The sequence below is a fragment of the Urocitellus parryii genome, chromosome 5, assembly GCF_045843805.1.
Source record: "Urocitellus parryii isolate mUroPar1 chromosome 5, mUroPar1.hap1, whole genome shotgun sequence".
In the NCBI taxonomy this organism is placed as follows: Eukaryota; Metazoa; Chordata; class Mammalia; order Rodentia; family Sciuridae; genus Urocitellus; species Urocitellus parryii.
The window spans coordinates 62492727-62629651 of record NC_135535.1 but is presented as its reverse complement, the minus strand read 5'-3'; the positions used below and the strand labels follow the sequence as shown (position 1 = coordinate 62629651).

At 49.7% G+C, this 136925-nt stretch overlaps 9 protein-coding genes and 5 long non-coding RNA genes across 20 annotated transcripts; 9 read left to right on the top strand and 5 right to left on the bottom strand.

Annotated features, from left to right (window-relative positions):
• Positions 1-13453: 13453 nt before the first annotated feature.
• Positions 13454-19696, top strand: Hoxc13 (homeobox C13). The gene is made up of 2 exons (XM_026398834.1): positions 13454-14186; positions 19440-19696. Exons 1-2 carry the CDS (start codon positions 13454-13456, stop codon positions 19694-19696), a joined length of 990 nt encoding a protein of 329 aa, XP_026254619.1.
• An 8008-nt stretch (positions 19697-27704) lies between these two features.
• On the bottom strand, positions 27705-36253 carry LOC113189720 (uncharacterized). Its single transcript, XR_013343653.1, has 2 exons — positions 35729-36253; positions 27705-28250 (listed from the first exon to the last, which is right to left on the bottom strand). It is a non-coding gene; the product is annotated as an uncharacterized LOC113189720 (long non-coding RNA).
• Hoxc12 (homeobox C12) lies at positions 29855-31455 on the top strand. Its single transcript, XM_026398809.2, has 2 exons — positions 29855-30458; positions 31217-31455. Exons 1-2 carry the CDS (start codon positions 29855-29857, stop codon positions 31453-31455), a joined length of 843 nt encoding a protein of 280 aa, XP_026254594.1.
• Positions 36254-37077: 824 nt separating the features above from the next.
• LOC113189820 (uncharacterized) lies at positions 37078-41559 on the bottom strand. The gene is made up of 3 exons (XR_003301696.2): positions 41233-41559; positions 40720-40808; positions 37078-38814 (listed from the first exon to the last, which is right to left on the bottom strand). It is a non-coding gene; the product is annotated as an uncharacterized LOC113189820 (long non-coding RNA).
• A 6273-nt stretch (positions 41560-47832) lies between these two features.
• Positions 47833-50182, top strand: Hoxc11 (homeobox C11). The gene is made up of 2 exons (XM_026398817.2): positions 47833-48670; positions 49942-50182. The coding sequence occupies exons 1-2, from the start codon at positions 47989-47991 to the stop codon at positions 50172-50174; spliced, it is 915 nt and encodes a 304-aa protein (XP_026254602.1). The 5' UTR covers positions 47833-47988; the 3' UTR covers positions 50175-50182.
• Positions 50183-52917: 2735 nt separating this feature from the next.
• Positions 52918-54791, bottom strand: LOC113189831 (uncharacterized). The gene is made up of 3 exons (XR_003301699.1): positions 54754-54791; positions 53136-53222; positions 52918-53030 (listed from the first exon to the last, which is right to left on the bottom strand). It is a non-coding gene; the product is annotated as an uncharacterized LOC113189831 (long non-coding RNA).
• A 3524-nt stretch (positions 54792-58315) lies between these two features.
• Positions 58316-60579, bottom strand: LOC113189734 (uncharacterized). Its single transcript, XR_003301686.2, has 3 exons — positions 60493-60579; positions 59981-60100; positions 58316-59180 (listed from the first exon to the last, which is right to left on the bottom strand). It is a non-coding gene; the product is annotated as an uncharacterized LOC113189734 (long non-coding RNA).
• On the top strand, positions 60178-65358 carry Hoxc10 (homeobox C10). The gene is made up of 2 exons (XM_026398628.2): positions 60178-61027; positions 64244-65358. Exons 1-2 carry the CDS (start codon positions 60277-60279, stop codon positions 64519-64521), a joined length of 1029 nt encoding a protein of 342 aa, XP_026254413.1. The 5' UTR covers positions 60178-60276; the 3' UTR covers positions 64522-65358.
• An 8676-nt stretch (positions 65359-74034) lies between these two features.
• Positions 74035-74975, bottom strand: LOC113189762 (uncharacterized). Its single transcript, XR_003301689.2, has 2 exons — positions 74706-74975; positions 74035-74272 (listed from the first exon to the last, which is right to left on the bottom strand). It is a non-coding gene; the product is annotated as an uncharacterized LOC113189762 (long non-coding RNA).
• Positions 74976-75104: 129 nt separating this feature from the next.
• Hoxc9 (homeobox C9) lies at positions 75105-78377 on the top strand. The gene is made up of 2 exons (XM_026398707.2): positions 75105-75722; positions 77476-78377. The coding sequence occupies exons 1-2, from the start codon at positions 75185-75187 to the stop codon at positions 77718-77720; spliced, it is 783 nt and encodes a 260-aa protein (XP_026254492.1). The 5' UTR covers positions 75105-75184; the 3' UTR covers positions 77721-78377.
• A 5953-nt stretch (positions 78378-84330) lies between these two features.
• On the top strand, positions 84331-87737 carry Hoxc8 (homeobox C8). Its single transcript, XM_026398708.2, has 2 exons — positions 84331-84766; positions 86106-87737. The coding sequence occupies exons 1-2, from the start codon at positions 84331-84333 to the stop codon at positions 86396-86398; spliced, it is 729 nt and encodes a 242-aa protein (XP_026254493.1). The 3' UTR covers positions 86399-87737.
• A 4118-nt stretch (positions 87738-91855) lies between these two features.
• On the top strand, positions 91856-105625 carry Hoxc6 (homeobox C6). 5 transcript variants are annotated; one of them, XM_026398713.2, is made up of 3 exons: positions 91856-92387; positions 103579-103741; positions 104464-105625. In XM_026398713.2, the coding sequence occupies exons 2-3, from the start codon at positions 103588-103590 to the stop codon at positions 104769-104771; spliced, it is 462 nt and encodes a 153-aa protein (XP_026254498.1). In that variant the 5' UTR covers positions 91856-92387; positions 103579-103587; the 3' UTR covers positions 104772-105625. The 5 variants fall into 5 exon arrangements, with proteins under 5 accessions (XP_026254498.1, XP_026254499.1, XP_026254496.1 ...); XM_026398714.2 differs by lacking the exon at positions 91856-92387 and adding an exon at positions 94246-94461 and having other exon boundaries at positions 103396-103741; XM_026398711.2 differs by lacking the exon at positions 91856-92387 and adding an exon at positions 94378-94461 and having other exon boundaries at positions 103516-103741.
• A 2298-nt stretch (positions 105626-107923) lies between these two features.
• Positions 107924-110230, top strand: Hoxc5 (homeobox C5). The gene is made up of 2 exons (XM_026398715.2): positions 107924-108377; positions 109081-110230. The coding sequence occupies exons 1-2, from the start codon at positions 107924-107926 to the stop codon at positions 109293-109295; spliced, it is 669 nt and encodes a 222-aa protein (XP_026254500.1). The 3' UTR covers positions 109296-110230.
• Positions 110231-127562: 17332 nt separating this feature from the next.
• On the top strand, positions 127563-129616 carry Hoxc4 (homeobox C4). 3 transcript variants are annotated; one of them, XM_026398705.2, is made up of 3 exons: positions 127563-127649; positions 127796-128727; positions 129223-129616. In XM_026398705.2, the coding sequence occupies exons 2-3, from the start codon at positions 128289-128291 to the stop codon at positions 129576-129578; spliced, it is 795 nt and encodes a 264-aa protein (XP_026254490.1). In that variant the 5' UTR covers positions 127563-127649; positions 127796-128288; the 3' UTR covers positions 129579-129616. The 3 variants fall into 3 exon arrangements, with proteins under 3 accessions (XP_026254490.1, XP_026254491.1, XP_026254489.1); XM_026398706.2 differs by having other exon boundaries at positions 127573-127649; positions 128283-128727; XM_026398704.2 differs by having other exon boundaries at positions 127593-127649; positions 127766-128727.
• The last annotated feature ends 7309 nt before the right edge of the window (positions 129617-136925 follow it).

Below are 136925 nucleotides of genomic sequence, written 5' to 3'. Positions count from 1 at the left end.
GTCAGTCTGGCAAGCAGCCTGACTACAAGACAGCTGCTGTGATTTCCATAAGAGAATAAGAATAATGCAAAATAAAACTGCAGGAAAGAGGCCTCCCCATTCTTGGTGCTGGCAGAGGCTAAAAAAGAGGAACTCATTTGCAGGGAATAGAAGAAATTTGAGTGAACCAATTCAATATATTCTTGTCACATTGGAGAAGACGCTTTCATATCAGCCACCACTGCAAAGGAGCTTTCACATATAAGCTAGTGGAAAGAATGGTGGTTCTTTACTTAGATATGGAAATATATCAAATTGAGTAATCTGTACAATCTACTTAAAATTTTAAATTGTCCAGATCTGTATTCCTGTCTATAATTCAAATTAAGCAATGAATTCTCAAACTCTGTTTCACTTAGTGCCACAGTTGCCACTACACGTAGCTCTGATTTAGCTGGTTTATCTCAACTGAAAGCCACTAGAAAATTGTTTGAGCCAGTTCTCCAATCTTTTTATCCCTTGAATCCTAGTAGGTCTGAAACAGCAACTCAGAATGGGGGAAAAAGAGTAATACAAGCTGAAGATATAGATAAGCCTGAAGCAATCCTGTGTTAGAAGGGAAGAAAATTTCACATTAAACCAAGCTCAGAGTCTTGAAGATATATTGGACTGGAATTCTAACTACACATTTGACATTGTATATTGACATTTGTTATAAGACTATCTTTTACCTAAGGGTGGGTAGAAGAGTCTTGGGACCTCCTTGGGTATTAATCCAAGAGCCAAAAAGGGCTATTTAACATCTATTAACATTTATAAGTGGTGATAGAAGACAAATAAATATTAAGCTCAATTTTGCCTTCTAAAGAAGGTATGTTAGTTAAGGATGAACTGGAATGTCATAATTAATTAACTTCAAAATGTTCAGTGGCTCAAACATAACATAAGGTTATTCCTCCTTCAGGGCAAAGTCCTAAGTAGATGATTCTTTCAGTGGGCAGCTCTCCTCCACATGTGATTCAGGGATTCAGGCTCTTCCCATCTTGTATCCACACTCTCCTGTAGGGCCTCACATCCTGACAGAGAAAAAGACATGGGAGAGGGAGATGGCGACACATCTATTTGTTAAAAACTTTGGACAGGAAATGGCACATACATTCCATTGACTATAACTCAGTCACATTGCTACAACTAACTTCAATGAAAGCTGGGAAATGAAGTCCAAGTGTGAGCTCAGGAAAAGGCTACCAGACTTGGGGAAAGGGCTGCTATAGAGACCAACCTGGGAAGTCCAGTAGAGTACCAGTGGTGAATCACTAGACAGCATAGGATTTTTTTTTTCAAAGGAGGGTCATTACTCCCCACAGGGACTTTTCTGTAGACAATGTATATTGGTGGATGGTGAGGAATAAAATGTGAGGTAGAAAGGAGAAAACTCTGAAAAGACCAGTGGCCATAATCATCTGTCCTACAAAGAAGGTAATGGTTCCTAGAACCTGACTCCTGAAAGAAACCTACCACTTAGAGAAGACTGTCCTTCCTAGTGGAACTTCTGGGTTTTTGTGTAATGAAGATGCACTTGAAAATTTGAGGTCTCAGGGAGTCTGGAAATGGACACAACCCTAAAAATTCCTTTTTGGCTACTGAAAAAAATTCAGTAAGATTTGCCACCAGACACAGAAGTCAATGAAGGCAGAAGAATTGTCTCGCATTGCTACTCTGAATAAGATAAGCATATTTTACATAGGATTTACCCCCAAACTGGATTAATGTTTTTTAAGTGCCTCATTCTGGTAGGATTAGAAGACACATCTGGCAGGGATGAGGTCATCCCAAAGAGAGTTTGACTATTTACAGTAAAAAAAAACACCCACCTCCCTTGATTCTCTTGTGGTGGAGAGCAAACAGCTTCGCAAGACTAGTCACGGAAGGTAAAGCTTCCCGCCACTCTATTCCCCCTGCTACCTATATTCCGGGCCTCTGTTTCGCTATTAAAAATAAAAGGGCGCCTCTATTCTCCCCCAGATGTCCCATTCTGCAGCGACATTCACTACTTTATTCCTGTCTGTGTGCAATGAACATTTTCCTGTTCTTCCAGCTTCACTGGAGTTTTATTTTAAGCACCCTCCCCTGCCCCATTTCTTGAGACCAGCTGGAATGCATGTTGGAAAAACTAAACCGGGAGATGGGGGAAGGTCCATCAAATTCCAAAATAAAGTCCAGCCAAGGCTTTCCTAAGTCAATGAAAAGGATTTGGCCAAGGAATAATCCGTTAACGCAGACACTTCAGGGTTGAAGTTGCTCCTCTCTTCAGCACTGCCATAGCGGAGAAAGACAGCCCTCCTCCTCGGTAAATGCCTTTTGGTTTGTGCAGCTCCGAGGGTTACACGCTGCAAAGTGTGGTCTTTTGCGGCTGGAGGGAGTCGGTGATCCCTTAGTTCACTCCGGGGTTCCTTCTCGCTGCCTACGCGAAGCAGGGTGCCCAGACGTCCGCGCCCAGGCGACAAGCTTGATTTGCCGGGCCGCGGGGGTTCCCTGCCGCCGGCCCACATCGCGGCCTAAGCTCCCACGCCGGCTGGAGAGGGGGCCGCGCCTCTTGAAAATCAGCCGTGGGGGGCGGTGGGTGTCCCAAGCGCGGCTGCGGGAAAGCGCCTCCCCGCCGCCTCGAATGCCTCCACTTGCAGGACTCCTGGGCAGGACCGGGAGGAGAGGCTGAGCGAATGCCCAGTCCTAGCGAGGCGCCAACACACACAAGTTTCTCTAGGAATGTTCGAAAACACAAGTTTTTTCCCCGATTGAGTTTTCTTTTCTTTTCTTTTTTTCCTTTTAAAGTATTCCCTTCAAAAAAACAAAGACGTGGGCAGGCAGGCGTCACCGGGTCTAGGACCTGAGGTTCACCACTGATGTAGATTTCGTTTGATTCAAGTTGAGCAAACAAGGGGCTCCCGGTCCTAGGCTAGGAGCGTGGGCACTGTGGTCTCTGGACTGTGCCAACCTTCTGGGGCGCGCTCCGACACAGACACACTCTCCGTGCTGCCCGAAGCTCGAGGAAGGTTCCCAGGAGGCACTGGACGCGGGATCCCTGAGGGCCCGGACAGAAAAAAAGCCCTCCGCACCGCCTCCCGCATCCCTCCAAGTCGCCGGCCACCAAGCGCCGGCCCTACGCGTGCGGCTGCGACTGGGGCAGTGGGCAGGGAAGGAAAGGGGCAAGCCTTGGCGCGCAGTTCCTGGGGTTCCCGCCACCTGATTTTGGCTGTCAGCTTTGGGGGGCAGAATACAAACCCGCTCAGGAATTAGCAAAGCAATGTCCCTGAGATCTTTAGAGAGCCCTGGGAGAGAGAAAAATTAAAGGACGTGACTAATCTCTACAGTAAGAGGTGGAGCGAGATTATGACCCCCCCTGGCTTTTCCGCTGAGGCGCTCTCAGAACGTTCCAGCTCGGTCCAGGAGGGCATGAAAAAGCACCTTTTCAGTTTTAAGCAGGAGAGAATTCTCCCCGCAGCTTTTGATGCCTGAAGCTGAAGTGGCAAATAAAATGCTGAAGAAATGGTGTTAGAGATGCCGAGAGGGGTTTCCTCACGGTCCTAGGTGTTTATAATGAAGGTAGATGTTGAAGTTATTGCAGATGAGTTCCCTGTAGGAACAGCGTGGACCTCATTCTCCAGGCTCCACTGTGTGGGGGCGAATCACAGCCTCAGGGCTCTCCCTGAGGGTGGGAGTAAGGGGACAATATTCCAGTGCTCTTTAAAACATACAACATAATCTTTAAAGAATTCAGACTCTTCTCATCTTTTGATTATTTGAATAATTTAGGACAAGGCAAATTCTAATTTTTGTAGAGACTCATCATTGCTGGAAAGGAAAAAGAAAAGGGAAAATCTAATACTAAAGCAATATATTCAGAGGGGAATGGATCTTCTGTGAATTTTTTTTTTCCAGATGTAAAAGAACAAAATCTGAGGCATCAGTTTCTGGAAGGATATTGTTTTGTTGTAATAAAAGGTGTAGAGTTATTAAAATGCATACATGTATATATATTCATATATATGCATATATGAGTGTATATGGATATATATATATATATATATATATATATATATATCCAGAACAAGAATCAGAACAAGGATATTCTACTCCTGTTGATCAAAAACACACTTCTTGGCCGGAAATAATACAGTATTGGGGCTCCAATTTTTCTTCCAGTATGAGGAAAGCTGGGTAGAACTGAATATGCACTTGCAGAGTAGTTGGGCTTTACCCTACACAGTCTTCAGGTGAAAATTCCACTTGATAAGGCAGATTCAGCTCTGTATTCCAAGCACACTAGGCAGAACCTAAGAAGGGAGCCCTGAGAAACCAGCATGGGGACTAAAGGGGTATTTCTAGACCTGGCACAGAGCCCAGTTCTCTAAAGGCTGTATCCAGAGGGCCACTCCCCATCACCCCATGGAGGGAACAGACATCTTTGGTAGAGAGAGTGTTAGTTAAGTTTTCTTTTTCCCAAGATGAATCGCATTTTAGGAAACTTTTTTCAAAGGTAGGATTGAGCTTTGAAAAATAGTGAGTCTGATTCTCTTAACTGGCAATGTTCAGGAGAAATCCACTATTTATGATCCTGTTTAGAACACAAAATATTCTGAAGATAAAACTTAATGTAGGACACTTGCAGACCTGCAGTGCACCAAGTTTAGAAGTAGATTTGAAACATGTCCAAGCATATGCGGATATTGTCTTAGTGGGCTTCCATGTAAGACATGGCCATGTTATTTTTATGTGCATTATATGCAGCAAATAGCAATGAACACACAGCTGCACAGAAATTAATACTAAGATTAATTTTCTTTCCTCCTTTACCATTATGCCAGCTTTATATGTCTTTTTGCAGGGTTTCTCTCCCTTTTAGCCCCTAGTACTTTCCACCCACCTATCATCCTCCTCCACTCCCATTTTTTTTGAGTCAGGAATTCACTCAATTTTCAAAGAAATCTTTGTAGATATATGCTTATTTTTATACCACTTCTCTATTTGAAGACTGGGCATAAAGAAAAGAAAATAGGAGTTTATTTATTTCCCCATTTGAAAGTTGCTTTTCCCATAGGGACCAGAGAACCATGAGGGAGAAGAGAGGGAAACCTGGGGTTTTGGTCCTGGCAGTTGATGCTACCAACAGAAATTGACGGTCTGTAGATAAGCTTAGGTACAGGGACCTAGCTACCAACCCTTCCATTCTGTTTACACATAGAACCCATGAATGCCCAGGCAGTTCGGTAAGACAGAGAAGCCACCCACACAATAGAGCTAGCTCCCAGGGATCCCACTGGATTCTGATCTACCCCACAAATAAATATACCCACCTGTGTACTCAGCTATAGGTGCCCATAGAGTGCACACAAGTGCGTCAATCAGGATATCGGGTGTGAGTGTGCCTGCCTCTCTTGATTTGCTCTGCTGCAGAGAGAGGAGCTGGCTCTTCCCAATGCGGGCACTCATCCTGCTGTCTTCCCGGGTCGGCCATTTATTGTCCTGTGTGAAAGCGACTTTCGCCAAGCTTAAGCTTGGTGGGCATTAGTGAAATAAAATAGTAAATAATTGCCACATGTTTAAAAGAATCAGTATATTAAAATAAACTACAGAACTCTCCGAGTCTTGGGAACAACCCAGAGAGAAAGAAAAAGGAGTTAGATGTTGGAGTTCCCGGCGGAGCCAGGCTGCGGGGTTGGTGGATGACTCCTCCGGCTGAGCAGAATCCCTAAATGGGTTCTGGGAATGACCCACATCACCAAATCCGTGGAAGAAAATTATTCTGAAAGAATAGTATCAACGCTAATGTTCTGCCAGGCTTGGCGATATGGTAAGTAGTTTGCAGATGCAAAATTCCACTAGTTGATGCTTGAGAAAAAAAAAATAGATCTGAGAACTGTATGCTGCGAAGTTGCTCCTGGATAACTTCAGACCTGTTGTCTTCGTTACCCCTTAAAAATAAAAAGAAAGAAAGAAAAACTCTGCAGTTGCACATGCCTAAATACCTTTTCTGCTTAATAAGTAACTGCATCAGAAAAAGCACCAGTGAAGTTGGATTAATAAAGACGTCTGGGCCAAACACATATCTTTACCCTCGAACTATAGGTTCACCAAACCCCACCACCATCTCAGCATGGGTGTAAAAACAATTTAAGGCTTTGAATTTTTAAAATTAAACATGGCTATGTTTTCACAAAGGAAACTTTCAAAAAGAAAAAAAATAAGTTTTAATTATCCAATTATATGGTTATAGGTATCTGAGGGTGCCTATATTATGTTAATATTTATCTGATGTTAAACCTTAATGCTTAACAAAGCATATATTACATATACTTGTGTAGAAATTATGGATCTATGATAGATGAAAAAGAAATAAATTTGCATTACTTCTTTGTAGGGAAATTCATTTATAAGCCTCTTATAAGAGGGTTATAAGTGCTTTAAATCACAAGTACAGATTATAGCAGAAAAGGATTTTCCTAAGGCTTTGGAGTAGGAGAGGATTTACACAAGGTTCTCTCCCTCTATGTCATGAGAACTGCATGTAAGTGAAATTTTTTTGCTTACAGTGGCTCAGCCTAGGGAAAGAAGATTGTATCTGGAGAAAGCAAGCAGGAGTTGGTGGATCCACAGGGTCTTTTCCAAGCTTACATCTTAACTGTTTCCTTTCCTTTCAAGCTCACTCATCGGCCTGTGCCAACCAGCACCTCTGATTTGATGATCCACACAGTACACACCCATTACAAAACATGTTTCCCAGCACACACACTGTCCCAAAACCAGAACTCAACAATCATGATCCTCAAAAGTGCTAAAGATAACCAAGCACAAGGAGCCTGGGATATCCTGTATGATTTGGAAGATACTTCCTTTTATCTGAGTTAAATTTTCTCTGATTGTGTCAGTGAGTGTAGGAGTCTTTGGGAAAAGGGGGAAATGGATGACTCATTCTCCTTTCTAGTTCTTTGGATTCTGTTAGCTTTGCTTCAAGTACAAGGAAACATCACAGCAAGGAGGGTGGGAGGGAGGGAAGTGCCTCTAAATTTCCTAAAAGAGAGACCTCTGGATGGAAGGGAAGAGGCAGTGAAAGAGGCCCCCACATCAAGAATATCAGAATGATAGTTTCCCTCCTTTCACTAAAACTACACTAAATTATATATGTTTTAGGAAGATTTAATTAATCACCCTCAGCAGGAATCTTGTCCCAGTCACCAGACATACAAGGTTTATTCTACCTTTTTGCTACACGAATCCAACAAAGGTTGGCCATTTTAGCAGAAAGGGGGTACCTTCCCCCTCTAGTTGAACCCTGAGTCTCTTCTCCCCTCTTTCAGAGAGGGGAGAATTAAGTTATCTTTCTTTTCATGAGGCATCTTTTGAAGGCCCTTAATTTACTGTGTTATGTTCAATGATTTTCAGATTAAAATGTGGTTTTGCTGCCATTGTTTAAGGTGTCTTGTCATAGGGACAGTTAGGCTGTGATCCATTTAGAGAATAATTTTCCCTTTTCCTCACAATGACATGCACCTCTACCATCTGCCTCTTAAGGTCCCACCAATCTCCATTTTCCACATCATGGTAGCATTTAGAGGATCCTTTGTCTCATTATAGGCAAAATGCCCAAATCTTCAACTATATCTTTTGTATTTATTCATTCTTTGGGACAGATTAAACAGTTCACCTTCATCCAGAAGAATGTAGTATTGGGGTCCACAACTCCTCTCTGCTCTAAGAAAAATGTTATTTTTCATATCTTATTTTAAAGTAATTGCAAATCTTTTATTTTCCTTTAAAGTGTCTAGTCTGCCTCCCTTCCAGAAGCCCCAAACCTAAACTTTTAAAAATGGAGGAAATGATTGAAAGTGATAAATACCTTTTCCAGGCATTCAGTTTGTTGGTTTTCTGACCAAAAGGGGCCTTTGTTAGGTCTCTGCAAGGACGCCAAATCCAGCCCCCAGCAAACACTCCTCCACCTCTTCTCCAACCCCCCTTAGCTCCCTTGTCTAACTTGAAAATGAACTTGGACTTCCCTCTCAGACAGGCCCTAAAACCAGGAGAGATTTTATTTGTCTGTTTCTGAAGGGCTTCCTAAAAGGGGGAGGTTTTTGTGGGGAGGGGTTGGGGGAGAAGAGCCCTTTCCTGTAGCAGAGGACTGAGTAGGAGGCTCCTGGGAGGCCAGAAGGGGGAGGAGATACTTTGTTAATTTCTTAACTCTGCTGTTTATTCCCTAAATTTCTTTTGTTAAAGTGGAGGGACAAGTGACAGACTGAGATGCTGCCTGCCCCAAAAGAAAAGGGAGTGGGAGGAGCAAGGATTAGAAAAGGGCCAGGGAAAGAGTCTAGTGGATGAGGAGGGCTGGGGAGGGGGCTTTGTAGTGAGCTTGGTGGGACTAGGAGGACAGAAATTGGAAGAAAGAGGTCTGGGGTTGAGAATTCTAGAGACCAGTGGAGGCGGCTTCTTGACAGTTCCCCATTGAAAGGGCCACCTGACATCCCCTGACCAAACCCAGTACACCACCAGGCAGAATCTACAATTCAGGACAGGCTGGAGGAGAATCCAGGAAAAAGACTGTTGATTTCCTAAAGCTGGATCTTTGCATGGATCCCTGCAGAACCTCAGAGGAAAAGATTGGGATCCCCCCCACCCCAAACCCAGGCCACCTAGGCAGCAGAAAGGAGTGGATTTCCCTAATGTCCAAAAGAAGGAAGTGAGTAGGGCTGGAGGAGGGCATGTTTGGCTTTGGGAAATGGAAAACTCTTAAACAAAATGATGCTTCAGTCACCTTGGATCCTATCTCCCCTCAAGCTGGGGGCCTATCGAAGGAGATGCCAGGATGGCAGTGCTGTCCAGAAGGTGAGTTCCCAGGTCGGAAGAGAGGCCTAATGACCCTTCTCTGAGTCCAGGCTGTGAGGACTGAGAGATCAAAGACTGAGCAGGTTCTAGAGGGATCCAGGAACCTGCACTTGGCTCAACATTCTGGAAAGAGGAGGGGAAGGGGATAGACATGGCCCAAGAACACCAAATCACTTTTCCTTCCATCCTCACCAACATCCCTTTTTGCATCCCAACAAGAATTTTCTCAGACTGTGTGGGAGGGTTCCCCACTCAGACACACTCATGGATGCTCCCTCATAGGCCTTTTAGGAACCCCTAAGACCCTTCCTGTAATTTCAAAACCCCTTTCTTGCCTGGACAGCTATGTCCTCTCCCCTCTACTAATCTCTTCCATCCTGCAGCCAGGACTCTGGACAGGAAAGGGCCCCCCAAACTCTGTCAGTCCTACAAGGCCCCAACTCTAGGCCTAAATCCAGACCCCATGGTGGTGAAGCTCTTTGTTCTCCTACAGCCTCAACCCACCCCCCTCCTTTTTTTTTAAACTGGAATTTCTCCCATAAAAGTGGGGGCAGGAGCTTCAGAACTTCAAGTGTTCCCCGCACCTTGGGAAATATGGTAGAAACAGAAAAGGAAGGCAGGGAGGGAAATCAATTGATGCCGAATTTCCAGAGGAGGAAGTTTGGGCATCAAATAAGACACACACACCAATCTCATTTCTTTCATCCTTCTCCCTAGCCTAGAATTCAAGCTACACCCAGCCCTCAAGTGTGTGCATCAGTCTTGACCTTTCCTGCTGAAATTGCTGCCAAGTTTCATCTCTGACTTTGCATTTGTCGCAGTGGGCCAGGAATTCAATCGTCCAACTTCATAAAGACACAGATAGCTGCCTCTTCATTTTTCTAGTATTTTTCTGAGACATGTCTTCATAAGTAAAGGGTAGGATCAGCATGTAAATCAAGTATGCATACAGACAGATAAGCAGGCAAGCAGAAATCTTTATTTATAAAGATTTATAAAGAGAATTTAGGTAGAGAGCTGGGTATCTCCATGAGCACATGTGAACTGTGTCCATAAGGGCATGTGCTGAAATAGCTCCTGTATATATCCCCAAATTCACAGACACTGAGTGCCTGTGTACATGAGCAAAGAGCAAGCCCTGGAGCCTGAGTATGAGGAGTGTGTGTCACATGCACGCGCATGCACACACACACACACACACACACACAAAATCAGTGAAAAGGCACATTGAACTTATCCATTATATAGTGGGTCGGTTGTACCTAGCTGAGAACTTGTTCACCAGAGAAAGCTGAGGGCTGAGTGGCTACTGCTGATATCCCTTTGAAAAGGCAGCCTAAAGCAGAGCCAGGACTTCCTGATGAGACTGAGGGGCCATTTTCCATTTTCCTTTAATATATTTAACGGCTCGATCTTTCTCCCAATACCAGTGGCTCAGCTAGAGACCAGGAAGCCACATTCCTTCTCATTTCTCTTGGTTTTTCTCTAAACCTCATCCATAGTCAAGCCCTACCTCCCCATCCACGAAGCCGGCAGACGGCGGGTCTAGGTGAGGGGTGAGCATTGTAGCGGAAGGTTTCAGCGCCCGCCTTTGTAGGGCGGCATAGCTTCGGAGATGTAATTACTACGTTTCCAGTGGTGCATATTCTCCTGGAGTGTTTAATTTGATTTTATTTGTGTCTCAGCGAGATCCACATTTGGCGGGGAGGGGAAAGAAGCGACCCCAGGCTTAAAGTTAATTAACCAGCAACGTTTTACTTTACACCGCCCGCCGTCAGGCTCTCCATCCGACTCTCCCTCCCGGGTCTGGCGCGTCCTAGTCGTGGTGCCTGCGTCGGCAGGCGCGGAAAGTCTTGGGGAACCAAATGAAAGGGGTTGGGGTGTCGGTCAGAGCATGCCTGATAGACGTCCCCAGCCGCTTTTGGTGCCCTTAGCCGCGAACTTTCCACTCCAGCCCTCTCCCGCGCCCGCCCCCATGTTGAAGGGTGGGGGTGGGAGTACATATGCATCTGGTCTTCTTGAGAAAGGCGTCTTGGGTTTCCTTGCTTTCTTCTTGCCGCTAAATTTTGGCCGCACAATGCCCCTAATAAATGAAACTGTAAAATTCCCGGGTTAATTAAACCTATATCTCATTGCAATAGGAATAGTTAATGCCCTTATATAAACCTGGAAAAGAACATACTATTAATTTTATTTATTGCTGGGCCGCCCTGTACTCAGACCTTTCCCGCCGTTCTGGCCCTTACTCCTTTGGGTCCTTCTGGCATCACACTGGACCAGAGAGAGTCCAAGGAAAGGGGCCGAAGCTCCAAGTCCTTTGTTTCTCCTGGCGGCCCTACAGAACCAGTCCACTCCTCCTGGATTCTCCAAGTGGATAACTTCACACTGTAGCTAGTGCCTCTGCACCTCCGCTACCACCCACAGGCTGAAAAACAGCATATCTCACTATTCTCCCACCTCCCACTAACCAGGTCTTAGGCTAGGGGCCCAAAGTCTCAGGACTCAGTCTAGTCTTGGCCAACCTGAGTTTGCTTTCCTTGTTTTTACCTTGACCTTGGACTCCAGCGGGAGAGTAGCTAGTTTCTCAGCTAAACACCTTTCCGGCAAGATCCCATCTTCCCCTGGCTTATTTTCCTCCCACCATCATTGCCCTCAACACATACCCAACCAGGCCTACTTGTGTTTCCAACCTCTTTCTATTGTACTTTTCCACCTACTGCCCTAATCCAGCCTGCTTTCTGAATTCTCAATGACCCTTCTGGATGAAGACTATGGTGATAAGAATTAACTCACCAATGCATGGGCAGCTCTCAACCATCAAATACCACCTTCCCCTCAAGGGAAGAGGGAGGCGGCTGTGGGGGTCGCAGCTTAAATCTGCAGACCTGGCTATTTACTGTCTAACTTGAGGGTTTGAGGGGTCCAGTAGGTTCGGTTTGGCAGGGATCTGATGCTTGGCGACTGCTTATACAAACAAGAGCACCCAGCATTTAAAGTCTGTGGCAGAGGCAAGAAAGAGGGAGACACGGAGACATTTCAGCCCCTCTCCCCCATTCCCTCCCCCCTCTGTTTATTACCTCTTCTCCTCAGGGAGGCCCTGTGCTGAAAAAGAACTTGGCTCAATTCCGCGCAGAGATGCCCCCCGCAAAGGGGTGACTCTATTGAGGCTCCAGACAAGTCAGAGGGCTATGAAGAAAGAAGGGGGGCTTTTGAGAAATCAGTAAGTTGATGTTAGTTTTTCTTTGAAATAGGAGACAGTTTAGGACATAAAAATACTTCACACTATAGGAGTGACCCCGAGAAAACTGTGGGAGCTACAGCGAGGTGTTCAACTGGGGACTGCGTGGAACTGGGCTCTGTCTGGCCTTCACCTTCCAGGATCAGCCAGGCAGCTAAGGATGCCTGGGTACTGTAGGACTGAGGTCGGACCTCCAGTGTCCCCCAGAGTTGTACCTGGGAGTGGTCTCTTCAAGGGGCAGCGCCAATTTTTCCCCATTTTGCACACGTTCTTTAGTACATTTACACAGGCAGGAGCGCTCTCATAGCATCCAATACTTTTTGCCTTCATAGACCGAATTCTGCCTCCCTAATTCTTTAAAAAAAAAAAAAAATCTCATTCAGAGGCTTTTATTTCTATTGCATGTTGAAGTATCAGTCTATTCTCTGCCCCATTTCCCTCCTTTTATTCTTTATCTATTTCTCGCTGAGAGTATTCCATCTCTGCACGCTCGTCCAACCCCTATGATGAAGTCTGTGTTTGGGGGCTACCACATTTCCCCAACCCTCTCCACTACCAGCAAAGAGAAAAAAGGGTCCTTCCCTGACTGGCGCTTTGGAGTAAGTGACTGAAGGTCCAAAATAGAAACACAATCATCATCAAAGGCTTGCTGCCCGGCGTCTTCGGTTCTTTCCAGCCGCGAGCTGGAGCGAAGCCTGCCACAGCCGAGCACTCCATCCTGTTTTCTAGTTTCTTCATTTATTACTATTTTTAAAAATCCATTTTCGCCCCACTCTTAGCTCCAAGCCTTAATATAAGGACTTGGCAGTCAAAGCGACTGGCTTGGAGGTAGGGGTCTGTCTAGCTGCTGCACATCCAGAGCCTCGGGGGAGGTGCCCAGAGACAGCGCTTTCCTCCCCTGGCCCCTTTGCGTCGGCCAAATTCAGCGGCCCCCTCCTCCCTCTCCCGTTCAGGGCCTGCCAGGGGGGCGTCACCCTGTCCCTTTAAATCTCTCAACTCCCTCCTCCTTTTCCCCTCCTGAGAACCAATCAGCAAAAACCTCGTTTCTTCTCGCCCCGCCCCACCTCGAGGGGAGGGAACCCCTGGAGACTCAGCCAGAGCGTCACGTGCGCCGACCGCCGTCACGTGGGAGCGGGAGGAGTGCTGAGGGGAGGTGGGAGGGAAGCCGGTGGATTTCTTAATGAAGTGTTTCCCGCATGCGTAGAGGGATTGTGTGGAGGGAGGTGGAAGCACCAGGAGGAGGAGGGGTGGGGTGGAGAGGGGAGGGAGGAGGGATGGGGGAGGGAAATAGGGAGCGAGGTGTCTCCCTAGCTCGCTGCCTCTGGCAAGTGGAGTTTTTAAAAAGCTCGAGCAGATCATGTCATGACGACTTCGCTGCTCCTGCATCCACGCTGGCCGGAGAGCCTTATGTACGTCTATGAGGACAGCGCGGCGGAGAGCGGCAGCGGCGGCGGCGGCGGGGGAGGTGGTGGTGCGGGAGGAACGGGGGGCGGCTGCAGCGGAGCCAGCCCCGGCAAAGCCCCAAGCATGGACGGTCTGGGCAGCAGCTGCCCGGCCAGCCACTGCCGCGACCTGCTTCCGCACCCGGTGTTGGGCCGCCCGCCTGCTCCTCTGGGAGCCCCTCAGGGCGCCGTCTACACGGACATCCCGGCCCCGGAGGCGGCGCGCCAGTGCGCCCCGCCGCCGGCGCCCCCCACTTCGTCCAGCGCCACCTTGGGCTACGGTTACCCATTCGGGGGCAGCTATTACGGTTGCCGCCTGTCGCACAACGTGAACCTGCAGCAGAAGCCTTGCGCCTACCACCCGGGCGATAAGTATCCAGAGCCGTCGGGCTCCCTGCCCGGAGACGACCTGTCCTCCAGGGCCAAGGAGTTCGCCTTCTACCCCAGTTTCGCCAGCTCCTACCAGGCGATGCCCGGCTACCTGGACGTGTCGGTGGTGCCTGGGATCAGCGGGCACCCGGAGCCGCGTCACGACGCGCTCATCCCGGTCGAAGGCTACCAGCACTGGGCTCTCTCCAATGGCTGGGACAGTCAGGTGTACTGCTCCAAGGAGCAGTCGCAGTCCGCCCACCTCTGGAAGTCTCCCTTCCCAGGTAAGGAAGGGGCCCGAGAGCCGCCGCCGCCGCCGCCGCCGGGGACCCCTCCCGCCCTGCCTGCCCCGGGGCTCCGCGCCCCAGCCACCCCCGCCGTCTGGCCCCGGCGCGCCGGCTCGGCTGGGCTGTCGATGGAGCCGGCCGGGCGAGCTGAGCTGAGGAATGCGCTGGGGAGAAATCTGCTCCGACACGTTCCCCGGAGCTGCCGGGTCGAGAGTGAAGCAATCACAGGCGCCGAGCGCCCGGCCACGGGCTCCGGCTCGGGTCAGGAGCTCACCTCCTCCTCCCCCTTCCCGCTCCAGCCTCACGCAAAGCTACTGTACCTTAAACCCGCTGGCTGGTCAGAATGGGGGTGGAATGGGCCTCCATTGCCTTGAAATCTAGGACAAAACTCTCAACCCACTGAATAATTGCAGGAGGGGATAAGAGCCCTCTCTTTGCCTGGATTTTCAGAATCATTCAGGCAGTAGTGCTTTTTAAAAAATAGCAATCTAATTTGCCAGATGCTGTAGAACTGTAATTTTTTTCTTGATTTATTTAAAAAATTCATCCACAGATACTCAGATTGTTAAGGGTCTCGAAGAGCTAAAATTCGAGAGGAACAAGAGAGAAGAGGGATGCAAGCCCTATTAAATTTTCTTTGGCACTCTGGTATGCTGAGCTCAAACCCCATGAAACCGCTTCCACATCTCCCAAATGTGGTCAAAAAAGAGTTAGGTGTTGGTGCCCCAGACAGAGAAAGAGGGGCTGTGGATGCAGGGTGGAGTAAGAAGACCTGTGAGGATCTGGGGTCCAGGCCATTGCCTGGGGACCCCTGAATCTTGCATAGCTGTGTATGTGAGAGGACAATTTACTAATGACCTATTCTTTTTCCAACGGATACTATCTCTGAATAGGAAAGGTTTCTATAACTCCCACCCTTCCCCAGAGGAGAAAGACCAATCCCAGATTTCCCAAAACCATATCAGTAGTTTTGGATTCCATTTCCTTGAGAAATAAGGATTCTCTGGGGTCTAGAGAAGCCAGCATTTGAGTCTGCTGTCCCTGTAAGCAGAGCTCAGTGAAAGAAGGTCCTTCCTTCTGATGTGATGCATTCAAAGGTCTTTGGGGGACCAGAGCAGCCCCAGATCTCTCCCTATAATGCCTAAAAGGCCCCCTTAGCTACACGTGCTGGGGCTAGGGATATTTTCATTGGAAAGCATAGACCTGAAGACCTCCTAAGGGTGGGCCTAAAATTCCTCTGTATCCGGGTTGGGATTGGGAAGAGAGGTAGATGGTGAAGAATCACTGAATGATGTTAGAGAGTAGCAGACAATGTTCTGTAACCATTATGAAATTTACTAACACTCCTTATACCAGGGTGGGACCAACACAAGTCACCCCATTTCTGACTATCAGAATTAAGTATGATATAATTTTAGTACATGGTATCATGCATCACCTACTCTTTATTGGTTGTAAGAACTAAATGTTACATGATTTTTTATTAACTGCCTAATGTGGAATATTTCTAGAAGATAGGCAGTTTACATGTAGGTATACTATAATGTATTATAGAGAGGTTGCCCTTTAATTCTCTATTTGACCAAAACAGAAAGTTCCTTAGAAAATGAGGGTCCAGTGTGAATTTCTGGAGCAGTGGACCCCATGGACCATGCAACGGGACCAGTAGGCAAGAGAGCAGGTGCCCAGCAGGCCCACTGTGGGTGGGAGCACCCAGGCCTACAGCAGTGGACAATGTGTTTAGAGTCATGAGGTAGAAGAGAAAGAGCTACTCTAATATCCATGATTTGCATGTGAATCCTGGTGGAGGTAAAGGATTGGAGTGAAGCTCAGGAATATCTTTGATCAAAATAAACATCTCAAAGGCTCTGGGGGGGGAAATCTGCTAAAAATAAACACTTTTCTATCACAGCCTCCTAGAGAAAAATATCTTTGAAATAAAAAAAAATACAGCCCAATTGAGGTTTAATACATTCGCAAATTATAGCATGGAAATGGATATAAAACCCAGTGTGCCTCTGAAATAGGATTGGGATGGTGTACCTCAGTGAATGCAGAGGTCTGGGCGAGAGTCAGATGAAAAAGAAATTATCTTCAGACACTCTCCATCTTTCTACCCACACAGATCTTTTAGAAGTAGTGAGATTTCCAGATAACTCTGTCTATGCAATTGTGGTTTGTTCGGCAACATCTAGGCATAAACACCACTGTCTCTCTTCAGTGCCTCTGGCTCTGAGAAACCTCATCTATGGCAGTCTGGGCTGGTGTGGGAGATGGAGGCAATTGTTCAGAAAGATCCAGATAATTAGGGAGATGTGTTGTGGCTTCTTCCTTCTTCCAATTATACAGACCCTAGCTTCATTGCTCTTTTTTTTTTTTTTTTTTTTTTGGTCTTATGATGAGTGTAGACACCGTTTCCTTTTTCTTTTTCTTTTTTTTTTTTTTTGTGGGTTTTTTTTTTTTTAACTGAGAGAGACAAAATCCAGGATAGAATTCAAGAGGGAGGGAGAGAGAAAAAGAAAGAGAGATGGGGTTAAGGGGGAGAGAAAGAAACATTGATGACTTGGACCATATTAGAAATCCCTGCTGACAAGCCTTTGGATTTGGGTTGAGAAGAGCAGCTAGCTGGATTTCTAGTTGGACAACATAGTCTTCAGAGCCCAGAGCCTGCTTTTGGGAATGAGTAATAAAGGGTGGGTTGGCTGTGAGAACCTGTACATGGAAGCCCCTTGGGCTCCAAGAAAAAGCTAAGGCTAAGCAATGATCTAATTTTCATTCACTCCTCAAAGGTGTTGACTAGGTTGAGAGGTATGAAGTGATTGGTGTATGAGATCCGGAGGGAGTCTAGGGAGGGAGTAGTTGTGAAATTAATAGCCAAGTCCCCACTTACTTTAGCCAGTGTAGACACAGCTCAAGGTCTCATCTACCAGATGTTTCCACATCTGTAGATCCTACTTCCTTTCCAAAAGGCCACAGACAATGAAAGGGGGGGGGGCTTCTTTGAAAAGTCAAGACTGGAGCGATTTCCTAAAGAAGCCAGACAGCCTGCACTCTGGCTGAAATTGAAAAATGAAAATCTTGGTCAAATCAATTAGTGTCATCCTATGGAGAAAATAACCAGTTTAGACTAGTTGTTTGCTTTTTAAACTGATTTTTTTTTTAGGGTTTTGTAGATTAAACCTCACTAGAAATTTAGAGTTGGACTTTAGATAGTCAAAATTAGGTAAGTAATTGTAAGAGTTCACAGAAAGTGAAGCAAAAAAAAAAAAAAAAAAAAACAGGGACAATTATTTGGTTAATTCAGAAAGTAAAATCTATCTTTGCTCTCCAGGAAAAATTTTTAAAAAGGGGTGTTTTAAAGCTGAGTTATACTACATGGCCTATTTTCATTTTAAAACATATGATGTTATTATATTAAGAGTCCAAAGAATCTGAATTTAAAAATTTGATTCTGACGTTTAAATTATTTTATCCTCTCTGAGTCTCAGGTTCCTGATCTGGTTAAATGTATTTAACAAAATAAACCTGAGGAAATGTTCTGAGGATTTAAAAACAAAAGCAAAAACAGAAAACTCATTGTATCACTACTTACCCTGTTCATTTTTTTTCTTGTCCCTGAATCATCAATTTCTCAACTCATGGTCATATCTAAAAACAAACTGAGAACTAAGAATTTTTTAAAAATTATCTTGTACCTAAAAACCATTTTTTAACTTAAAGGATCTTATCTGTTAAAATGAAGTTATTTTGTTTTTCAGATTTAAAAAATGGCTTTATTTGTACAGAGACAGAGAAAAATGAAAAGCTGCACAGTTTTCCTGAGAAATTGTCACCATGAAGACAGCCAATGCAGGCTATTGGAACTCCCTCACCCCTGTTTTCTTACTGGGCATTTTATTTTCCCCTACATTTGATTGTGAACTCTTCTTTCCCCAGCATGTATAGATAAGCATCCCTGGGAGAGTGCAGACCCAATGGGAGTAAGTGCAGGGAAGGTGTTTTGTGTGGGTGGGGTATGAAGAATCATTTCAGGAGGAATTTTGTATCTTCACTCTGAACTCCAAAGGATAGTGTGAATGAAGAGGAAACTTCAAATATTTCAGTCTCCCTCATTGGCTTCTACCTGATGAAGTATAATACTTATGAGGAAAAAATTGAGAGTTGAGTTATTCAGTTAATCTTCCTCATTCCCCACTTCCCTGTGAAAGTGTTTCTGTGACCTTTACTGCCAGGGGTGAGGGTAGAGTGGAAGACAGGGATATAAGTCACATATTGTTTTCAGTTCCTGTGAAATTCTCAGAGCCCAAAGAAACTGAAGTGGTTTTGATTGGAATGACAAGGTTAGGATTAGGATTAGGACTCTCATGGAATGTAGTTAGTTTGTTTCAGCCTTAAAAGAATGGAACAATGAAGAGGTTGGGACCAAATTTGCTCTGTTTGGGTGGGACCTGAGTGTGGACCCCCACTAACTGATTCCCAATGCCTTGAGACAGGACTTCTCACCTTGGTTGCTGTTAGGTGGCTTACAACATTGAGCCCCAGTTTTAGAGTAATTGGTCCCCAAACAGGCTGGCTTCCCCTGGACATCCTTCCTCTCCTGACATTTTATGTTAGTACCTCAGATTTCTATTGTAAGGCCAGTGCCCAAACCCATTTGGTTGTCTGTGCTCACTGAAGCCGAGAACACACATACAACAGAACTCCTTCCTCTGATGATGGGGCAGAGTATAGACTGATAGGCACCCAATGAGCCAACTGTAGGAAAGTATTTTTTTTAAATACCCGGGATCCAAAAGGCATGGCAGCTCCTTAGAGGTTCCCCTCTAAAGGCTCAAGGTTCCTAATAAGGAGAGCTATGCAGAGCCATTTTGGAGCCTGAGGCAAAATGAAAAATCAGTAATACTGATCCTGTATTTATTTTTTAAATTGATATTTCTGGTTATCGTGCTTTTTTGCATTCATTTTGATTATTTTAAACATTGCATTAAAATATTATCTTAATCACTGACTTTTTGGCGCCTCTTCCCCTGAAATTTGTACCAGAGGCCAGAACCCCAGTGGTTTCACTCTATTCCTGTCTTTGTTAATAGCAAAGGTGCAAAGGATTACTTAGGCAGAGCAATCCTCGGGCCCTCTTTGAGTCCCTGCCCAAACCCCATGCTTCAGCAGTGTCACAGCCTTGCTTGCGGCCTCTAGCCAGATCCAGCCGCTTGCCTCACTTCCTCCCGCCCGCCTTCTCTTTCCCCTCAGATGTGGTTCCCCTACAGCCCGAAGTGAGCAGCTACCGGCGCGGGCGCAAGAAACGTGTGCCCTATACTAAGGTGCAGCTAAAGGAGCTAGAGAAGGAGTATGCGGCTAGCAAGTTCATCACCAAAGAGAAGCGCCGGCGCATCTCTGCTACCACGAACCTCTCCGAGCGCCAGGTCACCATCTGGTTCCAGAACCGCCGGGTGAAAGAGAAGAAGGTGGTCAGCAAATCGAAAGCGCCTCATCTCCACTCCACCTGACCGCCCACCCCGCAGCCCGCCCCGTCTATTTATGTCTCCGCTTTGTACCATAACCGAACCCACGAAGGACGCTGCGCCCGTGCAGACGAGTATTTAATGTTAACAAGAAAGAGGACCCCGAGCCAGGAGGCCCAGAGTCTCCCAGGCTGCGCTCTGCCTTGCCCTAAATCCCCATTCCATCCCCGCCCCCTCTCCCTTCCAGAGGGTACTCACCGAGCTTCAGCTGTTTTGGAGCTGTCGAGTTGTGGGAGGAAGGCCGTGGGCCTCTACTTCTCTGGCTGTCTCCCTTCGCCTCACCAGAAATAGAGGAAGGCAGCGGAGAGCCCAATCTTTCCAACCAAAGTAGGGTTGGTGGGGGGATGTCCCAAATGACCCTATCCTTGCCTCATCCTATGCCCAAGATGGTAGAAGACCCTTCTTAGGGGTGTGGCTTGGGCACAGGATCTGGTGAGTTTGTACTTTCCTTCCAGTTTCTCCTTTTCCCTCTCCCTCTTGCATTCCATAGGCAAGATTTTCCAGTTACGATGATTTTTGTGCATATTTTTAAAGTCGTGTTAATAATATTGATGATAATTATTGGGGACCTGGCAGCTTGATTGGAGTACAGATCTTGCTTAGAACTTTTAGGTTTTCTTTCCTATTTCAACAAAACCTGGAGTTGGTGCAACCCTTAACCCATCCCAACCTGAAAACAATTTCTCTCTGGAGCTGCCTTTGCCCCCACCACCTCCCTTCTATGCTCTCTCTCTCTCTCTCTCTCACTCATGTGGAAATTCAAGGAGGACAAAACTCCAACCCCAGTGCTAAATGTGGCTCATCTTTCCTCTTTCTCTCTCCTGGTGAGGTTGGGGATTAGGCCAGGCTTAGAAACAGAACATTTTTTTTTTTTAAGAATAAACTTCTCTTTGAAGGGGATGGAGAGTGGGTGCCTCAGTAGAATCTTTCTCTGGTCAGTTCTCCATCAAAACAATAGCTGAAGAGAGAGGATTTACACTTTCATTTTTACTGAGTTTCCTAGGAAAGCTAGAGGAGCTACTCTAGGAGCCTAAAATAACTGGTCCTCAATTATCCAGCTAAATGTAGATGCTGCCTAATATTTCCCCTCTCAAAGGCCAACTTGGTGCTGTGGGGGCCCCTCACCTCCTTCCTTCTTCGCACTGGCGCATTACAAAACAGTGTTCTTTTGAAATGTCCATCAGAAATAGGCTCTTTTTTAAATGTTGTGTATCTGTATATAGTATTGTGATGTCTGAATGACAATGTACTGAATGCAAACAGAAAAATCCCACAAACCTGTTTTTAAAATAAAATATCTTTTTTTTTTTGGCTTGATTTCATTGCTCAGATTTCCTTCTGACGTCCCTTCTGTCCACTGGCTTCTCAGAGCCATCTAATGATGTCTAATGACTGAGCCAGAATGGGCAGGGGAAAGAGTATAGATTCACCCCATCTGGGTAGATCTCCAAGCTGTATTTTGCTTTACTTAGGATTTGAACTATTTGTACTATTCAAGCAAGAGAAAACTTCCCATGCTGACACCAAACTTAGGGGAGGAAAAAACATGTTTGGTAACTTAAAAGGCATGGAAGTAGTTGGATGAGAAAAGTACATCACTGGCCACTTCCACTAATAGTTGGGGCTTAGGGCTGGGGGTATAGCTCAGAGGTAGAGTGCTTGAGTAGTATGCATGAGGCTCTGGGTTTGATCCTTACCATCACAAAATATATAAAAAATAATAACTGAAATTCAGATCCATTCTGGGTGCTGAGTAGGCAGCATCCCAATGGGAGCTGAGTGGGCTTATGGTAGCAGCTGCAGGGATGGAAAGCTAAACTTTGGCTCCGTCCGGGGGTCCTACTGCCATCAGAGGGTCCCAAATTCCTCCAGCCAGCTTGGGGCTGGAGTTGAGGCTGGAATAAGATGGGCACAGTCTGCCAAGGAAGCTTAGGATCCAGCTGCCCTGAGTGCAGTATTTTCTTCTGTCAACCTATGAGGAGAGGTCAGAACACTAAGATCCCTTGGGCCCCCAGTTACCCAAGCCAGCACTGCTTTTACTCTCTAGCATTTCTGGGAACCCCAGTCTTCCAGGCAATCAGGAGCCTGTGTAGATGCTGCCACTAATTTGTTTTCCTTGTCGCGTCTGTGCCTATCTCCCTATCTGGCAGAGTTAATGAGATCGTTAAGTTGTCAGGTTAAGAGACTTTTAAAAAGCAATATAGCCTAAAACAATGTTATCTCAGATTAAATCTTTACTGCAGCAATTTTTATTTATATATAATATTTTTCCTCTCCTGAGACATAGAAAGACTGGAGGCATCAGGTTGGAAATCAGAGTTCTCCATTTTCCTTTTGCCTGATGGGGCTGTAGCTTTTAAATTTTCATTTAAATAGTTTTTCTGGGAGTGAAGCACAAGTTCACACATGCTCATGTGTGCACCTGCGCGTGCACGCACACACACATACACATACACATACACAGCCTGAGACAAAGAGCCTGAAGAGTTTATTCTTTGCAGAGGCTCTACAAGAGATGTGGCTGCCACTTCTGTTCCACTGGTCTCAACACAGGGTTGACTACCAGAGAACCACATACTAGGTAGTAGAGAGGTAATAGATGAATCTCCTAAGAATAAAATTCTTTTTTTGCTGGGTGCAATGCCTTACACTTGTAATCCCAGCAGCTCAGGAGGCTGTGGTAGGAGGATCACAGGTTCGAAGCCAGCCTCAGCAACTTCGAAGGACTGTAAGCGAGACCCTGTCTCAAAATTTTAAAAATAAATGAATAAAAAGGGCTGGGGATGTGGCTCCATGGTTAAGCACCCATGAGTTCAATCCTCAGTACCAAAAAAAAAAATTAATTTTAAATTCCATCTCTCCTTATTCTCCACATCTAGTATACCAACTCTTCTCCAAAAACCTCTGAATGTCTTCTGAGATAGAGAGTTGAAGTTTGAATATGTGTGAGTTTGATTAGAGAAAGGAACAAAGTGGAGAGAATCCTGGGACTATTGAAGCCCAGTCCTCTTGACTGTTAGGGGTAGTCCTGTGACATTGTAATAGATGCAAGTGAAGTTGGGGACTCAGGGAGTAAAGAGAAGTCTAGAGTTCTCTGAGGACTGAGGGATCCTTCTATTTCTGCACACAAACCCATACTTAACCAAATGATCAAGTTTTAGGCATAGTAGTGCGCCTGAAGTCCCAACTATTTGGAGACTGAGGCCAGAGGATTGCTTGAGTCCAGAAGTTCTGGCCAGCCTGGCCAACACAGCAAAGCCCTTCTTAAAAAAAAGAAAGAAAGAAAGAAAGAAAGAAAGAAAGAAAGAAAGAAAGAAAGAAAGACAGACAAGACAGACAAACAGGGACTGGGGATATAGCTCAGTTGGTAGAGTGCTTGCCTTACATGTACAAGGCACTGGGTTCAATCCCCAGCACTGACAAAAAAAAAAAAAAAAGAAAAGAAAAGAAAAAAAGAAAGAAAGAAAAGAAAGAAGTAAACAAAGAAAGAAAAGAAAAGGGTGGGGTGGGGAGTAGGGAGAAAAAAAGAAAGAAATCGAGTCTTCCATGCTGAGAGATGCTTTCAAAGACCCCAGAAGTGGGTGATTGAAGGTGCACTAGGACATTGGCAAGGGAAGCAAGGACTGTGTTTTCTCTGAAAGCTTGTGAGCCCCAGCATGTTTAGAATCCTCCCAAATACTTGATGAAATATATCTACACTGATTTTGGAGGCTTATCATGCCCAAATTAATTCTGGATGTATATCTCACATAACAGTAAGTAAATATTGTGTGTGTGTGTGGGGGGGGGGTTCTGGGGAAGCAAAGTTGGGAAATGGATATTCTTTCCCAATTATATTGGTCCCTTTTCTTCATCCAAGAGTTGTCACTGGTGACTGTGTGAGATATTCCTTGAAGGGATGTGTATGTGTGTGTGTGTGTGTGTGTGTGTGTGTGTGTGTAGAGCCTTTGAGCAGTTGAGAATGTCCTGGCTGCTTGTATGGAAGTGTAGAAATGAAAGTGTTGTCAGTTGGCACACTTACCCCAAGGTGTAGAGTGCATTTTCTCCTTTTTATTTATACCTACAATAAAAATCTTTTGGCTAGGCATGATGGCACAAACCTGTAATCCCAGTGACTTTGGAGGCTGGGGCAGGAAGATCACAAGTTTGTGCTCAGCTTCAGCAATGGAAAAAGGCCTTAAGAAACTTAATGAGACCCTATCTCAAAAAGTTAAAAAGAGCTGGGACATAGCTCAATAGTAAAGCACCCTGGGGTTCAATCCTCAGTACCTTCCCCACCAAAAGTCTTTCTTTCCAAGGCCAGTCTCCTACTGTTGGTGTTAGAATTAGGCTGGCTGCAAGTGAAGGCAAATAGGAGGGTACAAGAGGTTAGTCTGAAGGGCTGTATCCTTCTGATAGCCTGATGCCACTCCCCACTTGCCCTAGGCCAAGAAGTGTGCCTAGTGAGCTGGGGCTTCACAGGACTCACCCTATGGAGGTCATTCTCCTAAGCTGCCAAGGATGGTTCAGCTAGATCCTTTTTTGATTGGAGAAAAAACCCTTCCTCACTCAGCTTTTCAAGATAGGCCTTTCTTCGGTCAGTAGTCCCAGAGTCAGGAACCCACCTGAGGAAGCAAGGCCAGCAATTCTCTCAGCAGATCCCTTCATGGCTGTCTGCTCTTGAGACCATCTTCTCTTGAGATTGATTCACAGGCGGCTGGGTCAGCAGTGGGGAGAGAGGTGAGCACTCATTGTGGGTGCAAAGCCGACATCTCTCTAAAAAGTCCCTCCTGTTCCAGCTGGGGTCCCTGCAATTGACCTCTTTGTAGCTCCATCCTGTTTCAAAGAGAATTTCCCACCAGGATCCTCCTGAGTCAGTCTTAGGTGGTATTGGAGCCCACCCTTAACAAAACTTCTAAGTGCCGGTTCTCGCAGATGTGTATCTAGACATTCGTTGGTTGGTGCAGGATTGAGGGGCCCTGAGGAGCGAGGGGCTTCTGGGAGAAGGAGGAGGGGGCTAGACTCTTTTAGCAACCAACCAGGCTCTTCCTCTTTTAGCCTTGACCATGACTAGGTCTTTCTGACCTTGACATCACAGGGAGCACAGGGGAAGGGGGGGAGGATGGAAAAGGCCTTGATCTTCCGGTGGCCAAAGAAGGGGAGGGATGCTTCACCATCCCCCTTCGCGCCGGAGCCCGCCGCCTCTGTTTACACACAGAGGAGGTGTCGTCTCCAGTCTAGACAGGGGCGCTAATAACGCCCATAAAAGGCGGCTTCTCCAGAGATGCTCTGGCAACTCAGCTCCCGCGCGCCTGCCGCTGGCCGCTCCCTTCGCCTCTCCCGCCCCGCCCCTTGGATACCTCGGCTGGGCCTGCGGGCGGCCTTGGGGAGGGGGGATGCGGAAGGTTTCTAGAGGCTGAGAACTCCTGTCCCTCACCCTTCTAAGCCTCTTCAGTCTCCAAAGGTAAGTGAACCCCTGTTCTCCAAGCTCAGCCAGCTTTGAGGTTGTCAGCTTGTTGTCCCACCCCCATCAGCTTCCTGGGTTGGTTGCTCCAACCTCAATCCTTGGCCCCCCTTCGCCCAGGACTGGGGTCCTGGGTTTGGGAAGCAGCTGGGTAGCTGTGTTGAGCAGACCCCAAGCAGATCTCAAGCCTTCTTCAGAGCTGGACCAAGCCAGTGGATGTGGTCAGAGTCAGCCTGCAGGGCTGAAGGTCCAGGGCACTTGGGGTAGTCATCACCATCCCCCCTACCCAGCTTGGAGGTGGATGCAGACCTGGACTGGGCTGCATTACTGGCGGCTGTGGGTGTGGCATTTGATGATTTTTTTTTTTTTTCAACTTGGTCCCTACTCCTTCTCTGACATTCAGTAATTCTAGGCGGAGGAGATCCTCTGCTGGCGGAGGCGGAAAATGTCAGAGCTACGGTTCTATTTAACTGTTAGCGCGCCACCGAAAGGACAGAAAAATGAGGGAAGATGGCTCATTTGGAAATGCTCAGGTTGAGGTGTGTGTGAAGAAATGGTCTCCCAGATGTCTCTCTCCCCTTACCCCTTTCCCATTTTCTGAGTGGCAATTCGACTGGGGTCTTTTGGCAGGAGGGAGCCCAGAGGAGCCAGGATTGGAGGAGTCTGAACCTGAATGCCTGTCTGGGCTCCTTCACCCAAGGTTCATCCAAGCCCCTCTCCTCCAGGCTGCAGATCCCTAGAAAGCAGCACTGAAGAAAGGATCTTCCGATTTGATCTAGGTCCTGGACACTCACAGGGAGGGCTAGGAGCCAGGTGGGCTCCAATACTAGAGAAGCCAGTGAAATGAGGAAAGAGGAGAACAAATCTACTACTCCTACCCCCACCCCTGTCTGAACTTGACAAAGTTCCAGTCCCAAACCCCAGCCATACCAAAATGGAGAGATGTAGAGAACCACCGAAAAGGAGTTGGGCGGGGTTCAGGCCCTCCCCAACCACCTCTCTTCTTCTCCCCTCCCCTATCCTTCAAATCTCTTGCTTGCATCCCTACAGGGGTCCAGGCCCTGACTCATTTGCATACATGGCAGAACCGCTTTCTGCAAACTAGACAGTGACCTTGAACTGGGCCTCTCCGGCCTCTCACCCACCAGGGAGAAGGCAGCACTGTGCTGAATATTTCCCGACCTCGTTGGCAGGAGGGCCTGAGCGCAGCTGCCTCTTAAACTGATTCCGGAGGCATAAGCTTCCTACAGCCGCTTTGCCCAAGTCACCAAAGACGGTTTAAATTTTATCATTAACTCCTGTCCCCGATCTTAGTCACAGTAGAGACCATGAGGATGCGGGAGGGATAGGAAAAAAGACAAAGTGTGGAAGAGATGGAGGGGCATCCAGCTGGTGGATGCGCTGAAAGACGCCGGCTGCCTAGGGTCTTCAAGGAAAGCCTTGGACTGTATCCTTGCCTTCAGCTTTAATTAACCCCCTTAATGAGCGGGGCATGGTTGAGCCTGGCCAGCTGCAGCGACAGCCAGTGGCCTAGGGACCAGCAGGCAAGCCACCCCTTCTAGCACCGTGATTTGATGAATGTGCAGGAGAGTTGAGACGCACCAATTGCTCCGCTGTTGACTAGCCATAGTTTTGCGTGTGAGTAGTGGAGTGCCGGCGGATTAAACCCGGCTAAACGCAGCTGCCCATCGCTTGGGCTGCAAGTCCCTCCTAATCTCCTCACCTAGCCTCAGCGCGTTCCCAGGGAGCAGGTTTTACCAAGGCTGGACATAAAATTTGAAGCTTCACAACCTAGCCTCCCGCCGGCCCCGGGGATCCAGTTTGGGAGCCGCGTTTTGTTTGTCTGAGGCCGGTGAAGGAAGGGGCGTCTAAGTTGCGTCGGTGGAGGGGTTACTTAGAGGCAAACAGAGCCACTGTGGTTCGCTATGGATACTTAGATTGCTTGAGTCCTCTGCAAGGTCCTGAAAATCCCTAGGTTGGTTCACCGTGGACTTGAGGGAGCAGAACCCTGAGGATTCGAATTTTACTGAGGACTCTCGGCAGCTCTTCCTGAGAGAAACCAATATCCGGTTCCACAGAAGGAAGCGGGTTGGTGCGTGCGTCGGTGCCCAGAGTCTGAAACCTGCAGAAAACAGCCTGCTTTGATGGAGCCGAATAGGGGCTGGGAGAAATGCAATTGTGGAAGGAAACCCTTACCCAACCCTTTCCCCAGCATTGCATCTGCCGCCCAGTGGCCGATGCTTCCAGCGTTCAGTGGTCTGGCCCAGGAGGGCAGCAAGGAGAGCTCCTAGCCTGAGATTTTTTCGAGCTGGGGAGGGACGAGAGAGGCCGAGACCTTCGTCCTGGAGTCCTTTTTCTAGGAGATCAGAGTCATCTGGAAAGGGAAAAGAGAGTGGGGAGAAGACTCTATCCCATAAAGGCTAGTGATTATTCGGCTAAGCCAGCTCGGCATCCTTCACACCAACAATAGCCGCTGCGCGCCGCCGAGGCCTGGGGAGCCTGGGCGGAGACTTCGCTGCCAGCGTAGTGTTCTGATTGAAATCAGCAATATTAAAGTCACACCCTGTTTATCTTTATGACCAAAGTAACCCCCAAATAAAAATTATAAAAATTAAAATTTCAACAGCGCTCATTAATGCATCTTGAAGACGGGAAATGAGATGTTGGAAATGCAGTGATACGGAATTTGCAGCTGAGGGATGCTCCTCTCTGCAGCTTCGAGGCCCCTTAATCAATTAGGCACAAAAAGACCAATCCAGTCCGAATGTCCTGCACATTCTTTAGCGCCTCTAGATCTGACTGTAGGTTGACTGCACAGAGGGGCATCCCACCGCTAGACTTCGGTTCGGGCAAGTGGGCCTGGCGCAGGACCGGCTTCCGGGCGGGAGGGGCCGGTCGAGCGGCCTGGCTGGCCGGGGCGGGGAAGCGGAACCCGCCAAGCTGGGCAAGAGGAGGGCGTCGAGCTACCGGCTGCGAGCTGCTAGGGCGACGCCCGCGGGGACACATTTCTGTCGGAGTGAGCAGCTATAGTTTGGGATATGAAATCATTCAGGGAGCGGTGGAATTCGAAGAATCTGTGTTTTCTTCTGCCGCGTCCTGCAGAGGAGAGAGGGGAGGGAGAGAGAAAAAGAGGGAAATGAGACTCTCCTCCACTTCAGTGTCCTTTGTAGCTCTGGATAATTCTCAGATACTTAACTTTTACCTACATGGATTTCTTTCTCTCTTATTTTCGGACTGTCTCGGTCCCTCTGGCTTTCCGTAAATTTCCAGCGGATTATTTGTATTTGTACATTTGCTGAACTATTTATCTAACCTTGTACTACTTAAGCCTGTGCCTTGGATCAAAGTTCGAAATAATCACATAGATATCTGAGTGTTTTCTCAACTGTGGCCCCAATAAGATAATCTGATTGGGGGGGGGCATATTTTTCTTGTCTTTTAAATCCATTTGACTGTGCTCTGTGCATCTAGTTGAGAATCCAATTATGTTTTTGCTGATGTTGATTATCTCACCACCCATCAGCTTTGGGTTCTCAGACTTCTCAGGAGAAGCTTCCGAGGCTTGCACAATAAATAAAAATTGAAAACCCCAACAAGATAATTTTCCAGGTTTCTTTCCCTCACTCCCAGCCCACCTCAGGAGGCAACCTAAAGCTGGCCTCTGTGTGCTGCTGTCTGATGGTCCCAGCGGCAAGTCCGCGGTTGTGTGTGGGTATCTCCTTTGCAGTGGAAGTCAGGCATCTCTCTGGCCGGCCAAGCCTTGGTAGGGGCACACAGACTCCTGCTAAAAAGACTTCAGGAGATTCCCAGAAGACCCTCCATCCCCAGAAGTTGCAGTGGAATAGTAGTCCAAAGCCCCCAGCAGGCAGGCAGCTCCTTTTTTGCTTCCTCTGGTTTCCTTTTGCATCCTTCCTTTAATGGTGAGTGGAGGTGTGAGGCTGGGGTGGCTCTTGGTCTGGGGAAAAGAACTGGCATTACCAATTCTCCGCAGCCCTTCTTGATGAGAGGACCCCAAATATCTCCAAATTCCTAAGAAAGAGCTGATGAAGATGAGCATAGCAGCAGCAGCAGAGCTGGGAGAGATAGCTGCAGGGAAACCTGTCCTTACCCCCACTTCGCCTCTACTGTAAATAAACCCCGAGCCAAAGGGCTCATCCGTCTCCTTAAACAGCCAGTAAACTTTATATGACACAATATCTAATAGTAATTTATTGGGGAGATATTGTAAATTCCAACGGTTTTAGTTAATAAAGGAGCTAATTAAAGAGGGACAGGCTGTACTCGTCCAGCTGTTGGGGATAAGATAATACATATGGGGGGAGGCGTTGCAGGGTGCAGGGGTGTGTATGTGCCGGTATTTTTGGTGTAGCTTTTTCCCTCTTGCCCCCGTATCCAGCGATCGCTTCACTCTCTGCCCCAGGTTTTATATGATTTTTTTAAAAAAACAGAATCCAGCGAATAAACCTGCCCCCACCTTTCGTCCCGCACCGCCCCCCCCCCCGCCACCTCCGCTCGCGATTGGGGAAGGGGGAAGTTGGAGTTGGTACCGGGTGGGGGGGGGGGGAATCGGCTGTCCCCACCCCTCCCCCTGGCGGCGGCGCCCACGTGAGCAGAGCGGCCAATGGGTGACTGGTGCAGGTTTAACTATGTTTAATGTCAGATAGCAATAAAGTAGAAGCTGCCGGTCGGGCCCCGCGGAAATGGGCGAGCATAATCTCCTGAATCCTGGGTTTGTGGGGCCGCTGGTGAACATCCACACAGGAGACACCTTCTACTTCCCCAACTTCCGCGCGTCCGGGGCGCAACTCCCCGGGCTGCCTTCGCTGTCCTACCCACGCCGCGACAACGTGTGCTCGCTGCCCTGGCCGTCGGCTGAGCCGTGCAATGGCTACCCGCAGCCCTATCTCGGCAGCCCAGTGTCGCTCAACCCGCCCTTCGGGCGCACGTGCGAGCTGGCTCGTGTGGAGGACAGCAAGGGTTATTACCGCGAGCCGTGCGCGGAGGGCGGCGGCGGGAGTCTGAAGCGTGAGGAGCGCGGGCGCGACCCGGGACCCGGGCCCGGGGCAGCTCTGCTGCCGCTGGAGCCGTCGGGGCCCCCTGCACTGGGCTTCAAGTACGACTACGCGGCAGGCGGCGGCGGTGGGGACGGCAGTACTGGACCCCCACACGACCCACCCTCGTGTCAGTCGTTGGAATCCGATTCCAGTTCGTCCCTACTCAACGAGGGCAACAAGGGCGCCGGGACAGGCGACCCCGGCAGTTTGGTATCGCCGTTGAACCCCGGCGGCGGGCTCTCAGCCAGCGGTAAGGACCCCGGCCCGCTTCGGAGACTTACTCAGATTTGACATCCTACTAGGGTGGGCAGGGTAGGACTGAGCTAGGGCTGCCTGGGGTGACAGAATGTGTGGTGAGCTAGCACTTCTTTTAAAAAGAAGTGCGGGTGGGGGGAGAGACCTATAAACATGTAAATATCCCCATAAAAGAACTGGTGAGATTTCCTTTTTTGTTGGCTTGCTACTAGAGGGGAACTGGAGCTCCGGAGAAGGAGGATCCTGACTGGGACTTCCCTAGGCCTGGGGTAAGGAGGTGGGAAAGGAGAACCTGGCTCTCCCTCTGCCTTCCCACTGACCCCCGTTATCTACATTTTTTTTTTAAAAGAAACATCAGTGGACACAGGCTGTTCACCACTTGTCCGTGTTTGTTCTAACAGATGAGGACCTAGTGGTGGTGAATGTGGGAGAACCAGGCCAGGCAGGAATAGGAAAGAAGAAATCGGAGAGGTTTGGGGAGAAGTGAGGAATAGGAACATAGAACAGAGATAGGGTTGAGGAGTCAAGGGCAAGGAATGAGAGTGGAAAAAAGAGTGATGAGATGAGGAATTGTTGGGGGTGGGGTCTGGGTAGAGGAGGGTATTGGGATGCGGATGCATAGAGGCAAGAAGGGAAAGGAAGGGTTTAGGGTCCTATGTGGAGCCAAAGTGAAAGGATCTGGGGAAGGGTCGAGGGCACTGGGCTGGTCACCCCTTGATCCTCTAGCCAACCCTGCGGTTCATCTCCACCCAGGCGCGCCCTGGTACCCGATCCACAGCCGCTCACGGAAGAAGCGCAAGCCCTATTCGAAGTTGCAGCTGGCTGAGCTGGAGGGCGAATTTCTGGTCAACGAGTTCATCACACGCCAGCGCCGGAGGGAACTCTCGGACCGCTTGAATCTTAGTGACCAGCAGGTCAAGATCTGGTTTCAAAACCGGAGAATGAAAAAGAAAAGACTTCTGTTGAGGGAGCAAGCGCTCTCCTTCTTTTAGGGGGTCAGGATACCAGCACCAGCCCCAGACTGAGCCTGTACTAAAAGAGAGTAAGAGAGGGCGCTGCCTGGGACGCAGTTCCCGCTTAGATCGCCAGGCTTCTCTGGCAGGCCCTCCCTGGACATCCTCTTGTCTGTTTTGTTCTCGGGTCCCTCCCACAACCCCATCCAGCAGGCCCTGCCAGGTCCCAGAGAGAAGGGAGAGTAAGCTCACAGCTGCCATTGGGTGGCAGAAGCAGGAAAGACTGGGGCACTGCATGGAGTTGGTGTATTTGAGGCAGGAATGGGGGGCTGCACCTAGGCTAAGGATCTGAAGAAACAGCGGCTCAGATGCCCCTTCCTCCACTTCCATTCTGTGGTCTTTAGTCTCTCTTCCTGGAGGAGCAGATGACGGTGGATAGTAGAACCAAGGTGCCCAAACACACAGTTGGTGGGATTAGAACCAGCTGCAAGGAGGGAGCAAGAGGGGAGGATCATTAAAGGGAGTCAGGGTACCTCTGGCAGGACTGGAGGGTGGGGAAAACCAAGGAGGAAGTGCAGTTTAGAAGAAGAGAATGATCAGCAAGGCCCAAAGTTGTTCAGGTCTGGGTTCCCCAGGCCTGGGCATAGTGTGGGCAGAAGTTTCAGGGTTTGGCAGACTGAGCTACAAGCAAGGCTATCATCAGCCTTATGCCCCCTCTAGGACAGGTTTCCAGAACAGTCTCCTGGACCCAGCCCTCTCAGAAGTCCCCTGCCTGCCCTGGCCAACACTGGCTCACAGGTGACCTGCTATCTTGGCCTATGGGGCTGTGGATGGACAGCAGCTAGCCAGAAATTGAGGGCCAATCGGATGCAGCCACAAGATCAGTAGCCACCCCAGGGACCCCCACCTGGCCCTCCAGGAAGTTCAAGAAGCTTCGGAAGGGGCTGGCGAGCACAGCATTGATTGGCGGGGAGAGTTTCTGGCATCCAAGGCAGCAGTGGCTGATTCTCCCTTTCCCGCTGGCGTTCACGGTCATGGCCGAAGAGGCTGGACCGGAGTAATTTACGAGGCGGGAAGAGAATCAGCCCTTAAAGGGGCTACTGGCCGCGGAGGCCCAGCTCAGCCCCTGTTTCCCAGGCTGGCGACAATGAAGGAGGTTACAGTTCCCCACCCAACTCCTTTCTCTCCATTACCGCCCCCCCCATTGCCCTTTGTCTCTGGGTTGCTTTGCCCCCAGGCCAGCGAACCACTGGAATACAAGGACCACAGCAGAGGGAGGGGCACTTCCCTAGAACCCATTGGAGGCCAAAGATTGGCTTCTCCAAGTGGGAAAGCCTTTTATCCATAAATGCCTTCAGGCCCCAGACCCAGTGGAGTAGACCCTGGGCTGACTCTCCAAAGAGGAGCAGTTGAGAAAGAGAGCCCACTAGCCCTCCTGCACTCAGTTTTTACTCCTCTTCCCAAGAGTCTGCCAGCCTCCCATCTGCTGTCCCATCCTATAGAAGCAAAAGAGATGAGAAGCAAAGACTGATTGGAGTTAAGTGCTGCCTGGACAGTATGAAACTGGCCTGCTGGCTTAGAGTGTTTCCCACCAGGGCAAAGTCTTCCCATCCTCTGAGGGTAATCCATAGATCACCAGACGTCCCCAACAACAGCACAGCTTCAAGTCCTTGTAAGGGTTTGTATTGAGGCACAGGCAAACAGTTGAACTCAGCAAACCACTGGGGCCGCTACAAGCCCACTACTGCACTTGCAGGCAGCCTATTAGTGCTCACAGGGTCCTATAGAGAGGAGATACAATCACATGCCTTCATTCCCCACGGGGCACCTGACACCTGACACACTTTCCACCAACCTATACTTGTTTCACCTAGGTACTCCTTCCTAGAGTGCCCCTCCTTTCCAGCTGTCCACTCAATCTCCTGTGCATTGGTCCTGGAAATGAGGCATACCCATACCCAGCCTGGTCAGTGCTGGATTCAAGCTTCAGCACCCTGACTTGACTCTTACAACCTATCAGAGAGACCAGAACACTTCAAAAATAGTGGGGGGCGGGAGGACAAATATGCAATATTTTATTTGCTTCACTTTAAACTTGACTTCCGTGAGTTTCTCTGTCAATCTATGTCCTGTACTATGTGTCTGTTGCTAGTACCTAGTATAGTCCCCATGGATAGTCACCCCTTCCCTACTTCCTTCCCAGCTCTCTGTAGTATATTCTTCTATTCAAACATCTGTCTTTAGCACGTTTCTCCTTTATATGGTCCTTGTACAGAGTTGCTTTGTCATATTAATATTAATAATTAAAATATGGATGTATGACAGTATGATTTTTGGAACAATTTTTAAAATCGGGCCCCCCACATATCGACTCCTCTGTCCACAAAGAATGAGAGCTTCAACTTCCTAACTGTTCTCCACTTTATTTTCTCCAATTCAGGTGAATAATAAAAATCATAAATGTATAATAGATAATAAAGGAAGAACAGTTGAAGAAGCAACAAAAATATATAGTCAACCAAGAAATGTTGATGAACTGCCATCTGTAGTCTCCAGCAATTAATGGCAAAGAGAAAATTAGGGAGCTGTAGACTAGGGGGAGGAGAGAGAGCTCCAAGGAGTCACGGGGACTAAAATAATGTGGACAGCTCAGAAGAAGCAGAAACCAGTTTCAAAAAAGGAGGTCTACATTGCAGGAACTCAATAATAGAAGCTGAGCTGGGACTTGGGGGTGATTTGAGTGCCCCTGAAATGGGGGTTGGTGTTTCGGGAGCTTCAGCTCTGTGGTCCTAATTCTGGAACTTCACTCTGAGAGGACATTGTGTGTTGTAAGATAACTGGGCAGGAAACTAAAGACCCCTTGGAGTGGGTGAAGTAGGCTCCATCCTTGAAGCCAGTATTCGCCGCTGGGCTTTTCCAGAGAGAAGCCCACATCCAGGCCAGTGGCCCAGCAGGATGCAATGTACCCGTGAGCCCTTTCCACCTCCACTATCCCTTCTTGCTCTATGAAATGCCCTCCCTCTTCCTTGACCTTTACTCCTTTTGCTCCCCATAGTGACCCTTTCTAACTCTCTGGCTTCAGCCATAATAAACAGTCTTCCAAATTCCTGTTCCACCCTCCCAGGCTTCTGAAGGAATACCAGGTGCTCCCATTGAACTGACCATAGAGTCAAAGCCTCCTGCCCTGAAATCTTTCTCTCCTTTCCTCATTCCTCAATTAAAGAAACTAGCAAATTTATATCAAATCCCATTCTCCCTTTACTCCTAATTCCCAACTGTCTGGCAGAGCCTATGGGTGCAGGCAGGAAGGAGACTCCAAGCCTTGAGGCCCCAGGGAGTGCAGGAGAGGCTGGGGGTAACCAGCTTCTGGAAGCCAGGAGCTGGGGGAGGGGCCAGTTAACTACCAGAATAAAGAGTAAAGGTGGGGAGATCAGGCAAAGGACTATCTATCCACTGCTTAAGATGTGTCTATACAGGAAAGGCCAACAGTGTAAGAGTTTGTGGCTTTTAAAAAAGAGGAAACTTAGGGAGATCATGAATAACTGTCCCTTAATTTATTCCAAAACCGCTTCCAATCTGAAAGAGAAAGCACCTTCTTGGGTGGCGTCTATGCAGGCCTCCAGTTTCAATAACCGAGGAAGTTGTCAGAGAAGGAAAACACTACAGCCTTCTCCTCAGGACTGAAAAGGAATTCCATGGGTCTCTCATTAAAAGGAGGTCATGGTGGACCCACCACCCCAATATTCAGGTTGAGGCTGAGCTCTGAATCTGAGTGAGGATTGTGTCTGTGCCACAACTATTTGTCTAGTTTAACCCCCCAAATTACAATGGACTCCACTGACTTTAACACAAAGCACCCTGTGTCTAAAACTGGGTCTCAAGGAGCAAGATATTTCTCCTAAATAAGATTTAGGAAGAAAATCATTCTTCTGTTCTGCTTACATATATAAGCGTATATCACCCAAATGAGTTCTGTATTTGGTCCTGATTATCTACGAAGTTGTTCTGCTCCACTCTGATCTGCACAACCAAAGCTGGGTATTTAAAGCCACTATTGAGCGAGCAGGCAGGAGATGGATCCGGCAGTCTGGGTTCTGTGGATGCTAATGCAACCGGAAACCCAGAGCGATCGATGGCTCAGACCCAGAGCAGAGCTGGGACCAGGGGCCCAGATCCGCAAACAAAACAAACTCTTGGGACCTTGGGTTCCGGCCAGCTCGGACCACGACTCTCCTGCGCCCAGCCCTCCCTCCCCTTTATATCCAAGAAAGCGGGGCCGGTTTTTAGGCTCCAGGCCACACGAGAAACGCACCCTGGAGCCTCCAAACCTCTCTGCGCAGTGGGCATTTGGAGGTGCAGAAGGTTTTGGTGTAATCCAGCGCGAGGTGAACAGAAGGTCCGGTATCCCGCAGCCCACAGGCCTGGTCTTAAGCCTGAGCGGCCGCTTTTCTGTATCTGCCTCCATGGAGACAGAGTTGCCGATTTTCCGCGGATGGGCCCCGCGGCTCACGCCCGCAGCCACAAGACTCCCCAGTCTCTCCCGCCGCCGCTCACCGCTGCAGGCTCGCGCAGTGCTCGCTGCTGTTGCTCTAGGGGAGGCCCCAAGACAAAGGCGGGTCGGCTGCTGCCGGAGGACTCGGGCGCCTGGGCCACTCCCCAACTCACGCCTCAGCGCCCCGGCCCAGTGGAGAGGGCTCTGAGACCCGGATCGGTCCGGATCCCGCCGACTGGTCCATTTCAGGGGCCCAGGAAGAGGCAACTCAGCGCGCCCAAAGCCTCGGCTGATCCGGCTGATCCGAGTAGCTCGCCGCCCAACAGCGCCAGAGGCTCTGGTCGCTTTCCGAGGGCAGTCGGGCCCCGCGAAGGACGGGATGACCCCTGCTGGCCGGAGCAGTGGAGACTGTCTCTCCTGGACCGCGTCCCACCCAGTTCCTCTTCCCTGAGCACCCTGGGCCTGAGGGCACACACCATGAGTTTGTGGGAAGCCTTGAAAAGCAGATGGAGTTTGAGGCTCTGTCTGAGCTACTGGAACCAGACATTTCTACCAAAATGCCTTCCCTTTGCCAGCACGCAGTGTCCCCACAGTAGCAGCCAGCCCTCCAGCGGGGTTTCTTATCTCTGGCGGTTTTGCCCCCGGTGGCTCCTGTGCTACCCGCCGAATCCTAACACAGAAGCCAGGAAATTGAACCACCACAAGACTATAGTGCTGGACCAGTGGGAACCAGCTCAGTGCCAGTGGATGATTTCTCATTTTCAAGCCAAAGAGTTTGCTGGGCACTTGGAGACAAGTCTTCAGTTTGTCTGACCATGAGAGGAAAACTTCCTTCAAGGACAGGTCTGTAGGGATCCAACCCACCAGGAGTCCTTGCTTGGAAAGCTTTCTGAAAGGCATGTAGTCCACATGGAATCCTGGAAAGATATTCCCTAATATATACACCTGGCCGTGCTGGGGTCATGACCAATGTATGTTAATAGATCTTTTAGATACCTATATTACTTGTATTTTCTGGGCATGCTAAATACAGTTTTATATAAAATATGCACACAGAGGCACTATTATCTGTTACAAGGAAAAGCAATGTATAGAGAAAAGATCACATAGCATAGGTACTCACATGTAAAATTTATTTACATATATAAATACTACAGTGAATATGTCCTACATGGGGAATGTATAGTCCTGAGTCTACTTGGCAACATGCTTATATACTCCACAGGACACATAGAATCTGTGCATTAATTTTACCTAGATCTTGCTGTATGTACACAAAAATTTAATGAAAAAATATTGTACATACACAAAGTGCATATTTACACACTGTAAATTATGTTTGCCCGCATGGTGTATGTATACCAAATATATTGAAAATACAATTGTTGGACTTACATCTTTATAGTACATATTTCTCTGGTGATCTTAAAAGTAAGAACAAGAGGAAGTTCAGGCATTAGTAATGACAGTCTCCATCTGCTGAATTTTATTTTTTCTTTTTTGTGTTTCTATTATTCTTGTCTCCTAAAATCCCCTTCTATGTCTACAAGCATTATTAAGTAAGTGGTCACCAATATCTATTTGCCTGTTGTATCTCTCTTGTCTGAAGCTGGGTATTTAGAACAGGATTAAGTCCTGTCTTCAGCAGGATCTACTGCATAATCACTCCTACATAGAATTATATGATTAGGTTACCCCGTGTGTCCCAAGATGCTCTCTTCTAGACCTAATGTAAGTACAATAGAGATTGATTCTGTTCTGCCAGGTAGGAAAAAGGAGGCTGAATTGGTCTGGTGTGGTGTTTAACAGACATGTTGATTTCTAGGTGTTCTCTGAGCGTAAGGGGGCTCCTGAAGGCTAATATTTGCTTAATTTTAAATTTTTATTTTAAATATCGAGTCTAGAGAGCAACATGAAACAAAAGTTGACCTGGGCTTCTATTGGTAGCCTCAAATCTGGGATTAGCCTCCCTTTCAGCTAGGACAAGAGATGCTTTCAGCGGTCCCAGCTATTGGACTCCCATTTTTAAACTGGGCTGGGCCTACACAAGCAGCAGGAAAAAGCTATCTCATAACCCCAAATTTTCTTTTCTCCTTTTCCCAACAAAATTATTGGAGAGGCACTGAGTTCCCTGTTTTGGCCCCCTAAAAATTAGTCTCACTTAGGTCTCAGCAACTAAAAATTCAGGGCTGTCTGACATACCTATGGAAAAAAAAATTCTTTGAGACAGTTCACTCACACCCAGCAGAGATATTGTTTATGAGTCCACGGATTCCGTGTAGACGCTGCGATATTTTACCGTCCGAAGGAATCAATTAATTAGCGCCTCCCAGTCCCCCCCGCCGGCCGCTACTCGGCTGAGCGGGCGCGGCTGAGATAGATGTGAGTGGCCAGCTCGCTGGTCTTGTTAACAAGCTTCACCATAAAGATGGAGATGATAAGACGTGCAAGGAAGCTGTGGCAGCCACCGCGGGGCGGGCAGGGTGCGGCTTGGAGGGCCCCGGTCGCGAGCTGAGCTGCGTGTGGGACGACGCCTGCCTGGAGCCTGAGCTGCCCTGGCGCCCACTCGGGTTTGTCCAGCGCTCTTTCCTTCCTGGGCGTTCATGCTGTGAGCTAGGACTCTTTCCTCTCTCCTTCCCTGAATTCTCCCTTTTCTTCATCGGGCCCAAAATGAGACTTTAAAAATAAAAATATATAAACCTCTGTCCGCGAGCCAGTGAGTGCTTGTCATGCCCTCTGCCACGTTTGTTCGGGGGACCTGCCGTCTGGTTCCTTTCCCAGCGTTTCTCTGCGTGGTTCCCTTTCATCTCAGTCTGGCGCTCTCTTCCCTCCTCTGGCTCTCTCTTTCTCTCTGGCTTCGTGGTTGCTTTTTCTACCAAGTCGGTGCTGGCTCAGGGTCCAATGAGCTTATAAAAAAATACAAATACCCGCTGGTTATCCTGCACCAGAGTGAACAGCCCCTGATAAGCCAGATCCAATGGGGGAGAAAAACACCTTGGGTGTAATTGCTGGTTCGGGTTGTAGCACTTAATTCTGTTTATTCTCGCCGATGTGCATACTTAACAGAGAGATATTGATATTAAAGGGCAAGGGGGAATTAATTTTACTTTTATAGTCATCTATTAAGAGCAGAAGATGATCTGAGTCTCCTTTAAAGGGACCAAAAAGGCGGGGAGGAGGGAAGGGGAGGGGGAAAGGGAGAAAAATGACTGAAGGGGAACAAAGATCTTTGCCTGAAGAAACAATGTAACACTATACAGAACTATAAAGTCCGGGAATGTAAGAACCCAGGACTCTCAGCTTCCCCCATTTGAAATCCTGTCCTCTACACTTCCTGCTGAAATCCTGGACCCTCAGTACACAGTGGTATTCAAGGAAGAATTCATGCAATTATCCGGATAATTGTAGGGGGAGTGAGAGAAAGCATTTCCCTTTTATTGTTTGACCCTCTCTGGTGTCTGTGCTGAGGAGGAGGAGAAGAAGGAGGAGGAGGGGCCAGGGGGTGTTTGGGATACAGAGGAAAAGGAGGTGGTAGGGTCTCTCAATATTACCCTAAGTTCTACTAAAAGACTACTCCTAAATCAAGAAGGGTCTAGACAGGAGCTTACAGATTTTGAAAACATACTCAAATAAGTAAGAGATCCAGTTTGAAGGCCTCTGATCCAGTTTCATTTTCAATATTCACTTGGCTTCACTTTGTCAGCATAGACCTGCCTCCTCTAGTATTGTAATCATCACAAGTAAGTGGATAATAGATAATTATAGGGGTGTCGATAATATTATTTTATAGTCACACAAGATATGATTAGAGTTAATGTCAGAAGCTCTGTTGGAGCCTGGGAGGCAGCATGAAGCAAGGAAGAGAGGCTCTGAGAGTCTTTCTCTTTCCTACTATTAAAAGAGTAAAAATTTTCAAAAATTGTTAATACTCTAAATTTCTTATCTGAGTGTCTTGAGGGAGATCTCTAGAATTTTAGGGGTCATAAAGCTCAGACAAGGACAAAGAACAACTTGATACTTGAACTCTGCCCTTCTTAGTCTAGGGAGCAGTGGGCTTTGCTCTCCCCAGGCCTCCACAGTCAGGGACTTAGCTCTCAGTTCTCAGTGCAAGGCCACTAGTGTTGTGGAGACTTGGTAGGTGAGACTAGAGAGAGCAAGATAGGAGCTTATCTCAATCAAGTTCATAGTCAACCCCAAGTAGGCACTGGGCCCAGAGCAAGTCCCCCCACCCTTTTAATCCCAAATTTTATTTTCTTTCCTGGAGTCTCCTCCCAAAGGACACATGAGTGGAGGTAAAAGCCTAGTTGGGACTGCAGAGGTCAGTTCATGGTGGGGATGAAGGGAAGACTGAAAAAAAAATTTTAAAGATGTGTTTGTGGCTCAGGGGTAGAACACTTGCTTGCCATATATGAGACCCTCGGTTAAGTCCCAGCAGCATGCACACTAGCACAAAAAAAAAAAAAAAATGTTTCCAGGAGTCAAGAGTCCAGAAGCCTGTGGGAGACAGGGGAAGACTGCCTGAGAGGCAAAGGCAGAGAGCAAGGCCCAGAGAATCTTAGGGAACTATGAAACCAAAGGCAAGACTAAAACAAATGAGAGAAAGAAAGGGGCGGCAAGAACGGGAGGAGAAAACAAAGAAAGGAAGAAATTAAAAGGAAAAGGTAGGGTTGAAAAGGGCAGAAATTAAAAGAAAAAGAGAGGAGGGAGGCAGAAGCAAGGGTCAGCAATTTCTCGCACTCTGCCTGGTCGCTTTCAGCAGTCTGGGTGGGCGGGGGCGCCATGACAAAGTGAAGGTCAAGTTAGCATCGTACCTTATAAGGAAGGCGTCGGTCCTCCATTTCAGCCTTTCTCTCCAGAAGAACGCTGGCAGTGGCATTTCTCATCTTGTAAACACTGGATTCTATGGGACATTGAAAAAATAAAGACCCCCACTCCTTCCTTTATTGGGGGTGAGTTCTGTCCGCCGGAGAACGCTTCGGATAGGGAAGTCAACTAAGGAAGACTCCGGGAAACTTTTCTTTTTTCTCTCTCTCTGGCTAGGCTCCCGCCAGCTGGGGCTCCCTCTCTCCCCCAACCCCCACGCCTTCTCTCTCTCTCTCTCTCTCTCTCTCTCTCTCTCTCTCTCTCTCTCTCTCTCCTCCCCCCTCTTCCCTTCCTAAGTTCTCCTGGTCTTCCGCATCTATGACCGCTAACTCTGGGCTCCATCTCTCCACTCACCCTCTCCCCTCTGCAGACTTCTAAAGTCGTTCTATTCCACCGTCCAGCGGAGCAGGACGTTAAGAAATGGAGAGAAAATCAAACATCTTAAAGAAAAATTCATTTACCGCTCAAATGTCTGAATATTACGGTTTCCTTCAGGAAACAAAGAGATTATCTTCGGTAAGGAGAAGTGAGATAGCAGCGATGGGGAGGGCTGATGCAGTAGGAGACTTGGATTTATTTCTCAGATCCAGGGCGAAAAGGAGGGAAGTGAGAGAGAAGCGTTTTAACCCAGCAAATAGCGAAGAAAGAGGCTGCAGCTGGTGACCACGCAAGGACCGGGTACTCCCGCTGCGATCCCATAGCGCTGAGCCTGCTCAGTCCAGGCCTTGGGTGCGGAGAAGCAAGTATATTCGATATTTGTTGGTTTCAGGGAGCTGGGCGGCAGAATGGAGGAAGGCAGGGAGACACGGAGAGTAAGGCGGAGTCACAGCCGGCCTGTGAGACAGAAAGTGAGATCCGCAGCCTTGCCGGCTGGGCTGGCGGTGTAGAGCCTGCGGTTCAGTTGAAAGTGCTGCAGAAAGGAGCCTAAACTGGGATCCTTGATCCTTTTCCTCCAAGGTATCACTGAGGTGTGGAGAGAAGGTCTTATTGGAGTGGTGGTATCTGCAAAGGGCTCACCTCCTTTTTCCTGGACTTCACAGCTTGTTTTCTCCTCTTCTTGGAGCCATTTTAAGGTCTAATTATTTCTTTTTAAATTGAAATTCTAATGTTAAGGATGTTCAGAAAGCAAGGATAGGGGATTCTGTTTAAATCTGATGCTTCCAAAGCCCTTAACTGTTGTAACCTCCACCTCCTCAACCTGAAAGCTGGCCTCTGGAATCAACCCCCTCCCACCTTGCCTACCTGGTTGGGAATACCACAGAGACCTGAAGTGGGGCCAGGGTGACAGAAGCAATGGGTATGGTCACCCAGGCTCCCAGGCCTTGGGGCCTGGTACCTCCTACCCTGTGTTCCGATACTAAAAAACAAAGAGGCCGGATTTGATTATTTCTGGTTGTATTAAAGGATCCTGGCGTTCAATGGAGCTTCTAAACCTAAGGTCTGAGTGCTAAGTATTTCACCCGCAGGCATTTAATCTAGTAAAAGTGCCATTTTTGTCAAAGTGCTTGGGCTCAAGCAGTTAGGGGATAGCCAGGGTGGGAGCTTTCATTACCAGGAAGTCCCAGAAAAGGAATGGTGGGCCCTGTTTGTCAAGATCTAGAGTTCTGCAGAAAGTATTTTAAATGTTCAAAATGGACAGGGGAGGCCCTTTCTAATGTTCCCTCAGCTGTGAAGGGGAGTCCCAGGAAGTGAAGAGGTTTACTAGTTGGGATGCTTCCCCCTAGTGTGGGAATGATAGAGATAGCCAGACTTCACCCTGCAAAAATGTACTCTATGCCTGACAGAAAATTGGCAGGCACTTCGGAGATTAGGGACTTGCACAGAGAAAGGCAAGGCCAGACACCCTGGTGAAGGCAGAAGCTAAAGTGTGATTCAGGGTGGATAGGGGAATCTGAAGGGGCAAGGCTGGAAAGGTATCACCCAAAACCATTTCCTCAAAGAAGCCAATCCACACAATAGACTCCAATATTGAAAAACACCAGATGATCTGCTTCGAAGGGACATAAACAGGCTCAGCAGATGCAGGTTAATAAAACCTGCAAAAGCCCAGACAGGAACACTTAAAATGCCCCAGAACAAAGCACACCGTGACAAATTCTCACCCAACACACAAGTACACGCACCAGAATGTTCCCAGGCACAGAGAGAAAGAGACCTTTTCTACCTCTGGCCTCCGCCCGTGGACACTCAGGTATACCTGCCCAACTGCAAGAACACACACAAATCTATGCATTCTTCTAAACTGACCCAAAGAAACCCCTAAGGGTCTTAGGCAGGCATGGCTGCACTGCACACCCCACAGAGCCAGCCCACGTCCCTTGAGCCTTGCTAATGCATGATCCAGATCCATACCGGGAGATAAAAGTCTAGACAATAGACGGCTGTTTATGACAACGAGGCTCTCCAAGTTTGGGGCTGGGCGATAAATCTCTGGCGAATCTTCCTGTAACTCAACTTCTGGCTGTAGTGAAGAGAGAACCATGGAGATCACAGAAGGCAGCAAAATGGGGGAGACTTTTAAATCGTGAGCAGAAGGAGGCTTTCTTGTAGGGGCAAGAAAATGGAGGCCAGCATACTCGACCCACGCAGGCGTCCACACTGTGGAAGCTATCAGATGGATCTAGCTTTCAAGCCCTGGCGAGTCAGGGCTCCCGGAAATCCGGCAGAAAAGTGCGGGCAGAAAGACAGGGCCTAGAGGCTGGGACAGACCCACAAACCATTCTTGCTGGGGGCAAAGATTCTTTTTTTTTGTTGGTGACTGGAATCTTCTTGCTCTGTGACACCTGAATTTTCAGATCCTTCTTTCTGTCCTCTCTCTCTCTCTCTCTCTCTTGCTCTCTCTCCTCCCTTTCCTTCTTCTCCCTTACCCTCTTCTTCTCCCTCTCTCTCTCCTTTTCTTTTTTGGATTGATGGGCTGTTCTCTTTTGCATTTTCGATCCAGGCGTCTGATTACAAGTAAAGAGGCACTGAAGTTGATCTCATAAAAATGCCGCTAGCTCACTTTGATCAGCTAGGACTGGGTCCGAGCCTAAGTAGGCGCTAAAGCCTGGGAATGGCGGCTTGGGCCAACCCAGTCTCTGCTATGAGCAAGGGGGGAGATTTGGGTGGCCCAAGCGGGCAATTCCACCCAGAAAAGATATTTTCTGTGGGGCCACAACTGGCTTTGGAAACTAAGGCTCAGGGCAGCGGCTCCATTTCCAGACTACTTTTAAGGCATTTCTTTCATTTTAGAGCATTTGGTGATGGGGGGCAGTGAAACTGGCTCATAAAATCGGGCTTTTATGGGGAGAAATGGGGTTGCACTGCTAGTCTCCTGGGACAATACCTCTCAGGAGAAAGCTGGGTGGGGCTACAGGGGTAGAGAAACTGCCCTTCTCCTACCACACACCTCTTCCATATGCCGGAGGAAACTGAGCAGAGTCCATCACTTAGGTGGCCTGACTTGTGGCCTTGGGCTTGGGGCTCTGACCAAGGCTGAAGCTAGGCGGAAGCTGCAAACCAGCAGTCCCACCCTTTCCAGTTTCTTGGCTGAGGTGGAGTAGGGTATGGGTGTCTCCTTTGAAAAATAAACTGTTAGTCTGAAAATCCCAAAGCACTCTAAAGGGATTATTCAATGCAACAATATTGCTCTAAGGGACAGAAATATGTGCAAAAAGGTGCAAGCTGATTTTTTTATGAGGGCTCCTCCTCATCCTCCTAGGATAAGAACTGTGGGTGTCCATGCATGGGACTCCTTCCCCTTATCTTTTCATCGACTATAAAGGACTGAATTTACAACCAAAGCCCATAGGAGAGCTTAGGCACCCCCTTTTCTTTTCCCAGGGTTTTCTTCCTAGTCACGATCTGTGGGGTAGTCACCTCTCCCTACCAAGATCTGTAAAACCCAGGAAAAGGTAGACAAGCTGCAAGGCAACCCTAGCGCTGTGTGTGGGAGGCCGCTGGGAGCTGCTCAGGCCAGAATTCGCTAGATACTGCCCCCTTCTGAAGCTGTCTCTGTGTCCCTGTGTGGGAGGGAAGGGCGCTGGTGTGGCCCTGGTCAGACTACCAAGGCAGTTACCCGGACCACAGCCGCCTGCTAGCGGTCAGGCAGGCAGCGGGAACTGAGGCCAACAAGAGCGAGCAGGATGGCCCTCCCGCGGAGGATTTCAGGTGAAGGATCGGACTCTGGGAGGTTGGAGAGACCTCCCCACCTACCAGGTGAGGAAAAAAATAGCCACCTGGAGTGAAGCCCACCAGGGAAAGGATTGGGGCCACAGATGGCTCCCTATAGGGGAGATAACTATTGTCCTGGCCAGAAACTGCGGATTGAGAGGGTGCAACCTGGGACAAGCAAGCTCAGACCATGCTTATGGGTGGTCTGGAACCAAGGCTAGGCAGAGAAGCCACTACCCCACACCTTAGGTATTTTTGCCAATCAACATCTTGCTGACCTTAGGGCCTTCTTTCCTTGATCCCAGCAGCAACTGACAGCCTCAGGGATTTTTTTTTTTTTTTTTAACTGTTGAAAAACTAAAAGTCAGAGAAACAATAGGAAAAAATGTAAAGTTGGTGTTTTACTTTTAGGAAGCAGAGTATAACTTCTCAAAAGTCTGTACTGGGAGACCCCAAGTTTCCAGGATATTAAGTCATTGATGTTCTTTCTTGCGTTTCCTTTTTGTTTTTGTTTGTTCGTTTGTTTGTTTCAAGGAAATAAGGCCGCCAGCAGCCCCTTGCAGCCGCCTGGCTTACTTTTATGATGGCCCTGGAATAAACTTGGTGGTCAAATTCAAGTGCTCAGGCCCACAGCTGTCTCCTCACAGGAAGCAGCCCACACCCCCCTTGTCCCTGCCTGTGCAGAATGTGCCTTGGGGGATTGGGCCCCTCATTGCCCGGGAGGCCAGAAGGGGGAAGGAAGCAGACTCTCCTAGGGAAGGGGAGAAAGCAGAAGGTGAAACACTACCCTCATCAACACCTCTACAAGGGATAGGGGTACCTCTTGCCTCCCTCTCCTTGATTACTATCACTGTTTGGGGAGCATTTTGCCTCTAATAAACTCAAGTTTAATGAGGTCAGTGCGAACCCCATAAAAACCACAGTTCCGAGTTCCCCACCATTATAATTTAAAATGCTGCCCCCAGTTTACCCTATAAAAAGGGCTGGAGGAAGTAGGAAACACAACAGATTTTTCCTTTTGGTCCCTTCCACACAGAGAAGTCCCACACTTTAGCAAAGCCCCAATCTAGTTCCTCTTTGCCCTCAGTAAAGATCTGGCCCAGACTTAAGGAGGGCTCAGGAAGCAAAGCCCAGCACTAAGTAGGTAGAAGGGCACAGGAGTACTCTAACACTCTAACCTAAAGAATGGGACCTAGGGTCAAGGCAGACCCCACCCAAGTTTTACTCTAAAAGTTGAGCAAATTTAGGGAGGAATAAAAGTTGAGGAGGAATGGATTTGGCAGGGTAGTGTTTAGAGAAGTTACCATAGGTCTTCCCTACCTGATCTGGGGGCCTCGTACTTCATCATGCTTCAGCAAGGAAAATATAATCATGATAAAAAAATTTAAAGTGAAAACCAATTTTGACCAAAAGTTAGGGATGTAAGGTGGGTTCTAGCTTTTCTTTTTTTCTTTCTTTCTTTCTCTAAGAGCTCAGTGGGCTCAGTCCTTGGGGTCTCAGCTCTTCTTCTCCTTCCTTAACAAATCATACACTGGCAGTTCCTCTTTGGAACCAAGATTGCTCTCTGCTCATGCCAATTGATCAGGTCCCTTTGACCCAGTCCAGAACCTTTCAATAAAGTGATTTTCTGATTCCCAGACATGTCTTGTGATGCCCAAAGGGATGGGAGACAAGAGGACAAAATTACCGAGCCTACCCTTTGGGCCACAGTGATCCAGGAGGATGACAGACTTGGAGGAGAGCAGGGCAAGGCCGGACTGAGAAGCAAGGAGGCAGTGGTATCTGACTTTTGCCAAGGTTGAGGTTCTGGAGATTCCCTCTAGAGAGAGGCCCCTGGCCCTACCCTGCCTGCCTTAGGATCCACAGCTCTCTACCACTGTCCAGCTGGCCTGTACTGTACCTGGCCCCACTATCCACCTCACAGGTCTCCCAAATCATTCAAGAATAGGAGCCCCAAACCTAATTCTCCCACCATATTCTGCTGCACCCCCCTTTAGGCTTCTTTTCAGCCTACTAGCTGAGCTGAGCCCCCAACCCCAAGGGCCCTAACATAGAAGATGCATGACTTTCTTTCCAATCTTTTTCTTTGGGGTTTGGGATTTAAAAATCCACAGTGGATGGAGCTTTCTGCACATTGATTGACAATAAAGGCAAGCATGAAATATTCACCCAGGGCCACTCTCTCATACTAAATATTTAACACAACATTAGAGAAGGTTTTTCCCAGACTTCGCCAGGCACCGGCTGGGCGGCTGGCGCTTCGCTTACCACTCGTTTATGACTAATCGGAGTCCCTAGCTGGCAACAGCACAGCAAGCCAGACAAAGTTGGGACACTGGCTTCTAGATGGGCTGCCTCACCTTTGGGAAACTTCAGATACTCTTCCCGGGAGCTTCTCCAAATACCTAAAAGGGAGTCTTGACAACCAGCTCTGGCCAGAAAAAATAATAGAATGGACTTCTTCAAACTCTTGTACAGGCGCTGACTGCGGGTTGGAGGGGTAAGAGTTCCTAGACTTGGGGGGAAAGGATTCACTATTCTCCAGGAAATGAGCAATGGGGAAAGAAGTCTTCATTCTGGTCTCTGCTGATCACAGGGAAGAAGCAAGACCCCCATATTGAAAGCTCGCCTCTTTTCCCCAATCCTGGGGGTGGGTTGGGGAGTAGCAGCTAGGGATAAAAATACTATTGCCCCCTCCCAGCCACCGCCCCCGCCCATCCCACCGCCCACCCCACCCCAACCTCTCTCTCCTCCTTTGCTCGCTCTGTGGAATGGAGAGGAGGGGAGTGACGAGAGAAAAACGAATACAAATCTGCAATTGATTTTCATAATGTTTCTGCGGTGTTTGCAAACCAATCGCCTGAACGTCCCCGATCTTACCTAAGAGAGAACCCCTCCTACGTCTGCGAAGTGCTCCGAACTGATATATGACAATATCTACTTTGGATCACGTGCTCGGGGAGAGAGACTAAGACGGATAACGCGTCATCTCGCCTTCCCAAAATTTCCCCCCTCACTAGACCGGGTCCAAAACCTCCATCCGGAGCCGGCAGGAGAGGAGAACGATGTTTAACTCGGTCAACCTGGGCAACTTCTGCTCGCCGTCGCGCAAAGAGAGGGGCGCTGACTTCGGCGAGCGAGGGAGCTGCGCCTCCAACCTCTATCTACCCAGTTGCACATACTACGTGCCCGAGTTCTCCACGGTCTCCTCCTTCCTGCCCCAAGCCCCCTCTCGTCAGATCTCCTATCCCTACTCGGCCCAAGTGCCCCCGGTCCGGGAGGTCTCCTACGGCTTGGAGCCATCCGGCAAGTGGCACCATCGGAACAGCTACTCTTCCTGCTATGCCGCGGCCGACGAGCTTATGCACCGGGAGTGCCTTCCTCCTTCCACAGTCACTGAGATCCTCATGAAAAACGAAGGTTCCTACGGCAGCCACCACCACCCCAGCGCCCCACATGCTGCCCCCGCCGGGTTTTACTCTTCAGTCAACAAGAACAGCGTCCTGCCTCAAGCCTTCGACCGTTTCTTCGACAACGCCTACTGCGGTGGCGGCGACGCGCCCGCCGAGCCCCCCTGCTCCGGCAAGGGCGAGGCCAAGGGGGAGCCAGAAGCGCCCCCGGCCTCGGGACTGGCGTCCCGGGCTGAGGCGGGGGCCGAGGCGGAGGCCGAGGAGGAGAACACGAATCCCAGCTCGTCCGGTTCTGCCCACTCGGCGACCAAGGAGCCGGCCAAGGGAGCCGCCCCCAGTAGGTAGCAGCGGCCGGGAACAGGCGGGCAGCAAGGGAGGGAACGAGAGGGAGGGCTAGAGTAGGGGGGTGGCCAGGGGAGCAGGGACAGCCTCGTGTTTTGGGTCAGTCCGATTTTATGTGGAGTTTTATAAGCATTCAAAGGATTTTATTATAACCTACAAAGCCCTCTCTCCCAACGACTCGACTTTTTACGATGGAGAAGGGGTGGGAGGGAGGGAAACGGGCTCTTTGGAAAAGCCGGGTGAACCCCCCTCCCCCGTTATCTTCCTCGGTCTGTGAAAATTTTAAAAGTGCCACCATTGCGGGCGATATTAACTTTGATCGTGAACTTAGAGGAGCATTTAAGGAAGGATGGGGAGCCGGGTTGCCGGGGGGTGGGAGGGAGGGGAGGGGTGGAGGGGGAGAAAGGGGAGGGCGAGGGAAAGACTGGGAGAAACTCAGAGAGGGGGAGAGGTGGAGGAAAGAAGCAATGGAGCAGAACCTGAGACCCGAGAAGGAGAGCCAGGGTTGCTCTGCTTCTTTTTAAAATCAATTAAAAAAAAAATGTTCAAACGATGTTTTCGCGAATCTTGGAGCAGAAACCCAAAGAACCAGGGGCTTAGCGGCGACCGAGGCTGGAGGAGAGGAAGATCCCGGCTCCGCTGTGTTTTAGGCAGGGGTCTCAGCGTTCCTTCTCGGTCTCCGGCCTCGGTGCAGGCCTAGCGAGGCAGCATAGCAGGCGCGGCCCGGCGGGCGGCCCCGGGCACCAAGGCCCCCCCGAAGAGACTTTAGGGTGTCTAGGTGCCTGCTCCCCGGTTTCCTCTCGGCTTCCCCACTGTTCTCGCCAGGTCATACTTTGTGCGCCTCTTTCTCCGCGGTTCCCCCAGATTTCTGGGGGAGATGGTAGTGGACTTTCAGCAGAACCTTTAGGAGGGCAGCTCTGTGATGGAGCCGCCCAGGGCTGCCTGAGAGCAGGCCAGGGGCTCCCGGAGACGCACGTGGCCCCAGCAGGCTTTCCTTTCCCCCCAGACCCTGTCAGCTAAGGCTCCCGCCTGAAGGGCAGTGGGGCGCCAGTGGCTCAGTGGCCGCAGCTAGACCAGGCGAGGGGGTCGAGGCTTACCCCTGCTTTGCGGCCTGCAAGAGGAGAGCCGCGGGCCAGGCGGGAGGGCTGCCCAGCGGACGGGCTGGGAGAAAGGCCGCTGAGCGCTCAGCGGGCTGGGCTGGGGTCGCCCTGGTCTCACGTGTCTCTCTCCCCCTCTCCTCGCACTTGCCTCCTCCCCTCCCTCCAGACGCCCCCCGCACCCGCAAGAAGCGCTGCCCTTATTCGAAATTCCAGATCCGGGAACTGGAGCGAGAGTTTTTCTTCAACGTGTATATCAACAAAGAGAAGCGGCTGCAGCTGTCTCGGATGCTGAACCTGACGGACCGACAAGTGAAAATTTGGTTTCAGAACAGGAGGATGAAAGAAAAAAAACTAAGCAGAGACCGGCTGCAGTATTTTTCGGGAAATCCGCTGCTGTAACTGCAGACCGGGGGCCCTTTTTGGGGGAGGGAGGGAGGGAAAGGGGGAAATTATTTTATTTTATTTTTATTTTTTATTTTCTAACTCGTCTTTTTTCCGCGGGTGGAAAACTGGACTGGCCAGGGCTGGCCCCCACCGCCGTTGCTGGCACTCCCTTCCGGAACCTCCTTCACCTTCGGTCTGACTCTCGCTGTGGAGATAGAGACCGGCCTGGAAAAGGAGGTGAAGGGAAGTGTCTGACTCACGGCGAGTGGATCCCTTTGGCGCCGAGGCCCCAAGACTCTTTATTTAAAAGAAAACACACCTCGCGACAATGTCTTGCTGCTCCGATTTGGTGGAGGGAGGGGCGAGCGTAATGGGCGTCTGAGCTGAACAATCCTTGAACTACAAGCCTTCCCTTGCCCAAGTGAACAGATCCACTAAGACACCTTGTTTGCAAGGGGGGACCTCTCGGGCTCCCCACTCCTACCCCACCTTGCCCCACTGTTAGGGGGCAACTAAATGTGATCCTGCCTTGCTGTGAAATTCCTGTACCTTCGACCTGGTGTTAGGTGTGCAAAGTCCGTGTCCTACCTCCGTCTGCGCCCTGGCTCCTCCCAAACCTAGTTGTTCTCCCCCTAAATGTGTAGAGCCCTTCTTTGAAATTTCTTAACTGGCACACTGAGGTGTCCTAACCTTTCTCCAAACAGTGTCCCCCTCCACTCCATGGATTTATAGGTAGTCTTTGCAGTTATTACCTCCTTTTTTACTTTTTCTTTTCTTTCCTTTTTTCTTTTTCTTTTCTTTTTTATAAAGAGGAAAAAAGAGAAAATTGGGATGGAGGAGGCAATAGGAATGGAATTGGGCACCTCCCCCTTGCTGGGGCCTGAATTTTTGTAAATAAATTTCACAAGCCTTTATTTCTACCAGAGAGAGGATGGGAAAGGACATGCCAGAAGGAAATTCAAATCACCCATCTCCCTCCATGTGCGTGAGTGCGTGTGTACATGTGCAATCCCCACCCTGCTCCCGACCCAAAGGGGTTGCTGTTAATTTTTTTTTTTTGGTGGCAAATAAAGATATTTCATTCTGTTCAATATTATGATTTTTATTTGACCTTTTTATTAACCCCTCTCCTCTTAAAATCCTCCATCCTCTCAAGGCAGAGGAGGAGGAGGAGGAGGAGGAGGAGGAGGAGGGAAAATGCAGAAGATCCCCACCCGTGGGCACAAGCCTGCAGAGGCAAGGCAGGCCCATGCTAGAGCTCTTCTCCACTGGCAGGGTCAGGAGTGTGGCAGTGGCTTCTTCCCTCTCTGAAACAGAGGACATTCCAGGGCTACTCTTAAGATCTCCTTTCTCATGTGAAGCTCAAGCTGTGTCCAAACAGCCAGCAATGCTTTCCGTTCAAGCACACGTTCGTTGTGGAGTTAATTGTAACCATCATCAAATTTAAATTTATAGGAATTTTCTTGGCTCCACCGTCCTCCTGCCAGATGTCTCCGTCTGTCTCAGTTAAATGTGTAGAGTTGAGGGTAGGGCTTTTGTGAAGTATTTTTTTTTTTCCTCTATGAGAAGATGGTATAGAAAATTTTGTATACAGTTTTGGAGGAATGAGGGGAGAGGAAGAGGAGCCATCCCCCTCCTTGTCCTCTCCACAGCCTCTCAGGATGGGAAGGTAGACTCTGGCCCCTTCCCCTTTGGCACAAATGGCCAGGCTCCTCCAGACACAACCAGATACCCAGAGTGGAGCCACTCTGATGTTTTATATTTTAGGTGTCCCAGAGTAAAAAGCCTCCAGCTGTGTCTGACATTCATGTCAGACATGGATAGAATACTGAGGAAGGAAGTGACCCATGGGGCTAGTCACCACACCCATTTGTATTTGCTGCACATTTCTTCCTTCTCCTTTTCTTCCTCTTTCTCCTTCCCCCCGTTCTTTTTGATACTGGGAATTGCACCCTGGGTCTGGCACATACTGGGCAAGCGCTCTAGTACTGAGCTACATCCCTAGTCCTTTTTATTTTATTTTTATCTTGGGATGGGGTCTTGCTAAATTGCAGAGGCTGCCTTCAACTTTGCAATCCTCCTGCCTCAGCCTCCCAAGTAGCTGGGATTACAGGCATGTACCACCACACCCAGTATGCACGTTTCTTATAATCGCAGTCCTTTCAACACTTTCAGTGACGCCACTTGGTCATCTCTTTTATAAATATGTTACTTGGGAGCAAAGGTTCAGGACCAATTCTCTCATCTTTCCACTCTCTGTTCTTGTGTAATTTAAAAATGTTATTATCCATGTGTTGAATGAAATGGAAAAGCACCATAATTATCAAACCTGAGTTCTGCTGTTATTGTTGATGGCAGGAGACCCTGCAGCTTAGGTGTCTGAATCTCTTAATTGTAAACGTGGGTCCTTGAGACAACTGTTGTGTATATGTGGCCCACAATTCTTTCATGTGCCCCCGCACATTTTGTTGAAGTCAGGGTGCCTATGAATGAATGTGAGAAGGAATATTAACTGTACACTTTTACCTGTAGTACAGAGTGTGTCACCCATAGTGTGTAACCATTGGCAGTGTTTAATGAGTGTGGACAGGAGCACAAACTGAGCCTGCGTGGCACTTCTCTAGGTATAATGTTTGTCCACTAGCCATATCAGGGACCATCAGCCTGTTGGCCGTGTTTCCTGTAAAGGAGGGAGGATGGAGAGAACTCTTTAGAATGAACAGTTTATAAAGCAAACTATTAACCTTTAAAGGGCTCCTGATTTTTGGAGGAAAAAAAGTTCAAAACTGTCAGCTACCACTTTCTCTGCAACGTGCAACCCAGAAAAGATTTTCAACTCCAGAAGAGATTTCTGAAGGATGAGAGGAGAGTCTTTGTGAAAGAAAAACAAAGACTTCTGTGACCCAGGCCCAGGAACCTGCCTTGGTGATCTTCTAAAAAGGAAAAACAGGGGTCTCTGGCCCCCAAGAAACCCACCTTCAGACTTCTGAATGTCCAACCCCCCTTGCAGACCAGGGGCACTCTGGACGCGACCTCTTGGGGTAATCCCCTCCAGCCACAGCGCTGCCCGGGAACAAAAGATCCTCGTCTAGACGCCGCCATAAAGCGCCCCCCCCAACCCCCACCCCGCGCCTCTAAACCCAGATTCATTTCGCTCTTAACGACCCAGTCTGGCCTGTGTTAAAAAACGCTTCCGCCCTAAATAGTAAACAAACCCGAAGTGGACCATCTTAGCTCTCCCAACACACCCCAGACCCCCACCCCATCATCTCCTTGCCCCACATTTTCCCTCTTTTTCACTATCCTTTCTCAGCTCCCAGCTCCCCCCTGCCCAAGTAAATAAACCCGAGGCCGAGTTCAAAGTTTCCCGGAGCTAAGGAGGAATGTTGGTTGTAAAAATCCAAGTTTATAGCGCACGTGGGAGTTTACAAGGGTATTAAGTGGTGTGGGCTGACAGAGAACTCTGGGCCCCTTCCCCTCCCACTATGGGCTTTGGGGGTGCAGAGGAGCCAGAGGCACTCAAAGGGAGATGTGGGTTTGGGGGTAGCCTTGGGTTTGGGGTTTCTTTGTCACTCAGACACTTAGGGTGGTGGGGAATGGCAATGCAAGGGTCCCTTAGAAGAAGACTGACAACCCCCATTAAGCACCTCTGAGAGCATGGATTCTAAGCCTCCCAGATGGAGAAGCTGAGGAGCCTTGTTTGGGGGAAAGCAAAAAAAAGGGTAGACCAGGGTCTGAAAGGTGAACAGAGCTGGGGTTACTTGCAGTCAGTCCTCACTAAGAGAAAAGAAACAACCTTGGGCTAATTTCTTGAGTGGCCTGAGTGGACAGAGAGTACTTTTTTCATTAGGGCAAAGAAGAACTTTGAACTTCAAGGGAGTCAAGGGCACCACCCCTTCTCCCCCCACCCCTCCTCTCTCTGGAATCTGTAGGGCAATTCCTTTCGGGACTAATATTCCCTGAAGAGGGCAGCCCCTGGGGTTTCCTGTGCCCCAAGGCTAAATAATGCAGTTTGCTAAATCCTGCCTGCTTGGGGCAGGCCAGAACTCTGTGCACGCGACTACACTCTTTATTATTCATATAAACCTTTGGAAAAGGCAACGCCTGGGAAGTTTTTATAACTTTGTTTGGCATAAAAGTTTTACAAGATTCCCCCTCCCTTAAAAAAAAAAACTTAAAAGTTTTGGTCCTGCCATAGCCTGGCATCTAAGATCTTTGAGAGTGGAAGAGATGGAAAGGACTCTGGGACTCCATTGTCTGGGTGTGTGTGTGGGGGGGGGGAGCTGTCTTTCTTTGCTGAAGGCAAAAAGGCTTGAAGGTCGGGGACAGTCCTTCCAAAGGCCCACCTTGGACCTGCCTTTGGGGGCTGCCAGCAAACAGAGGCTGCAGGACTTCAGGAAAGTCCTGTTCACTATGCTCTTAAGATACAACCTTATAGACCTCCAAAGTTTGGATAATGTCCCCAGGACAAAAGACTCCCCACCACACCCTCTTATTGTCCTCCAGACACCATTCTGTCCCTCAACCCTGCCACACACACAGCCCTGCTCATGTCCCCCATAAACCACTGCACAAAGCAGAGAAGACCCATAACCTTGACTCAAACTGCTGCTTAGGGATGGTCTTTTCACATAATCTTGCATCCCTGCTGCCTGTGAAATTAAAAAAAAAAAAAAAGGTTAGAAGAAAGACAGTACCCAAAATGCCCAGAAACTCTTGCCCAGGGGTTGCAGTTGTTGCAAGACTAAAGAGGACAGAAGTCCATTAGGGTTGCCGTCCAGAACCACAGAGAACAAAGATACCCATGTGGGGACAAGGCCTGGGGCTGCCAAGCCTAAGAATAACTCCTTGGACCTGACCCACACCTGTAACAGGCAACCTCCTCCTTCATTTCTCTCCAGCCTTGAGGGCACCAATTGGGCTCAACTTTGGGCCATTTTAATGTTCAGCTCTGAAAGTCAGGACAAAAACAGCAGGCCTGCTGAACAAAGCTCCTTTGGGGTGATGGAAATTAAAATACCTTACCCCCAGAACCTGGCACTTCAGGGAACCATCAGGCATTAGTGGGGACGTGCCTCAGAGCCAGCTTTTCCTTTCCTCTAATGGCGACTGCTGAGGCCTGGCTGCTGGTCGCTGGCTGGCCGTCCTACACTTCGCCTTGTGAGAAGCCGAGCTGAGGCTGAAGACGGGAGAAGGTCAACTCCAAGCCTGAGTAGCTGTGCTGGGGAGGCGTGCAACTGAGCCTAGTGTTTTCACCCCAACTGAGCCCAGCACACCAGAGAAAAATAAGAAAGCCTAGGAAAGAAAGTCAAGAAAGGAAAAGAAAGAATTGAGGAGGAAAGAAAAGAACAAAAAAGAAACTGTATAATGAAGAAAGAAGAAAAAGAGAAATGGTGAAATAAGGAAGACAACATATTAAGAGAGAGAATGGATCAGAAAAAGAGAAAAGAAAAAGGAATTGCAGAAAACAGGAAACGAAAAACAGAAAAGGAAGCAAGTAAAGAAAAAAAGAGGAGGATGGAAAAAAAGAAAGACAGAATGAACAAATCAAAGAAAGTACTAAAAAAGAAAAAGAGAAAGAAATCAAGATCTTGAAAATGGAACTTAACCCCGAGAAGGAGGATCGGGTTTTTCTCCGGAGCAAACCCGCCCAACCACAGTCCTTACACTGGCTGGAAACCTGACCTACTGGGGCAACCTAGAAACAAACCATTAAAGTGGGGACCGGGGCCTTCCCCCCAAGATATCCTCCCATCCAGCTCCTCCTCCCAAAGCTTCTCTTGGCGGTATTTGCAGTCTGGTTTCGATTCAGGAAGCAAAGTTAAATAACTGGTTGGCTTCGGCAAGACAGAAGCAGCCCGGCTGGTGCGGGTTATCAGACTCCAGGATTCAAGGTTCTCAGGGAGCACTTTGGGTAAAAGTGAATATTTGTGGCTGTGTAGAGTCAATTAAGTGCAAGTTGGACATGTGTGTAGATGCTAAAGTCCACAGCATCTGGGTGCAAGTGTGTACAACATCCAGATGTGAGAGGGATTTGGCTGGCTGGGCCCGCCGGCCTGGCTGTGAGATCCGAAGTAGACCGAAGGCCCCTTTAATTGTCCTCAGCCTCTTACCTCCGTACCTGTCTGAAAACTGTTTTTCTGGACCTCCGAACATGCCACATTTTGCCTGGAATTTCCTGGCCCTCGATTCAGCTGGGGCAGAGCCTGGTGCTAAGTGAAGAAAAGTCAACCTTTCCTTCAAGATTTGGGAAGAGAATGATTTATCTCAGCCTCCAAAACAAGTGGAAAAACCCTGCAATCTCTGGTGTGATTTTATTTTCTGTTTCGCTTGAAGATATTTCTGTACACACATTTTATTTTTATTATTTTATCCCAACGGAAGAGACACCTTTCCTTTTTCATTTCATCTCTAAAATTTCCCAGATGACTTCCTTAAACACTTGGGGAAACAGACAATTTTCACTGGAGAAATCATGGTGCTTCTGGGGTGACCTGAGGGCTACGGCCCAGAAAACAGCCGAATTTCCTTTCTGTCCGTTGAGTACGACACTTTCTTCTGCTTTTAATGGGGACCCCTCATGCCTCAGCCCTTGGCCTGCTATGTGGAACCACTGGATCCTCCTGGAGCATGCCAGGAGCTCTGGAAACCCTCCTTGTCTCCCTTACTCAGAAACCCTCAGCCGGCAGGAGGCCCAGGCCCGTCCTTGCTGCCCCTTCAGAGTCTGGGTACCAGGCACGAAGAGCAAAAGATGCCAGGGCTTCTGGGGCGGGTGAGATTTGTCCAGAACATGCAGAGCCTGAGCCCCAACTCTGGCCTGCAGCCATGGATATTTGGGTCCCCAAGCTGAGGTAAGAAGAATCCCAGAGTCAGTCTTAGGTGCAGGTCTCTCCGCAATCTCGGGAAGTTGGAGAGTGGCTTAATAAGAATTGGTACAGGGGTGACACAGACTTCTCCTAAGCCCCAATCCAGTTGCCAAGGGTGCAGGCTGAGAGTCTTGGTCCTGTGAGCAGAGCTGGTGGGCACCTGGCAGTAGTGGCAGGCGGGGTGACTGTGGTGGCCAGCATGCCTTTGAACGCCAGGCCCAGACAATAGGATGGAAACTGCCTTTGCTCATGGCCTCGGGAAAGACGGAGCCCAAGGGGGCAGGGCTGGGAACCAGACCAGGCTGGACTTCTTTGGAGCCACACAAATACTCTTTTCGCCTGGCCCACTCTTTCTTACTTCTTTCTTCCTTTTACCTTCACTGAGGTAGAATCCCAAAGTCTGCAAAAACCCAACAAGTTATTCAAGTCTGTGACTGTCCGAGCAAGAGCGGGCTCTTGTTTAACGGCTCTGGGTTTTCGTTTATCTTGAGTAATTAGAGGCAAACATTTGTCCCACCGGGGGTCCCACTTAAGCTGATGAATTTGATTTCTTTTTCCATTAATGGGCCGTGTTTATCATACTTCTAATTATTTCAACTTTAAACACTATCCGTTCTTGTGAGGAGGTGGGAGGCTTTCTCCCAAGGGTATTATTTCCATTAATAATAGCAAGGATTCTGAAGCAACTCTATCCCTTCCCCTGGCTGAGGTAGGTGGTAGATTTGGGATGGGGGTCAGGCTGGTAAGGGGGAGAGAGACTGGAGGCCCAGTGATTTTGTTCCTCTCCTGCCGGCTCTTCAGCTTTTGCCTGGGGACTTGTTTTTGAGAATTTATCTCTTTCACCCTCTTCTGGGACTCCTACCATCCCCTCCCAGGCTGGGCTTGGATTCATCTTGGAGGCTCTTCCCTCATCACCTTCCATCAGTCCCAGCCTGGCCTGGGTAGGGGATCGGAGAGAGAGTGCTGCTCCAGCCCTCAGCCACTAACACAGAGAAAAAGGCCAGAAAAATCTTAGGTAGCTAGGCAGCACCTGGTCAGGGGGAAAGGGACCATTAGACTCCAAAACAGGGGACAAGGGCAGGGGATTGGGAAAACAAACTCCAGGGACAGACAAACCAGGCAGGAAAATAAAGGAGACATGAAAGAGGGGGGAGGGAACCCCCCAAAGCCATATAATTCTCAATTGCTTTGGTCTTTAATTTCATCGTCCCATAAATGAGGAAATATCAGTTCCCATACTAAATTTTTATCCTCAGCTGATAAATATGACGGGAAATTTTCGTTGGGTCCTCGTAAAAGGGAACGGTTTCGATCAAACTGGTGGGGAAAGACTTATGCAGATAATACAAACAGAGTGGCCATAAAGTCTGGGCTGTTTCCCCGGGGATGGGCGGTGGGACAAATGGCTCCCTGGATTGACTACTGCCCAGGCTGTCCCAAGTCTGGTCTGGGGCCTAAACAGCCTAACCTTGCCCGGGACAACCCCCATGCTGAGGCCAGGCGACCCCTGCAAATGAAAACACAAAACTAATTTCAAATCTCCCCTGTCTGTTCTGCAAGCAAGTCACACACTCCATATCTCCTTCCAATTTTCTGGGGGTTCAGGGACCCCTGCGCCTTGTCTTTCAGTCCGTGGGTGAGGGAATTCAGCAGATTTTTTTCCACAGTCCTCTTCTGGCCGCGCTGGCTTGGGCCTCCCTAGAAGCGGTCCAGCCTCCTTACTCGACCACGCCAGGGCGCTCGGCGTTAGGGTCCTTTCCCGGCTTGGCTTCAGCACTTCGGAAAGTCGAAACCCCAGGCTCTGTCCAGAGAAAAATGCGGGGCTACCGGAAAGACAAGTTATTCTCCTGATTCCGTTTCCTGAGGAAGGGGTGGAGAGTTTTGTTCGCTTTGGGAGAAAAGCGATGGAGAAACGGAAAGAACTATTTGAAACATGTATTTCCCTTTTTTTCCTTCCCTTTATTAAACAATAACAACAATAACAAAAACAGACCGGCCTCACTTCTCCTTTAAAAAAAAATAAAAATGCTTCCAGCCCAATGGCTCTGGGTCGGATTTGGTTACGTCCGATGTCCTCATTTTTCGTGTTGATATGCGACTCCCCGAATCCGATCAAAGTCCCTGCAGGTTCGGTCTTTTTCTTCAGAAATATTCCCTGTTTTAGTAGGGACAAGTTCAAGCGGAAAGCAAGGGTCGCTAGTGCCTGGAGCAAAGCGGCCGAACCAGCTCCAAGGCCAAAGTCCTGAGATAGTGACCCAGGAGCTGCCCGCCCAGCCAGGCCCGGGCCACAGCTCCGGGGTGAGGGATCGGGGACCTCGGGTCCTGGGCTTCTCCCTCCAGGGATCCCTACATCCACTAGGAACCTCCTTTCTCCAGCAGCCCTAAGGTGACCGTGACCCCCTCCCTGACCCACCCCAGACACTGGAGATTTCCAGGCAACTCCCACAGGGAACTTGCAACTCGACCAACCTCCCAGACGGTCGGTCCCCGAACTCCCAGACCCAAAAGGCCAAGCCCGAGAAAGCAGAGCACAGGCAGCTGAAACTTTAGTCCTGTTTGGGATTCTTTAACTTTCTCTTTCTCTGCCCGCAGGAGCACCCTTCACCTCCCAACTCCCCTCCAACCCCCCAAAAAACTTCATCCTGCTCCCACCCCAAGAGAAGATTGGGTGGGGGCTGAGAAAAGGAAAAGGGGAGGTGAAGAGAAGGGAAGAAGTACCTGAATCGTGTCTTGACCTTTTAATTTGAATTTGTTTTGAGCCCCGTTGCCTCTCTCTCCCACTTTCCCTCATTTCCCCCCTCTCCTCCCTCCTCTCCCCAGGAGTTACCGGCTGGTTCCCGGGTAAACAAACCCCACTCTACCCAGAACGCCCCCATCTCCCTCCACCCCCCCCACCGCCCCTGCCGCCTGGGGGGCGCTTCCTTTGTTCGCGGGGAAGGGCTCCAGTGCCCCTACCCCGAGGCAGCTGCTAGGTGGCGCTGTTACTCCATGCTGAGCGCTCCGCCTGCCGACAACTTGACCCCGCTGACGTCACGGCCGTCTGAATCATCAAGGCCATTTTCAAATCCCATTGGTCTAGCCGTCACATGGTGAGGACCGAATGCGCGGATAATTATGGAGCTGATATTTCCCCCCCCTCCCCTTCTTTTTCCTCCCGCCCCTCCAACCGCCCCCCCTTCCCGGATGGGGGAAAAAAAAGATGTCAGCTCCTCCGCTGTAGTATTGCTCCTTAAAAACCCCTCTCTCTGAAAATGACATGCCCTCGCAATGTAACTCCGAACTCGTACGCGGAGCCCTTGGCTGCGCCGGGCGGAGGAGAGCGCTATAGCCGGAGCGCAGGCATGTATATGCAATCTGGGAGTGACTTCAACTGCGGGGTGATGAGAGGCTGCGGGCTCGCGCCCTCGCTCTCCAAAAGGGACGAGGGCGGCAGTCCCAACCTCGCCCTCAACACCTACCCGTCCTACCTCTCTCAGCTGGACTCCTGGGGCGACCCCAAAGCCGCCTACCGCCTGGAACAACCTGTTGGCAGGCCGCTGTCCTCTTGCTCCTACCCACCTAGTGTCAAGGAGGAGAATGTCTGCTGCATGTACAGCGCAGAGAAGCGGGCGAAAAGTGGCCCCGAGGCAGCTCTCTACTCCCACCCCCTGCCGGAGTCCTGCCTCGGGGAACACGAGGTGCCCGTCCCCAGCTACTACCGCGCCAGCCCGAGCTACTCGGCGCTGGACAAGACGCCCCACTGCGCCGGGGCCAACGACTTCGAAGCCCCTTTCGAGCAGCGGGCCAGTCTTAACCCGCGCGCCGAACATCTGGAATCGCCTCAGCTCGGGGGCAAAGTGAGTTTCCCTGAGACCCCCAAGTCCGACAGCCAGACCCCTAGCCCCAATGAGATCAAGACCGAGCAGAGCCTGGCGGGCCCCAAAAGCAGCCCCTCGGAGAGCGAAAAGGAGCGGGCCAAGACTGCGGACTCCAGCCCAGATACCTCGGATAACGAAGCGAAAGGTAAGGCCGCCTGGGCCGCGGGCCGGGCTGGGACGCTCTGGCACTTGGTCTTCGTGACCAGGACAGGGGCAGGGGGGAGGGTTGGGCTGAGGCCTCGAAAACCGGAGGTCCTGGGAAGGCGACCACGGTTTGCGACTGATGTCTGCAGGGCGCCAGGCTGGTAGCGCGTCATTAGCTGGGAAGGTAAGCGGCGATGTGGAGGTGCCGGGCCAGCCCGGGCCATGGGTGCTAAGGCGGGGCGGTGCGCACCACAGGCAGCCTGCAGGCGCCCTGTGCTGCCCAGTACGGATGATGGCTCCTGGGCGCGTGCTGGTTTTGGTTTGCTTTCTCAACACTGGTGTCCTGGGGGTGGGGGGCTGATTGTGCCCCACTTAGGTCAAAAGCTCACAAAAAGCTTAAAATGGCGATCATAGGCCAGGAAGTGGGAAGGCTTTTGAGATGAGGGATTTCTCTTTACTGCGTTTTCCCAGTTGAAAATTGTTTCCTGCGAAACGCGTTTTGCTGTTTGTGGGTTTGAGATGTACATAGGGTTTGGGCTTCTTGGGTTTTTGGCTTGTCTGGCCCCGGGGCCTTAGACTGGAGGGCTGAAGCCGGAAGAGGTGGAGGTGAAGGGCTGCCCGCCACATCTCTCCCTCTCCTCCAGATGCTTGGCTAGGAGATGGCGTTGAAACAGGGCATTTGGAATGTTTTAAGTTTTTCTTTTTGGTTGTTGTTGGTGGTGGTGGTTTCCTCCTTTAAATTTTTTTCTTTTCCTTTTTTTTTTTTTTTTGGTTTTGTTTTCCTAGCTAAATTACATTTTCCCCATTGGTTTTCAAAAGCAGCTTACAAATGAGTGGTTGGAAAATTCTGTGTGCGTGGCAAGCGGTTTTCTCCTGAAAGGGAGTGTGGCTTTGGTTGGATTTCATTGTGACTTTGGTTAGAGAGAGAAAGCCTAGCTAGAGTTCAAGCTCAGGGTTCAAGATTCATTTCTGCTCTAGGAACTGGGGACCTTTAGGATCTTTCTCTGACACCTGGGGAAAGAATGTGGAGGAAACACATAAGCAGGGGAGGGAGGCTGAGGGTAATGACTTTCCCTGAAAAGTTGGAGCAAAAAGCATCGGAAAAGGCCCAACGGGGAGGAATAAACCTGCTTCCTATGACACTGGCTACTGGCAGCAGTATATAAGAAGGGCTCATTGGGTGTAAAGGTAGATGAAATATTGAGAGTGGAGCAGACTGGGGGGGGGGCTGGATCTTGTGGTGCTTTGTATATGGAAGCGACGCACACACGCATGCCTGACGGCGACTTGTGTCACACTCACACACCCCTCTGACATGTTCCTCACACACTCACTCATGCCCGCTCACATAGATATCTGCACTCTTTTTTCAGGAATGGGTAGAACCTCACTCTCTTTGGTCAGCTTTACAAAGGTGGCCTTGGCAAATGAGTCCACAGAGATCCTGGCCAGAAGATGACCACTGGTGTGTTTGTGAGGATAAGAGGGAGAGTGAGGCAGCTACACACATGAAACCTTCCTTGTGGTACATATGCATTGTGAAGGTCTAATTTTATACACTCTCCACAGACACTGAGCTTGATTGGGACACAGATTTATGGTAGAAAAAGTTGTATCCTAGCCCCACCAAAAGCAAAGTCAAGGTTAACAAATCCATCTCCCAACTCAAATTGCACCCATCCCTATAAGCTCCTCTTTCTCTCCTGCTATCCACACCACAACCTAAACCCTCCTATTCCAACTAATCCCCTTAGCCTGTACTCTGCCTGTGCTCTTCTTGTCTCCCTCCCTTTTTGGTGTCTCCATCAGGCCAGAGGCAAAGACAGGTTGTGGCTGAACTTCCCCATTTATAATTTCTCTCCTCCCCCCCAAACCCAACACCAATAAGAAAAATAAACAAGACAGGGTTATATGCATAGAGCCTGTACACAATTTGGCAGGATGGGGCAGGTGCAAAGGATGGAGAATAATCAAAAGACATCGATATTTTTATACTGCAGTTTCCAGTGTGCATCCTTCTGGTATTTTCTGGCTCCCTTAGTACTCCCTTCCCACTCCCAATCAAGATAAGATCCTGGAACCTGGCAGCTTCCTTTGGCATAAGGAGGAGAGAGAGAGCACAGAACCATAGCAGACTTATTTGCTGGGTGCCTCCTCTTAGGTCTTTGGACTACATTTTTTCCTTAATAAATGGCCAAATTCCCTTCTGCTGCTTTAAGAGCAAGGCTGGTCCATTTCAGAAAGAATGTGTGCCAGGGAGAGAAGCTGTTAATAAGATAATAGGAAATACACACTACACTACAGTATCTCCTCATATAAGTGGACATGTGTACATTCCTATGTGTACATATGAATATGCAAATGTGTATCTCTGCAGGTATACATGTATATTTGCAAGCATATGTACCTATCTACACCCAGATTGGGCAGGAAATTTTTAGTAGGCTAAAATATCTCGGGATTCCTCTCTTCCTTGACTTTAGGTCCTCTGGCCAGGGAATATGTCTGAGGACCCCTAGGCCTGCCACAAAGTTGTTGCCCCTGACCTTCACTATTCCAACAAGCTTCCCTGCTTCAGCTACACACACCTAGGGGAAATGGCCAGGAGAGAAAGAGATGGCAACAGGGAGATCTAATAGAGCACAGTCACTCTATGGCAACTCAGGTGGGAGTTAGAGCTGGGAGCCTGGTGCAGGGACAATGCAGTGGCCTCTGGCTGCAGAGGCTGGAACAAAGTCCCTCCACTGAGTTGAAAGGCCAAAGCTCTTTGGAAATTGACTCTGGGCTCTGGGGTGGACTCTGCACTTGGGTCTGGGGCCTGGAAAATACTCTTCAGTTTGGTTGGAATTTTCCAGAGCTGGAGAAGAACAGAGTTGAGGGAGGCCCTGGAGAGGCTTAAAGGAACCCACCAGGGTGAGCAAGCTGAGAAAAGTGAGAATACTCAGGATCTGATAGATTAATGTGGACTTGGGTGATTTAGATTAAATGAATGTTTGAAAGGCAAGAACCTGCACCCTTTTTTCCCTGTAAGTCTAGACCCAAAGAAATTCTAAAAGTCTTGTCCCCAAGAGGATCCCACTGGCTAGGCCTGTGGGGTGAGAGCAGCTCCCCTCTGCTCCCTCAATCGCCCCAACAGCAGGCTGGCAAAGGCTGCAGCCCTGCTGGGAGGATTTGCATCTTCGAGGGATACTTATGTAAATAATGTTATTTTTAACAGAGGAGATAAAGGCAGAAAACACCACAGGAAATTGGCTGACAGCAAAGAGCGGAAGGAAGAAGAGGTGCCCCTATACTAAACACCAGACGCTGGAATTGGAGAAAGAATTTCTGTTCAATATGTATTTGACGCGAGAGCGCCGCCTGGAGATTAGCAAGACCATTAACCTTACAGACAGACAAGTCAAAATCTGGTTTCAAAATCGCAGAATGAAACTCAAGAAAATGAACCGAGAGAATCGGATCCGGGAACTGACCTCCAATTTTAATTTCACCTGAGTGCGCGGTCTCCCCTCCCCCTCCCTCCTCCTTCCTTTCCCCGCCCCTCCTCCCTTTGTGCCTGGTGATATTTTTTTTTTTTCCTCCCTGAGTATAAATGCAACGCGCCTGCAAAAAAGGCAAAGACCTCAGACTCTCCTTCCAAGGGACCTATGGTTCGTGCTGCGAGGATGCTTCTACCTAAAGCATGAGAAATGGGGTGCTTGGGTGTGGGGTGTGGTGTATGCCCTCATAGATGGGGGTGGGAGTGTGACTGGTGTGTGTGTCAGCCCCTCACTCACCCACTCACACACTCACACACAGCATTCTGTTCTCTGTGCAAAATTAAGATCGAATCCACCCAATTGTAGGCGAAGAAAAGAAAAATAATCAAACAGAGAGGGTCTGTAATCTCGCAGAGCACAGTCAGTCAGAATCGCTTCTTCCTTGCTGCATTTCCTCCTTAGAATAATAGACGTTTTGGAAAGTTCGGCTAGTGTTTGTGTGTCTGTCGTAGCACCCAGCGTCTCCACCAAACCCTCTCTGTGTCTTTACCTCCCAATCGCTCTAAGAATCTGCTTGAAGTCTTGTATTTGTACTGCTTTCTGCTTTTCTCCCACCCCTCCCAGCACCCCATGTCCCCTATCCACTAACATCTCAGAAATTCCATGCAGAGGAACAAAAAAAAAAATTAAAAATAGAACATAGCAAAGCAAAGGCAGAATGACCCCCCCCCAAAAAAAATTGCCCTGTCCCTGTCTGGGAGTTGTGTTATTTAAAGATATTCTGTATGTTGTATCTTTTGCATGTAGCTTCCTTAATGGAGAAAAAAATCCTAATAAATTTCCGGAATCATAAGCTTCAAATGGGTGGTTTTTTTGTTTTTAGTATTTTTTAGCAACACCCCCTCCCCCAAAGAAGCTGTGTGTGTGGATGTGTGTGTTTTGTGTTTGACTCATCTCCTAGAGCCTTTCTAGAACGTCTCTTGGCGGGTTTAATGTAAGTGAGAGACCATAACGTTGATTTAAATATTATCCAGGTGACCACAATAAGTCAAGGTCATAAAACAGTAATGTCAGGACGGTCTTGGTGCGCGCGAGAGGTGGATTTTATGATCTGCAAATATAATGTGGTGCTGCAGTAAAAGATGCATTTAAAGGTGACTGGAGGAGGGAAAGAGGCAGAGAGCAAACTGCAATCTTGAGGAGCAGACGGATCTGATTGCCTGGGGTGCTGGGCTGGGCGCACCCCACCACTGCTGGGGGGCACCCCAAGAGCCCCCTACCCATCCAAAGAGAGGAATAAACTTAACCGCCGAGGGGCATGAGGAGCTCAGCCCCCCACACACACACAGACACATCGACAGCAGCTAACAGAAACGCCGGCAGCAGCAGGAGGAGGAAGCAGCGACAAGGTAAGAGAAGCGGTTTCTTGTTCTTCTCTTGGCGGCGGAGTGGGGACTAGCAGCGTCCCCAGGTGCTTGGCGTGCAGTGGGCAAGCCGGGAAGAAGGTGTTTCAGGCATCCGTGCTTGCTAAGAGCCCAGGCTTGCCTGGTGGGCACTGGCAGCGGAGGGCAGCAGCCTTGAGCTCCCTCTCTTCCCCTCCCCGGCCCATTGCTATGGGGTTCGGTGGTTAAAGGGGTAAATTGGTGGTTTTGGCTTCTTTATCTTTGTGGGCACTTAGAGTCGTCTCGAGGTTCACGCACTGGTCTAGGTGTCTCTCAGTCTGGTGGTCTGTTGGAGGGAGGAGGGAGAGGTAGAGTAGGTTGGAGCTTGAAGCTTAGGTTTTCCTGCTTTTTGCTGGTGTGGGTGTGAGCCTTGCCCAGGCTCTTGGTCCTTACACTCCCTGCCTGTAGGGCTTTGCCAGGCAAGTGGTCTGATTGGAAGTGGCTTCAGAGCACAGGCGCTGTGGTACAATTCATGTTCACCAGGAAGCCTAAACTGAGCTGGAAGAGGGAAAAGATCACAGAGTGTAGGAGAGTACAGGAGAGCCAGATGGACAAGACAGAGGACCCAGCTCAAGAGTGGAAGGAGGATCCAGCTTCCCTCAGGGCCAGGGCCAGATGCAGGGAAATAGCTCCACTGCGGTGCTGGGGGTGGGGCAGGGATTTGGCGGCTAGCGGTCCCATTTCACCAGAGTTTCCCTTAGTGATTGCTTAGACCAGAAACTGATGAAGGCAGACTCCCTACCCACCCAGCCACACAAAATCTTCTCTCTAGTCCTTAGGGAGGTTGTGGGGGCGGAAAGGGGGACGGGGCTGAATTTCTTCCTTCCCCAACCCCCTTCCCTTCTCCTCCGGATAGATGCAAAGCTGAATCTCCCGCCCTGCTTGCTCAGCTGATCTGTGGCTTAGGTAGTTTCATGTTGTTGGGATTGAGTTTTGAACTCGGCAACAAGAAACTGCCTGAGTTACATCAGTCGGTTTTCGTCGAGGGCCCCAACCCATCTCTCCTGCCCATTCTCTCCCCAGTGAGACTGCCCCACAGCCCCCTCCCAGATAGGGCAAAGTGGGTGCAAGCTGTGAATGGGACCGCAGAACCCTGCTTTATACTGTCCCCTCCCCAGTCTGTCCTAATCCCTGTGACTGAGGGAAAGGAGTTTTTCCTGCAGCTATTGTCTCCTGGGCCCAGCTGATGGAGACAGACAAAGAAGGTCCAGCCAATTCCAAGGAAATTCAGGAGTTTTGAGTTTGGCCTGGCGGGCCAGCTCAGTTGGACAGCAGGGTGGGGCAGAATCATTAGGGGAAGGAGGAAGGGTCTCTGGAACCTACCACTTCCAAAAGAGAAAATGCCTCTAGTTGGCTGGGGCTGGAGCTTCTCATTAGAAAAGCGAGGTGCCTGGAGGTTCTAAGAGTTGGGGAACTATGAACGACAGCCCAGCTGCCTCCTCTTCCCCTTCTATAGCTCCATCTCCAAGGGAAGAACATATATGGGGTGTTGGCAGGTTAGAAAAGCTACCAAGTCCAAGTAGAAACCCTCACAAACACCCTACTGGGAAATATCAGGGCAAAAACCTGGCTCTGGTCTGTCTAGAAGTCTCTGCCCATAGGCCTTGGTCTGTGTATCTGTGAGTCTGTGGCTGTCAGGCAGTTACCTATCTTTGCATTCCATGGAAATGTCTGGGTGAACACAAGCTGCCAGCGCCCACCATTACCATGTTGTTGGGAAGGTTGTTGGCTAATGCCAGTGGGAGGAGGGGAGGAGAATGGGGTAGGGGGAAATCTGAGTAATGAGAAACTTTGTAAAGCTTCCTCCACTCCTTTTGAAATGGGTTCCTCAGTTTTGGCCCTGGTTGCTAGAAAGAAGGGTCTCAAAAGAGGTTTCCTTGCCTTTGAAAAATGGGGGAGGGGTCAGAAAGAATGGGGAGATACACCCCGGTTCTCAGAGATACTGGATAAGGGAAGCCAAAAAGAGTTTGGATTGCTAGTTCTCTTACTTTGGAATAATAATGATTATTAAAACATAAACTTTCAAATAGGGGACAAAATCATGTCTCTGTAACAAAATATATACATAGAGTTCTATATTCTTCCAGTCATTTTGCTGAGGGGGGGCAGATATATGCACCCTTGCATGAATGTAGGTCTCTGTTTCTATCTCTCTGTCTCCTTTAGGCTCTCTCAAATCCCCTGTATTTATTTATACACATACTCGTTCAGTTTTTTCTTCTCTCTTACACAAAGAGATTTATTTTGAACCTCAAGGAAACTGGAGAAAATGGAAATAGAGCCTTTCCTTCCCCCCAACTGAATCGTCAGTCTATCTTCTATCCCTTTGTGAGAGAAAAAAAATCTTCCCTTGGAGGGATATACTCAAATCTCTATGGCTCCCAGGGAAATGGGGAGGTTTCCAGAGAGACAGGCCAGCTGGTGGGAGGCAAGCAAGGGACTCCCCTGGTTTGGGACCCTTTAGCAGCCTTTGAGTCTTTAGTCTGACCCAAGCACACAGCCGACTGGGGTAAGGGGAGTCCCAGGCTGGAGCAGGGTGCTCAAAAACGCTTGACTTGGAGATAGTGTCCCCTGATGGGCCGAAATTCACCAATGAACGACTTCTGTGATTTGGGTCCCTTTGCTCCCATTTCCATTTCAAAGCTAGTGGGCTTCTAAGGGGTGATCACAGAGCCAGGGGTCAATGGGTCCTCCTCCCTGGATCCCAAGAAATGGAGCAAGGTCTCATAGGGCCAAGGTGAGGGCCAGTCTGGTAATCAGAGTCCACCTCAGGGCCCTGGGACAGTGGATCATGGCTAAGGCGATGGTAATTATTTATTCGCTTCGCTGGAAGGGAGTCTTCAGAAGGAACAGCGTGAAGAGGAGGGAAAAATTATCTCTCTCGTCTGCGGATATTAAGATGGATTTTTATTTCTTAAAGGACCCTCCCCGCAGAGAGCGCATAAGCGTAAACTTAATATATGCTCCTCAGCCCAACTCTAGAAATCGCAATAAAAGTTAAAACCTCCCCTACTGGTTTTTTTTAATTATGATATGAGAAAGAGGAGCAGGATTTATAGAGCTGAACTCTCCGCGTGTGAGTGTTTGAGACTTGCGGGAGAAGGCGGAAAAGGCAAGAGCTCGCCAAGGAGAGCCTTGGTCTCTCAGCTATCTCGCCGGCTGCGGGGGCTCCGGCACAGCCTGACTGATCTCTGTGGCCTCCCTGAGACCTCGCCCCTGCCATCGGCCTTGCCTCCGCGCTCGCTTGGAGATGAAGGAAGCTCTTCTTGGGAACAGGTGAAGGGGGAGGCGGAAACCGGAGGCTGAGGCTACGGGTGGGAACGCCAGCTTTTCTCTGGCTTTGTGTGGGTCCCACTCGGGGGATGAGGTTTAAAGTCCTGGGCAGCGCCGCAGCCCAAGTGTAGCCCAGCTGGCGACTGGACTAGGAAGGGTGTCCGGGCAGGGTGCTAGAGTACCAACAAGGTGGATCGTGTGTGGACTTCGGCCGCAGACGGAGCAAAGTGGGCTCTAGGGCTGTGGTCAGCGGCGAGGCCGGCAACCGGATGTTGAGTCTGTAGGAAGGACCTTGAGGTCTGTTGCGTGTTTGGGCTGCCGGGGGCGGCGGCCCTGAGGGTGTGCAGCGTGCAGTGCTGGGGGCGCGGCGGTCAGTGTGGGCGAGGCAGCAGGCCCGGCACACCTCTGCGGCTTCTGGGCTGTGTCCTGGACATCTAAACGGAGGCCGACCAATGGTCAGAGCAGAAAAAATAAATGCAGTTAAAGGTCTTCCTTTTTTTCCATTTTCATAGAAGAGGTTCTTTCTTTTTTCTCTTTCGGAGATACCTGGATTTGGTCCAGAGCAGGTTGCCCGCGGGAGGGCCCCGCGAGCGGCAGCGCGTGAGGGAGGGAGAGAGGGAGGGAGGGCGAGATGGAGGGAGGGAGGGAAGGAGGGCGGGTGGCGACGGGCTGCGGTGGCCGGGGCTTTCCTCCCCCGGCGGCGGGAGGCTGCTGCCCTGCATCTGTGGCCATGGGGAGCCGAGGAGCAGGTAACGAAGGCGCTTCCCGAGGCGGGATTGGACCAAGCCAGAGGGACGGAGTCATCTGGGTCTCTTGCCTGAGGCCTTGGCGGGAGAGAAGGTAGGGAGATCGGCGCCCGCCAGGCCTGGCAAGGAGGCCTCGGGGAATGTTGAACCTGTATATTATTTCAGGCTCACACTCATGTTGTGAGTCTGTCCGTCTCGGGAGATGCGGTTTGTCTGACTGTCTGAGAAGTCCCAAACCCTAGGCTCTCCTTCTAAAGGCTGAGACAATTCGGGGGAAAATTAGTCGTCGGAATGCGCACTTTCATTCATTGGATTCTCTGCAACTCAGCAGGGCGGGTTACGGCGCCCCCAACTTGGAAGGGAGCTTTCCCCTGGTTTCTTGATGCGGAGTCCTCTTGCTCTCCCCGCCACGGGCTGAGTTTCTGGCTCCAGGTTCGTTGAGTCGCCCTGAGGTTTGAGGCTAGACAGCTCCCAGTCAGGCAGGGAGGGCGGGGGAGAGACCAGAGGCTCTAGCCCCTTAATTGTACTTCGGGCCGGTATTGTCTCTCCTTTCGCTACCTCGGCTTCCTCAGTCTGGGCTCCAAAGTCACTGCAAATTTCTTTGCGACACATACATCACACAAAAGATCAGGTAACAACGCGCTCAGGGCCACTGGGGTTCCAGGCAGAGGGCAGCCCTAGCTCTGGGGCGGCTCCCCCTCCAGCCACTCCCCAGGCTGGAAAACCAGAACGTGTTGGGGGAGCCGGAAATAGCCCCGTTTGCTGCGGAGCGGCAGGGCGGGGGCGTCAGCGGGAATGCAGGCCGGGCGGCAGGCCGTGGCGTTGAGAGGGCCACGTTCACAGGCCCTGGGGATTTCACTCCTGCTGGGCTTGGGGGCCTGACTCCGGGTGTGCAGGGATCCGAGATACCCACCTGGGGTGGGGGCAGGACGCGGGTCTCCTCGCGGCAGGCGAAGAGGACTCAGTTTCTGCTTCCAGCGCAGGCAGGCCTTAGCTAGGAGGAGTTGTGTGTGGGTGTGTTTTTCCCAACAAAGAAGAATCAGAAAAGAAGGGGGGAAAATAGAAGGGAACCCAGGAGGGGGCGGGGAGGGGAGAGGACAGCTGAGAGGTGAAATGAGCCCATTTCAGGGGGAGAAGGAAAATGAAAGCAAATGGAGCAAGGCCTTCGCCGCGCAGGGCTGGTGCTAAGGAGCGGTGAGCGGGCTCCCTGCCTGCCGCGGCTGGGATGGCCCACTGGGGGCATAGGGAAAAGCCTGTTTTAAATTTAATCCGAACTTGACGGTGTGGATTGAACCGGAGGGAATTTAAATCACTGAAAGGGAGCCGCGGGACAGGGGGGAGGGGATGACTCTAACCTGTCTGTCTGTCCTTCCCACGGTGCTAGCTTGATTGTGGTCTCAGCTGCCCAGGTTTGAGGTGATAGAGTAAGCGTGCCCCTCCCCCTTAAGGGACTCTCCTGTGCCCAGTGAAATCTTTGTGGGGGGGGGGAGAAGAATGTTAAGCAATCCAAGTGAATTCACAGAACTGCTAGCTAGAACTGGGTCCCCTCTACACACACCAACAGGGACTCTCAGCTGCCCCCAGGTCTCTCAAATTGCCCCAGCAGTGCTAAGGAAAATTGAAGGGAGTGGTGTGGGTGAGAGGGAGCCTTGAAATATGAATGGAAGATTCAGCAGGAGTAACTGAACCCCAGTAAGATAACCCCGTCCTTCTTGGTGCCCCCATATCCTTGTGCCCCCCACACCTGGGTTTAGGGGAAGTCTGAAAGCCTGCTTGAAAGTCCTGACCTGCCATCCTGTCTCCAAATATGGCAAAAAGGGGTTGCAACTCACAATGTAGTTGTGGAACCTGTCTTACTTGGGCCTACTGGACTTTAAGACTCCCAGGCTCTCCAAGGCCTCCCCACGGCTGCCTCTCTCTGAGAGGCATAGGGAAAATGGGACATTGGCCAGGAGGGCGCTGTGGGCAAGGCCTGCTTCCTGATCCACAGCTGTGCCTGTGACTTAGTGGGGAGGGTTGGAGTTCCTGCTCCCAAAAGCAAGGCAAGGCAACAATCTCCCTTGGTTTCCTGGGGGATTTAATGGGCAGCAAAGATCCCTGGATGGTGATCCTGACGCCTGACTGCTGTAGACTCCGCAGGGTAGGCAGGCCAGTGCTCAGGCAGCTCAAGAGTTGAAAAGAAGGCTGTGTTCAAAGGGGATAGGAAAGAAGGGGGCGTCTCTTTACAGCCACGATGTCCAGTTGAGGGGCTCTCCCAAAGAGCAGAAGTCCATAGGAGAGGATCTTTAAAGACTCTTTCCTGCAGGAAAGCTGGGGTTGGGGCAGAGAGGCCCTGTTGCCTGGCGAAAACGCAAAGGAGGAGCAGGCGTGAAAGCTCTTTCTCCTTCTGTTTCTTCGCTCCTTGACTAGAGCATGGCTCAGCCTCCAGTCGCCTGGGAGGCTGCCTGGGCCAATATGGGATTCTGTATTCCGGAGGCCTAGTGTACCCACCCGAGCTCGTCCCCCAGGAGGGGCAGGAGAAGAGGCCTCTTCCTCCTTTGTGTCCAGACAGAAGTGGCTGCTGCGCCCGGAGTCGGTCCCACTGCAAAGGCCCGGCAAGCAAGCAGCAAGCGGACTGCACAATGCCACGGCTGCTCCTTCAGCTCTCGCCCTGCCCTGTCCTGCCTGCCTGCCTGCCTGCTTATCACTGCCCTTCTTTGGGCTAGCTATCTGTATGCCTTCCTTTCCCTCCTCTCTTTTCAGCTTACTTTCCTTCCTTTCTTCTCCCCCACCTCTTTTCTTTTTATCCTAATCCTCTGTTTCCTTCTTTCCTTTCTTGGGCCTGGCGCCTTGTTTCAGTTGGTCTGTCTTAGGCTGTCTGGGTCTCAGTCTCTCTCAGGCTCTGTCCCCTGGTGTCCTCTTGGTCGCAGTCTGGCCCGGGGCCCCGCTGAAGGCTAAATGTCTCTGCTTATCGCTGCCAGCAGCCGCCCAAGAGCCAGGCCGGTCCCCAGCCACCAAGGGCTGGGGGAGGTGCTTACTGCACTGGGGATTTGGAGAAAGCCTCTGCAGAAGGACTGGAACCTTCCGTCTTTTCCTTGAACTAGTGAGGAAGATTTTTGATTGACAGCTAACCCGACTCCATCAAGGCCAAAGAGATTTTCTGTCTTGTTGTAATTTAGGTTTCCCAGCCAATCCAGATGGAGGGAGAAGACAGTAGGAGCTGAGGGGGACAAGGCTGCAGACCCCCGTTGCCTCTCCCCAGTCAGATTATTTCCCTCATGTCCTCTGTGCATTGAAATCCCAGCCCCGGTAGACCGAAATGGAAAGAACTGAAGATGGGGAGGAGAGGGGACTGGGGAGGGGACCTATGGAGCTGGGGTCCAAGCTTGGAGCTGCAGCTGTGCCCTCCCCCCAACTTTCCACGCCACCAAATACACCTAATACACTCTCCAGCCCTTCTATCACCCCAGAGGAGATAGAGCAATCCAGATACATGAGAAATCCAGCACTCACCCCCACCCCTGGCATTTGGTCCCCTCCTGGGGATAGAAGAGGGAAAGCAGGGCAAGCATGGATGGATCTGGGAAGCCTCCTTCCCTGCTGCCTTCAGAGCCAGCATCTCAGCCCCAGCTCCTGCCTATTTCCCCTTGAGCACACTGAGACTCTTCCCTCTGACCCTGAAATTGCACCCTTCCTTCAAATTCACTCTGCCCTGCCTAAGTGCACCACCTCTAGGGACAATCACCTGTCCTTCTCCTGCCCCCAGTCAATCTCCCTACCCCCCTCTTGCACACACACTGAGGGTTTTCTGATTGCCTAATGCCCTCCCCCTTACTAAACCACCATGGGACAGTCTGATGTAAAGCCTAGGGCTGTGCAGTGAACCCAAAATTTAAGGAGGGTAGCAACCAACTATTGGGGGGTTAATCCAAGTTCTCTGATATTCACCTACAATCGCACTGCCCCCTCCAGATTTCCTGCATCCGACCCCAAAGAAATTGCTTTCTCCCATTCCTCCGTTGCTTTTTTCCCATTCCAAAAACAGCCTACAATTTTATTTAATGAAAGACACATTTATGAACAATCAAATGATCCTCATAAAATTTTTATTGAAGGACGTAAAAACAAGCTACTTGCCCACGACCGAGGTCGCTCTCTCGCCTTGCCCGTTCTCACCCTGGCTCTCTGCAGACAGAACCAGTGAGTGACTTCTGTTGGGGGGGTAGGGTGACGCAGAGATGAAGTTGGGGGCAAAAGAGTGTGAGCAGGCAGACGGGATGGGGATGCCCCACTTAAGTTGTGTAGATCTCTCCTCCACTTCTTCAAGCTGGCAAAGAAACATAAATAGATACAGACAATAAATTTAAAATAAAGGCGCTTGTATATCTGTGCCAAAGGGAAGACTTCCAAGGCTGATGATAAAGGTGTATGAGATTCCGAAGTTCTTCCCCTCCCACCCGCAGATCATCTTCCCTAAGCTTCCCCTACCCTAGATTTGGGGGTTGAGTTGGCCAGTGGCAGAAGGATGCTCCCCTTTCCCTCCTTCCCTCCCTCCACCCCAGCTTCTCCAGTCCCCTCCCACCCTCCCACCCTCACTGCTGCAGCTCCTGAAAGAAATACATACATACACACTATTTAAAAACGCATGTTTAAAAGCCACGTTCCGAACTGACAATCGCTGATCTAGGCTTGCTCAGAGACTGCGGGAGCGTCGGGGCCGACAGAGACAGATTACGTCAAGAAATAGTTCCTCCACCTACCTCCACCGGCCTCCACGCCCCTATGGGGCTCCTGCGCCCAGCTCAACCCTGGGGGTCCGGGAACCCTTGCTTCGGGGATTGGTATTTTCACCCCATTAAAAAATCCTCATGGTTGGAGAGAGCCATCTGTTTATGAGCGGACATGGGCAAGGGGGGGTTCTCTGATTATCAGCGATCCTGCGCGGGGGGGGGGGAGGCCGGCGCCTGGAGTCCAGAGTTGCGGACCCCCAGGAAAACGCAGGTCGCGGGGATCAGCAGAGAGAGGGGGTGGGAGGGGGGGAAAGCAAGGGAAAAAAAAGCCCCTGCGCATTGATCCGCGCCGTATTTTTGGGTAAATACGATCACGTGGGGGCTGGGGAACCAATGAGCTGCCGGGAAAAGGCTGGAAAAATAATTACCTGCCTTGATTGTTCTGTGAGCAGATAAAAAGTACATATACAGTTCATACAATAATCTTATGTATGTAAAACCCTGTTACGATGTCGGCGACGGGGCCCATCAGTAACTATTACGTGGACTCGCTCATCTCTCACGACAATGAAGACCTCCTAGCGTCCAGGTTTCCGGCCACAGGGGCTCACCCCGCCGCCGCCAGACCCAGCGGTTTGGTGCCGGACTGTAGCGATTTTCCGTCCTGTAGCTTCGCGCCCAAGCCGGCAGTGTTCAGCACGTCGTGGGCGCCCGTGCCCTCGCAGTCGTCCGTGGTATATCACCCGTACGGCCCCCAGCCCCACCTCGGCGCCGACACGCGCTACATGCGGACTTGGCTCGAGCCGCTGTCCGGCGCCGTCTCCTTCCCCAGCTTCCCGGCCGGGGGCCGTCATTACGCCCTCAAGCCGGACGCCTACCCCGGGCGCCGCGCCGACTGCGGCCCGGGAGACGGCCGCAGCTACCCGGACTACATGTACGGTTCGCCCGGGGAGCTGCGCGACCGCGCCCCGCAGACACTGCCCTCGCCCGAGGCGGACGCACTCGCCGGCAGCAAGCACAAAGAGGAGAAGGCCGACCTGGACCCCAGTAAGTTGGGAGCAATTTTCCTTTACAACCGGCGCGGGAGGGGAGGGGAGGACAGGCGGGGGGAGCCGAATTACAGCCCCTCCGAGCGATCCAGGGAGCGCGGGAGAGGGGCGAGGGCGAGGGGGCGAGGACTCAATAAAAGCGAATTACCTTGGGGAGCTTTCAGGGAAAGGAAGGTCTGAGAAGGGGGCCCAGGGAGCCAGGTTGGGAGAGGGTCGAAGGGGGACTCCTCTCCCAGAGGCTGACTTGATGAAAGCGACCCCTGCCCTCTCCCTGCCCAGGCTTTTTGGCTCAATCGCCACTTTCCAAGAAATGCAGACAGGGCCAGGGGCTGGGCTGGGGGGCGAGATTCATTTTATGGTTTGAGATGGGACAGGGGAGAGGTGAGGAGAACACTAGGGGTAGAGAGGAAATACCCCTGGGAGAAAAATCACCCTTGCCTCCCAGTCAGCATGGGAATTCTCACCCCACTATGGATTCATACAAACAGAAGGTCCATTGCCCTCCCCCAGGAGCATTGGTTGAGGGGTCTTCGGGGATTTTGTAGCCTAGAATCTTGGAGAGATCAAGACTTCCAGAGGGAACTGGGGAGAGAAGTAGGGTCTGAGCCTCCTTAAACTTGAGAACCCTCTAGTGAGGGTTTACAGGAGAAAGGGTAGAGAATGGGTGTCAGGGATGTGAAATGGGGAAGGCATCTCCCCAGATTAGAGAATCTCTCTCTCTCTCTCTCTCTCTCTCTCTCTCTCTCTCTCACACACACACACACACACACACACACACACACACTCACACTCTTAGGCTCCTATCAAGGAGATAGGAACCTTCAGAGTATTGCAAAAGAGGTCTGGCTGGGATAGGTGGGGGGGCAGGTGGGAACTGCAGGGCCAGAGAAAGGGGAAATAAGGAGAAACAGCAGGAGAGGGGGTGCAGTCCCCTGGGTGTGAGGAAGTGTCTGGGGGAGTCCCAGGAGGGGGCTGTAGGAAATCTTTTTCTCTATCCCCACAAGGGGCCAGGGCCTAATTATACCCCTCTGAAGGCTTCCCTCCCTGCCCTTAGCTACTCCCATAAACCTGAAATTGGAGGCTTAGCTCCTGCATAGCCTGTCCTGGGGCTGGCAAGAGGGGGACACTGGAGGCCAAGCTATAGGGGAGTCTGTCCCCAAGTCCAGCAGCTCTCTGGAGAGAGGAGAAAGACTTTCCCCATCTCAGCATCGTCCTGAGAATTCGCCTCAGCAGGGTTGAACTCTGAGCGGGAGACAGGCACTGGAGAGAGTGGTGAGGGGTTTAGGGACTCTCAGGGTCAGGAAGCAGAAGTGCTGAAATTTCAGGACTTGGTCGTGGGCTGGGAGGATGGGAGGGGGCAGAGGAGGAGGGAGGTGGGGAGGAGAGAGACCTTGCTATAAAAATAAAAAACAAGAGAGAGAAGCGTTTATGGGCCTATGAAACGGTTGGGAATTTGGACTTTTTATGAGGATATTCTCGAATTACTACTCTTGAAGCTGAGGACCAGACTGTAGGGGCTTTGATAGCCTCGGATTTCCTACAGTTTTAGGTGCTGGAAACTAAAGAGGGAGGGGAGATGGGAGGGGGCAAAATGCAAAAGGAGGAAGGAGGTAAATTCCTAAGGCAAAACGTGTCCAAATTCAGGTTCAATTATTGGATTTGGGGAGCCTGGCTAAGCCTGGGGTTGGGGTGGCAGAGGTCCTGGGCTGGAAAGGGGCTCCACTGACCCTTGCCTGTGTTTGGCCCTCCAGGCAACCCCGTGGCCAACTGGATCCACGCCCGGTCCACGAGGAAGAAGCGCTGCCCCTACACCAAGTACCAGACGCTGGAACTGGAGAAGGAGTTTCTCTTCAATATGTATTTAACCAGGGACCGTCGGTACGAGGTGGCCCGGGTTCTCAATCTCACTGAGCGGCAGGTCAAAATCTGGTTTCAGAACCGGAGGATGAAGATGAAAAAGATGAATAAAGAGAAAACCGACAAGGAGCAATCCTAAACCCTGCCCCAGCCTGCTGCCTCAGCACAGCCAAGGGAAAAACAGAAACCCCACAAAAATATCCCAACCCAGGCGGGAGAAAGAAAGCACGAAAAGAAAAGGAAGGAGCAAGATAGAGAAAAGCCAATCAGCTTAAAAAAGGGAAAAAGGAAAACTCGCGATTTGGGAGGGTTAAGTGTTGAGAAATTGGTGTTTTAGAGTTAGTTCTACCCAGCGATAAAGAGGCAGAAGAGAAACTGAATTCTCTTCCCCCCAGCGCAACAGAAATAAATGACACACACAAATGTGATTTTTTCCTCCTTTCTTCAGAGAAGCCAGTACTTGAATTGCTATATTTCTATTTTTTCCTGTACCATATTTGATCTGGGCGATCCCTTCCCAGGCCTGGGGCATTCTGTGTGCAGATTTTGTACAAAAAAAAAAAAAAGACACACACACATACATACACACACAACAATGATTCCCAACCCAGGAGCTGAGGGGCCAGGACGCGCAGGCTGGGTCGGGCGGCACAGGCCGGTGCCTCAAGCGTGTATATAGCAGCGTTCCCTCTCACCCTCAGCGTCTGTCCCCAGCGTCGGTCCTGTAATGTGCTTCTGTTTGTTATGGTAGAACAGCTCTGTGTTAATATATCCAAGTTGCTTTAAAAACCAGAAACCCAACTGCATCCAGTTCTCGTTATTTCTCCTCCCTGTGGCTACCAGGCTCATGTTGTGGAGGAGGCAAGTGCTCAGATCCTCTAGGGGAGGCTGGCTACCTCGGAGGGGCAAATGCCTGTGGCTTCTCTGGGGCAGGGCAGGGTGGGGGTGGGGGTTCCAGGGGAGCAGTGGAAGCTGCTGAGGCAGAGGCCTGGCTGGTGCCTGCCTCCCAAGTTTCCTGGTGGCTAGATGGGGGGGGGGGCACAGCATGAATGGCTTTCCCTGGCTGTAATTAATTGTAATAATTTATGAGTACATGAGATCGTAGAGGAGAGATAGGTGAAGATGAAAGTTGGGTGCTGGGTGAGGGCCCAGGCTGGATTCTTGCCCAGCTGCATTGGTGCTTTGGTGTTTTCAGGGATGACTAGGAAAAGAAGGCTGACGGGGGATGTTCGGCTAGGAGGAAGACCAGGCAGGCCTCAGGGAGCAGGACAAGCATTGGGGACTGCATTGAGAGAGAGAACAAAACGGAAAGAGAAAGAGGAGAAGGAGGAAGTGCTGGGAGGAGAAATGAAAGAAGGGAAGAAGGAAGGAGAGGAGGAGGAAGGAAAGAGGAGAGGAAGAAGATGACAAAGCCAATATAATCAGAATTAGATTTACTTTCTACTTCTCAATCATTATGCTCTCCTCTCCTCCTAGTTCTCTTGTCAGTCTCTGCCTCTTTCTGGTGTTGAGTTGGCATGTTGGTCTGGGAGTAACCAGGGTCATGCTAAGCAGCTGCAGCACTCCTAGGGCTTGGTGTGGCCCAAGGAAGCTGGTTAGAGATTAGCCATGAGTGGGGTGCTCCCTGGTGGCTGTGAGACCCCAAGCACAAAGGTGAGGGTGTGTGTGTAACAGCCTAGAGGGGCTGGTTGACTGAGCTGCACCCCAGAGCGCCTTCCCTAAAACCAGCAGTTTTCATCTGCTAATCAGAAGCAGACACAAGCTGCTGGGTATATGCCTGGGCCGGGCGCCCCCTTTCTCGGAAATCCCCCAATCTGGAAACTATTAAAATCAGACTGCTTGAAATATAGCCCTTTAATATCTCAGGCTGCCCATTTTGCTGAGGGTGCAGGGTGTTGCTCTGAATATTTGGAGGATACCACCATAAAAGACAATAATTGGGGGTCCCAGTCCATATGCTGCTTCCCCCAAAGCATCACCTCGCAGGACTGTTGATACACTTGTAGGGACCAGTCTCTACTTAATTATTTGAATCTCTTACCCACTCCTTCCATTAAACATTCCAATTTTGAGGTCTGGAGGAAAGTGGAAAGGGGTGAAAATTTTGTTGTGGTAATATTTTGGGGAACAATCAAGTTGCAACAACAAATTTAGTTGTTGTTGAAATATTTGCTCCTCTTTCCTGCTTAGGAGACCTCCTCCCCAATTCCAGAAGCATTGTTTTCTTGGTATTTTGGAAAGGTTTTCTCACTTCTCCCTTTGGCCCTCTGCTGTTCTGTAACCCTGGCCTCAGTTCCTCACTTGATGGAAGCCAAGACACCCCTTTCTCCCTCAGCTGAGACCGCTGGGATGAGGGCTTCTGTCCCAGACCGAGCTCGGCGGTGTTTCCGGGCTTCCACCCCGCCCCTGCTCGAAGGCCCTGTCGCCTCCCCTCGGCGTCCATCAGCTCGGCCTGCTTCCTGCAGCCTGCCCGCCAGAGCCGGCCTTGCTGCGGGCAGGAAGGAGGGCTGCAGGGCTGGAAGACCCTGAGGAGCGCTTGGGATTCAGAACAGGCCCACCGCCCGGTTCAATATACAATCCCAGCCCAGCCTTCAGCCTGCAGGTCAGGAATGGATTCGATTTTTATTCATTATCACTTATTAATTAAAACAACACGACACACTTCTGGGGAAATAAATGAAAGCTGGCGGTGGAGAGAGAGGTTAGCAAATGCCCTCCTTCCCTAATCTTCCCCTCCCACCTCTCCTCTGCTCCTTTGTCAGAAATCACAAAACCCTAAAGGTTGTTCCACTTGGGAAGGCAGCGGATAGGTACATTTCCGCAGCCCCGAAATGCCACTTTTATGGCGCTGTTTGTCTCCCTGCTCTGGGTTCTGAATGGGGCCGAACAAAACAGCAGCGCAGAGCTGGCTAGACGTCTGGGCTTAATTGTTTTATGGTTTAAATAAGGTGGACACTCTTTCCTTTGAAATCGGATTATAGGAATGTTTTGTCTATGGCCCACGGAGAACAGGACCTCACTGGCTGGGAGGGAGAGGTGGAGAAAGCGCGCGCGCGCGCGAGGGATGGGCTACAAACCAGGGGGCAAACAGCCTGGAGAAGTCATAGCCCACCCTAAAATCCTACAGGCGGCGGCAGAATAGACCCTGCAGGTCCAGCATCAGGATAAGAGGAAGGAGGAGTTTAGGGTGCGCGCTGCGGACAGGAGGTCCCGGGAGCTTCGGTTCGTGCATCCGCGTGCGCGGAGATTTTCCGAGGTCAGAAATGCGCCTGAATGGTGTTGCGGGGCGCGGGAGGGCGGGGTGGAGGGCGGGGAGAATAGCTACAGTTTCTTTGCACAATGTCTCTTAATGCAAGAAAAGAGGGTAACAAAAAGAGAACAGTTTGTAACCTTTCACAAGGTTTATTTCAAGAACTTAGAAAACAAAAGAACAGCAGTCCCGAGGCAACACCCTTCCGGGGAATCCCTTTCTTTTGTACCCAATTGGAGCCTCCTTCCTTCCACTTCCCACCTTTGGGCCAAGCCTAGGACCTCCGTTGGCTTTTTGCCGGCCGGACTGCATTGGAGCAAATGGACGCGAGGTGGCGCTGTTGCTCAATGTTAGAGGCGGCGGTGCCCCCCGACCTGCCTGGCCACACTGACATTTGAGGCCTGGCCCAGGGCCGCGGCGAGAAGGCCCCGCGCCTCTGCCCGGCCCGGCCCCACTGGCTCTGAGCAAATCAATCCTCTCACCTGCGAGGTGTAAATAATTCGCGAGTGGCAGCGGGAGATGGACCCTCGCTCTGGCAGGGGGCTCATGAGGCGCAGGAGGGTAGGCATCAAAAATAATCGCTTTGCGGAGGAGATAAGTGCGAAGCAGGCAGCGCGTAATTAACACAAAAAGACGGAATGACCCGGACAAACGAACATAAATCCGTGATACCTAAGAGGGCGGTGCAGGCCTCAGGGAGAGGAATAGAGATGGCCCCGGCGAGGATGGCTGCTTTCGGTTCCTTTATTTCCAGGCTCAGGAAGCGAAATAAACCAGATACGTGCAAAAGCAATAAAATAAAATAAAATAATCAAATGAAAGGAAGATGAAATATCTCCCCCAAAGGGGAAACCAAGTCCGACCAGGGGTTGCGGGACTGGTGGGTTCTCCGGACAGGCGGCGGTGGCGGCACACTCGGGACAGTCGCATTCCAAGACACAAAGGCCCAGAAGAATAGCTCTGTGGCAGGGTTTTCGCTGGACCATAAAATGTCGAAATATCCCCCCACCCCCTAAAAGATAAGGCGCAGGCCCCAGAGCGGATCTTGCCCTCTGGGCCTCCTCTTTCCAGACAGAGAAGAGAAAGTATTTATGACAGTCCCCAGTGACCCAGATGCTGGGAGCCCAGAGTCCACCCTGTTCAACCGGGCACCAGAGGAGCAGGCTTGGAAAAAGGCAGGGCTGGAGCCAAGGATGCAGCAGGCTCTGGTAGGTGGAAGCCTAGTTGTGCCCATGCACTGTTCTGGACCCTTGGGAGGGCTGCAGCTCTGGAACTGCCTCTTTTGACCCTTCCCTCCTGGCCCTAGGGCCAGAGTTCTGAGTGTCTAACAGTTGGGGCAGTCCCTAACTGAGATAGGAGTGGGTCTCCCAAAAGCAAGGGATCCTGGAAGGATCTTTTGCTGGTGTACCAGTGAACCTCCGTTGGGAATTTGGCTGAGAGTGACCATTTCCCCAGCAATTATTCAAATAATAGGATGGTGGTGGTTATTCTCTCCAAACCATCCTACATTGCATTGCTATTCCTTTCTCCATCCCCAGAGCTGACTCTGGATGGGGATGGGGAAGAAAAAGATCTGGTTTTCTAATCACCTCCTTCCTCATCCAACCCTGAAACCCCAGAATATGGAAGGAAAACAGGTAGCAGTGTTTGGGGGTTTGGTGTGGGTTTCCCCCCCCCCCATGATGTGAAAGACCTAAAGATGCATCTGTGTTTGTCAGGCATTATGTGCATGTGAGCCTGGTATGCACGTGTGTGTAGTATCTGTGAGGTGAAAGGGATGCTTCCAGGAATGTACATGCTAGTTTACAGTGAGCATGCACTTGATGTGTCCCAGGATGAGAAGGTAGCATGTACTGTGTGTATTCGTATACACAGTGTGCCCCAGGGTTGCACTGTGTGTGACAACCTCACACACTGGAGAGAGAGAGAAATGGGGAAAACATTCTTATTCATCTTCTTTATTCATATGCGCATAGCACACATACATGGCTCTCTCACTTTCTCCCTTTTTCTGTCTGTGTTCGACCCACATAACTATACCCACTTAGGGCCAGGGAAGGATGCTGATGGATTAAGATTCTTTTATCCATTAGAATTAACTTCAATTTGCCCAGTATTGGGGATGAAGTGACCTCCCCACACACAGAGAAAGTGTGGGTAAATATTTAAAGAGTGTCTGTTGACAGTTCCCATCCACATCCTGGCCTGGGCAGCTTGCCTGGGGGAAGAGGAGGATTCAGAGAAGCCAAGGAGCACCCCACCCCCCAGGCTGACCTGGCATTTCCTATGAGGTGGGAGTATGTGGGGACAAGTAAGAGGCCTGCTCCAGTCCCCTCTACCTCAGATACAAATAGTCTCCTGAAGAGAAACATCCTGGATCAGCCCAGCCAGGAGCCAGGAACACACAAGCTATCCTTTCCTTTCTTAGTCCCCATAAACAGCTTTCCTCTCAGACCCCAGCCAAGCTTATTGCCATTGCCTGGGTTCCCTGCTCCAGGTAGGTGCTGGTGTCTGAAGGGACAGTGTGGCCCTGATAGGGTACCTGGTATAACCAGCCCTTGTGTTCTTCTCTAGAATAGAGTCTTAAGGGTCTTAGGAAGAGGGGGCAGCTTCAGACTCTGGGGAGGGGCCAGTGGCTGCAGGGTCCTATGCCTGGGGGCTGTGATGTGGTTTATCTTTTTTCTCCTTAAAGTCCAAGACTTAAGGACCCCCTAAGGAGACCATCTTTTGGGTTAGAGGCTCTGCTCTGGCTTGCTGATATTCAAAGCTGGTCTGGGGGAGGGGGCAGTTCTTATACCTGTTGAGGTAACCTGAGTTGACCTGTGGGCTAAGGTATAGCCCCCACCCCCAGAAGAAGGGAAAGAGAAGGGGGAGGGGGCACCTTCAAATCTGAATGCGTACCTTGGAAAAGCTGGCCCCAGCCATTAGCTGGGGCTGGCTGGCCACCCCCTCCACACACCACACCCCCCATCCCTCCCCCCTCCTCCCTCCCCTTCCTTCAGGTCCCCCCCAGCCCTGAACCCCTCAACCCCCGCCATCTCTCCTCTCTTCCTCCTCTCTCTCTCTCTCTCTCTCTCTCTCTCTCTCTCTCTCTCTCTCTCTCTCTCTCTCTCTCTCTCTCGCCTGTCTTCATGTCGTGGATTGATGAACGCGAATCGCGTGTAAGCGCCGCCACCGCCGGGAGTCTGAGGAATTCGCCTGGGCTGTTAAAGGAAAGAGCTAAGTGAGAGAGCGCGAGCTCTACCTACCGACAGTGAAGAGAGCCGCCGCCGCCGCCGCCGCCCGCTCGCCGCCCGCCGCCGCCCGCGCCCCAGACCCGGGAGCTCGGCACCGAAGCGCCCCCCACCTGCCCAGCCCCCAGCCCACCAGCCCAGCCCAGCCCAGTCCGGGGCGCCAGGCGACCTGGGGTTCGGTCCCGGGGGGAGGGGAGTTTCGGGGGTACCGGGCGGGGGAGCCGTGAGCCAGAGGGGAGGGGGCCGCGGGTTTTCATGTACCCAGCATGAGCTCCTACTTCGTCAACCCCCTGTTCTCCAAATACAAAGGCGGCGAGTCCCTGGAACCGGCCTATTACGACTGCCGGTTCCCTCAGAGTGTGGGCAGGAGCCATGCGCTGGTGTACGGGCCCGGCGGCTCGGCGCCCGGCTTCCAGCACGCCTCGCACCACGTCCAAGACTTCTTCCACCACGGCACCTCCGGCATCTCCAACTCGGGCTACCAGCAGAACCCGTGCTCGCTTAGCTGCCACGGAGACGCCTCCAAATTCTATGGCTACGAGGCGCTCCCCAGACAGTCCCTTTATGGGGCTCAGCAAGAGGCGAGCGTGGTGCAATATCCCGACTGTAAATCCTCCGCCAACACTAACAGTAGCGAAGGACAAGGCCACTTAAATCAAAACTCGTCTCCCAGCCTCATGTTTCCATGGATGAGACCCCACGGTGAGAAGCCTTTTCTCTTTCCCCCTTGGTCTCCCGCGCTCCGCTCCGGGGTCTTCTCCCCCTCCCTCGCCTTTTTGTCTGTCCTTGCTTTCCCTCCTGGCTTTGGGGTCTCTCCCACCCCACCCCCATGCCTGGGTGGGTTTCTGGAGGTTGTTGGGAGGTGGGTGCCTGGGACGTTTTGGAAATTGGGGTGAAGGTGGAGAAAAGGTGATGTGGGGGTAACAAAGGGTTAAAAATAATTTCCTCCATTTCTGTCTGTGTCTGTCTCTCTGTCTCTCCCTCTCTCCATCTCTAAAGTCAAAGTTGGGGAGGTGGCTGGGAAGGGTACCCTGAGTACCCTGAGGTTATCAGTGTTTGGAGCTGATAACCAGTTTCTCCAAAGGCAAAGAGTCTGCAGTCCAAGACAGTGGCCAAGCTGTCTTGGGTCTAGCCAGACCCTAGCCAGAGAGTGTGAAAACCCCTAGGATAGACACTCTGGCTCTCTAGGGTCCCCACTGCCTCCTTTCAGAGAACTAACCCAGGGGCCATTACCTCAACTTTTTTGTACTTCCCCCAGTTGAAGAGAAGACAGGGAGCCTGAGAAAAGAGAAGGGGGGAAAGTGCTCAAAAGGAGAGGGGTATTCAGGTTGAGGGGCTCTGAAGTCCAGAGGACCCTGCCAGGTTACCCTCCAATCAAGGACTTGTGGGGTCTTCTTGAAACCTACAGAGCTTCTCAGGTCATGAGCCCCTCCAAGGGTGGCCCCTCACAGCCCAATTTCGAAGTACAGGGGGAAGCGATAAAGCGACAAGTTCCGGCAGGGATGGCCCTTGATTTATTTGCTGGTCTCCAGTTAGCAATCAGCCGAAGCAGTGATACATTCCAGGAGATCAATTATTTTCCTTATTGGAAAAGCATTAGGCAGAGAGAGGCAATGAGGGGGCAGTGGGCAGAGCCCCTCTCCCTTACTCCCAGCCTTTTTTCCTTTCTTTTAGAAACAGATTCTGTCCCCAGCCCATCTCACTAAATGCCATTCTGCACTTGTAAACAAAGCTGCAAAAGCCAGTTTCCTGGGATTGCAGGCCTGGGGGACTCTGAAGGGTTCCCCTGGCCCCTTTAAGCCCCCAGTTTCCAGATACCTCCAGTCCCTGCCCCTATTCTCACCCCATCTCCCAAGGTGAAGCCAAACCAAAACAATCCCCCAGACTTTCTTGCCCTTGCCTGCCTTCTGCTCTATCCTCTTCCGCAGGAGGGAGGCGAACTGAGGAGACCAGAGTGGGGACTTTGAGAGGCAGAGTAGCGGGGTAAATAAAACTGAGCCCCCACCCAGACATAACCAGACTGGGGTTCTGTTCTGTCCAGCTCCGGGGCGGCGCAGCGGTCGGCAAACTTACAGCCGGTATCAGACCTTGGAACTAGAAAAGGAGTTTCTCTTTAATCCTTATTTGACACGAAAGCGCCGGATTGAAGTCTCTCACGCCCTGGGACTGACCGAGAGACAAGTGAAGATCTGGTTCCAGAACCGAAGAATGAAGTGGAAAAAGGAGAACAACAAGGATAAACTGCCTGGGGCCCGAGATGAGGAGAAGGTGGAGGAAGAAGGAAATGAGGAAGAGGAGAAAGAGGAGGAGGAAAAGGAAGAAAACAAGGACTAAGCAAAAAAGAGAAAAAGAAAAAGAAAATTTCCCTCCTTTTAGCAACTCCCTTGAAGTTTCGTTTTATGGTAGCAGATAAATTGAGAAGTTTACGACTGTCATTTGCTTTTATAGAGAATAGAATGACACTCACAACTCTAACTACCTGTCAGATACTTGCAGCTCTGGTTTTATTACCTTTGGACTCCCCCTCCTCTTTATTTGTTTGGGGGCTGGAGGGGGGAGATCCAGACACAGCAAAAAGTTTGGACTCTCTGTCCCACTCCTTGCCCTAACACACACACTTGTCCCTACTCCCACCTTCTGAGTCCTTCCTGAATTTTAAGGTCTATGACTTGGCCTTCTTACCCCCTCTTTCTGCCCCTTCTCACCATACTCCCACTTCCCTGTTTCTCTGGTATTTATTTTAGAGGGGAACCCCCCAAAAAAATGCAGAAGAGGACTCCTGGCTTTGCTTTTATGCTAGGATTGGTGTACTAGATTTACTTTTAAAAAAAAGGAAAGGAAAGGAATAGTAATAAAAGGAAGGAAAGGAAAATAAATGAAAAAAATTTTAAAGAAACAGGAAAAGATAGCAAGGAATATTCCTTCCCCCTCCTTGAGGCTCCCTACTTAGAAAACCCCCTTGACTTTCTCTAGGAACCTGATGGAAAACTGAAGGAGATGTGGGTCTCTTCCCTCCTCCCTTTCTAAGGGGTCACTAGAGGCCTATGGTCACCTCTGAAATCCTACCTAGCCATCCCATGGTCACTCGGGCCCATGCCTTCCTTGCCTTTGCTGTTTGATTTCTGTTCTTTTGGGCCCGGCTTCCTCTGAGCTGCAGCAGTGCTAGCGCTCAGAAATCACCATAATCATGAAAATAATAATAACAATAATAGTAATACTGACAATAAATCTTTAACATACTACCTAAAGGGAACCTGCAATAACCTTGAAAAAGAAAATTTAAAAATCCTACTATAGGAAAAAAAAAGAGAAAAAAATTAAAACTGAAAAAAAAGAGAAAGAAACCTCCAACGTATTTTATCACTACCTATAGAAAGAAATCCTGCTTTGAGAGTATTCGTAATGCGGTTTTGTTGTCGTTTGTTGCTGCTTATTTCACTAAGAAGAACCCAACAACTGAGACTGCCTAGCCCGCCGGTCCTGTGCGCTTTTATTGTGCTTCTAACCCCAGTAGAGTAGAACTAAATTGCACTGAATGTATAGTTAACTCTGTCTTGAATTCTCTGTTTATGCAACATGCTCGAAAGAAAAAACGTTAAAAATATATCTATAATAATAATTTTTGGTCATTTGTCTTTATGTCCAGCTATGAATGTAGATTTTGTGTCCCGACAGCCCTGTTCCTGGTCCAAGTACTTTGTATTGTATACGTGAGTCATAATAAAAAAAAAAAAGGAGAAAATATTTGAAGCTGAAATGTCTTGCTTTTTCTTCACAGTTCTTCCCCCATTCTCTACTCCCTCCCTCCTTTTTCTCCTTTCCTAACACTCTGGGAAAGATTTTCACTGATTTGACTTTGGGATGGGGGAACTTGCTTGGGGAAAAGTGTAAGAATGGAGAGAACAGATTGGGCTGAAAGGGCAGGTGACTGGTGATCAGGGTGAGAGGAGGAGGAAGAACAGTTCATTAGTAGAAAGAAGGGGTACATCAGTATGCTCTTGAGTATGCTCCAAAGTGGGTTTCTAGGTGTTAGGACCCCAATGGGAAGAAAGATCTCAGTCATTCACCTTTCTCCTCCTCAGCTATAGTCTGGGCCCAGACAAAGAATCTGTTCCATGCCCCTCCCATGGATATGTCTTTTTTCCCCCCAGGAGCTAGGGCTGAGGATGAGGCAGTGAGGTTCTTTCTGATCTTCACATGTCCTTTGCAGCCAGTCCCTGGCACCCATCACCCAGCAGTGGAATAGTGAACAGGGTGGGGGAAGTGTGAGGCTCAGGGCAGCTGACCTGTCAGAAGGGCTTGAAGGGCAAGATGCCTAAAGAGAGGCTGCTAAGTGTGGGGGATAAGGATGCTTCAGTCTGGGAGAGATGAGAGGGGAAGAAGAAATGGATGAGCTGGTAGATCAACCAGCTTGGGTCTACATTCTAGAATCCAAAATCAGTCAGCACTGGGTCATCACTGTCACTCAGCCCTTTTATGTTCATTCCACCTCTGTTCTGGCTGTTTCAAGCCAGCTCCAGGCTTCACCTTGGCAATTGGGCAGCTTGCTGCCCCCCCCCCGTAGTGTACCCCTTGGCCTGGGGGGATGGAGCTACTCAGTGGACAGTCCTCCACCCCAACCACTGCAGGGTAAGGGGAGTCTCCATTGGAATCTCCATTCCCTAAAATAAAGAGTTGAAGGCTTAGGGACTCAGGAGGCAAAAGAGTCTCTCTCTTCTCTCTGGAGGGTCCTAAACTGAGAAGTCTGTTTATGCCAATAAGATTCTGGTCAAATAATCCCAAATTCCAGAGATGCAAAACTTCTGACTCAGTCAGGAGGTGGGGGGAGATAGGGAGGGAAGAGGATCTTCTGGTCTTCCATACCAGACCCCCAAAGACTGAAATATTTTGAGGCCAGCTATCCCTGTCTCACACACCCACCCCTTTCCCCTGGTCAATGATTTTCACAGATCTAGGTTCAGGCCAAATCTTTGGTTGCTTTACCGGAGTCCCCGTCCTTGACTCCTAGGAAAAGTGGTCCTGAGTACAGGGTTGGGTCAAGCCATGTTCATAGGGGACTCCTGCCTGGAGACAGGCTTCGGGTTGGAAGCACAGGCTGCGGTGCAGCTGGTGACAGCTTTAAGCAGAAGCTCCGGGGAAAATCTGCCCCAACCTGGGGTTCCTACTGAGAGTTGATGAGCCATCCAGGTAACCCCATTTGCTGCAGGGAACCCCGGCTACCACCTAGGGAGGCCCGAATAGAGGGCATTTTGCTCTGGATCGCAGGCCTTCCCATAGGCGTCCCCTCTGTAATCCCAGGGATGGCCGAGGGCTGTTTCATTTTTAAACGTGGAATTATGATTGCTATTAATAAAAATGTCTGGCCCAGTAGCCAAACGGGATGAGCCCTGCATTAAGTGACTCCGAAGGGCCTTGCAGCATTTTCCCCACACCAAATGCCCCATTCATCCCTGGCTCTGTGTTCTGCAACGTCCGTGGCCCCAAGCCTGTCGCGTCGGAGGGCGGGGTGTGTCTGGCGCCCGGTTTCACTCAAAAAGTCGGGCAACTAGAGGGTCAGACCCCGGGAGCCCTAGCCGGCCCCTCATGCAGCACTCGTTCCCCACTCCTCCTGCCCACCGCCTCTGTTTTCTCGTTTGGAAAGAAAAGGAGGTAAAAACCCGTTTTATGGGGGAACCGTAATTGCGAGCGGGATGCTCTCTCTTTAGAAACGCGTCCTCCCAAATGCTCCCGCCATCCCATTACCGGAATGGGGACCATTCGGCTGCTGCAGATAGGACTTTCTCCCATTCTTTACTTTTTTTATTAGCCAATCAAAGTGGCTTCCGAAAGCTATTTGTGATTTGTGAAAAATAGTATCTTTCAAAATGCTGAGTTGAAGCATCTCGCTCATTTCGCCTTGAATTTATTATTCTAATCTCAACAGTAGAGACAGGATAATGTAGCTATTAAGTTGGGGGGCAAATTCGTTTCTCTGGATTAAAAAAAAATTCTCTTGACATTTTCTTTCCCTCCCCACTACCTTATTGCAGAAGCCAAGGGAGGTGCGGCCTTGGAGAAATCAGGGGAACCACGGGATTTAGTGAGCACCCTGAAAGACCTTTTGGGGGATCCTTTAGTGGGAGGGTGAGATTGGCCTCCCAGTCTTATCTTCCTTAAATTAGATGCCCCACCGTCTGCCTGCCTGGTGGTTGGGAAAGTTACCCCCAGCCCCAATTAAAGAGAACTCAGGACAGGTTGTGCCACAGACTAGAGGTAAAATTTCCTGTGAACTGCCTGCAGCGCTATCCCATTCTCCAGGCTGCCCATTGTGAGAAGCCGGGCCAGTGCTTCCTCCTCGTAATTTTTAACTACCTGTTATAAAATTTATGGGTGGGTTTGTAAAAAGAAACGAGGTCTCTGCATCCGGCTGAGGCTGAGGGAACTGCTTTGCTTACTGTGGGGGAAGTTTTAGGAAGGGATGCAGGATTCCCTCTTGGTTGGGGTGGGGACACCCAGCCACTGAGATTCCCAGGTCAGTTCCATGCTAGAACCAAGGGGAAGGCTGCTGGCCTTCAAATCTCCAGTGATTGGAGAGAGGTAGCTAGGCTGCAATGCAGCAGCATTTGGTCTATATGGGGGAATTTATTCTGGATTTCCCACATTAGGGTCGACCACCAAATTTAGAGATCTGGAGAAACGGGGTGCTAGGAATTTTAGTATCAAAGGTAGAATTCAGGGCAGTAAAATGTTTCTCTTTCAAGGCCTCAGAAGCACCTCCCAGCTGCTAGGATACAGAACCAGATTTTTTTTTTTTTTCTGAAAAAGGCAGATGGGTGTGGGCAAACTGACAAAATTGAAAAGGCTTAAATTTGCCTTGCACCTCAAAAAAAAAAAAAAAAAAAAAAAAAGGAAATGGGGACCAAGATCTTGGGCTTTGATTTTGTTGTTAACTTTAAAATGTTTGTGATTAAGCAGCTATTGAGGACCTAGGAAATGAGGAGACCAGATGTTAGGGATGGTCTTGGGGGGAAATGTCATTCTGTCTCAGACATGGACATGGAGATAAGGGTTACTTTGAGAGTTCTGAAGCCCCAAACTCTCACCTCTCCTGCTGCTTTCCTAAGACTGTCCAGGGCTGGTCTAGCCCTCTAGGCTCTTTAGAGGACATCCAGGGCAGGCTTGGTTGGGAGACTGTCAGTGGCCTGGGAACTACTGTTCTTGTCTGGGGTGGAGTGGGAGTTTGTGAGGGAACCCCAGTAGGAATGATGTCGGTCTCATCCTAGAAAAAATGGTAAGGTTAGGGAGGGTATGCTTTTTCAGTTCCTTACCCTTACCAACCCTCACTGCCTCAAGGCTACAAATCTTTGCAAAGCTTTGATTCCCCCAGATCCAACTTTATTACCTCCATTTATTAAGGAAAATATTAAAATATTAAAACTCGGCACAGCAGGAGGAGGCAGCAGACCCCCCAGCTCCGAACCCTTCCTTTTCCCTCCCTGCCTCCCCTCCCTGCTCTTTCTGTACTCGCCTGGAGCAGCGGGCCCTTGGGGAGTGGGCGGTGAATGGGGGTGGGATGGGGGTCGGGGGGATGCTCCCTTTCCGAGAGAATTGGGTAAACATGGCGACCGCGGCGCCCATTTGCACACGCTACACAAATGCATCGCATTCCCGGTTGTTTGCAGAAAATTTACAGCTGAGTAATAAAAGTTTACGATCGACTCACAAGTTGGATTGGCCACAAGAAGTCATGTGGATTCCATCCATGAACGTGAACTTTTTATTGTGGTTTGTCCGTTCCGAGCGCTCCGCAGAACAGTCCTCCCTGTAAGAGCCTAACCATTGCCAGGGAAACCTGCGCTGGGCGCTGCCTTCATTATCAGTATTTTTTTATTAATCTGATTAATAATTATTTTCGCCCCATCTAATTTTTATCCTCCCAGGTGGAGTTGCCGGAAGGTGGGGGCACCTAGGGAGGTCGGTAATGAGAGGGGAGAGGCAGGAGTTGAGGGTATCTCCCTCTCCCTACCCAGACCCTCTGGCCCCCAAGGGGCAGGAGGAATGCTGGAGCAGGAGTTGAGATAGGGAGCTGCAGATGCCTCTCCCCCTCCCCTCTCCTAGGCTTTCTCTCCAGACCCCTTCCTGCAACTCTCCTTAATTTTATTTGGCTTTTTGATGATCAGGACTATTCTTTTTTATTTTAATTTATATAAAGTATATGTGTGTGTGTGGAGCTGAAACAGGCTCGGCAGCGGCACAGAATGAGGGAAGACGAGAAAGACAGAGAGTGGGAGAGAGAGAGAGAGGCAGAGAGAGAGGGAAAGAGGGAGAGTGACAGCAGCGCCCGGTAAGTGTTTTCTTATTGGTTCAAATATGTAACTAATGGTCCGTAGCTGGGTGGCGGTTTTAAGATAAGGGCAGCAGCGGCTTGTCTTGGTTAGAGAAGCTAGGGGGCTGGCGGAAGGGTGGGCGCGTGGGTAATTATGGGGAGAAAAAAGTGGGGCGTAGATGGGGTTAAATTGGAATACTGGTAACCGGTAGAGGGGCAAATGTGCTGTCCTGATGTCACTGTGCGCCGGAGTTGAGGGTCGGGGGCTCGAGAATTTCTCCTGTGGGGAGCAAGCTGGGGTCTAGGGCGCCGGCCGCCTGATGCCCACTGTGTCTATACCTGTTTATTATAGATCTGCCTACTTTGGCTAATGGGACTGAAACGGAGGGGTCTAGAAGCTCAAACTCCAGGGCAGGAGCGAGAACCTGTAGGCTGCGCCCATTGCCCCCAGAGCAAAATATCCCCCCCAACCTCCAAACAAACTTTCCAGAACCCCCTCCCTGTCCAGCAGCCCCCTCCCTCCCGCAGAGAGCGACCAAAAGAGCTCACACATGCGCAGTGTGGGCCCAGGGCTGGGCCGCAGAGCAGGAAGCGAGCGCTGCTAGGCGGGCGGCAGCGCCTGTTAATTGGCAATTAAGGGGGAGGCTAGTGGCTGGTGCGCGTCAGCCGAAGGGAGAGCGTCTGCCCACCCCCTGCTCCCGCCCCTACCCTGGCGGATGGAAGGATGGGAGGTGCCCTGCACTGCGGGTGGAGGGTGGAGGGTGGAGGGTAGAGGGTGGGGGTTGGGGATGCAGTACTCAAAAGCCATCTTGTGCTCGGAGGAAAGAGGCCTATCCGAGTTCCAATCTGGGAGCCAGCGCCCTCCATCCCCAACCTCGGCCATTCCACCGGGGTACCCATTGAACAGCCTCACCCACCCCACATAGCTGCTCTAGGCTAGGATCTGCCCCTTCCCGGGCGGTGGTCGGAATTCAGGAGGCCTTAGGCTGAGGGGGGACTGGACAGGCCTCGAAGGCAGGGCCTCCTGGGTGCTGTGGAGGCAGTGAGGATGGTTGGATCTTGCGGTAGCGGCCAGAATAGGGTGGTCAGGAGAGTCCTGAGCGCTCAGGATCTTCCTAATAATTGGTGCTAATGGCATGTTGTGTAGACTTAACCTGACACATATGGTTTCATAACACAGTGGCTTAATTTCTTCCAAATGTACGTGGCCCTGAATGTGTTGCACTGTGATATATGACCCCGCCCCGCTCCCCAGCCTGGGTCCAAGGCAGCCCTATATGTTGACTTTCTGTTTATAAAGCCCGACGCATATGCAAATGCTTACACAACCAAGCAGACACACCCCAGAGTTGGGGAGGGGACGTATTCCTGGCGAAGTTCGAGAGTCTGGGGGCCAGACTCACCTTCAATGTGGGCCAACATGCTCCCCCCCATTCTCTCCCAGGGTCGCGACTGGGATTTTGCGCCAAGCCCGCGTGGGGGGAGGGGAGCGCTCCTTGATTTCCTGTTAAACCCTGACCGGTGGCCTGAGGTGGGGGGGTTAGGAAGGGGGAGGGAACCCGTTTTTATCAAACTGTTAAAAAAAATAAGGTTCGACTACAATCAAATCAGACCCCTTGGGCCCTAGCTGACGGTGAATCTTCTCTCCCCTCCCCCCACAATCCCTTTCCCTTCCTCTCCTGCCCCCCCAAAATTCCCCTTTCGCAGTCGACATAAAGGCCTCGGAGGTATTCTCCCGGGGGAAGAAATGGCATTTTCTCTCCCCCTTCCTACTCCCCACCCCCAATAGGACTGGTGTGTCGGCAGAGGCGTCTGCCGAGGGGCTAATTTCGCGTTCCTTGTTTACGATCGAGAAAAGCGCTTGGCTCTTCCCAAATGGGCCCAGCCCGCCGCCTGCTCCGGCTGCCGCGCGCTCTCCCGCGGCGCAAGCACGGCCCAGGGGCTGGCGCCCGGGGAACCAGGCAGCGGCCGGCTGGGACTCGAGTCTGTGGGACCTGAAAAGGGCAAGGGGAGTACAGTGGGACTGTGGAGGGGCCCGGGAGGCCCGAAAACCGGAGCCTTTCTCTTGGCGTATTGTGGGAACCGCAGACCGGTGAGGCCTCTATTTCTCTTTCGCCTGTATTTTGTCCGCCCCTGGCCTCTGTGGATGGCCGCACTGACGTTGGGAGGTGGGGGGCACAAATCTCCTTTGTTATCACAAAAAGAAAAGCGTTTCGGGAGAAGGCTATTCAGGCCAGTGGTTATTCACCTGGGATATTAGCGGGACCCCCCTCCCATCAGAGGGGCGGTCCTGAGCAAAGCAGGGGTATTTCATTAGGCCTACAGGGATCTAGTTGAATGTGCTAACAGCGAGATTTCGGGGTGCTAGGATGCAAGGTTGACAGGTTAACAGCACCATCCTGAGGTATCCTTATATGTGTTTATCGATTTACTGTCTCTTCCTTGCTAGGGTTCTGCAGGCCCCCACTTTACCTATGCCCTTCCTCGTGAAATAGAGGGATGCAGAGATAGCAGGGCACCAGGCACTGGCCCTGGTTTTTCAATTTTCCGGTCTGGCTAGGGGAGAAACCAGAAGCTAGTCCTCTGCTTCCCAGTTACTTTCGTTTTTTCTCCCCCTTCTTTCTTTTCCTCTCTGGTGCTCAAATGGAAAGCACCAGGGGATCCCCCAGTGGCAGCCCTCAGCTCTTGGCAGGCCAAATTCTCTGTGGATGTGGTCCTCACTGCAGGAGATCTCTTCTGTGATTATCTAATAATAGCCATAGTGGCTGATAATAGAATCTGGCAAAAGAACTCTGCAAACCTAGTGCTGAGGCTGGGCAGAAACACTGATCTGTGGATCAGGGCCTGGCAACTTTCCCCAGAGCCCAGGGCCCCAGCATCCCATTCTCCTCTGAACCCACCCTTTGGGCACCCTCAGGCCTGCCCCTTCTGGGGCTTTGTTAGTTCAGCAATCACATCCTCTGTGTTACATTCTGGGTTCCTAGCTAAGGAGAAATGGGCAGAGCAAACACTTTCTCTCCTTGGTCTGTCAGTTGTGATCCCCACGGAGAATGCGACCTTGTTTGGAGAAGGCAACCTTGTTTGGTTGAATGTTGTGTTCTGAAACCAGCTGTGGTGACTTTATGCATTTAGTATATACAGGCTCAAATGTACAGACTCAGACTTATGCATGAATATATGCAGTCTCATATTTCCTTGGTGGTTAATTGTATATTACCATGCCTATATTCACTCAAACTCCGTTTTATGTGCGTGCAAAATTTTGTTAGCCCCCACTAGATGAGAGTGGGCTCATGGAAGCACCTGGTGTACCAAAGAGGCCCTCTCTGCTGTTTTGCTCAAATATGTGTGCTCTGGAATCGGAGTATGCGGGTCCAGTAACCAACGGATGCTACAAGAGCTTTCTCAGACTTTACTGCTTTTGCTGTCTGTGCAGCTGGACTGGGGAAATACTAAATCCCTTCTGTTTTTCTTCCTCACCTTCCCGCATACTCCTCCAATTGACAGGCTTTGTTACAAGGGAACCCAGTCATCTTGAAAGTGAGGTCTCTGGGGCGTTTTGTGGGGGTACTGTGGGCCTCTGAGCAGTTCCCAGCAGTCAGAACTGGAGTCTGGCTGCCAGAAGCCTCACTGGGGCGGTGAAGGGATTGGAGTAGTTAATGAGGTGACTCCGGGCAGTGGTCTGGGGTGACTGCCGACCAGACCAGGGTGTTTGGAGAGGCTGGTGTAGAAGGCTAACTAGAAGGGTTAGGGGTTCTGTGACCATCTCTCCCTCCCTCTGCTTATTCTGTCCACTCACCCCACCCTACCCCAGATTTGACTGTGTAAGGGGCCCAATTAAGAGTTAAGGTCCCCTGTCTGTGCAGATCTGGTTACTGGTGGGATTGCATTTTAATCCTGACTGCAGCCTGGACCAAAGCAAAGCCAGGCTAAGAAAGAAGGCCGATGGAGACTTTCAGGAGTGGAAACTGGGCCCTGCCGCCTTCGGGCCTGGAGCACTCAGCATGGGCTGCTACTGGGAATTAATCTGCCTCCTTTCCAGCCTTTCCAGCTTCTGGGGCCACGAAAAGACAAGGACAGAGGGAAATAAAAATGTCAGTAGAAAGCCCTATAAAAGAAAGTAAGAACAGGAGCAGGGCTGGAGGGGTTTTCTGCTACTCCCAAGGCACTCAGGTTCCTCCCAAGAATCTCCTGTCTAGACTTGCTGTGCCGGAGGCCCACAGCAGCTATTTTTCCACCTTCCTTCCACACTTACTGCAGGCAGACTCAGGCTTTTGAGCCTTGGCCACCTGGGGCGCTGGGGTGACATTACCCCAGGACCGTGCCCCTCACCCAGCCCATGTCCTCTGCCACGGCGCTGCAGCCGCCCCTGTTTATTGTGTCTGTGAGTTGTTTACTTGTTTTGTCTGCTGCCACCCTGCGTCAGAAACCCGCCAAACCAGCAAATTCCCCTAGAAGAACAAAGTGCAGCACTAACCCAAACTCCCTCCCCTTTCCAACACCCTTCTCCCACCCTAACACTCTCCCTCATCCTGCCTTTCCGAGGGGAGGAAGCAGAAATTGTTCTAAAATAGGGCAGCTGTTTAAAGGGTCAGGGAATTATGGGGACACCATAAACCTCCGGGTGTCCTGGTGGCAGAGACTCACAAGCAGCCCTTCTTTTGCCTCCAGCTAACATTTCTTCCTTCCCCCTGGTAACCTCTTGGCTAGGGGGGGCACAGTCATTAAGAAAGTTGGGCTCCCCTCGCTGCACTCCTCCATTCTTTTCTGCAGGAGTTTCCCTGAGACACAGGTTGTTGGGTTTTTAAATCAGGGTAATGTTGGTAGATTTGTGAAGCTAGACAAAGCATATCATTTTTCTCACTTCGTTCTCCTCAGCCCCCCAAAATAGCAGTGAATTTAAGTAAATCCTACAAAATTAAATTGCCCCTTTGCTAAAGATCCTATAAATCTCCAATCCCGCCAGGTGTAGAGTAGGAGAGGCTGCTGTTCGCCTTTAATTTTGCTCCTGGCTATCAAATCTAAAAGAGTATCATGGAAGTAAGTAATATTCTTGTTTCTGAAATTAATCCCCCTCCTCATCTCTCTCCCTCTTTTCACCAACGCATATTAAATGGTTCTTTCAGACTGCAAACAATAAAGGATAAAATTATTTATAGGGAAAAAAATGTTTTATTGTTGGCTTATTGTTCCAGAACATAATAATATTTTATTTTCAAGCAGGAGAAGTTAGACCAGGGAATAAGAGGAGAAAAGGAAGAAAAGTGAGGGGAGATTGGGCACCCACACACAAAAATCCTGTTGTACATAACTTTTATGACATTTACAATTTCCACATGACAATTCACTGTGATGTCATAAGTGCCTAGTTCTTGAATTTTGCAACTCTCATAAACCTCCAAAACGGGTCAAAGCAAAGCTTGGATGTTGAGAGGCATAAGAGAAACCAGAAGTTGGGGCTCCTTTGAGCTGGCACAGAGCAGCACACCCCCTATTGCCCCTACCTGTTTGTCTGACACCCTCTTGAGGCCCTAAAATATTCTGAATATTCAGGATTTAAATTTTTATTCCTGGGCCAAGCTGGGACACTTGCTTTGAAATGTCCCTAAACATCTGAGCTCCCTCCCCATTCCCAATGGGACTGAGGTGCTAAGTCCCCCAAGCCCCTTCCTCAGCTGATATTCAGCTGCTTATGATAAAGGTGAGAGGCTTGAGGGCCAGGCCCCAAAAAGCCAGAAATGATTTTTTCCAGATGGAACCGGAAGGGGGCTCAGAACTGAGTGTGATAGGGCAGAGATGTTTGGGACCTATTTTAGTTTCTAACTATAAGCCAGAAAAGTAAGTTGAAAGGCCAGACAAACACCAGTGTGTGGGGGGGCTTATCTGCTGATGGCAGCAGCAGCAAGTGGGGTGCCAATAAAGAAAAGCCAGGCAGAAATATGGAAAGAGAGAGGGAGGAAAGGAAATATGACTTAAGTTAGCAGAGCCCCTCCATATACCTTTCTTCTCTGTTGAATTACAATAAAGCAAAAACAGCTCAGGCAGTCTCTGAAGTCCTCAGAAGACTAGTCACCAACACAGGCCTCAGAGGTGTTTGAGGTGGTTCTCAGAAGCTTGATGTGCCTCATCTGGACCCTTCCCCCACTCCCTGCTGACCCCCAACTCCCTTTAGCTGGCCAGCTTGAACCCTATTCCTAGAATATCAGCACCTACAAATGGGATCCATTTCCAGGTTGGGTGTGTCGAATTTCATTTTTCTCCAAGAGCCTCCAAGCCTGAACTTACAAAGGAGAGTGTTCCTTTTTGGAATGCAGTGTGTGTATGGAGGGGCTATGTGCTCAGAAAACTACAATTTCTATGAGAAACTGGGAACACCTTGGATGAGTTTGCTTTGGTGTCCCCTAAGAGACCAGTCTCCTCGTTCAGGTTCTCTGACAGATTTGGAAGCTCTCTTTGCAATCCTTTTATTCAGGGTTCTACGGAGATCAAAGGAGCTTGCACACCAAACATTAAGCATTTGAGTAGGGTTTATTTTTTTAAATTTTAAATTAAAAAAATCTAATCACATGCTACAGGGGCCAGCTGAGCAGTCACTCCAGAACAGAAAAGCCTTAACCAAATAGTTCGATTGTGAGGTGAGCTGAGCAATTGTTGAACCGGCTTTCTCTGTAAGAGGGATTTCAGCCCTCGCCCAGTGGCACAAAAGGGGCCGGCGGGGCAACCGCTCTTCTCTGGCTCTGGAAAACTAGAATTAGGAATGGTGGAAGAGTAGAGTCTGGCAGCTGTAGTAGCTTCCAGGCAGCCAAGCACCCAGGCCAAGGGAGTGCTGAGTCCTGTGGCTCCAGTGTTGGGGTCCTTGAGCAGCTTTCGGAGGCACCAAGCTCTAATTGGTGGTACAGGCAGCCAGAAATGGACTGTGTTGTATCTGTGTATGAGTGTGGGTGAGTCACAAACATCCTGACATAGTTGGGGATCTGGGGAGAGAGAGGAGCCCTGCAGAACACAAACTAAGGAGGACCTTTGGAAAAGATTCTCCCCAAATAAAAATTCCAGATCTCATCGTGTTCATTTCACGTGTCCCTCCACCAAAAATTAATCTATTTCCCAGAGTACAGTGAACCGGAAAGGCAGGCAGAGCAAGGCCTGCCCATGAACCTCTTCAGGCTCTGGGTAGGGGCAGTCCCACCACTCTTTTCCCAGTTCCATCAAGGGAGCTACCAGCCTTTCCCTGGCCTACAGTGGGACAGGGCTCAAATAGGAGTGACTTAAGGCACCCTAGGAAACCCCCAAATGCCCAGCTCCAAGGTGACCCTTAGCCTTGGGTAGTCCAGGGCGGTGACTGCACCCCACTCAGGCCCAAGGCGCCAGCAGTAAATTCCTCTCCTATAATTAGTACTCACCGAAAGCATGTGTTTTGGATTGGGGAGGGGGAAGACTGGAGCATGGAGTGCCAACTTTCCCCCTTCATTCCTTTTCTGCCTTTTTGAATTCTGTCTTTGAATCCACTAATTACAGCTCTGAGAGCAAAAAAACTGCTTTTGACACCAAGCCCCTTCTGAATGGCTAATTCTAAAAGCTGAGGGGCCGGAGAAGCTCCTAAACCTGCCGGTCTAATGGGAGGTGTTCTCTGATTTCTCTAGGCTTGTTTTATAGAAACAAAGAATGAGTTTGCTCGCTCCCTCCTTCCCAAGACTTGTGCATATTTACAGAGCTCAACTGCAGTTTTAATAAAACATCTGTTCTTGCTTCTGCTGATGAGTTTCCATAATTGTTTTCAGACAAATTTAACAGGAAAATATAAATATATTTAGAAAAATCCACGCTCCAGTTTCTTCCCCTCCAGATAGCCATGCTTTTGCCAAAAAAATAAAATTAACATGAAATGGGAAAAGGAAAAAATAATCCAATGTAGGGAAGATCGAGCTAATCTGACCTACTCTACCCCCTTGGAGCGAATCCTTCCAGCAAATTTCAGCTGCATAATTAAAGATCTAACTGAAAGGAGGAGGCTTCTTTTCTCAGAATCGGAAGGTGATGGAGGAATAAACTGTGTTGGAAATTATTTTTGCCTTCAGTCTTTAAGCAGTGGGGGAATGTATTTGTATTTCTGCTTCCCTTTTTCTCCCCCCTCCAGCATTTCTGCCTTTTTTTTCCCCCAGCAGCTGGTTTCTGTTCATTATAAATCCGCGAGACCTTTCAGTCTCTGCCCTCTGTTTAGGGATGTAATAAAACACTTAACTTTCAGGGCCTGAGACTTACTTTCTGTTCCTCAGATCACCACCCCCCAAGCCCACCGACTTTAGGCCCCAAAAGAGAATGTCCCCAACTTTGGGGTCCCTTTCCTCTCCAGAACTGCTTAAGGAGAGGCTCAAGGAAACTTAAGCATCTTTGCTGGGGGGCTGTTGCAATGCTTCCCCAAGAAACCCCTTCTTTCTTTCCAGCTCCCTCCCTCCCACCCATCCATAAAAGAGGTCTTAAAATACATAGAAAAATCAACACTCATTGAAAGCGAAACCTCATTAAGACATCCTATCTTCCATCATTCAATTTGTTGTACATTGCAACAATTTAATATCTTGAAGGAAATATCACTGACATGATTTATCCCTCTAGCAATCTTGCTTTGAAATTGGGGGGGGGATTTACTCTTTCTTCCAGCCTCTTCTACTTGTTACACCGCTACCCTCAGGGCAGAAAGGAGGCTGGCAAATCTGAAAGAGGCTACTTGCATCCAGGGGTGCTGACTTGTTTCCTATTCCAGCTCTAGGGTACCCCCTCCCCTTGTTCTCTCTTCCCCCTACCTCTTGCCCTCCAGGGAAATTGGAGCCCCAGCCAGCTGTTGGAAACCTCTGCCCAGGCATGCCATGAATTCGAGGACAGCTGGATTCAAGGGAAAAAAAAAAAGTAACTCACACACACTCGTGTCTATGTGTACCTGTCATAACACCCCAAAATGAGATAACTTCCTCTTAAAATTCCTTTCTTAATGTGAGCATCCTCCTCTATCCTTTCACCTTCCTCTCCTTGGGAAGAAGAAAGTGTAGTCTAAAGGGAGAAACCTTTATAATTATGGGGATCTTTCTCCTATCCACCCTTCTAAATGCCAACCAATTTTCTTCCTTTCTGAAGGATGGGGTCTGGATATTTTTTACAGCCAATACAAATCGTCTTGTAGTAAGACTCTTCAACCCCCTAAAGAGGTTCATGTATTAACTAACATGTTGACTGCACCAGCTCCTATACACTGTCTGCTTTTGGGTTTGAAACTTTATTTTTCCCCCCTAGCGACACTCCAGGGAAACCTTAACGTTACAGAAGATGAATAAATGAGTTTTTTTCCCAGCGTAGTCCCGTTTATGGCTTTATTGCTACCCATTGATTACTTCGCTTTGTTACACAGAAGGAAAAGATCATAAAATCCGGCGACATCCGGGTTCTTGTTATAGCCAGTTACCGCCCCCCCCCAAAAAAAAGTGAGGGGGAAAATATAAGCTTTCACTGATTCCTGCATACGCCCACCACCCATTTTTTTGTCAACTGAAAGCAGTTTTAGCCTATGTCGCCATATCAAATTAGGTTTGAATTAAAAAGGGGCAAACCCCCTTCTGCACACCTTCGTAGTTTCAGTTCGCCAACTGCGGCTGTCTCAAGCCTCTGACCCAGCTGCATTTTTTTCTAACCATCTCTTTCTTCCTCTCAGCTCCAAGGTGGGGAGAAAAAGGAGGGAAAGCCTGCTGAGAGTCTGGGGTGACTGGCACTTGGGAAAGAGTTCCCCAGGACCTCTTTGCTAGAATCCTCAGGCATCAGAACTCAGGTCCAGGGGCGCCTCCCGTGGCAGGGCAGTGAATCCGGAGCGGGTAGGGGTTTCTGACTTGTGCAGGGGCTTGAGCTTCAAGAAGCTAACTGTTCATTAGAGCCCCAGCAGTCTTCTCTCCTCTTCCAGACTGGATCCTGTGTGAATTACCCCACCGGCCCTCGCTGGCTTCAAATCATAAATTCTCACCAACATAAACAGGAGTTGATGTCTCTAGAAAGAAGACTCGGGAGTTTTCTTTCTTCTCTTCCCTTCTCTCATCTCTCCCACTTTTTACTTCTTTATCTCCTTTTTCTATTGTATTTTTATACATTTTCCTTTTTAAGCAAAAATGTTGCTAGTATTTCCTCAGAAAGGGTCCTGTGGAGGAGGCAGAAGGGGGATAGGAGGCAGAGGAGAACAGATGCGTGCTTCCTTTGCCAACTTAACTGTTCCCTGCAATCTCAGTCTCACCTCTTTAAACCTAATTGCTCTCCACATTCCTCTAACCCAAGACTCTCAGCCACTCTCTCTTTCCTCTGGGAACCATGTTTTATGAAATTCCTTTTTCCTTTTGATTTTTTAAAATTATTGGACAAAAATATAGCATTTTAGTGATGGAGACTCACCCCATGGAGTGTCAACCAAGATTTCTTGTAGGATTTCTGAGAGCCTTCTCTGAGCTGGGAGGGAATTCCTCCCATGAAGAAAACAGAATGTAATTTTAGAAGGGGGAAGATATAAAAGATGAAATCAGGTTGAAAATACAGAGATTTCTCTGGCCCAGGCTCTGGCCACAGCAGAGCAAAGTTATCTGGGTCTGAGAGATTTCCTGGGAGTACATCTCTCCTTCCCTGGGTCCTAAGGTCCTGTTTATGAACATGCACCCCCTGCTTCACCCCCAAACCAGTTCTCCACATAAATATTTTTAAAAAGAAATCCAAGTCTTACTTTCAAATCACACACTTAGTCTCAACTAGGGAATCAACAGAAGCAGAAGCGATTTTTTTCCCCCTTCTTGACATCTGGCTTGCGATTGGCTGGAAGGGGGTCAGCTGACTTTGTCATTTTGTCTGTCCTGGATTGGAGCCGTCCCTATAACCATCTAGTTCCGAGTACAAACTGGAGACAGAAATAAATATTAAAGAAATCATAGCCCGACCAGGTAAAGGCAAAGGGATGAATTCCTACTTCACTAACCCTTCCTTATCCTGCCACCTCGCCGGGGGCCAGGACGTCCTCCCTAACGTCGCCCTCAATTCCACCGCCTATGATCCAGTGAGGCATTTCTCGACCTATGGAGCAGCCGTTGCCCAGAACCGGATCTACTCGACTCCCTTTTATTCGCCACAGGAGAATGTCGTGTTCAGTTCCAGCCGGGGGCCGTATGACTATGGATCTAATTCCTTTTACCAGGAGAAAGACATGCTCTCAAACTGCAGACAAAACACCTTAGGACATAACACACAGACCTCAATCGCTCAGGATTTTAGTTCTGAGCAGGGCAGGACTGCGCCCCAGGACCAGAAAGCCAGTATCCAGATTTACCCCTGGATGCAGCGAATGAATTCGCACAGTGGTGAGTTTTACAGCTCCGAGATATAAATTAAATAAACTGAACTGGCTTTATGACCGGCTTCCCTAGAAGAACGGGCGGAGAGAGTTTTTTATGGCCCCATAAAAACAATCACGCTCGTCTCCTCGCCGACGCCGAGACAGGGCCCCCTCTTCTGCCCCCTCTGTTTGCCTCCCGCGCTGGCTCACAGGGGCCAGGCCCCCTCAGCCCCTGGTGGATTGGAGGGCTTCAGGGAGAGCTGAGGGGGGAAGGAACAGGGCAGGGGATGAGAGGAAAGGGGCAGTGGTGGGGGAGCCCCAAAGTCGAGTTAGGCTGAGGAGAAGGGAGGGGGAAAGGGGAGGACAGAAAAGTGGGGAGAAGTTTTTAAGGAGCTAGGGTGCTTAGGAGGTGTGGAGCCCAGTCCTTGAGAAATGGGGCCCTTATCCCCAGTATTTGAGTTTTTATAAAAATCAGATTTTAGACTGGCAGCTTTCTGCCTGGTTTTTGCCCCGCCCCCCACCTTTCTTTGGGATACACATCTCCTACCCTATGGGAGGACTGAATGAAGTTGGGGCCCTAGGCTGTACCCCCAGTGGGGGTGGGGCAGGGCAAAAGGCAGAAGACTAGACCTAGAGAGGTCTCGAGCTGCAGGCCAAGTTGGGAGGGTCAGGACTTTGCTAGGGGGAATCGTCTGCAGAGGACGCCTTGCTGATTGTTTTTAGTGTGTTTTGTGCCCGGATCTCTAGGGGTCGGCTATGGAGCAGACCGGAGGCGCGGCCGCCAGATCTACTCGCGGTACCAGACCCTGGAACTGGAGAAGGAATTTCACTTCAACCGCTACCTAACACGGCGCCGGCGCATCGAGATCGCCAATGCGCTCTGCCTGACCGAGCGGCAGATCAAAATCTGGTTCCAGAATCGCAGGATGAAGTGGAAAAAAGAATCTAATCTCACGTCCACGCTCTCAGGGGGCGGCGGAGGGGCCGCAGCTGACAGCCTGGGCGGAAAAGAGGAAAAGCGGGAAGAGACAGAAGAGGAGAAGCAGAAAGAGTGACCAGGACTGTCCTTGCCACCCCTCTCTTTCCTTCTCCCTTTGCTCACCCCAACTCTCCCCTAATCACACACTCTGTATTTATCACTGGCACAATTGATGTGTTTTGACTCTTTAAAGCAAAATTAGGGAGTCAAACGTGGACCTGAAAGTCAGTTCTGGACCCCCTCCCTCACCGCACAACTCTTCACCATTGGCCTCCTCCTCCTCCTAGCTCCCTCGCTAGCTCCTTCTCGGCTTGTCTGCAGGCCCCTTTCCCCGCCCAGGCCTTGGGGGCTCTCAGCCCTGAGCCTTGCTTCAGACTCCACAGATCTCCCTCCACATGAGGACTTGACTCCCCCCACCAGTCGCTTGACGTCCCCCACCCCCGCGCCCAGAGCGGGCTCCCGGGCCTGGGGCCTCTGTTCCCGGGCCTTAGGGCCCGGCCTGGCAGCCCGGGAGAGCCGGAGGCCCAAGGAGGGCGCGCCTGGGCCCCACAGCAACCCCCAGGGCCTCCCCGCAACCCCTGTCCGGCCCCTCTGCCCCAGCAAATGCCCAGCCCAGGCAAATTGTATTTAAATATTCCTGGGGGTCATTATGGCATATTACAAACTGTGACCGTTTCTGTGTGAATATTTTTAGCTGTATTTGTGGTCTCTGTATTTATATTTATGTTTAGAACCCTCAGTGTTCCGATCTCATTTTAAAAAAAAGGGAAAAAAGAGGGAAAATTACAAAAAAAGAAAAAAAGTGAATGACATTTGTTTAGCCAGTAGGAGAAAATAAATAAATAAATCCCCTCGTGTTACCCTCCTGTATAAATCCGACCTCTGGATCCGTTCTCGAATATTTAATAAAACATATTATTTTTAAAAGTTTATATCTGCCTTTCTGTTAATTCGCTCAGCCGCCGGCTTGGAGCAGGCTCCAAGCACTCCCGCGTCTGCCCGCCGCCTGCAAGCCCCCAGTCCTCTGCATTCGCCTTCTTCGGGAGCCGGGCGCCGAGTCCCGGCCTCCGAATTTTCCTCGTGACCGCGCTGGGGGGGCTGGGAAGTCTCTCAGGGCTCCCCACGCGAACCGACACACACCCATTAAAAAAAAAAAAAAGCCGTTTAGGATTTCGGTGGGGGTGGGGGTGGAGGAGCCCGGGTTAGTAGGGTTGGGCTCCAAGCCCCACACAGGCCTTTCTTTCCTGCCTGTGGTAGCATGGGGTCCTCGGCGTCTGAACCCCTAGCCCTAAAGGCTATAGGAGAAGCATTTTCCAGGCACCAGGGTCTCCTCCCCCCCACTCCCAGGACCGTGGGGAGGGGGACGCTCGGCAGCCAGTCCCCGGCCCAAACCAGGCCCGCTGTTGGGAAACGTGGCGGAGGCGGAGAGTTTAGGAGAACCAGAAGAACAGACCGCCGGATTGGAGTCCTTCGGCCGGGACTGAACGACTCAAGGACATCCCGAAAGAGAAAGCCTGGAAACTGAGCTCTCGCCTGTGCTGGGACTCCTGAAGTGGCCTGAACAAAATTCCTCCTTCTTTACCGCCCAGCTCGTCTGGTTCCTTCCTCCTTCTCTCAAACCTGGCGGGTGAGGGGCGCAGCAGTACCCTAACCATTTCTCAGCTCCAGCCTTCTCTCCCCAAGCCCAGTCAGAAAAACCTGAGTGGGCCTAGTGGAGAGGTGGTGTGTATTTGGGGTCGGGAGGGGGGGCGTCTCCTGAAGAGAAAAAAATCCACCAGAGTATTCCAGATTCTCCAAATCCCCGCCAGCGCCTCCGCCTGCGGGAAGGGGGGCTTCTCCTGACAGAGGCGGAGATTTCCTGGGGAGAAAGAGCAAGCAGGAAAGAGTAAGACTTGGGACTAGGAGAGGAGAGGAAGGGGCAGAAGGGCTGCAGAGACCTTGGCCAAAGGCTGCCAATGTTGCCCAGGCATCTGCTCTGCCAGCCCCCTCAGCCGGGTCCTCTCCATGCCTCTGAAGAGCTAAGAAATTGCTCTCCTGTGGGCCTTCTGGATTCAGGTTCCTGGAAAGCCTGGAAAAGCACCAAAGGAAAGATCTCTTTGCTTAGATAATAATTGTGGAGGCTTGAATTTTGCTTCTCCATGCTTTCTAGTAGCATCTATTTTCTTTCTAAAATATCTGGCATGAGTAGTACATGAGGATCACACACAGGGAAAAGTCCTCCCACCCATTTGTGTCCGGTTCTGCATACACACACAGGCACACTTTGAAAACTGCCTTATTGTCACTTTGGGGTCCCTGGCATGATGAGGTCTACCCAAGTCTATCTACCATCTTACTTCCAGGTTCATTCCAGAGAATTTCCAGAACTCTCAGCCTCATGACCTTCCTGTCTAGTTTTGCCCATCCAGGACCCCTTCCTCTTGGGAATTCTGTCCACCTTTCCCAAGGAGTCTACTTTCCCATATTTTTAGGTACCTCCTCAGTAGTACTGGGGCCTTGGGGCCTTGGGGCCTTGCAGGCAAGGGACCTCGACCTTTGGTTTAGGAAACTTGAGATAAGCCCCCTTGGTTCTCCAACCTAGACAGGAGCCAGCCACACTACCTAAATTCCCCTTTCCTCATCCATTTTTAAAGTTTGGAAGGCCCTGGAGGAAGGGAGAATGGGACTATCTATTAAAAAGGCACCTCTGTGTATCTTAAATGGGACCTTATCTTTTCTCAAATTTAAATAGAATTTAAAAGGCCAGCTCAGGGATTTGTTGCAGCTACAACCAGCTTCTCCACAGGGTAGAAAAATCCAGCTGCCAGAAGGCGACCAGAGCTTCAGGATGCAATTCTTCCATGTAGACACCAGGTGTCGCTGTGGGCTCGTTGTCACGGCTACCCCCCAATTCCAAGAACCTTTTTTTTTTCTCTCCCCCTTCTCTCTCTTTCTCTCTCTCACTCCCTCTCCCCCTTGCTTGGGCTTTGCCAACATATCAAGATGCGTTTCGCCGGCTTCCATCACTAACCTCCCGGAGGTCATCAAGCCAAATTTATGAGTGGCCGTGCGAGTCACGTGACTCTATTTAAGGCTCCCTTATTTGGGAAGAGCGCATAGGATAAAGAAAGAGATATCTCCACCTATAAATTGTGCACTTTGGAGAACAAAAAACCCCTCAACTTCAAAGAGTCACAAATCACCCTTAATCAAAAAGGGTGCAGAAATTTTTTTTGGGCCCTCCCCGCCATGAGCTCCTACGTAGCCAATTCATTCTATAAGCAGAGCCCCAATATCCCTGCCTATAACATGCAAACTTGTGGGAACTATGGATCGGCCTCAGAGGTGCAGGCATCCAGGTACTGCTACGGCGGATTGGACTTAAGCATCACTTTCCCACCGCCTGCGCCTTCCAACTCTCTCCACGGGGTAGACATGGCTGCCAACCCCCGGGCTCACCCCGACCGCCCCGCCTGCAGCGCCGCGGCCGCTCCGGGACACGCTCTGGGCAGAGACGAAGCGGCTCCTCTGAACCCCGGGATGTACAGTCAGAAGGCAGCTCGCCCGGCGCTGGAGGAGCGAGCTAAGAGCAGTGGGGAGATCAAAGAGGAGCAGGCGCAGACAGGGCAACCCGCCGGACTGAGCCAGCCACCGGCCCCGCCACAGATTTACCCGTGGATGACCAAACTGCACATGAGCCACGGTAAACTTTAGGACTTCATTTTGCGCGCTCGGGTCCGCCTGGGTTTTATAGGCCATGCGGGGCAAATAAAGAAAAAAAACCTGCGGCCATAAATTTTACGATCCAGGCATCAATGGCTCGTAAAACTGTCCACTAAAAGGCTTAGAGGCTGTGTGCGCCCAAATTTACGACGACATAATTGGATCATAGGAACAAAACGTGTATAAAAGGCAATATTCAATTTTTGGGGGAGAGGGAGGGAGTTAAAAAAATAGAGGGATCTGAAGGGTGAGGAGCGCGGGGCTCCAGAGCGGGGATCCCCCCGCGGCTCCCTCCCTCCCTCCCCTGCGGAGCCGGCTCGGCCGGCGCTCGCGGCTCCGGCGGATTCCAGCGACTCGGGAGGGGCGGGAGGGGGGTCCCCGGTGCCCGGATCTCGAGGGTGCTTATTGTTCGGTCCGAGCCTGGGTCTCCCTCTTCCCCCCACCCCCCCTCAGCCCCTCCGACTGCTGAGTGAAGGCTGCGGTGGAAAGTTTCCTGCCTGGGCGGAGGCGCCTCTCCCGGGGCTAGGTTGGGCTGGGTCGGCCCGCCTGCGGCCCACCGGGCCTGTCTGGCGGTTCTCGCCTCCTCTCCCTCCGGCCGCGGGTGGGGGCCTGGGGTTGGGATGGGACGCTGGGGCGCTGCACGCTATTCACCCCTTCCTGGCTTGGGGGGATTTATGTTCCAGAGACGGACGGCAAGCGGTCCCGAACCAGTTACACGCGCTACCAGACTCTGGAACTCGAGAAAGAATTCCACTTTAACCGCTACCTCACTCGCCGCAGGCGCATAGAGATCGCCAACAACTTGTGTCTCAACGAGAGACAGATCAAGATCTGGTTCCAGAACCGCAGGATGAAGTGGAAGAAAGATTCCAAAATGAAAAGCAAAGAGGCTCTTTAGAGGCAGTGGGGAGGCCCGCAGAGATCACCCCAGCCGGCTTGGGTTCCTCGCGCCTTTTCTTTCGGTTTTCTCTCTATATTTTTGGGTGGGTCAGGGGCTGGAGTACTGGCTCCCGGGCCTCACAGACAAGCGCTTTTTCCTTGGCATTCTGTATCCCCACCAACCCAGGGTTCCTGCCAGGCTGCCGGCATTGCCCCATCTCCCCTCAGCTCAGCTCAGCTCAGAGCTCAGCTTAGCTGGACATTCAGGGCCCAGGGCAAACTCTGCAGGGCCTCCCCAGAGGGCTGCGGCACACCGCAGGCTGGTGCTGAACAAACCTCAGCCTGGGCGGCTTCTTCAGCTCTTTGCCCCAGAGTGGCCCGCCTGAGTTAAGGTGGGCCCGGCCACAGGACCCTCGACCCGACCTCTGGCCTTGAGCTTTCCTTTGTTCCTTGTTAGGCGGGCCAGGCGGCTGCAAGCTGGTGTGAGAGTGCTTATGCCTGGCAGTCTCTTGCCAGAATCGGGGCGATTCCTTATAGCGACTAAACTCGGTCTTCACTTATTAATGATTTGCATATGAAAGGGGGAGATGACTGAACATGGCCTTAGGGTCCTCTTGGTTGCCCTATCCTCTCCAAACCTCTCCCCGGGGGAAAAAAAAGACTGGGAGCCTACCCAATCCGAGCCTGCTGCATGCCCTCTCAGGTCCGCAGCCCCAACCCCCTAGCTAGCTCAGCTATTGGGGTTTCCTGCCACAGGACCCCAGCAAGTGATCCCAGAGGCTCCATGCCATCCCACAGTTCCTGCCATGACTTTCTTTCCCTCCTGCTCCATCGCTCTTGCCCAACTATTTATTGACTCCGGGGTTCTTCCTGAAACTATATTTTGTCATATCAAATAAAGACCAAGAGAGAACAGGACTAAAGACGCAGTGGCTCCTGTCTGTTTAGGGCATGTACTGGGGCAAAGTGTCAAAATGAGCTGTGAGGGTTAGGGGAGGCCTACAGTCTTTAAGCCTCTCCTTAAAAAAAAAAAAAATTATTTTTAGGTGCTTCTAGGGACAGCAAGAAGAGGGAAGTGAACGTGAGTTCTTTTCTTGATTCTTAGCTCCAAGAAGGACCTCCAGGGAAGAGGAGCGCACCCGGTCCTCCCATACTGGCATTTTCCCATGCAGTGGCTACCCAGGGTATTCAGGCCTCTACATTCATTCCCCCCTTGGCTGGGTGTATCTGAGACTTCTAGACTGGCAGTATCCCTCATTCCACACCAGAGCTGATGTGTAGGGAGGATCAGTGGCTCCGCCGTGCTCAGACTCAGGCCCTTATAGGTCTCTGAAGATCTCCCTAGGGCTAGGTGGTCCTGGGGCTTTACTGGACATAAGAGGGTTGAGCCCCTAGTCTAAGGACCCACTTGGCTCCAGAAGGACCTCCCAGAGAGTTGGTACTGCTGGACAAAGTGGTGCTGGGGAATTTGACTTAGGTGTACTTCAGCTTTCTAAGATGCTGGGGAGATGAAAGGGAGAGCAATATGCAGTGTATACCTGACTGGCAGGAAATGTGCAAGTGGTTTCCCTCTCCTCCTAGGAGGTCTAGGGCTATGCAGAACAATTAAGTGGGATAAGAGTTGTATAGACCAGTGCCAGTGTCATGTCTTTTTGCCATCATTTATCTCAGGCTCAGATTTTGTGTGAAGAGGGAGAGTAGCCTCTAGGGAGAGGAAAGGCAGTTAATTCAGGTGGTCTCTGAGTCTGGTCTGGGCCTAGGCTCTGCTCTTCTCTCCTCCAGGCTCCTGGGATGAATTGGGGGAGGAAGCACTTTATAGGAGAAACAAATGTGAAAAGGGTCTATAAAACTTTACTGCATTTCCTCTCCCACCTCCCACAATGGGGTGATTTCCTGGAGCCTAGCCTAGGCCCCCTGCACTGGTGGGGTGGGGTTCTGGAGTTGGGCTAAGGGGCTGCTCTGACAGCCAAGAAGGAAGGGAGCAGAGGCGCTCTGGGGAGGGGCAGGGGGAATATTTATGATTAGTAATGCTGATGCTAGTTGGATTTATTATAAGGACTGACTTTGCTGCATCCTACTGTCTAGGCTACCAGTCCATCATTTTTAGAAGACCCAAGAGCTTTTATTCACCCCATGATTAGCACCCATTGCTATTACCCTTCCCCTTCATACTGCACTCAGGCCTGGTTAGAGCACCAGTGATATCTCTCAACTTGCACAGAGGGTCAGCCCAGCCCACCAGCACTAACTCTACTCTTCTTTCTTTCTTTCTCTCTCTCTCTCTCTCTCTCTCTCTCTCTCTCTCTCTCTCTCTCTCTCTCTCTCCCTCTCCACCCTCTCTGAAATAAAATGTGTAATTTTCTTCAGGGAGTTATTTTAATTTTTTCTCCATGCTGAGTAAAACTATTGGGCAAGCAGTGAAGCATGAAGAAGCACTGGCGTCTCCGGTGGGTAACAGTTAACTAAGAAAGAGGCAATGTCGCCTGCACTCACCCACACCAGCCTCCCAGGCTGCAGAGGGCCTATGCTTCCTCCCCAGGAGATAGACCAGGGGAGAACCAAGGGTTTTACTGGGACTGGGGACAATGTTGCTCAAACCCACCAGGCAAGGTGCACCAGTTCCCTCTGGCACTGTCCGCCTCTTCCCAGCAGGGTCTGGGCCTCTCCTTCCCTGAAGGAGCTGAAGGACTGCCTCAGCGTGGCCAGGCTTGGGGAGATGCCTGCTCTCTTCCCTCCTGTCACAGCCTGCAGGCCTGCAACCAGGCCCAGTCTCAGCTTTAGCGGCAGCAGCGCCAGCAGCGGCAGAGGAGCCACAGGCCTTGGATCTACTCCCCTGCACTGGGGGTGGGTGAGGCCCAGACCCTTGTTTTCCCCCTGAGCAGAAGCTTCTGCTTAGGGTCCAGAGGAAGCTGCCCCACCAGCCAGCCTCCTGGAACAATCTCTAGGTACCAGGGTCTGGCACTGCTCTGGAGGAGTAAGTGAAGGGGCTTCTGGGTCCCAAAAGGAGACCATCAAGCCTGCCTCTCCACTTTTCCCTGGAACCCACCCACTCTGGCAGCCAGAAAGAAGGGGAAGAAGCATGACTTACCTTCCCGGGGGAGTGGGAAGAGGGGACACGGCCCACTCTGAGCAATTAGAGGAGAGAGGAGGAAAAAAAATAGGAAGAAAAAATATCAACACGACCACGAAGGCGACAGGTCCTTATGGAAATAAGTAAGCAAGTAACTAAGTAAGTAAATAAATAAATAAGTATCCACCCTCTCTCCCCTCCTCACCCTGCAAGGGGGGGTGTGGGGGTGGGGCAAAAAAGAAGCACGAGGGCTTTTTAGTGTAACTGAGCATTAGAAAAATAGGCACAGCTTCTATGTGAATTTAGGAGTTTGAAACTTTTGGAGGTTATTTATGTGAATGGCCCGAAGGCAAGCCCGTGAGTGGCTCTTGGGGGACCACGTGATGTCATTAAACCAAGTTTTATGGTGTAGGGAGAGCTGACAAACCCACAATATATTTACATCATATATAATCTTAACTGTCCAGCCACGCAGCTGCTGGTGAGGTTTAATGCTAGGACAGAGGGCCTGGCAGTTAGAGGGGATTACGGCGCTGGGGATGATGGCGAGAGAGGTTACATCTTCGCAAATGAATCCCAGGCGAACGCTGTAAGTTAATTCTCTCCCTCTCTCTCTTTCTCTCAGACTCTTTCTCCCATTTACCTAACTCCCCCGCCTCCACCACTTGAAAGCAGGCAGTTCCTACTCATTAAGGGGAGGGGGGAAGCCTCCCCATGCTGGGGTGGGAGAGGAGAGGAAGCGGCTGGGAAGTAGGAAGAGGGGAACTTGTCTCCCCAAACCAGTCTTCTCCTCCCTACCCCGTTTTGTCTCTGAATGTAAACCAGAAAGACGCCATGGTTCCTTAGAGTTTTGCAAGGTCCTCCTCACTCCCTCTCAGTTGGGAAGAAAGCCAGTGGCAGAGACATGGGTTGTTTCTATTTGTTGTTTGTACAAGTGTGTAAACTCTAGACACAAGTGCAAAGTGCCTCTGGGGTCTTCTGTTCCAGGGAGGGGCCAGTTCAGTCCTTGGCTAGTGGCCCAGAATCCAGGCAGAAAGGGAAGCTGGGGAGAAAGGCAGGGAAGGAGGGCTTTGTGGCTTCAGACCCAAAGGCTGCTGCCTGGACTGCTCCCAAAGTTTCTCCCCCGCCCCTCACCACTAGGCCTGGGTGGGCAGCAGTCCCAGTCTCCAAAGTCTGGGGTCTTTGTCTGGGGCCAGTGCAGTTCATGCTTCCCCCTGCCTCTAGCTGCTGGGATCTTCCTGGCATCTCTAGTCCTTGGCTCAGGTAAAACTTAGGCCCCAGGAGGCCTAGAGGTTTTTTCCTCTGTGAATGTAATATCAATGTGTATTGAATGGGAGGGAATGGAGACAATATCTTTGCTGGTCTAGAAAGCTTTCCGCTTTCCATCCTGAGGAGTGATCTATATGGGATAGAGGTAACAGGACCCAATCTGGGCATTGTATCCTGGGGTCACTCCTCAGTGGGTTTTGGAGGGGCTCCCTTCAGTTTTCCGGGGGGAGGAGTAGCAGAAGAATCAGGCATGGGAGGCACATGTCCTCCACACCTGAGAGTGCATACTCACTCCCATGCGTCACTGTCACCAGGAGCTAAGCCAGGAAAGTGACAACATATGAACTCAGTCTCCTCCAGAAGCAGGCAGAAGGCCAACAGGAGATGGAAAGGGGAGTGGAGAAGAGGGAACAAACTTCCGGAAGGGGAGGCTGACTTGGAGCCAGAGAGGTCTGGGTACCTGCTTTGTGGAAAGGTGCATTTGGGTGATGAAGAGGGAATGCTGTTAGCACACTCATATGCCCAGGCCCAAGAGACTAGGGAAGGAGAGAGAATCAAGTAGAAATAGCTAGGCAGACTCTGGGAAGACAGAGACCCAAAAGCAGGAATCAAGCAGAGTCTCACTGTGAGAAGAATGCATTCCAAGAGTTGGCCTTTCTCATCCTCCAGCCTGAGATCTTTGTTTCCTTGGGAAGTGTTTGGATCCTGAGTTCTCTCCTCCCCATTTTACCTATCCTCCTCAACTCTCTCCTCCCCACCAGTCTGTAATTTTGAAGGTTTCTGGAAACTTTCCCATCCAAGCATGGGGAGTTGGGAGTTTCCATGGCCTATAATTTGACTCTTGCACTCCCATAAGCCTCCCCAGGGCCCTAGCATAGAGGTCAATGGTGTTTTGCCAGGAATTTAGCCAGAAAAAAAGTCTCACACCCTGGCAAGACTTCACCACCTTCTCTGACTCCTACCCAAGTCTCAGTTTTGTTCCCTTTTTGTGTAGAGGGCTGTGTGGACTTCTATGTAACAGATTCACATAGCCAACATCTCTTGAGGTATTCAATGACTTCCTCACCCTCTTTTTTGGTTTCTAAGCTAAAAACTTTCATTTAAATACCATCCCTCTTCCTGTCACAAATTAGATCTTCTTCCCCTTAAATAATTTGCCTCAGGTCAGTTTTTTACTGTTTTGTTGTTTTCACCTGGAAACAAGACAACAAACACAAAAGAAGTCTGAGATTCTCCCACCCCCTTTCAGGCATCTGCATTTGATCATCCCTAGAGGGAAATGGGTAGGCAATCAGGTACCAGTGTGCCCCAGCCAACCCAAAAGGCTTCTAATTTTGTTCCTAGTTCTTTCACCCTAGAAGAGGGCAAGCAACCAATGAGAAATGTGCTAAGCAGGGTCACATGGCAACCAACCAATCAGCAAAAGAGTGCTTGGTTTCTGTCTAGCTCTTCCTCTCCATTCCTTTCCTTCCTTTCTCCCTTCTCACCATGCCCTTAGTTCCTGGTTCTGTTCTATCTCAGATTTGGAGGGGAAGAGTGATATGAGCCCCCCTCCTCTGTCCTTGCACCAGCACTACGGAGTCTTTGGCTGTGTCCTCAGTTTCTAACTAAGTAGAATGTTAACCATCAATCTCAGTTGTACAGGGAGCTGAAGTTGTGGGAGTACACTCTGAAGCATTTCCATGTCTGCCAGCATGATCCCAGATAATGTTCTGGGCTTTATAGAAGTCAACTATAAATTAGTCTATAGTGCAAATGAACTCCAACTCTGAATTCAAATTGTGACCATGATTACTCTCTCTATATACACTTACCTTTTAGAAGTTTTTATTCCCTTCTGATCCTCAGGGGGCAGGTGGGGGCAATTAAAGGATACCCCTTTTAATTTACCTTTCTGGAAGTGCTCCAGGAACCATTAGTTTTATTAAATTGCTTCAAGTATGGTTGGAGAAGCGTTTGGGGAAGGGGGCAAAAGTAGAGATTCATTTTGAAAATTGTGTGGGGTATCTTTATAGTTTGTCAAGTAACTTTCAATCAGTTAAGAAAAGAATTCTGGAGAAGAGTAGACACAGAATCAGAACCCTCTATCTTCCATATTAATGAGTTGATGGATTTGTTTAAGCCCTTTCCCCTTCTTTTCTTCTAACAAGATGTAATAATAGGGCTGGAGGTGTAGCTCAGTGATAAAGCATGAGCTTAGCATGTAAGAGTCCCTGGTTTCAATCTCTAGCAACAAATAACAAATATGTATGTAGTGATGATAGACTAGGTGATGATCCTGTGTCCTGGCCAATATCTATCAAAGGACACAGTCTCTGAAAGTGTAAAATTTGATGTTGTATTTACTTGAGTCAGATCAGAGCATGCAAAGTGTGACAATTTTTTCTGGGCAAGAGCATCTGATAGCATAGAGAATGTATATGTATGACAGAAATGCTTGCGTTTTCTGAATACTTAGGCTGGCCCTGAGCTAATCCACTGGTAGGTCCAGACTTGGGCATTCTTTCCACCAACTCCATCATCAGGACTTTATTCCAGGGTTAGTTTTCTGGTTGGTTTCCTACCCTTCCTCTTCCTGGTCTCCTGTAGTCCTTAAGCTAAGGGGCAGAAGTTTTGAAGGGCTATGGTACCTGGACCTCCTCTGAAGGCATCAAGGATAGGATAGGAGTGATAGCTGGTTTGAGCTGGCCTCTGTCAACACTCCTGCTTGTTTGTTTGTCTTCTGGGCAGGGCTGGTTTGGGGACAATGCCACAGGCCAGGTAGGAAGGATTAGGATGAAAAACCAGGAAGAGGGAAACTCTTATCAGAAATCATTGAGATCCCTTACTTTCTAAATCACCTTCAAACTCACTGCTCCATTTGCCTCTTTTATGTGTTAGAATTAAAGCCCAGACTCATTTTTCCTTAGTAGAAGGTGTGGTAGCCTTTTCTGAGATTGGCTTTCACTTTCAGTGTAGACTTCTCACACTGGGCTTACCAGATCCCATGATGAAGGAGGAGAGCTAGGCATGGGGAGATTGTCTCTGTCCACACAGGCATTGGGGATGAAGATTCATCAGAGGGCCTCAAACCCTCCTAATGGTCAAGCAAACTGTTTCTTTGTTGCACTTGGTCTGTAAGTGCTTCAGCTGTTTTTGAGAAGAGGAATGCTGAAACATCATTGTTCTGGGAATCTGAGGGGCCAGCTGGTGATCCCCTCCTCCAATGTTCTGAATCACTTTTACTCCAAGAACATTGCTACTCTGAGCCTCCTCTACAGTGGAACTAGAACTTCTGAAGCCCTTGGAAGTGGAGAAAAAAGAAAATCTGAAATCAGGATGTTAAGCTGGGCTTGTTGGGTTAGGGATTCAATAAAAGGAGAAGACTAGGTTGTTAGAGAGACAAGAAAGTTATATCCCTTCCTCCCCTCCCCACTTTACTGGGTTCTTATAACTCCTAGTGGATTTTCCTGATAAAAATCTCCCTGGCTACTTTGATGGGACCCCAGGAGCCCAAGGAATCTCAAGAAAGAGTCTGAGTCTAGGAATTGTGGTGATAGAGATCTCTTTGTCCTTGATCCCAACAGAACCCTGGGATTCATCTCCCTCTTCCATTCCTAAGGCTCAGTGAGTGGAAAAAGGTGTGTGTGTGTGTGTGTGTGTGTGTGTGTGTGTGTGTGTGTACTGTGTGGGGCCTAGTACAGTTGAACTAGGTCATTAAGTTATCCAGAACCTTGTTTAGCTCTGATGACCATTCCTTAGAAGGTATGATGAGAGGTAGCATAGAAAAGGCTCTGGGTATGCTAGAGAGCTGGTAAGGAAAGAAGGCTACCTCTCTAGTTCTACCATGATTCTTAGCCATTCTCTACCATCTCTTCCATTTTACTATGGTTTTTCTTTTCTAGGAAAAATTAGTCTAGATAAAATTTGTGAGCTTATTTTCCTGAGATCTTTTCTTATTGCATCATAGGTCTCAAAGAGGTAAAGCAGACTGGTTCTGCCCTCCAGAGATCCTTACTTCTCTCATTCTCTGTCCCTAAACACCAGAATAGCTGAACATGTAGAAACTAGTGTATGTATGAAAGTATGGTTTGATAGAGGTGAAAAGCCTGAGCTGGACACAGTAAACCAGCCTTCAACCAACTGCCTAATCCTCTCCTACTCTATTCTGCTTATCAGTTCAGTCTGAAAACATTTGTCCTGCCCTCCCCATCTCCAGCCCCTTAGCTCTGAACAAGTGCTGAGCTTTCTTCTTTCTCCCTCCTCCCCAAGCTGGTAGCAGCTAGGATTTTGGTGACCCTCAGTGTCCCATTGGCCCAGACTGAGTTGTAGGGCCATGGGGGCCTAAGAAGCTAGATCCTTATGTAATTGACCCTTTGTGCTGTTTCAGGCTTAACTCCAAACCCCTCAGGGCTGTTTCTTAGCTCCAACATTGGAGAAAAATCTTTTCTAGAAGAAAAAAAAAAAAAAACAACAAAAAACTTCTTTAAAACAGTCAACTTTCTGGCTGAAAAGTGTGTGTGTGTGTGTGTGTGTGTGTGTGTGTGTGTGTGTTTTAAAGGGAATAAAGGTCAGGTCCCTCATTTCAGATTGTGTCTCCCCCTCCTCCCTTGGGTGGAGAATAGGGGCGTGGGCCAAGGTTTTATTGAGGGTGATTTTCCTGTTGGGAGTAGAGATGGGGTCATAAACACCTAGAGGAGGCTGTTTTGATCTGGTGACTTCTCAGGAAGTAGCATCTTAGTTTTTGCTTTGTAAATCACTTTCCCCAAGTTGGCTAACTAGATTGGATTGCAAGTCCCCAAGCCCACCTGAGGCTCCTCCTTGTTTCCCTTCCCCAGTAAACCAGAGTGGGGAAAAAAATGTTCATAGTCCTCCAAATCCTCTGCTTCCAATAAGAACAGGGCCAGCTGGTGATCCCCTCCTCCAATGTTCCAGATGTAGAAATTGTGCAACCTTGGTTCTTCTTTTGCCAGTACAGATCTCTGTCCCTCAAACTTTAATCACAAAGGAACTAACTTTGAAGGCAAAAGACTTCAGAGCCTGTCTGCAAATACCATGACTCCTATGGGCTAACTCTTTTGGGGCTGCTGTCTCCCAGTAACCTCTTTTCCTAGCCTTAAGCAGCTTCTTGACAAGTAGGGATCTTGGGTGTAGAAGAGAAAGAACTCCTGGGAACTATGAAAGAGATAAGAATGAGGAATATAGAGACCTCATCTATTATTGTAGGAATGGAGGAAACTATTTGAAGTCTATGACTGTGTTTCATGTAATTAAGAGGTGTGTGTGTGTGTGTGTGTGTGTGTGTAAGCCCACAGTCTTCTCACATATCTCTCTACCAAGCTGTCTCCACACAAAATATATATTACCCAGATGGCTCTATTTTGTAATTATAATGAGCCTTCCCCTACCAAAGATATCCTAACCTCCACAAGTCCCTACCCACTCTCATCCATGGGCTAGGGAACTAAAGGAAAAAGAATTGAAGAATCCTGCTCTTAAGTGTGGTCTACATCAGATCAAGACCCTTTGTGTGTTTGGGGGTATGGGCAGGCATCAGGGCTCATATCTATTGCCAGTAAAATGCTCCTATATGCAGCAAATCATAAATTCTTTGAGTTCCTAGGTCCCCTTAGTACTTGAGAAGGCTCCGTTTTCTCTGAACCACTCCCCAGAGAAGTCTGGGCTGGGACACCCTAAACCCACAAACACCAGGGAATCCTCCCAATTCCTAGTACACCAGCAAATACATGCGTCTCTGTAGAGATCTTAGCACTCCTATAATTGTATACATGAAAATGCCACTTATAGATTGTTCTATGTGTGTATCAGGATGTATGCTTCACATCCCTTTCTGCTCCACATTTAAATGCAGACCTATGCATACATAGATGCATACATCCATAGTGAACATAGTCCTCTGTTGGATTCCTCTTTGAACATTACCACTCTTCCTATAAAGGTTGGTTTATATGATGGGATGTATTGGTATAGCTCTCTCTAAACATCTAAATGAATATTTGGTGGTTTTTTTCTAAGTTGGAAAGAACTATGTATGTGTTGTTCAATCTTTATTTTGAAATTTTATCTAGATTTATTCAAGGGTCCTAGCCCATAAAATAGCTATATATTGAAGCTACATATTTGGGAAACTTTATAGTTATTGCAGTTTTTCTGCAAACTTAAAATGTTTGAATATATGTTTAGAGATAGTTCCATAATGCACATATCTGGGTGTAGGTGTAGATCTCTCTCTAGAACTTACACTTACTGCATTTCTGTCTCTGTCTCTCTTGATCTATAAAGATGTCAGGTGAGTGGGGGTGGGGAATGAATATATTTTGGATGTTTTGCCTATTAAAATAAGTGATTCTATCACTATCATCAAGGCTAACTCCAATTCTAGTCCAACTGTTATCTGCCCCCATGAAACCCACTCCAGAAATAACTGCCTCTCTCCAGGCTGTCTCTGTAGTTGGAGGTCCCAAGCCATGTTCCCCAGCTTGCAGAACCTGCAAAGGCAGCCACTAAAGAGAAGGGGCAAAGAGGACAGTGGAGAGCCCTCCAGTGCAGTTCCTAATGGGTCCCAGGGTGAGGGGCATATAGATCTCCTTCCCTCACCCCACCACCCTAACAGGGTTTTTGAAATTTGGAGGAAAGGGTAAGTCCCACCTATTTTTGTATGGTACCCAAATTATGCCAGGGTCGTTGTAAAAACCATAGGTGCCCCCTCTCCAGTTGTTCCTGGTGTCTCAAGCCCCATTAAGCGGGCCCCCAGCAGTTGTGTTCTTATCGGTGGGGATTGATGCCTCTGTGGCTCCTGTATATCATTTCCAAGATTTTTTCTGTCCAACTCCTCGGCTCCTTTGGCTTCTGCAGCTTTGACTAATGATTGCTACAGATGCCAACGTCTCCAGAATCCTAATAGCCAGGCAGGCGGACTCTTATTTACCCAGCAACATTGATGTGGGGGAAGGGATTGGGGGGCAGGAATTTGGGTGTTGTAAGTCAGGGGACTGGGAAAAGGTTGCCGCCAACTTGAGCCTCATTGAACTTCTGCAGTGAAAAAGACATTCCAAACACCCCCTCTCCCCTAGGGGAGAATAAATATATTTATATGTATATAAATAATGTATAAAAATATATATACATGAACATATATATCACATACATACACACATACATTAAAAACTGCTACTGGCAGCTCATTATTGTTACCTCATGAGAAAGGATCAAAGAATGAACAGGACATGGTAAAATAAGCAGAGAAGTGTTTATTAGTTGTACGTAAATGAAACAGTAAGCGGAAAAGAAGCAGTTTGGTAGGGGCAAAGAGTTTCTCCTGGATGAGAGAAAGGGAAAGAGGTCAGCTTCAGGGGCAGAAAGGGCTCCTGTTCTATATTCTTGTCTTCCCCTTCCTCTCCCCACCTAAATCTACTCTTCTCTAAATTTAAATCCCCCCTTCCCCTTCCTTGCCTCACCTTCAGTCCCCTCGGTGGAGGGGGCTGAACCGCTGGTTCCTGTACCCCTGGAGGCTGCGGTCCTGTGCCCGATGGGGCAGCCAGGGTGAGAGGGCCTCTGTCTGGGGCCATGAAGTGGAAATCAAATCCAGCCGCGCAGTGCCGGTTAAGGACGGCGGCCAGGATCGCCAGCTCTGCGGTCCCACTGGCGCTTAGTAACCTGAAGTTGTGGCCGAATTTGCTTCTCCTGGCGTTTATCACCCGCCAGGGTGAAGCTCAGGTGTTTAGGGAAAGGAACCCGAGTTCCTTTAGGGATTGGAGTCAGGCGTCCTTGCTTCTGTAGATCTTAACGCAGACTATATGGTACACATTTTATTCGAGTGACGACAAAAATGCAGACAGCCCAGCTCTGAGGCCAGGCACGAAGTGATAACCCAAACCGGGAGCATTATTATTATTATTATTATTATTATTATTATTATTATTTTCTATCAGAACATAATGGAGCACAAAATAATTCAGAAAGGCGAATGGGTAAGACTACAGTTATCAGAGTAGCGCGCCGTGGGGCGGCTGCAGACCTGGCCGCACCCAACAGCGTGGCCAGGCCACTTCGTGGAGGGTAGGGCTGCAGGGCGAGGCCGCCGCGGGGACCCCGACCCAGGCCGCACCGTGCGAGCCCGCCGCTCGCTCCAGGGGCGGGCAGTCTCTGAATTACACCCGGTCGGGAGGACTTGGAAATACAAAAAGGGAGCCCAAAGATTTAAATAGTCCGAGGCAGAGGCGTCCTGAAGCGGCCCAACCGAAAATCAATCACGTAATTAAAATAGGGAGGGGGCGAGGCCCGAGGCTGGGGTCCTGGGTTCCCGAGGAGGCGGCCAAAGTGCGGGGCCGAGGCGAGCGAGCGGCGTGGGGATGTCTGCCGCCCGGCTGGAGCGCGCTGATCGGCTGCGGGGAAGTTTGTAGCAGATCGCTATTGATTCCTGCTCGACTGGGAAGAGCAGAGACTGTGCCCTCTCCCAAGCAGATCCTCAAGTCGCGGATAGCTTCTTCTCCGGCTTCCCCATTCTCACGGGGTTGAGATGCACAGTTGCAGTTGAAGGCTGCTCCCCAGATCCCACTGGTGCCACGGATTTGCCGAGGCAAGTTTGTCTGAAAACCCAGATGGGCACCAAGATGCTGCCTCTGGGTTTGAGGGGATGGAGGGAGGTAGCACCCTAGTTTCAGGCACTTAAATTTTCTTTGACCTTGATCCCACCATCCGGAGATTCAAGGTGTTTCTTTGGATTAACTCTGATGTATGGGCCAGATTTGGAGGCCGGTGTGAGGCCAGAGGGAGGCCAGTGGACTAAAGGGATAAGGAAACTCTGGACCCCTTTGGGAAGGGAAAGAGAAGAACAGTTCCTGGAAGAAGAGAAAATAAAGCACACAGAGAGCTCTGTTTTGTGAGGGGAAGAGGTTCTTGTTATTACTGAGGTTAATAATGGGGATGATCTGCTGTGTCTGGGTCAGAGAGGGAAATATGCACAGCTCCTTTTCACAGAGGCTACTCTGGAGGAGCCAAGGGCTCCCCAGCTTGGTTATGGTTCCAAGAATAGAATAAAGATCTTCCCTCCATTCCTCTGCCCTTTCCTCTCTCATTTCTTTAAAATTCTGGGGGGAAAGGGGAGAACCTTATAAAATCTCCATCAACCCCGTCATTTTCTTCTGCTCTTTAGTTCACTAAAATGCACGTCTTAGAGCTTTCCGGGAGCTCCCTCCTTGTGAAGGAGCAGAGTTTGACAAGCTGTTACCCGTCCAGGTCCCCATACATTTTCTGACTCTAACCCAGGAGGGAACCTAGGATTACCTTCTCTGGTCCATGAAATTCTCCCTTTATCCTTAGCTTTTTCCAGCATCTGCTTTTTTTGGTCCTGGGTGCCTGCCCCAGTAGGGCAGGTCAGCAGCCAAGAATAGATTAGGACACTTTAAGATATCCTCATCAAACTCCAAAAGTGTTTCCAGTTTCCTTTCCATTCCACAATCCTGGGAGCATTGGGCCAGGGAGTACTCGGTAAACTAAGGCCAGACTAATTTTTAGATCTTTTCAAGCAACATTTAGGGTCCTTTAAAAGTCTTTCTCCTAACAAAGAAGTTCAGGTTTCAAACCTCCAGCAGAACAAGCTTTCTGCATCCACACTTCAGAATTTTTAACAACAAAAACAATATTTAGAGTAAGAAGTAAAGTTTGCACCAAGAGAGAAAGAGACAACCCAAATCAAGTTTTAAAGGGATTATAATCCAGCAGCCTTGGATGAGAGTGTGTGTGGGAGGGTCAATGAAGCTGGGATGAGCAAAGAAGGGGGTGGGGAACCCAACCACTAACTAACAATTTCTCCAGCATAAAAATGAAACATCAAATTCGTTAGCCCAGGGCCTTCATTTTTCCCCTTCCACATTATAACTAGTTATTGAACTCGCTGGAAGATCTAAAGGCCATTTGCGAAGAGACAAATTTCAATGGAGTTTCCCCATCAATAACCCCATGGCAGTGACCTATTGGAACAAGTCAAACACCCGAGGTGAAATGCAGGTCACTCTGTCTAACCAATATTAAAATGCGGCCACTTTTTAAAAAGCCACTTTAAACGAGATTTGAGGAAAATTGAATTTCAAGGAAGGCATGGCAAGGCGGGGGAAATCCACGGGAGGACCTTGCCTATGGTCTCAGAACAAACAAGAGAAATTCATCTTTAATATTTTAAAGGGGGGCAAATTAACATTCCATGATTGCTTTTTTTTTTTTTTGAGACTATAAACGATTCCAGGAGGAAAAAAAAAAGAAGGTTGAGTATTTTCTGGTGACACGTCCGGGTTATTAAAATCATTTTAGACCAATTCATTACTTTTACTGACAAGAGATTTAAGAAAAAATCAATTAAGTATTTGCATATTCTTTTGCATATATTAGCCTGGCCTGCTAGCATTAGAAAGGGACAAAAACACACATATATCCATGTACTTGCGCATGTACACACACACACACACACACACACACACACAAAAGAAAAATGGTATGAGAATCTTGTTCCAATTTGGGGTTTTCAAATTTTGGCGGGGGAAAGGTTAGAAAGATCTAAATGAAATGAATTAATTGCCTGATTGCATATCATCTAAAAGTCTATTTATTTGAGGAAAAGGAAAAAGACACGATGCAATTTTTAATCCCTAAAATATCAACAATCACAACGTAAAACCAAACACATACATGTAAAAATAAACTGCACTTTTGAGAGTGGGAAAGGAATGACCCTCGATTTCCTTCTCTTTGCTCTCCAAATTCTGCATTGGTTCTCTCATTTATTTTTCTCCCTTGGAAGATCCAGGGAACGTGAGAGGTGAGATTTTAATGCAGCACAGAATCTGTGGAGCCGCTGAGGTCTCTCAGCCAGCAGCTTGTTACTGGGGAGGGGAGGAATATGGGTTATCCAACGGTCAGTATGGTAATCCAGGCACAATAAGGCCTCACACACAATGGACACATATTTTTCTTCAGTGGTGTCAGAAGGGAAGCGCTTTGTACTGAAACATGTTTCCTAAAGAGAAACCAGATCGAGATTTAAAAAGGAGATGGGGTTAGGGGTGGCGTGCAGAGAGCATTTGGATTCTGGCAAAAGGTAGTCAGAAAAACATAAAAAAATAAAACATAAAATTGGGGCAGAGCGAGGTGAAGGGCAGAGCAGAGATGGAGGTAGAGGTCCTTGTGCTGGCAAGGCAAGAGGCAGGAGGGGAAGCACAAAAGAAGGCAGGACCAGATACAAGGTTCATCACAGGCAGAGCTGCGTTAGTACCCCTTTCCCATCCCATTTTACCTATTGCTAAGTGCAGGAGCCCTCCAAAAGGATTTTATTTCCATACTTATAATAATAATTCCAGGTAAAAATATTTGTATGTGTATGTTTGGTGAGGTATTTTATTTATATGATAGGTGACTTCCTTACTATTAAGCTGCAGGAGCCTAAAGAGAGTTGGGGGTTAGTGGGTTGGTTTTGTAATGATGTAGATAAGTGTGGGCTCATTTGGAGCTATCTCCTGGCTTTTACTTTCTGGATATTTGGGTTGCATTGGCTGTGCAAACCTGGATTGAGAACTCAACGTATTTATGGCTGCATAAAGGACATTTAATATTTTAATAAGTATTAATAGTGTGTATATATATATATATATATATATATATATATATATAGTTAACCTTAATAACCAAAGATAGACTTGACATTCAATGGGAAGCATTTGAACCCTCTGTGTCTACTTACTCTTATTGGCCCAAGAGGTCTCCTCAACCCTCCTACTAGAGCTCAGAAACCTGGGAGGAGCAATATAGCAGGATAAGTTCAAGAGGGTGAGAGTTGAAGAAAAGAGGGTTAAAATGGAGAGCAGGACTGGTAGAAGGTGGATGTGAAGGCTAGAAAGAGGGGAACCAGGCAGAGAGCTCACTTCTTCAGGTGGGAAAGAGAATATTCTCAGCTGGGATGATCTGGGAACCAGGTGCAGGCCTAGAAGGGAGATTGGGGGTGGGGATGGAAGTATTTCTCTCCCTTCTCCAACCCTTCCCCCACCCTACTAGAGCTCTCTGGAGCTTTGAACCTTCCCATGGGGGCAGTCTGAGGCTACTGTTCAAACTTTTGTAGTTCCAGATTCAAAACTAGTTTCCCTTTGCCCTCTTCCAGCAACCAGTAATTAATGCCCACTCCACAACAATTACAAAACAGAAAACCCTCACACAGTTCCCAACCACCAACAACCAAGTAACTGCTTCTCCCTCACTCACAACTTCAAGTTCCACTTCCAACCAAACACACTCACAGGGTCCTGCACAATGTGGGCAGGAGTTCTTCATCAACTTCAGAAGTTTGGGAATCTCCTGTAAGAGAAGGCAATACCTCCAGGGAATTCCTGTTCCCTTACTTAGCTGGTGACAGTGGGGGCAGGACCCTGTCCCCCTGGGGAGTGATGGTATGCAGGGACCTCCCCAAGCACCAGCCCCCACAGGACCAAGAACTGGTCGGGGTGGACCTGGGCTGGGGTGGGAGTCTAATCATTGGAGCAGGACAGGCGGCTAGGGTCCCAGGCTAGAACTGGCCCCTTTGAGCATTACCTGTGGCCCATCTTCCCTCTCATTCCAGCCCTCAAGGTGAGCCCTAATTTGTAAGTGGGGACCCTCTCACACATCCCAAAGCTGGTGAGGGAAGGTTGGGAATCTCCTACCTTCATTCTCCCTCTCACAAGGGCTTTATTTTTTTTCCCTTTCGCCTCCTCATTCCCTTAATTGCAGATGTTCTAATTAAACCCTCAAATAGTTGTTATGCCGTTTTAAAAGGTACTTATTCAAGTGTCAACCAGGCTGGGCTGGGAGGAGGCAGCGTAGGGCGGCGAATTAAAGGTAGATTGACTAATCACGGCGGCGATCATAATAATAAAATCAGAGGGAAAAAATCACATTACGACTTTTCGTGGAAAGGAGGGAGCAGGCAGCCAGCGGCCGCCAGCCCTGCGCCGCCGCCGACACAAAGAGTGCGGGCGATTCCGCGAGACTGATTTATGACGTTTTACAGCCCTATAAAAGCTGTAGCGACGAGGCAAGCGCTCCTACCACCGCTGGCAGATTTAGTCTAATAAATAAAACATAAACAGTTAACTTTATGTGTCACTTTTATTGTTATCAAGTAAAATATAGCCGAGCCCCGGCAAGCTATGATTTTAAACTATAATTGTTATCAAGTACAACAAGGGGACCCGGCTCCCTCCCTGGGCTTTCCCTTCTGCAACCGCCCCCCCCCACTCTGAGTTATGGATGATCAGTTAATTGGAATTGGTGGTATGATGTGGCCACCCTAGCTGAGGGAGGGGGGCTGGGAAAGCAGCCTTTCCCTGCCCCTCCCTCCTCTATGGTCCTGCCACCCCCCACATCATGGTATTCCTGTGGGTGGGTGGCAGAGGGAGAGTAAGGCTGGGAATGGGCTGGAGAACCCCCAAGACCTGCCCTACCTCCCCAGCTGGGTGACCCCATCCCTCCTTTTTGGAAGGCAGCCTAGAGCTGGCCCTTGGGAAATATGTGTTTACATGTAAACACACGTGTTACATGGATACAGTCCCTGGCCGGAAGCAAGCAGGCTCTAAACAGATAGGCCTCCCTTTTAGCTAGGTCTACTCTCTGTGGGGATGGGGAAGGAAGACTTCCCAGGACCCTGACTGGGCACCATCATGGGACACTGACCTCTTCCTCAAAAAGCTCTCCTCTTTGCCAGAGCTCCTTAGGGGCCAGTCTGGAGGTAGTTGTCAGAAAACAGAAGGCCCAGCAGCATGGAGAGTGGAAACTGGAGCCAGCAGTAGAAGAGATCTTTTGCTCTAGGTCTGGGACAGGGAGGGTCAGTGGGTAGTAGGGGAGGGCAAGGCTTCTGAACTCTGCTTTTGCCAACCACTTCCTGTCTCTCTTCAGCGGGGGGCTCAACCCCAAGACCTCCAGAAATGACGTCAGAATCATTTGCATCCTGGCTGCCTCTACCTGCCTGGTCCAGCTGGGGACCCTGCCTCGCCGTCCCCGTGGCCAGAGGGTTGGGTGAGTGTGTAGGGGGGAGGGTGGCTGGACTTTGGGATCCTTGGATCCGTGGCACCCCAGGCTCTTCAGCCTCCTCGGCTTAGCCTGGGCCCCTCCCCATCCAACCTCCACTCCAGTCCTCATTCAACTTCCTCTTCCTGCGAAAGAGGGGCGCTGCCTGGTGACCTACACAGATTGAAACACGATCGCCATGAATGGAGACCGCTGGAAAAGCACTGGAGCAGAGGCCCACTGGGCCAACTGGAGGCCGGAGAGAAGACCCTGGGCGGGGGCTGAAACACAGCCTTCCGGCAGCCCCCAAATGCCCAGGCTTTGGAGAGGAGCTGGAAGCTTCCCAACCCCTTTTGCAGGGGTCAGTTGTATGTCTGGCGGGGCGTGCGCTAGGGGGGCACCCCAGCCCCTACCAGCTATCACCCCATCACCCCCCCCACAAGCAGCAGCACCACCACACACACAAAAAATTGGATACATTTTGAATAAAGCGATTCGGTTCCTTATCCGGGGACTGGGTTGCTCCGTGTGATTGGCCGGCGGAGTCACATGGTGAAAGTAACTTTACAGGGTCGCTAGCTAGTAGGAGGGCTTTATGGAGCAGAAAAACGACAAAGCGAGAAAAATTATTTTCCACTCCAGAAATTAATGATCATGAGCTCGTATTTGATGGACTCTAACTACATCGATCCGAAATTTCCTCCATGCGAAGAATATTCGCAAAATAGCTACATCCCTGAACACAGTCCGGAATATTACGGCCGGACCAGGGAATCGGGATTCCAGCATCACCACCAGGAGCTGTACCCACCACCGCCTCCGCGCCCTAGCTACCCTGAGCGCCAGTATAGCTGCACCAGTCTCCAGGGGCCGGGCAATTCTCGAGGCCACGGGCCGGCCCAGGCGGGCCACCATCACCCCGAGAAATCGCAGCCGCTCTGCGAGCCGGCGCCTCTCTCAGGCGCCTCCGCCTCCCCGTCCCCAGCCCCGCCAGCCTGCAGCCAGCCAGCCCCCGACCATCCCTCCAGCGCCGCCAGCAAGCAACCCATAGTCTACCCATGGATGAAAAAAATTCACGTTAGCACGGGTAGGCAACTTTGCTTTTTGCTCCCCCCTCCCTTCCCTCTTTCCCGGCGCTCCCCACCCTCCCTGGCCCCCTCCGGCCCCCGTCCTCCTTTCTCTCCTTCCCCCTCTCTCTCCAGGAGCGACTCTGGGTTAGCACAATTGAACTGGATTTACGAGCGAGAATGGGTAATTACATCCCCCATAAATTTTATGGCTTAGCTACTCTGGGCAGTCCGAGCCATGTGCTACGATCTGTTATGTATGTGTGAAAACTATGCTCGCTTTCTAAGGGCGCATAAATAATTCAGTGTCGTTACAATGAGGATTCCCCTCTTATTACACTACAAAGTCTCTAGCTTCCTTCAACTTCTTTATAACCCATTTAGCTTGATGACTTTATTTCCACCACTCCCTCCTCCTGTTCCTCAAAGCTGAGGATGGGGTGAGGGTGAGGGGCGGCGAGCCTCACTTGCCTCTGAACCCCACTATTTGCTTTTCCCCTCCCCCGCCCCCTCAGTGAACCCCAATTATAACGGAGGGGAGCCCAAGCGCTCGAGGACAGCCTACACCCGGCAGCAAGTCCTGGAATTAGAGAAAGAGTTTCATTACAACCGCTACCTGACCCGAAGGAGAAGGATCGAGATCGCCCACTCGCTGTGCCTCTCTGAGAGGCAGATCAAAATCTGGTTCCAAAACCGTCGCATGAAATGGAAGAAGGACCACCGACTCCCCAACACCAAAGTCAGGTCAGCGCCCCCGGCCGGCGCTGCGCCCAGCACCCTCTCCGCAGCCACCCCGGGCACTTCTGAAGACCACTCCCAGAGCGCCACGCCGCCGGAGCAGCAACGGGCAGAGGACATTACCAGGTTATAAAACATAACTCACACCCCTGCCCCCACCCCATGCCCCCATCCTCCCCTCACACACAAATTGACTCTTATTTATAGAATTTAATATATATATATATTTTGGTTCTTTTCTTTCTCCCACCTCCTCCCTTGTCAATTCAAACAGACAAAACAGATAAACAAACAAGCCCCCTGCCCTTCTCTCCCTTCCACTGTTTAGGACCCTTTTAAGCATGTGATGTTGTCTTAGCATGGTACCTGCTGGGGTTTTTTTTAAAGGTCATTTGGGGGGTTATTTATTTTTTAAGAAAAAAAGCTGCAAAAATATATATTGCAAGGTGCGATGGTCTGGTTTGGGTGAATTTCAGGGGAAATGAGGAAAAGAAAAAAGGAAAGGGAGATTTTTAAGCCAATTCTCATCCTTCTTCTCCTCCTCCTTCCCCCCTCTTTCCTTAGGCTTTTTGCATTGAAAATGCACCAGGGGAGGTTAGTGAGGGGGAAGTCATTTTAAGGAGAACAAAGCTATGAAGTTCTTTTGTATTATTGTGGGGGGGTGGGAGGAGGGGGGAGGACAGCAGACAAAGCTAAATGCATCTGGAGAGCCTCTCAGAGCTGTTCAGTTTGAGGAGCCAAAAGAAAATCAAAATGAACTTTCAGTTCAAAGAGGCAGTCTATAGGTAGAATCTCCCCCTACCCCCATCGTGGTTATTGTGTTTTTGGACTGAATTTTACTTGATTATTGTAAAACTTGCAATAAAGAATTTTAGTGTTGATGTGAAATGCCCCATGATCAATAATAAACCAGTGGATGTGAATTAGTTTTACGTCAATGTCTGTTGGTTTCTTTTTATCCCCCTCCTACTGGCCTGGTAACATCCCACCTTTTCTATAGTTGCTTAAGTTTACTCTAAGCAAACACACAAACCTTAACTCTCAACTCCAGTTTCTAGTGTCCTTAGAAGAATCAGTTTGGGGTTGGGGGTAAGGGATATGGGAGATTGTGACTGATTTCTCCTGTCCCTTCTTTTTGAATCTTCAGAGAAGCCAAACTTGGGTGTGCTTACAGTGGAGCTGGGGTGGTGGGGGGCGGGAGGGGAGGTCCACTTTTCTATAGTTAGGCACAATCCCTTCATTTTGTCTATTCCTCTGCCTCTTCTCCATTCTGTCTTCCCTCAAGTAGGCCTGCCTAATCTACAGACTAGAAGGGAACTTAAGGGGAGTGGGAAAGAGAAAACTTTTCATCCTTTAGGAATCTTTTGGGGGTGGAGATTGAGAAAGATGTCCCCTCCACATTAGCAAGTCTCCTTAAAAGAGGAAAGGTTTTGAGCTAGTGATTCTGAAGCAGCAAAGTAACCTGTCAGGATGGTTTCTCTGTTTGTTTAGACTTGGGGAAAAGGGTGAAGTGGAGGCCAAAGGCCTGGAAGGCCCCCTTGCCTGGGTACACCTCAAAGGCTGATGGCTGGAGATAATGAAGGACTTTTATGTTTTCCCCTAACTTTTATCGTGGACCTGCCAGGTGTTAAGAGACTCAAAGAGAGGCAAGTACCACCCCCTCTTCCTACAACCTCCCAGGTTCTGGCAGGGTTTGGATTTAGCCTGGTAGACTGATAAGGCTCTCTGAATGTAAAATAAAATAAAATGGTTTCTTTGGGGCTAAGGGAGAGGGAGGAAGCAGTTTAGATTACCTGAAAAACTAATTCAAGCTCCCAGATAAGTTCTGTCCCAGAGTCCAGGCCCTAAACCAGGCCTAGTCAAGTTTTTACTCGTTTGTTGGGAGAAAGTAGAGGCAAGGCAGTTGGCAAACTTCTTAGGCAATGTATCCAAAATTTCAAGATAGAGGACAATCAGAAGTAGAAGAGAGACTGAGAGTCAATTTGGGGTATATAGGGATACCCCTTTCCTCTATCCCAAATTCTGGGTCAAAAGGCAACAGTGGGACTAAGTTGTGAAAATCTGTTTTGGGTGCACTAAATTTATTTCCTCTTGAACCACTTGCTGGCTGGCAGTTGGAATAGACTGTGTGTGTACAAGCGTATCTGTGTGTTGGGGGTGAATTGCTTAGTCCTTTAGGTCTACTTTCTCCTCCCTCCATGGTACCCTGGAGACAGCAAAACATGCTGCCTACAGTGTGAGGAAGCAGGGCCAACAATTGTCTGGAGTTATTTTATGTAATCAAGTGAACTAGAGGCCTGATCTGACTGTAGCCCCTATCATCTTAAGGCAATTGCCTTTGGACAGGAAAGCAGTGGTACTGGGGCATGGGGGGGGGCATGTAAGAATGCTTTGGAAAAAAAGAAGGTTGTTCTGAGGTCAGGATGTCTTTTTAAGTCTGTAATGAAGCTGAAATGAAAAGGAGGTGGGGGTGATAACTTCAGATCAACAGTACTTTCCTAAATTTGCCATTTGAAGAAATGAGAACAAGTAGGGGGAAATCATTACATTTTATTTCTTAAGTTTCTCCCAGAACTTACTAAAGGAACACTCTTCAACTCGGGAAAAGCAGCTTAAAAGGATTGGGGTGTTTATTTTATCTCCCCTTCTGTACAAGCGTGGCTTTCTCCCCACCTCTTGTCACACACACAAAGTTACCCTCTGTCTCTTTTGGTCCGAAGAGGGGAAACATTAGAAATCCATAAATCTTGACAAATGAGACAAAAATTTTTACAGTTGAATTTTTGAAGATTTCTGTATCTGGTCTTCCCTCCAGTAAGATCCATTTTCTTGTCTTTCCCAAAAGTTCTCCTTTGCTTTGGACCTCATTACCCAGATCGGGGTTCAGGCTGCCCAGGCATGGATCGGTGGGGGATGTGAACCTAGGTTGGAGCCCCAAGTTCTAGCAGTCTTGGTCCCCATACTTTGCCTGCCCAATGCTGCTATATTCTCACTGGGAGGCTGAGGGCCAGTCTTTTATTGAAGTTGAGTGGAGCAGTGGGGAAAGGCTTGGGGGAGGACACAGCCCAGGTTCACGGGGAGGACACAGCATTTTCTTTCCCATTGCCTTTATATTCTGCAGCGCCTCTGACCTCTCCCCCACCCCCATCTTCAACCCTCCCAAGCCAGCCCTTGCTCAGCCCTGGGTCTCCAGATAGGATGCCACTGCTTTTGTAGAACTGGGGATTTCTTGCCCAGAGTCATGGGAGAGGCAAGGCGCATGAATGCCTGCTAGCGCAGCATTGTATCTCTCTCTTCAATGGCCAAGTAAAACGAAGGGGTGAGTCTGCGGCTACACCAATCTTCCAAGGTCCTTCTCTCCAAGCATCAGGAGATCCCCACAGACCCCAAATCCCCTTGACATGTAAGTAGTTAGCATTGGATCTGCTCTGGGCTTAGGAGCACAAAAGTTCAAACTCCGTCCCTTGATTTTTGTCTTAACTTCCAGTGTTAGGGAGGGAAGGCGGGAAATCCGAACGTGAATGGAAAGATTCTTCTTGGGGAAAAATGGGGTTTCTGTGCTGAGTTCATGTATCTGGAGGTGAAGAAATTTGGTTCAAAAAGGAACAAGACAGAGCCCCCCCAAAAGTGAGACTTAGGGGGAAAGGACTGGGCACTTTTTTTCTCTGAGGGCTTCTTGCTGCTGTTTGTATTAAGTTTGCTACAAAGTTTTCTCTGCAATCCATGTGTCAGCTTTCTTCCTGGGTGGACCTGGAAGATTGAAATCCAGAGACATTTTCATACTCTGTGTAAGTGTATATATGTGTGTGTGTGTGTGTGTGTGTGTGTGTGTGTGTGTTAGAGAGAGAGAGAGAGAGAGAGAGAGAACATGAATGTGGGGGAATGTGTAATACTTAAGTGGTTTGCCGGAGCTTGGAGTCAGGGTGCATTCTGTTAGGTTTCTCTGCCTTCCTGGGATTCAGGGAGAGTGCCTGGGAAAGAGGCCCTTGAGATTGAGGGTACCAGGACAAGGAGGATCAGTGTGCTGGGGCTGTTCCATGCTCCCCACCCCACCCCCACCCCCGCCCCCCGCAGCTTTTTTTCCCCAGTCCTGAGGGAGCATGGTGTTGTACTCACAAAGCCTATTTTCCAGGTTCTCCAGTTTTTATCTAATACCCCACCTTTGGAGAGCTAATTAGAATGCTCCCCTTCCCAGAGAGCCTTCTATGATTGGAAAAAGAAATGGAGGATCCCAACTCCAGCGGCCACCAGAGCAGAGGGAATATTTATTACCTTTCTGGATGTCATTACCTAAGAATACAATTTTATGAACTTCCTAATCTGTTGGCTTGATTTATCTGGATGGGCAGAAGCCCAAAATAAACATTTGGGGAATTTGGTGTATGGTGGGGGGAGTCTGCCTCTGACCAATCTTTCTAATAGAACTGACCACTCTTCTAGGCAGCCTGCTTTTTCTGCACCCAGCATTGCTAGCCCCATTTTAATTTTTCTCCTGCAGCATGTATCTGCTCTGAGCATCCGAATTTTAGCTGCTCCTAGAGAAAAATGGTAGGATGCACTGTTTGAACCAGAGATTTGCAGGGCTCCCTCAGACACCTTAAAACCTGCAGCTCAGGAAGCTCCATTCCCTTTTGGACCTGGGAAGCAAACAGAAATTGAAGCGGTCTGGAGGTTTGTTGTCTGCCCTCCAAGTCCAGGAGCCCCTTCTCAGATCTGGCTTTCCCTCCACTCCTAGGAGAGTCTCTTCTCTTCTCTCTGGTGTCAGCTCTTAGCTTCTTGGAAACACTGGCGGATCCAGCAGAACCCAGATGAAAGCAAGCAGGGATAAGGGCCTCTGCAGCTCCCTCTTCCTGCTTCTCGCTCCTGCCAGCCCCAGTTGAATCAGGAGGAACGGAAGACAAGGCTGGAGGTCTCCGCGTGTGTTTGAGGGTGAATAGGGTTATAGAGTCTAATAAAGGAAAAGAGATTATTTTAAATCTCCAGTCCCCATCAACAATTGCCAGATTCTTTAATAAGCAGAGTCCTCCTGGGTCTACTCTGACTGTCCTGGGGGTATGGGTCAAGCCTACGGAAATGTCATCTCTACTCACTCCTCACTTTGGAACTCCTTCTCTTCCCAGCAATAGAAATTGGAAGAGGGAAGTATATTTGAATTTAGGGGGGCGGGGCAGAAACCATGAAACCCAGTATGTGGCAGGCACTGTCAAACAGCCAAACCCCACCGTGGGTTCCCGCTCCCTTCTTGCTCCCCTCTTCTGGTTTCCTGGGAAGTCGTAGGGAGACAATGGAGTAAAATCCGATGGTTTTCGGGGGAAGTGGGGGTGTCTCAGCAATTTTTCTTGGAGCAGCAGGGGTCTCAAGGATGGAGAAATTGGGCCAGCCAGGGCAAAGGCGAGCTTCCAGAGGCGGCGGCCCAGCTCCTCCTCCGGGTTCCACGTCGCGCGTTTGCCCAGGTCTCGGTGCTGCCTTCGGCCAGGTCACGACCCAGGGCTCAGGCTGCAGACAATAGGGCAGGAGGAGGGGGACGCGGGCTGCGTGGCCGGCTGAGTGGGTTCAGTGAATGGTGAACTCTGCCCGGCCTGGAATGTCCTACCCTTTAGAACCCAACATACCCTTTCTTTCCCTTATTTCACTTTACAGTTTTTTTTTTCTGGAATCTCGAGTGGACTTTCAATGGCTGCTTCACCCTACCACTATCACCAGCAAATGAAATTTCATTTTCCTTAGAAATGAAAGGATACTTTTCTCCCAGTTACATGAGCAGAAAATGGAAGGTTCCTTCTCAAGACTTTTGTGAAGTTGGTGAAGGGAGATCTAGCTCTCAGGACCGCCTAGAAAAAATCTCAGTCCATCAAATCAACAATCCCCTTCATCAGAGGAATTCCGGGCCAATGTCCACTTCCTGCCCCAACCATAGAAAGAATTGTCTTCTTCTGTCCCCTGGCCTTTGTCCAATCCCAGACTAGGATTGGAACTTTATAAAAAGGAAATATGTTCTTAAATCAGATGGGCAGGAATAGGACTGAGCTATCCATGGGCAGGGGTTGGGGTCCCGGGGTTTGTGAGCCACTTGGAAGATGTCCTCCATGCCTTTCTGTTCTTGTGGGGGTGATGCCTCACACCCAGATGACAGCCTGTCTCTCACTTGTGACTCTCCTCCTTTGGGCGGCATTCTGTCTGTACCTTTGTAGGTGCAGAGTTTTTCCACTCAGCTGGAACAGATTTTGGAAAAGAAGGTCACAGAAAGAAACTTGAGTTCTAACGGAAGGAACAAAAAGGCAGCTAGTTAGGAAAAGTTAAAAAAAAAATGGGGAGGTATGGAATATTCCCAGTGTAGCCTTGTTTTGCACTGACCTGAATTTCCCCCACTTCCCACCTCACCCCTATCCCATCTGACCTGGCTCAGGTATGATGGGGGGTGTGGGCCTCCCAGCTGGAAACTCCCCTCATGGATTCAGTCTCTCCCAGGATTTCAAACCATTTGAAATATGACTGCCTCCAGTCCTGTCTGTCTTCTTGGGTGTTTCAGGGTCTCTGATTAGCATTTCTACTCCCTTCTGTGCTCCACATTTCCCCATGTCCTTGCTCCTCTTTCTTCTCCATCCTCACTCATCCTTTGGGACAATCCCCTGCCCTAACCCCCCCCACACACACTCTTTTCCCACTGTAAAAAAGAGGAAGAAAAACCAAAAGGTGGGGGAGGGGTGGCAATCTCAGAGGGACTGCTGAGGTTCAAAGGTTCCTGGCTGGGCCCTGAGGCTTGGCCACCTCAAGCCTGATCTGACCATTCCAGAGTGGCCCCAGGCTGGCAGCAAAGAACAAGGTTTTATAGCAGGGGCAGATGTTGGCTCAGCCATCTCACCAGATTCCCCTTCATCTTTCCTCCACTGCAGAGACTCCAATCTCCTCTCTACCTTTGTTCTCTTTCCGGTCCCACCTCCTCCTCCTCTTCCTCTGTTTGATCCTGCCCCCACCCCAAATTGTTTCTTTAGATCTGGAAGCATCTGTTCCTGTCTGCCCCTCCCCCACACCATTATTCCTTCTGTTTTCTTCCTCTCCCAACCTCATAGCAGTCAAATTTAAAAAACCCAAATGAAAGGCCTCTGGCCTCTGGTCTGATACAACATGGTCCAGATTCCTTTTGGACCAAAACTTGGGACCCCTTCCTAACTCCCATCACTTTTATCTCCCGGCTGGAAATGTTCCTGGAATGGCACAATTTGAGTCTTTGCCACCAGGGTTTAGTCTCCTCTCGCTGGAACAATAATCCATTAAATTCAGGTAAAAACAAGGATTCCATGTTGGAGGGCTCTGTGCTGAATTATTTAGATAACTACTGCAGTTCTCTGTTGGGACTTTTGGGGCTCTAAATTTGGGACATACTTTCAAATTCTAACCATAGAGAGGAGATGGACTTTTCTGATCTCTTTGCCTGGCCATGTCTTTTATCATTCCCTTTTGTCCCTTCCCTTGGTTGCCA

What these genes read in the sequence shown, in the direction of transcription:
- Hoxc13 (XM_026398834.1), top strand. Translation starts at nt 13,454, where the DNA reads ATGACGACTTCGCTGCTCCTGCATCCACGCTGGCCGGAGAGCCTTATG. An exon ending in CTGGAAGTCTCCCTTCCCAG is followed by an intron (nt 14,187 to 19,439) that starts GTAAGGAAGGGG and finishes CTTTCCCCTCAG; the next exon opens with ATGTGGTTCCCCTACAGCCC.
- Hoxc12 (XM_026398809.2), top strand. Translation starts at nt 29,855, where the DNA reads ATGGGCGAGCATAATCTCCTGAATCCTGGGTTTGTGGGGCCGCTGGTG. An exon ending in CGGCGGGCTCTCAGCCAGCG is followed by an intron (nt 30,459 to 31,216) that starts GTAAGGACCCCG and finishes ATCTCCACCCAG; the next exon opens with GCGCGCCCTGGTACCCGATC.
- Hoxc11 (XM_026398817.2), top strand. Translation starts at nt 47,989, where the DNA reads ATGTTTAACTCGGTCAACCTGGGCAACTTCTGCTCGCCGTCGCGCAAA. An exon ending in GGCCAAGGGAGCCGCCCCCA is followed by an intron (nt 48,671 to 49,941) that starts GTAGGTAGCAGC and finishes CCCTCCCTCCAG; the next exon opens with ACGCCCCCCGCACCCGCAAG.
- Hoxc10 (XM_026398628.2), top strand. Translation starts at nt 60,277, where the DNA reads ATGACATGCCCTCGCAATGTAACTCCGAACTCGTACGCGGAGCCCTTG. An exon ending in CTCGGATAACGAAGCGAAAG is followed by an intron (nt 61,028 to 64,243) that starts GTAAGGCCGCCT and finishes TATTTTTAACAG; the next exon opens with AGGAGATAAAGGCAGAAAAC.
- Hoxc9 (XM_026398707.2), top strand. Translation starts at nt 75,185, where the DNA reads ATGTCGGCGACGGGGCCCATCAGTAACTATTACGTGGACTCGCTCATC. An exon ending in GAAGGCCGACCTGGACCCCA is followed by an intron (nt 75,723 to 77,475) that starts GTAAGTTGGGAG and finishes TTGGCCCTCCAG; the next exon opens with GCAACCCCGTGGCCAACTGG.
- Hoxc8 (XM_026398708.2), top strand. Translation starts at nt 84,331, where the DNA reads ATGAGCTCCTACTTCGTCAACCCCCTGTTCTCCAAATACAAAGGCGGC. An exon ending in TCCATGGATGAGACCCCACG is followed by an intron (nt 84,767 to 86,105) that starts GTGAGAAGCCTT and finishes TGTTCTGTCCAG; the next exon opens with CTCCGGGGCGGCGCAGCGGT.
- Hoxc6 (XM_026398709.2), top strand. Translation starts at nt 103,342, where the DNA reads ATGAATTCCTACTTCACTAACCCTTCCTTATCCTGCCACCTCGCCGGG. An exon ending in GCGAATGAATTCGCACAGTG is followed by an intron (nt 103,742 to 104,463) that starts GTGAGTTTTACA and finishes CCGGATCTCTAG; the next exon opens with GGGTCGGCTATGGAGCAGAC.
- Hoxc5 (XM_026398715.2), top strand. Translation starts at nt 107,924, where the DNA reads ATGAGCTCCTACGTAGCCAATTCATTCTATAAGCAGAGCCCCAATATC. An exon ending in CAAACTGCACATGAGCCACG is followed by an intron (nt 108,378 to 109,080) that starts GTAAACTTTAGG and finishes TTTATGTTCCAG; the next exon opens with AGACGGACGGCAAGCGGTCC.
- Hoxc4 (XM_026398705.2), top strand. Translation starts at nt 128,289, where the DNA reads ATGATCATGAGCTCGTATTTGATGGACTCTAACTACATCGATCCGAAA. An exon ending in AAAAATTCACGTTAGCACGG is followed by an intron (nt 128,728 to 129,222) that starts GTAGGCAACTTT and finishes CCGCCCCCTCAG; the next exon opens with TGAACCCCAATTATAACGGA.